Source organism: Apodemus sylvaticus, chromosome 16 (genome assembly GCF_947179515.1).
Source record: "Apodemus sylvaticus chromosome 16, mApoSyl1.1, whole genome shotgun sequence".
NCBI classification, from domain to species: domain Eukaryota; kingdom Metazoa; phylum Chordata; class Mammalia; order Rodentia; family Muridae; genus Apodemus; species Apodemus sylvaticus.
Genome location: NC_067487.1, coordinates 81,191,640 through 81,335,818, shown reverse-complemented (window position 1 = coordinate 81,335,818; position 144,179 = coordinate 81,191,640).

Sequence of the window (144,179 nt, the reverse complement as noted above, 5' to 3'; positions counted from 1 at the left end):
ACGCAATTGGTGCTCTGTTCAGAAACTTTCTCCCTGTACCGATGTCCTCAAGGGTCTTCCCCAGTTTCTTTTCTATTAGCTTCAGAGTGTCTGGCTTTATGTGGAGGTCCTTGATCCATTTGGATTTGAGCTTAGTACAAGGAGACAAGGATTAGTCATTAGGGAAATGAAAATCAAAACAACCCTAAGATTTCATCTTACACCAGTCAGAATGGCTAAGATTAAAAATTCAGGAGACAGCAGGTGTTGGAGAGGATGTGGAGAAAGAGGAACACTCCTCCACTGCTGGTGGGGTTGCAAATTGGTACAACCACTCTGGAAATCAGTCTGGCAGTTCCTCTGAAAACTGGGCACCTCACTTCCAGAAGATCCTGCTATACCACTCCTGGGCATATATCCAGAGGATTCCCCACCATGTAATAAAGATACATGCTCTACTATGTTCATAGCAGCCCTATTTATAATTGCCAGATGCTGGAAAGAACCCAGGTATCCCTCAACAGAAGAGTGGATACAAAAAAATGTGGTATATCTACACAATGGAGTACTATTCTGCCATTAGAAACAATGAATTCATGAAATTCTTAGGCAAATGGATGGAGCTAGAGAACATCATAGTAAGTGATGTAACCCAGACTCAAAAGGTGAATCATGGTATGCACTCACTAATAAGTGGATATTAACCTAGAAAACGGGAATACCCAAAACATAATCCACACATCAAATGAGATACAAGAAGAAAGGAGGAGTGGCCCCTGGTCCTGGAAAGACTCAGTGAAACAGTATTCGGCAAAACCAGAACGGGGAAGTGGGAAGGGGTGGGAGGGAGGACAGGGGAAGAGAAGGGGGCTTACGGGACTTTCGGGGAGTGGGGGGGCTAGAAAAGGGGAAATCATTTGAAATGTAAATAAATTATATCGAATAAAAGAAATAAATAAATAAAAAAAAAAAAGAAACTCTGTAACCTTATGAGGTCCCATTTGTCAATTCTTGCTCTTAGAGCATACGCTATTGGTATTCTGTTCAGAAACTTTCTCCCTGTACCGATGTCCTCAAGGGTCTTCCCCAGTTTCTTTTCTATTAGCTTCCGAGTATCTGGCTTTATGTGGAGGTCCTTGATCCATTTGGATTTGAGCTTAGTACAAGGAGACAAGGATTAGTCATTAGGGAAATGAAAATCAAAACAACCCTAAGATTTCATCTTACACCAGTCAGAATGGCTAAGATTAAAAATTCAGGAGACAGCAGGTGTTGGAGAGGATGTGGAGAAAGAGGAACACTCCTCCACTGCTGGTGGGGTCGCAAATTGGTACAACCTTCTAGAAATCAGTCTGGCGGTTCCCCCGAAAACTGGGCACCTCACTTCCAGAAGATCCTGCTATACCACTCCTGGGCATATATCCAGAGGATTCCCCACCATGTAATAAAGATACATGCTCTACTATGTTCATAGCAGCCCTATTTATAATTGCCAGATGCTGGAAAGAACCCAGGTATCCCTCAACAGAAGAGTAGATACAGAAAATGTGGTATATCTACACAATGGAGTACTATTCTGCCATTAGAAACAATGAATTCATGAAATTCTTAGGCAAATGGATGGAGCTAGAGAACATCAAACTAAGTGAGGTAACCCAGACTCAAAAGGTGAATCATGGTATGCACTCACTAATAAGTGGTTATTAACCTAGAAAACTGGAATACCCAAAACATAATCCACACATCAAATGAGATACAAGAAGAAAGGTGGAGTGGCCCCTGGTCCTGGAAAGACTCAGTGAAACAGTATTCGGCAAAACCAGAACGGGGAAGTGGGAAGGGGTGGGAGGGAGGACAGGGGAAGAGAAGGGGGCTTACGGGACTTTCGGGGAGTGGGGCGGCTAGAAAAGGGGAAATCATTTGAAATGTAAATAAATTATATCGAATAAAAAAATAAATAAATAAAAAAAAAAAGAAACTCTGTAACCTTATGAGGTCCCATTTGTCAATTCTTGCTCTTAGAGCATACGCTATTGGTGTTCTGTTCAGAAACTTTCTCCCTGTACCGATGTCCTCAAGGGTCTTCCCCAGTTTCTTTTCTATTAGCTTCCGAGTGTCTGGCTTTATGTGGAGGTCCTTGATCCATTTGGATTTGAGCTTAGTACAAGGAGACAAGGATTAGTCATTAGGGAAATGAAAATCAAAACAACCCTAAGATTTCATCTTACACCAGTCAGAATGGCTAAGATTAAAAATTCAGGAGACAGCAGGTGTTGGAGAGGATGTGGAGAAAGAGGAACACTCCTCCACTGCTGGTGGGGTTGCAAATTGGTACAACCACTCTGGAAATCAGTCTGGCAGTTCCTCCGAAAACTGGGCACCTCACTTCCAGAAGATCCTGCTATACCACTCCTGGGCATATATCCAGAGGATTCCCCACCATGTAATAAAGATACATGCTCTACTATGTTCATAGCAGCCCTATTTATAATTGCCAGATGCTGGAAAGAACCCAGGTATCCCTCAACAGAAGAGTGGATACAAAAAAATGTGGTATATCTACACAATGGAGTACTATTCTGCCATTAGAAACAATGAATTCATGAAATTCTTAGGCAAATGGATGGAGCTAGAGAACATCATACTAAGTGAGGTAACCCAGACTCAAAAGGTGAATCATGGTATGCACTCACTAATAAGTGGATATTAACCTAGAAAACTGGAATACCCAAAACATAATCCACACATCAAATGAGATACAAGAAGAAAGAAGGAGTGGCCCCTGGTCCTGGAAAGACTCAGTGAATCAGTATTCGGCAAAACCAGAACGGGGAAGTGGGAAGGGGTGGGAGGGAGGACAGGGGAAGAGAAGGGGGCTTACGGGACTTTCGGGGAGTGGGGGGGCTAGAAAAGGGGAAATCATTTGAAATGTAAATAAATTATATCGAATAAAAGAAATAAATGAAAAAAAAAAAAGAAACTCTGTAACCTTATGAGGTCCCATTTGTCAATTCTTGCTCTTAGAGCATACGCTATTGGTGCTCTGTTCAGAAACTTTCTCCCTGTACCGATGTCCTCAAGGGTCTTCCCCAGTTTCTTTTCTATTAGCTTCAGAGTGTCTGGCTTTATGTGGAGGTCCTTGATCCATTTGGATTTGATCTTAGTACAAGGAGACAAGGATTAGTCATTAGGGAAATGAAAATCAAAACAACCCTAAGATTTCATCTTACACCAGTCAGAATGGCTAAGATTAAAAATTCAGGAGACAGCAGGTGTTGGAGAGGATGTGGAGAAAGAGGAACACTCCTCCACTGCTGGTGGGGTTGCAAATTGGTACAACCACTCTAGAAATCAGTCTGGCGGTTCCTCCGAAAACTGGGCACCTCACTTCCAGAAGATCCTGCTATACCACTCCTGGGCATATATCCAGAGGATTCCCCACCATGTAATAAAGATACATGCTCTACTATGTTCATAGCAGGCCTATTTATAATTGCTAGATGCTGGAAAGAACCCAGGTATCCCTCAACAGAAGAGTAGATACAAAAAATGTGGTATATCTACACAATGGAGTACTATTCTGCCATTAGAAACAATGAATTCATGAAATTCTTAGGCAAATGGATGGAGCTAGAGAACATCATACTAAGTGAGGTAACCCAGACTCAAAAGGTGAATCATGGTATGCACTCACTAATAAGTGGTTATTAACCTAGAAAACTGGAATACCCAAAACATAATCCACACATCAAATGAGATACAAGAAGAAAGGAGGAGTGGCCCCTGGTCCTGGAAAGACTCAGTGAAACAGTATTCGGCAAAACCAGAACGGGGAAGTGGGAAGGGGTGGGAGGGAGGACAGGGGAAGAGAAGGGGGCTTACGGGACTTTCGGGGAGTGGGGGGGCTAGAAAAGGGAAAATCATTTGAAATGTAAATAAATTATATCGAATAAAAAAAATAAATTAAAAAAAAAAAAGAAACTCTGTAACCTTATGAGGTCCCATTTGTCAATTCTTGCTCTTAGAGCATATGCTATTGGTGTTCTGTTCCGAAACTTTCTCCCTGTACCGATGTCCTCAAGGGTCTTCCCCAGTTTCTTTTCTATTAGCTTCCGAGTGTCTTGCTTTATGTGGAGGTCCTTGATCCATTTGGATTTGAGCTTAGTACAAGGAGACAAGGATTAGTCATTAGGGAAATGCAAATCAAAACAACCCTAAGATTTCATCTTATACCAGTCAGAATGGCTAAGATTAAAAATTCAGGAGACAGCAGGTGTTGGAGAGGATGTGGAGAAAGAGGAACACTCCTCCACTGCTGGTGGGGTTGCAAATTGGTACAACCACTCTGGAAATCAGTCTGGCGGTTCCTCCGAAAACTGGGCACCTCACTTCCAGAAGATCCTGCTATACCACTCCTGGGCATATATCCAGAGGATTCCCCACCATGTAATAAAGATACATGCTCTACTATGTTCATAGCAGCCCTATTTATAATTGCCAGATGCTGGAAAGAACCCAGGTATCCCTCAACAGAAGAGTGGATACAAAAAAATGTGGTATATCTACACAATGGAGTACTATTCAGCCATTAGAAACAATGAATTCATGAAATTCTTAGGCAAATGGATGGAGCTAGAGAACATCATACTAAGTGAGGTAACCCAGACTCAAAAGGTGAATCATGGTATGCACTCACTAATAAGTGGATATTAACCTAGAAAACTGGAATACCCAAAACATAATCCACACATCAAATGAGATACAAGAAGAAAGGAGGAGTGGCCCCTGGTCCTGGAAAGACTCAGTGAAAAAGTATTTGGCAAAAACAGAACGGGGAAGTGGGAAGGGGTGGGAGGGAGGACAGGGGAAGAGAAGGGGGCTTACGGGACTTTCGGGGAGTGGGGCGGCTGGAAAGGGTGAAATCATTTGAAATGTAAATAAATTATATCGAATAAAAAAATAAATAAATAAAAAAAAAAGAAACTCTCTAACCTTATGAGGTCCCATTTGTCAATTCTTGCTCTTAGAGCATACGCTATTGGTGTTCTGTTCAGAAACTTTCTCCCTGTACCGATGTCCTCAAGGGTCTTCCCCAGTTTCTTTTCTATTAGCTTCAGAGTGTCTGGCTTTATGTGGAGGTCCTTGATCCATTTGGATTTGAGCTTAGTACAAGGAGACAAGGATTAGTCATTAGGGAAATGCAAATCAAACAACCCTAAGATTTCATCTTACACCAGTCAGAATGGCTAAGATTAAAAATTCAGGAGACAGCAGGTGTTGGAGAGGATGTGGAGAAAGAGGAACACTCCTCCACTGCTGGTGGGGTTGCAAATTGGTACAACCACTCTGGAAATCAGTCTGGCGGTTCCTCCGAAAACTGGGCACCTCACTTCCAGAAGATCCTGCTATACCACTCCTGGGCATATATCCAGAGGATTCCCCACCATGTAATAAAGATACATGCTCTACTATGTTCATAGCAGCCCTATTTATAATGGCCAGATGCTGGAAAGAACCCAGGTATCCCTCAACAGAAGAGTGGATACAAAAAATGTGGTATATCTACACAATGGAGTACTATTCTGCCATTAGAAACAATGAATTCATGAAATTCTTAGGCAAATGGATGGAGCTAGAGAACATCATACTAAGTGAGGTAACCCAGACTCAAAAGATGAATCATGGTATGCACTCACTAATAAGTGGTTATTAACCTAGAAAACTGGAATACCCAAAACATAATCCACACATCAAATGAGATACAAGAAGAAAGGAGGAGTGGCCCCTGGTCCTGGAAAGACTCAGTGAAACAGTATTCGGCAAAACCAGAACGGGGAAGTGGGAAGGGGTGGGAGGGAGGACAGGGGAAGAGAAGGGGGCTTACGGGACTTTCGGGGAGTGGGGGGGCTAGAAAAGGGGAAATCATTTGAAATGTAAATAAATTATATCGAATAAAAAAATAAATAAATAAATAAATAAATAAAAAGAAACTCTGTAACCTTATGAGGTCCCATTTGTCAATTCTTGCTCTTAGAGCATACGCTATTGGTGTTCTGTTCAGAAACTTTCTCCCTGTACCGATGTCCTCAAGGGTCTTCCCCAGTTTCTTTTCTATTAGCTTCCGAGTGTCTGGCTTTATGTGGAGGTCCTTGATCCATTTGGATTTGAGCTTAGTACAAGGAGACAAGGATTAGTCATTAGGGAAATGCAAATCAAAACAACCCTAAGATTTCATCTTACACCAGTCAGAATGGCTAAGATTAAAAATTCAGGAGACAGCAGGTGTTGGAGAGGATGTGGAGAAAGAGGAACACTCCTCCACTGCTGGTGGGGTTGCAAATTGGTACAACCACTCTGGAAATCAGTCTGGCAGTTCCTCCGAAAACTGGGCACCTCACTTCCAGAAGATCCTGCTATACCACTCCTGGGCATATATCCAGAGGATTCCCCACCATGTAATAAAGATACATGCTCTACTATGTTCATAGCAGCCCTATTTATAATTGCCAGATGCTGGAAAGAACCCAGGTATCCCTCAACAGAAGAGTGGATACAAAAAAATGTGGTATATCTACACAATGGAGTACTATTCTGCCATTAGAAACAATGAATTCATGAAATTCTTAGGCAAATGGATGGAGCTAGAGAACATCATACTAAGTGAGGTAACCCAGACTCAAAAGGTGAATCATGGTATGCACTCACTAATAAGTGGATATTAACCTAGAAAACTGGAATACCCCAAACATAATCCACACATCAAATGAGATACAAGAAGAAAGGAGGAGTGGCCCCTGGTCCTGGAAAGACTCAGTGAAACAGTATTCGGCAAAACCAGAACGGGGAAGTGGGAAGGGGTGGGAGGGAGGACAGGGGAAGAGAAGGGGGCTTACGGGACTTTCGGGGAGTGGGGGGGCTAGAAAAGGGGAAATCATTTGAAATGTAAATAAATTATATCGAATAAAAGAAATAAATAAAAAAAAAAAAAAGAAACTCTGTAACCTTATGAGGTCCCATTTGTCAATTCTTGCTCTTAGAGCATACGCTATTGGTGCTCTGTTCAGAAACTTTCTCCCTGTACCGATGTCCTCAAGGGTCTTCCCCAGTTTCTTTTCTATTAGCTTCAGAGTGTCTGGCTTTATGTGGAGGTCCTTGATCCATTTGGATTTGAGCTTAGTACAAGGAGACAAGGATTAGTCATTAGGGAAATGAAAATCAAAACAACCCTAAGATTTCATCTTACACCAGTCAGAATAGCTAAGATTAAAAATTCAGGAGACAGCAGGTGTTGGAGAGGATGTGGAGAAAGAGGAACACTCCTCCACTGCTGGTGGGGTTGCAAATTGGTACAACCACTCTAGAAATCAGTCTGGCGGTTCCTCCGAAACTGGGCACCTCACTTCCAGAAGATCCTGCTATACCACTCCTGGGCATATATCCAGAGGATTCCCCACCATGTAATAAAGATACATGCTCTACTATGTTCATAGCAGCCCTATTTATAATTGCCAGATGCTGGAAAGAACCCAGGTATCCCTCAACAGAAGAGTAGATACAAAAAATGTGGTATATCTACACAATGGAGTACTATTCTGCCATTAGAAACAGTGAATTCATGAAATTCTTAGGCAAATGGATGGAGCTAGAGAACATCATACTAAGTGAGGTAACCCAGACTCAAAAGGTGAATCATGGTATGCACTCACTAATAAGTGGTTATTAACCTAGAAAACTGGAATACCCAAAACATAATCCACACATCAAATGAGATACAAGAAGAAAGGAGGAGTGGCCCCTGGTCCTGGAAAGACTCAGTGAAACAGTATTCGGCAAAACCAGAACGGGGAAGTGGGAAGGGGTGGGAGGGAGGACAGGGGAAGAGAAGGGGGCTTACGGGACTTTCGGGGAGTGGGGGGGCTAGAAAAGGGGAAATCATTTGAAATGTAAATAAATTATATCGAATAAAAAAATAAATAAATAAATAAATAAAAAGAAACTCTGTAACCTTATGAGGTCCCATTTGTCAATTCTTGCTCTTAGAGCATACGCTATTGGTGTTCTGTTCAGAAACTTTCTCCCTGTACCGATGTCCTCAAGGGTCTTCCCCAGTTTCTTTTCTATTAGCTTCCGAGTGTCTGGCTTTATGTGGAGGTCCTTGATCCATTTGGATTTGAGCTTAGTACAAGGAGACAAGGATTAGTCATTAGGGAAATGCAAATCAAAACAACCCTAAGATTTCATCTTACACCAGTCAGAATGGTTAAGATTAAAAATTCAGGAGACAGCAGGTGTTGGAGAGGATGTGGAGAAAGAGGAACACTCCTCCACTGCTGGTGGGGTTGCAAATTGGTACAACCACTCTGGAAATCAGTCTGGCGGTTCCTCCGAAAACTGGGCAGCTCACTTCCAGAAGATCCTGCTATACCACTCCTGGGCATATATCCAGAGGATTCCCCACCATGTAATAAGGATACATGCTCTACTATGTTCATAGCAGCCCTATTTATAATTGCCAGATGCTGGAAAGAACCCAGGTATCCCTCAACAGAAGAGTGGATACAAAAAAATGTGGTATATCTACACAATGGAGTACTATTCAGCCATTAGAAACAATGAATTCATGAAATTCTTAGGCAAATGGATGGAGCTAGAGAACATCATACTAAGTGAGGTAACCCAGACCCAAAAGGTGAATCATGGTATGCACTCACTAATAAGTGGTTATTAACCTAGAAAACTGGAATACCCAAAACATAATCCACACATCAAATGAGATACAAGAAGAAAGGAGGAGTGGCCCCTGGTCCTGGAAAGACTCAGTGAAACAGTATTCGGCAAAACCAGAACGGGGAAGTGGGAAGGGGTGGGAGGGAAGACAGGGGAAGAGAAGGGGGCTTTCGGGACTTTCGGGGAGTGGGGGGGCTAGAAAAGGGGAAATCATTTGAAATGTAAATAAATTATATCGAATAAAAAAATAAATAAATAAAAAAAAAAAGAAACTCTGTAACCTTATGAGGTCCCATTTGTCAATTCTTGCTCTTAGAGCATACGCTATTGGTGTTCTGTTCAGAAACTTTCTCCCTGTACCGATGTCCTCAAGGGTCTTCCCCAGTTTCTTTTCTATTAGCTTCCGAGTGTCTGGCTTTATGTGGAGGTCCTTGATCCATTTGGATTTGAGCTTAGTACAAGGAGACAAGGATTAGTCATTAGGGAAATGAAAATCAAAACAACCCTAAGATTTCATCTTACACCAGTCAGAATGGCTAAGATTAAAAATTCAGGAGACAGCAGGTGTTGGAGAGGATGTGGAGAAAGAGGAACACTCCTCCACTGCTGGTGGGGTTGCAAATTGGTACAACCACTCTGGAAATCAGTCTGGCGGTTCCTCCGAAAACTGGGCAGCTCACTTCCAGAAGATCCTGCTATACCACTCCTAGGCATATATCCAGAGGATTCCCCACCATGTAATAAGGATACATGCTCTACTATGTTCATTGCAGCCCTATTTATAATTGCCAGATGCTGGAAAGAACCCAGGTATCCCTCAACAGAAGAGTGGATACAAAAAAATGTGGTATATCTACACAATGGAGTACTATTCAGCCATTAGAAACAATGAATTCATGAAATTCTTAGGCAAATGGATGGAGCTAGAGAACATCATACTAAGTGAGGTAACCCAGACTCAAAAGGTGAATCATGGTATGCACTCACTAATAAGTGGTTATTAACCTAGAAAACTGGAATACCCAAAACATAATCCACACATCAAATGAGATACAAGAAGAAAGGAGGAGTGGCCCCTGGTTCTGGAAAGACTCAGTGAAACAGTATTCAGCAAAACCAGAACGGAGAAGTGGGAAGGGGTGGGAGGGAGGACAGGGGAAGAGAAGGGGGCTTACGGGACTTTCGGGGAGTGGGGGGGCTAGAAAAGGGGAAATCATTTGAAATGTAAATAAATTATATCTAATAAAAAAATAATTTAAAAAAAAAGAATTACAGGAAAACACAAACAAATGATGGAACTGAGCAAAACGATCCTGGATCTAAAAACAAAAGTAGAAACAACTAAGAAATCACAAAGGGAGAAAATTTTGGAGACAGAAAACCTTGAGAAGAAATCAGGGGCCATAGATGCAAATATAAACAACAGAATACAAGAGATGGAAGAAAGAATCTCGGATGCCAAAGATACCATAGAAACCATTGACTCAACAGTCAAAGAAAATGGAAAATGCAAAAAGTTTGTAGCCTAGAACATCCAGGAAATCCAGGATAAAATGAGAAGACCAAACCTAAGGATTATAGGTATAGAGGAGAGTGAAGATTTACAACTGAAAGGGCCAGCAAATATCTTCAACAAAATTATGGAAGAAAACTTTCCCAACTTAAAGAGAGAGATGCCTATGAATATACAGGAAGCCTACAGAACTCCAAACACACTGGACCTGAGCAGAATCACCTCTCGCCACATAATAATTAAAACCCCAAATGCACTAAACAAAGAAAGAATATTAAAGGCAGTAAGAGAAAAAGGGTAAGTAACATATAAAGGAAGACCTATCAGAATCACACCAGAATTCTCACCAGAGACCATGAAAGCTAGAAGATCCTGGGCAGATCTCATGCAGACTCTAAGAGAACACAAATATCACTCAAGACTACTATACCCAGCAAAACTCTCAATCACAATAGATGGAGAAACCAAGACATTCCATGACATAACCAAATTTACACAATATCTTTCCACAAACCCAGCTCTGCAAAGAATAATAGGAGGAAAACTCCAATACAAGGAGGGAAACTACACCCTGGAAAAAGCAAGATAGTAACCTTCCTTCATCAAACCCAAAAGAAGATAACCATTCAAATATAAAAATAACATCAAAAATGACAGGAAGTAATAATCACTATTCCTTAATATCTCTTAACATCAATGCACTCAATTCCCCAATAAAAAGACATAGACTAACAGGCTGGATAAGGAAACAGGACCCTACATTTTGCTGCATACAGGAAACACACGTAAATGTCAAAGACAAAAACTACCTTAGAGTAAAAGGCTCTCGGGAAATGAGCCGGAGTAGCCATTCTAATATCAGATAAAATTGTCTTTCAACCTAAAGTCATCAAAAGAGACACTGAGGGACACTTCTTGCTGGTCAAAGGAAAAATACAACAAGAAGAACTTTCAATTCTGAACATCTATGCACCAAATGCAAGGGCACCCTCATTCATAAAAGAAACTTTACTAAAGCTCAAAGTACACATTTCACCTAACACAATAAATTGTGGGGGACTTCAACACTCCACTCTCCTCAATGCACCGATCAGGAAAACAGAAACTAAACAGGGACACAGTAAAACTAATTGAAGCTTTAGACCAATTGGATTTGACTGATATTTATAGACCATTTCACCCTAAAGCAAAAGAATATACCTTTTTCTCAGCACCTCATGGTACCTTCTCCAAAATCGACCATATAATTGGTCACAAGACAGACTTCAACAAATACAAGAAGATCGAACTAATCCCATGCCTCCTATCAGATCACTATGGTGTAAGAGTGGTTTTCAATAGCAACAAAAACAACAGAAAGCCCACATACACATGGAGACTGAACAATACTCTACTCAATGACACCTTGGCCAAAGAAATAAAGAAAGAAATCAGAGACTTTTTAGAATTTAATGAAAATGAAGGCACAACATACCCAAATTTTTGGGACACAATGAAAGCAGTGCTAAGAGGAAAACTCATAGCCCTGAGTGACTCCAAAAAGAAAAATGAAGAGAGCATACACTAGCAGCTTAATGACACATCTGAAAGGCCTGGAACAAAAAGAAGCCAATTCCCCCAGGAGGAGTAGAAGACAGGAAATCATCAAACTCAGGGCTGAAAGCAATCAAGTGGAAACAAAGAGAACCATAAAAAGAATCCAGGAGCTGGTTCTTTGAGAAAATCAACAAGATAGATAAACCCTTAGCCACACTGACCAAAGGGCACAGAGAAAGTATCCAAATTAACAAAATTAGAAATGAAAAGGGGGATATAACAACAGAAACTGAGGAAATCCAAAAAATCATCAGATCCTACTACACAAGCCTATACTCAACACAACTGGAGAATCTGGAGGAAATGGACAATTTCCTTGACAGATACCAAATACCAAAATTAAATCAGGACCAAATAGACCATCTAAACAGTCCCATAATGCCTAAATAATTAGAAGGAGTCATAGAAAGTCTTCCAACCAAAAAAAGCACAGGACCAGATGGTTTCAGTGCAAAATTCTATCAGACCTTCAAAGAAGACCTAACACCAATACTCTTCAAACTATTCTACAAAATAGAAACAGAAGGAACACTACCCAATTCCTTGTATGAAGCCACAATTACGCTGACACCAAAACCACACAAAGATCCAACAAAGAAAGAGAACTTCAGACCAATTTCCCTTATGAACATTGATTCAAAAATAGTCAATAAAATTCTTGCCAACCGAATCCAAGAACACATCAAAACGATCATCCACTATAATCAAGTAGGCTTTATCCCAGGGATGCAGGGTTGGTTCAATATATGGAAATCCATCAATGAAATCCACTACATAAACAAACTCAAAGAAAAAAACCACATGGTCATTTCATTGGATGCTGAAAAAGCATTTGACAAAATTCAGCAACCTTTCATGCTTAAAGTCTTAGAAAGAATAGGAATTCAAGCCCCATACCTAAACATAGTAAAAGCAATATACAGCAAACCGGTAGCCAGCATCAAACTAAATGGAGAGAAACTTTAAGCAATCCCACTAAAATCAGGGACTAGACAGGGCTGCCCCCTTTCTCCTTATATTTTCAATATTGTACTTGAGGTACTAGCTTGGGCAATTAGACAACATAAGGAGGTCAAAGGGATACAAATTGGAAAGGAAGAAGTCAAACCATCATTATTTGCAGATGATATGTTAGTCTACCTAAGTGACCCAAAAAACTCCACAAGAGAACTCCTACAGCTGAGAAACAACTTCATCAAAGTGACAGGTTATAAAATACTCAAATCAGTAGCTTTCCTATACTCAAAGGATAAGCAGGCTGAGAAAGATATTAGGGAAATGACACCCTTCACAATAACCACCAACGGTATAAAGTACCTTGGGGTGACTCTTACCAACAAGTTAAAGATCTGTATGACAAGAACTTCAAAACTATGAAGAAGGAAATGGAAGAAGACCTCAAAAAATGCAAAAACCTCCCATGCTCATGGATCAGCAGGATTAAAATAGTTAAAATGGCCATTTTACCAAAAGCAATATACAGATTCAACGCAATACCCATCAAAATCCCAACTCAGTTCTTCACAGAGTTAGAAAGAGCAATCCTCAAATTCATCTGGAATAACAAAAAAAAAACAGGATGGCTAAAACTATTCTCAACAATAAAAGAAATTCTGGGGGTATCATTATCCCTGACCTCAAGCAATACTACAGAGCAATAGTGTTAAAAAACTGCATGGTATTGGTACAGTGACAGGCAGGCAGATCAATGGAACAGGATTGAAGATCCAGAAATGAAACCACACACCTATGGCCACTTGATCCTCAACAAAGGGGCTGAAAACATCCAATGGAAAAAAGATAGCCTTTTCAACAAATGGTGCTGGTTCGACTGCAGAAGAATGGGAATTAATCCATCCTTGTCTCCTTGTACTAAGCTCAACTCCAAATGGACCAAGGACCTCCACATAAAGCCAGACACTCTGAAGCTAATAGAAAAGAAACTGGGGAAGACCCTTGAGGGCATCGGCACAGGGGGAAAGTTCCTGAACAGAACACCAATAGCTTATGCTCTAAGATCAAGAATTGACAAATGGGACCTCATAAAATTACAAAGTTTCTGTAAGGCAAAGGACACCATCAAGAGGACAGATCGGCAACCAACAAATTGGGAAAAGATCTTCACCAATCCTACATCAGATAGAGGGCTAATATCCAATATATATAAAGAACTCAAGAAGTTAGACTCCAGAAAACCAAACAACCCTATTAAAAAATGGGGTACAGAGTTAAACAAAGAATTCTCACCTGAAGAACTTCGGATGGCGGAGAAGCATCTTAAAAAATGCTCAACTTTATTAGTCATTAGGGAAATGCAAATCAAAACAACCCTAAGATTTCATCTTACGGGCAGCAGCAGCAGCAGCAGCAGCAGCAACAGCAGCAGCTGGTCCAGAGGAAGGGCCATCAGCAGTAGAACCAAGCGGACAGGGTCCAGGCAGACCCGGCGCCCACGACCACTGGCCATCACTGGCCAGCCAGGCTGCAAGCAGCGGCGGATTTAAGGTGCCTTTCACCACACAGAAGCCACATCAGAACTCTGCCTCCCGCCAGTCAGTTACCAGGGCTCCATATTGGTTCTCGGTCGCCAGAGAAATCAGACTGAGGTACGCAAATATAACCCGAGACCAACATCGCGGGGGTCTAAGCCCGACGGGCGTTGGCCTGCACCCAGGCCCTGGGCTGATCGGAGGTCCACCGGGGTGCAAACCCGGCCAGGTTTTTTTCCTCCCGGGCCGGCGCGCGCACCACCACCATTTTGCCTAAGGGAAGCCAGGGAGACCTAGCAGGCAAAACCGAACTGGCTAACAGGCATAGCTCGAGGCGGACATAGCAGGGGTCTCAGACGGTCAGGCCCCGGACTGCCCCCAGGTCCTGGGCTGCTCGGCGGGCCATCTGTGTGCCAACCCAGCCAGGAGCTTGTTTGCCTGGGCCGGCGCGCACCTCCGCCATTTTGCCTACGGGAAGCCAGAGAGACCTAGCAGGCAAAACCAAACCAGCTAACAGGCATAGCCCGAGGCGGACATAGCAGAGGGTCTCAGACGGTCAGGCCCTGGACTGCCCCCAGGCCCAGGACTGCTCGGTGGGCCATCTGTGTGCCGACCCAGCCAGGAGGTTGTTTATCGGGGCCGTTTGCGTACCACCGCCATTTTGCCTACGGGAAGCCAGAGAGACCTAGCAGGCAAAACCAAACCAGCTAACAGGCATAGCCCGAGGCAGACATAGCAGGGGTCTCAGACGGTCAGGCCCCGGACTGCCCCCAGGCCCTGGGCTGCTCGGTGGACCATCTGTGTGCCGACCCAGCCAGGAGCTTGTTTGCCCGGGCCGGCACGCACCGCCGCCATTTTGCCTACGGGAAGCCAGAGAGACTAGCAGACAAAACCAAACCGGCTAACAGGCATAGCCCAAGGTGGACATAGCAGGAGTCTCAGACGGTCAGGCCCTGGACTGCCCCCAGGCCCTGGGCTGCTCGGTGGGCCATCTGTGTGCCAACCCGGCCAGGAGGTTGTTTATCCGGGCCAGTTTGCGCACCACCACCATTTTGCCTACGGGAAGCCAGAGAGACCTAGCAGGCAAAACCAAACCAGCTAACAGGCATAGCCCAAGGAGGACATAGCAGGGGTCTCAGACGGTCAGGCCCTGGATTGCCCCCAGGCCCTGGGCTGCTCGTTGGGCCATCTGTGTGCTGACCCAGCCAGGAGGTTATTAGCCCAGCAGACTCTCCCAGCACTCTCAGGGAACTCGCGCATGCCACCATCCTAGCCACCTGACACACCCAATTAACACCCACAGCTGAGGGGAGCTTTGCACCAACATTGGCCTACCAGGCTTTTGCCTAGACTCAGGGCCTGAGCAGCTAGGCTAGCCTTGTGTGCACCAAACCGGTTGGGAGTTCTGCTGCCCAGATCAGCCTGGGCGGCAGCACCACATATCCAAGTCCTGCAAGTGGCTAGCTGGGTTTCCGGGCGGCCAGCTGGGAGAAGTCAGTGTGCTCCAGTGAATCCAGCGGGCCCCAGCGGGAGCCTTCGGGTGCCTGCTTTGGGATCTGAACAGCCTGGGCAGCAGCACCCTGTCTACAAGCAGCACAGGAGGTAAGCTGTGCACCAGAGGCCAACTGGGAAGGGGCAGCTTGCACTGGTGAGTCCAGCACTGACAAGAAAAACTAACACCAGTGAGAACTAGATGGCAAAAGGCAAACGCAGGAACGTCACTAACAGAAATCAAGGCAATATGGCAACATCTGAACCCAATTCTCTTCTACCAACATGTCCTGGATACCCCATCACACCAGTAAAACAAGATTTGGATTTAAAATCACTGGTCATGATGCTGGTACAGGAACACATGAAGGACACACTTAAAGAAATTCAGGAGAAAATGGAGCAAAAGTTAGAAGCCCTTGCAAGGGAAACACAAAAATCATTGAAAGAAATCCAGGAGAATACAAAAGCCAACAAGGAGGAAATGCAAAAAACACTTAAAGAAATACAGGAGAACTTTGATCAACAGGCTGAGGTCATGAAAGACGAAACACAAAAATCTCTTAAAGAAATACAGGAGAACTTTGGTCAACAGGCTGAGCTCATGAAAGAGGAAACACAAAAATCTCTTAAAGAATTACAGGAAAACACAAACATGCAAGTGAAGGAGCTAAGCAAAACCATCCAGGATCTAAATTCAGAAGTAGAAACAACTAAGAAAACTCAAAGGGAGACAACTTTGGAGATAGAAAGCCTTGGGAAGAAATCAGGGGACAGAGATACAAATATCAACAACAGAATACAAGAGATAGAAGAAAGAATTTCAGATGCTGAAGATTCCATAGAAACCATGGACTCAACAGTTAAAGAAAATGCAAAATGCAAAAAGCTTGTAACCCAAAATATCCAGGAAATCCAGGACACAATGAGAAGACCAAACCTAAGGATTATAGGCATAGATGAGAGTGAAGATTTACAACTTAAAGGGCCAGCAAATATCTTCAATAAAATTATGGAAGAAAACTTCCCTAACCTAAAGAGAGAGATGCCCATGAATATACAAGAAGCCTACAGAACTCCAAACAGACTGGACCAGAAGAGAAATACTTCCCGTCACATAATAATCAAAACACCAAATGTTCTAAACAAAGAAAAAATACTAAAGGCAGTAAGAGAAAAAGGCCAAGTAACATATAAAGGAAGACCTATCAGAATCACAGCAGACTTTTCACCTGAGACTATGAAGGCTAGAAGGTCCTGGGCAGATCTCATGCAGACTCTAAGAGAACACAAATGCCAACCAAAACTACTATATCCAGCAAAACTCTCAATCACCATAGATGGAGAAACTAAGATATTTCATGACAAAACCAAGTTTACCCAATATCTATCCACAAACCCGGCCCTAAAAAGGATAATAGGAGGACAACACCAATACAAGGAGGGAAACTTCACCCTGGAAAAAGCAAGATAGTAACCTTTCATCAAACCCAAAAGAAGTTAAGCATTCAAATTTAAAAAATAACGTCAAAAATGATAGGAAGTAACAATCACTATTCCTTAATATCTCTTAACATCAATGGACTTAATGCCCCAATAAAAAGACACAGACTAACTGGATGGATACGTAAACAGGACCCTACATTTTGCTGCTTACAGGAAACACACCTCAGGGTCAAAGACAAACACTACCTTACAGTAAAAGGCTGGAAGACAATTTTACAAGCAAATGGTCTCAGGAAACAAGCTGGAGTAGCCATTTTAATATCAGATAAAATTGACTTTCAACCCAAAGTCATCAAAAGAGACCCTGAGGGACACTTCTTGCTGGTCAAAGGAAAAATACAAAAAGAAGAACTGTCAATCCTGAACATCTATGCCCCAAATGCAAGGGCACCCTCTTTCGTAAAAGAAACTTTATTAAAACTAAAAGCACACATTGCACCTAACACAATAATTGTGGGCGACTTCAACACTGCACTTTCCTCAATGGACCGATCAGGAAAACAGAAACTAAACAGGGACACAATGAAACTAATTGAAGCTTTGGACCAATTAGATTTAACAGATATATATAGAACATTCTATCCTAAAACAAAAGAATATACCTTTTTCTCAGCTCCTCATGGTACCTTCTCCAAAATCGACCATATAATTGGTCACAAGACAGACCTCAACAAATATAAGAAGATAGAACTAATCCCATGCCTCCTATCTGATCACTATGGAGTAAAAGTGGTCTTCAATAGCAACAGAAACAACAGAAAACCCACATACACGTGGAAACTTAACAATACTCTACTCAATGATACCTTGGTCAAGGAAGAAATAAAGAAAGAAATTAAAGACTTTTTAGAACACAATGAAAATGAAAACACAACATACCCAAATCTATGGTACACATTGAAAGCAGTGCTAAGAGAAAAATCATAGCCCTGAGTGCCTCCACAAAGAAAATGGAGAGAGCATACATTACCAGCTTAATGACACACCTGAAAGCCCTAGAACAAAAAGAAGCTACTTCGCCCAGGAGGAGTAGAAGGCAGGAAATCATCAAACTCAGGGCCGAAATCAATCAAGTAGAAACAAAGAGAACCATACAAAAAATCAACAAAACCAGGAGCTGGTTCTTTGAGAAAATCAACAAGATAGATAAACCCTTAGCCAGACTGACCAAAGGGCACAGAGAAAGTATCCAAATTAACAAACTTAGAAATGAAAAGGGAGATATAACAACGAAAACTGAGGAAATCCAAAAAATCATCAGATCCTACTACAAGAGCCTGTACTCAACACAACTGGAGAATCTGGAGGAAATGGACAATTTCCTTGACAGATACCAGATACCAAAATTAAATCAGGACCAACTAGACCATCTAAACAGTCCCATAATGCCTAAAGAAATAGAAGGAGACATAGAAAGTCTTCCAACCAAAAAAAGCACAGGACCAGATGGCTTCAGTGCAGAATTCTACCAGGCCTTCAAAGAAGAGTTAACACCAATACTCTTCAAACTATTCCACAAAATAGAAACAGAAGGAACACTACCCAATTCCTTCTACGAAGCCACAATTATGCTGATACCAAAGCCACACAAAGATCTAACAAAGAAAGAGAACTTCAGACCAATTTCCCTTATGAACATCGATGCAAAAATACTCAATAAAATTCTTGCCAACCGAATCGAAGAACACATCAAAACGATCATCCACCATGATCAAGTAGGCTTTATCCCGGGAATGCAGGGTTGGTTCAATATACGGAAATCCATCAATACAATCCACTACATAAACAAACTCAAAGAACAAAACCACATGGTCATTTCATTGGATGCTGAAAAAGCATTTGACAAAATTCAGCATCCCTTCATGCTTAAAGTCTTGGAGAGAACAGGAATTCAAGGCCCATACCTAAACATAGTAAAAGCAATATACAGCAAACCGGTAGCCAGCATCAAACTAAATGGAGAGAAACTTGAAGCAATCCCACTGAAATCAGGGACCAGACAAGGCTGCCCCCTTTCTCCTTATCTTTTCAATATTGTACTTGAGGTACTTGGTCGGGCAATTCGACAACATAAGGAGGTCAAAGGGATACAAATTGGAAAGGAAGAAGTCAAACTATCATTATTTGCAGACGACATGATCATCTACCTAAGTGACCCAAAGAACTCCACTAGAGAGCTCCTACAGCTGATAAACAACTTCAGCAAAGTGGCAGGTTATAAAATCAACTCAAGCAAATCAGTGGCCTTCCTATACTCAAAGGATAAGCAGGCTGAGAAAGAAATTAGGGAAATGACCCCCTTCACAATAGCCTCAAACAGTATAAAGTATCTTGGGGTGACTCTTACCAAACATGTGAAAGATCTGTATGACAAGAACTTCAAGACTCTGAAGAAGGAAATGGAAGAAGACCTCAAAAAATGGGAAAACCTCCTATGCTCATGGATTGGCAGAATCAATATAGTTAAAATGGCCATTTTGCCTAAAGCACTATACAGATTCAATGCAATACCCATCAAAATCCCAACTCAATTCTTCACAGAGTTAGAAAGAGCAATTATCAAATTCATCTGGAACAACAAAAAACCCAGGATAGCTAAAACTATTCTCAGCAACAAAAGAAAATCTGGGGGAATCAGTATCCCTGACCTCAAGCAATACTACAGAGCAACAGTGTTAAAAACTGCATGGTATTGGTACAGTGACAGACAGGAGGATCAATGGAACAGGATTGAAGATCCAGAAATGAACCCACACACCTATGGCCACTTGATCCTCGACAAAGAGGCTGAAAACATCCAATGGAAAAAAGATAGCCTTTTCAACAAATGGTGCTGGTTCAACTGGAGGGCAGCATGCAGAAGAATGCGAATTGATCCATCCTTGTCTCCTTGTACTAAGCTCAAATCCAAATGGATCAAGGACCTCCACATAAAGCCAGACACTCTGAAGCTAATAGAAAAGAAACTGGGGAAGACCCTTGAGGACATCGGTACAGGGAGAAAGTTTCTGAACAGAACACCAATAGCGTATGCTCTAGAGCAAGAATTGACAAATGGGACCTCATAAAATTACAAAGTTTCTGTAAGGCAAAGGACACCATCAAGAGGACAGATCGGCAACCAACAAATTGGGAAAAGATCTTCACCAATCCTACATCAGATAGAGGGCTAATATCCAATATATATAAAGAACTCAAGAAGTTAGACTCCAGAAAACCAAACAACCCTATTAAAAAATGGGGTACAGAGTTAAACAAAGAATTCTCACCTGAAGAACTTCGGATGGCGGAGAAGCATCTTAAAAAATGCTCAACTTTATTAGTCATTAGGGAAATGCAAATCAAAACAACACTAAGATTTCATCTTACACCAGTCAGAATGGCTAAGATTAAAAATTCAGGAGACAGCAGGTGTTGGAGAGGGTGTGGAGAAAGAGGAACACTCCTCCACTGCTGGTGGGGTTGCAAATTGGTACAACCACTCTGGAAATCAGTCTGGCGGTTCCTCCGAAAACTGGGCACCTCACTTCCAGAAGATCCTGCTATACCACTCCTGGGCATATACCCAGAAGACTCCCCACCATGTAATAAGGATACATGTTCTACTATGTTCATAGCAGCCCTATTTATAATTGCCAGATGTTGGAAAGAACCCAGGTATCCCTCAACAGAAGAGTGGATGCAAAAAATGTGGTATATCTACACAATGGAGTACTATTCAGCCATTAGAAACAACGAATTCATGAAATTCTTAGGCAAATGGATGGAGCTAGAGAATATCATACTCAGTGAGGTAACCCAGACTCAAAAGGTGAATCATGGTATGCACTCACTAATAAGTAGATATTAACCTAGAAAACTGGAATACCCAAAACATAATCCATACATCAAATGAGGTACAAGAAGAAAGGAGGAGTGGCCCCTGGTTTTGGAAAGACTCAGTGAAACAGTATTCAGCAAAACCAGAACGGGGAAGTGGGAAGGGGTGGGTGGGAGGACAGGGGAAGAGAAGGGGGCTTACGGGACTTTCGGGGAGTGGGGGGGCTAGAAAAGGGGAAATCATTTGAAATGTAAATAAATTATATCGAATAAAAAAAATTTAAAAAAAAAGAGAGCAAAAAAAAAAAAAAAAGATTTCATCTTACTCCAGTCAGAATGGCTAAGATTAAAAATTCAGGAGACAGCAGGTGTTGGAGAGGGTATGGAGAAAGAGGAACACTCCTCCACTGCTGGTGGGGTTGCAAATTGGTACAACCACTCTGGAAATCAGTCTGGCGGTTCCTCCGAAAACTGGGCACCTCACTTCCAGAAGATCCTGCTATACCACTCCTGGGCATATACCCAGAAGACTCCCCACCATGTAATAAGGATACATGTTCTACTATGTTCATAGCAGCCCTATTTATAATTGCCAGATGCTGGAAAGAACCCAGGTATCCCTCAACAGAAGAGTGGATGCAAAAAATGTGGTATATCTACACAATGGAGTACTATTCAGCCACTAGAAACAACGAATTCATGAAATTCTTAGGCAAATGGATGGAGCTAGAGAATATCATACTCAGTGAGGTAACCCAGACTCAAAAGGTGAATCATGGTATGCACTCACTAATAAGTGGATATTAACCTAGAAAACTGGAATACCCAAAACATAATCCACACATCAAATGAGGTACAAGAAGAAAGGAGGAGTGGCCCCTGGTTCTGGAAAGACTCAGTGAAACAGTATTCAGCAAAACCAGAACGGGGAAGTGGGAAGGGGTGGATGGGAGGACAGGGGAAGAGAAGGGGGCTTACGGGACTTTCGGGGAGTGGGGGGGGGGCTAGAAAAGGGGAAATCATTTGAAATGTAAATAAATTATATCGAATAAAAAAAATTAAAAAAAAATATAATTGTAAACAATGAAGCTGCCTATCTTTAGCTTTTGCATTGCTGACCAGGGTCACAGAGTCTAATTCCGTATGAGAAAAGTGAGTTTTGTTTTGTTTCGTTTTGTTTGTTTTGTTAGTTTTTTCTTAGAAAGGATTTTTATGTAGCCCTGGATGTCCTGGAACTTTCTTGATAGACTGGGAAGACTTCAAGTTCAGAGATAGCCATACTGCCTAGTCTTGAGTGCTAAGACTAATGGTGTGTGCTACCACTGCTGCACTGGCATGTCTTAATTAGGGTTGCTATTGCTGTGATGAAACACCATGACCAATAGCAACTCAGGAATGAAAGGGTTTCTTATGCTCACACTTCCATACAACATTTTAAAATCAGATGGAACTCAGGCAAGGCAGGAACCTCAAAGAAGTAGCTGATACAGAGGGCATGAATGGGTGCTCCTTACTGGCTTGCTCCTCATAGCTTGTTTAGCTTGTTTTCTAATAGAACTTAGGACCACCAGCCCAAGGATTGAAGCACCCATAATTGGTTGAGCCCTCTCCCATACATCACAAATTAAGAAAATGAACAACAAGCTACAATTCCAAAATAAACAATTGCCTACATTCCAATAGCATGGAGACACTGTTGCAGTTGAGATCCTGTCTTCTCTAAAGACACTAGCTTGTATGAAATCGAAATTAAACCAGCCAGTACTCTATGTAACCCTCAGTTTCTGCATAAACAGAACAAAGCTTGTACCACAGAATTAGAGGAAAGACTAGATGTAGTGCACAATTCTACAAACCAAGCCACTGTTATAAAACAACCTTTCTAAAATGTTTTCATCTCAGAATATTTCATATGCTAAGGAACTAAGTAATGCCAGAGAATTTAAGGGAAGAAAAATAGGGCTATATCTGGTTCTTCATATCTAATTTGTCACCTTTTGAAAGGGCAAGAAACCTTAAATAAACTGGTACAAGGTCACAGCAGCATGGATTACAAATTAGTGAAAACATAATTGGTACTTGAATTCACCAGAAAACAGAAGAGCTAATGCATTGGGTCTATTTGTTTAAATTTATAAGTAATTTAAAGACCCTTAAACCTGTTTAAAAACCTATCAAACTTTTGAAAAGGGACTTTAGAAGCAATATTATTTGCTTATTATGTATTATTATTATTGTTGTTATTATTTAGTGTGTGTCACACATGCCTCCATGTATCTTTGCATGTGTGATATATATATGTGAGCATACAGAGGCTGAAATGTATGTAGTGGGGATTGGACAAATTCATTGAGTCGGTTCTCTCCTTCAATCCTTACCTGTGCTCAAACTAAGATGAATCATCAGATGACACGTGCCTTAATTTCACTCATCTCTAAAAAACTATACCATGTTTTACTGAGCATTAAACTTCTTTAAGTATACATATAAATAATTGATACCCAAAAACCATATTAAAAGTGTACAAAAACATTCCAGAGTTTTCATGCTAGATGCATGTGTGCACAGGGACACACATTTGAAGATATACATGCTTTTGTGTTAGGCGCCACCACACACATACAGTCTAGTATTCAAGCAAAGTTAATTATAGTCTTTAGAAAAATATAACATATTTAATACCTATATTTAAAATTATTATGCAAATAACTTCTGCTATTGTCTATAACCTGAAAATATACAAAATTGTTAAGGTATATGTTTTAATTATATTATTTTTATTTGAACACCATAGCAGAAAACATGTGTGGTTCACATCCTCTGTGTGTGTGGTTTCCTTGTAACACTGTGTTTGTTTACTTTTGTTTATCATGAAATTTTGACAATTTGATGAAAGCAAAATTGGAATTCTAGAAATTAATGGTAGGTGGTGTGAGAAATTGTTAACAAAGAAGATGCAAGTATCCTATGGTCTAAAGAACATCTGCAAACATACACCAAATGTGTTTGGAATACATGCAAGTGACACAAGGTCTGCTTCCAGGTGAAGCAGGGTCTAACTGTCAACCCCCTTCTCAAAGGGGTCCTGGTTTTGTTAAATGTTAGAATTTGACAGCCTTGTTGTAATGATCCCCAGTCAGAAGAGCAGTCAGTTATGAACTCAACAGTTAGACTTAAATCCATGATCTAGGAAAGATTTACCAAAGGTTTTTTCCCTACAGTTTAAAATGCAATGAATATTACATGTTTGGGCTTTTTGCAACTGGTTATTTACTCAGTGATACATGAATTGGACCATCCTAACAGTTCAGAAATTCAAAAATAAATAGTTTATTCTAGACAGTTAGCAATGTTACTTCTGTGCGATTTCACTTATCCGTGATAAGCTTGCTAACGTTCATGGTTCATTCTTCTGCATCAGGTTTATTGCATTCTGGGGAGATATCACAGATGTCATATTTTTCTTTTCCTATTTAAAAACTTTTCCTTATATCAGTACAATTACAGATTTTTCCTATCTAAAAAGTTCTAAAATAAGCTTTTATACTTACCCAGTTAATAAGGCTGTCTATAAAATATACAATAATCTCTTTCAGCATATTTTTAGAAACATGTTTATGCAGCAATGAATTTAAAGGACAATAAATTAATTTCTCCATGGGGCTTGCATGTCATAGCATTTTTTAACCTACCTACTAATGTATAGTGCATTAGACAACGTTGCCTTGCATCATCAATTAGAAAAAAAAATAATAACCAAAATAGTTTGCCTTCCAAATTGTTAGCTGCCCCAGTGCTGAAAGCCAATGATGTGTAGAAAAGAAAACCCTCATAACTCCTTGCCTGATAAATGAGTAGGGAGAATTTGACAGATCAGAACGAGATGAAGCAGCCTAAAACATTTGGCACAATGTGCATCTGGCATACAGAGACTGCCTGTCAAATGCCTATGACTCCATACAGCAGCTAGGGACCCTATGGAGCAGCAGATGGGCCATTAAGGTAGTATTAATGTAGATGCCATCAGTTTTCAGTTCTGACTGGGACATACTCTTTGGAACTATGAGCAGCTGCTGCCATTTATTGTGACAGCTTCCTGCTAACTTTTGCCAACTGGCACAATCTGACTCTTTGTACCTGAGCTATTAAATGTGTGACTTCCACCATTTTATTCCTCCAGAGAATGCTTTTAATAATCCTCTAAAGAAAGAGGGTAGCATTTATCACCCAAGTGAATATACATACTATGCGGTTCTATTGTACAAGGTTTCTTCCCAATGTTAACAGAGCTCATATTAACATCTCTTTATTAAAACCTACTATGGTTCTTTTCAAATATGCGTAGATATAAATTGAAAATGATCACTGATATTAATTCTAAATCTTTAATGTAATATTGATTTTCTCTGATAAACTAGAATTTTTATCTTTTAAAATATTTCTCAAAATGAGCAAATAAATAAGGTAACATATTAGCTCAGCAAAGGTAAATTATTTTATGTTTATTTATATGTATGCATAAACATATTTCTCAACATTTTTAGGCATAACTAGTGTTCTAAAGCATATTAGAATAATCACAATATAAATGTATTATTGTATTTTCATATCTCTATTGTAAATAGCAAAAAATGAATGATAAATGACAAGAATTGTGCATTTCACAGCTACAGAATTATTTCTGCTGTAATGCAACCAAACTATTGGCATCAGCCACTCTTTGCTGCTTTCCCTTTATCCAGCTAGACTTCGAGAGGTACATCACATCGTTTTTGATTATGTCAAACAAGAAAGCTCTCAGTAAAGCACAGAAAACAGTTTGTCAAACAATAAAAGCCGCAGTAGATCATTATAAAAATGGCTGGCAGACATATTCATTATGCTGAAATAACCATCTCTTCTGCTGCAAATAATTCCAATAATCTGTGCATTAAATTTCTAAGCAGAGCTCATTCTTTCAAGAATATACTTCACAAGGAGGTCTGTCAATTTTTACATGTACTCAGACACACAGAAACTTACACATGTGCACACAAGCATACACACATACACATACACACAAACACACACACACTGCATTTAAAGCATTGAGACATTCTAATCTTTTCAATATGTGCAGTGATGAAATATATCTTTTATAAAATGAAAAAGGTGGAATTTGCAAAAAGTGTCGACCTTAATAATACAGCTGCTGGACTGCTCCTGATGGCATGGACATGTGAAATAAATGATGTGAGAGGTGCCCCACATTGCATGGAAGGGAAATATGCAAAGTGCTGTCAGAAATCAACCAGAGACTGGTTAGAGAACTGGTATCTAGATGCCAATGACTCTCAGAAATCCCCTGACTGAAACTGAAATCTGACAGAATTAGAGACTCCAGGAGAGAGATATGTATTTGAGGTGAGTCAGTGAATTTGTGTATAAATGTGAGTTTTCATACACATTTACTTTTACAATAGAGATTAGAGAGTGTTATTTTAGGGCAATTCCAAAGAAGGAAGCTCATATTATGGAAATGGTTCAAAACAGCAATAAGATTGGAAGAGTGATTTGAAAGAATTGGAAAGAAATTTTCCTTATCAAAATGTAAAGTCTGAAAAAGATGGAAGTGTGACTGGCAAGCCCTTATTAGCGTTTCAATGGTTCAAGCTAAACACATGAGTTGGTATGTTTATCAGAAGCTTCAGCATCTGTTTTATATGTGGTTTTCTAAACATATTCCACCTTATTTAATGTTATCATATGCATAAGACAATGTAAACATACTTATCCAGGTAATTTAGGTAGTGCTATTTTAGTAATTGAGTTAGTTTGCAATAGCTAATTTTTGTAAGCCTCTTTTAGGCTTAAAATTTGTATTTTAATCCGTGTAAAATATTTACCATATCTAAGTTGAATTTTGTTTGATATCAGTTCCAAATCAAAGGTGTCCTTATATATACTGTATTTTAAAGACAGCCTGAACATGAAACTGAAACAGATGGAAAAAAACAAGAACACTATTGACAGTCTTTCTTTGCAACAGTGTTTCTTATCAGGGCCTTTTAAAGGCCTCTGGACAGAGGGCTTTTCTCCTACTTGATGACAAAACAAGAAGCACTGCTGGCTTCCTGTGTCTGAGTAAGCCACAGGCACTGCAGGCTCAGCTCTGAGAGCCTGGAGATTCACACCTTTAAGGACATTGAAAACTTTGCAGTACTATTTTGACAAAATGGATGTGGCAGAAGAAAACAGGATTGCAGTCATCTGCCTTCTAAAGAAGACTGAATTCAGAAAGAGCAACGGTATGGTCACACTGTATGGGTCTCATTTTAACGCTACTTACTGCCTTGTAGTAGAGATTTTGTATTCTAAAATCTCAGCTTTCTATGTTATATATTTAAGTTGAAACATGGTTGTCTGAAAAATACAAAGACATAAAGACTAGTTATCTATTCTAGTGAATTATTAAATAATTCCTTTAAAAATGGAATCTCACTAAGAAATGTTATTTTGCAACTCAGGGCAAAGAATATGCTAATATATTCAAGAGTCATGCCTCAGGGTATTTATTAAAACTAAGAATAAGTAGCATTATATTCTCTACACTTTCTAGAGAAATTGTTTTGTAAATAGTTGCACACTGTGAACAGAGCTGTGACATTGGTGACTATACATGCAGTCCCTAGGACTATTTTATTTTATGCCCTTCAAGTGCAGAAATGGTGAAAATGCTTTATTAAAAGTCCATGCACAGGATCTATCCTCCTATATCTTCTGGGACAAACATCAGCAGAGGCTTCATCTATGTTTGGGGTCTGGCTCAAACTGATATTGTCACAGTCCTATGTGTAGAGATATTTTGATAAAGTAGAAAAACATAGGAAGACTCTAAAAACTTAAATAGATGCTATGTTTTAAAGTTGATTATTTTTACTAAAAATGTGTACATTTTTCTATGCCCATACATCATCAAATGTCAGTCTCATTACTTTTAGAGATCAAGAAAATATAAGAGAAACATGGTCTGGAGACATCAAATCAATATTTTTTGTGTGTGTGTAATGAACTTGCTTCTCAAATGATTAGACTGATTCATTAGCAACATTTAGTCATCAAACACAGTATAATAAGGCTTGTTTAGGTGGTTGAATAATTTGAAAACAAACACTAAAACAGAAAGTTTCACACTGAAAGAAAGGAAAAATTTCTGCAATATTGCAAAGAATATAGGGCAACCCATCTTGGCCTGTTCTATCAATCAGCTTTAAATGACTTACTATCTTTATCTTTATAGAAAATAATTCTTTTCATAATTAAGATTTGAAACATAGTTTCCCCTCCTCTACCCACCAAAAAAGGAAAGATAGATTTGGCCATTTCTGTTTCAGTCTATGCTCAGTAGGGACAGGAAACCTCCATTTCCCATCCTAACGACATGTCCTCTGAAAAGCTCTGCCAGTACCTGGCTAATGCAGATTCAGAGACTCACAGCCAACTATTGGACTAAGCAAAGGGGAGGGGAATGAGGTAGGGGGTTCTTGGAGGGGAGACCAAAAATAAAAACATAGAAAGAAATTATGGTCACATGATGTTGATTATTGTCCTGGTCTAACAGGCTTTTACCACACAGTATGTAAACTGGGAGTTTAAGACACAGGCTGATTTCTCATTTCTTCCACTGGGGACTCTAATGGAAGAGTTAGGGAAGGACTGAAGGAGCTGAGAAGGATTGCAACCCCATAGAACAACAGTATCAATTACCTGAACACCTCAGAGCTCCCAGGGTCTAAACTACCAACCAGAGTACACATGGGCTGGTTCATGGTTCCCACTACATACGCAGCAGAGGCATCTGCTGCATCAGTGGCATACATATTCATCTGGCATCAGTGGGAGGGGATGCACTTGGTCCTGTGGAGGCTTGATGCCCCAGAGAAGGCAGGGGATGTGGGGGTAGGTGGGAGGGTGAGGAAGAACCCTCACAGAGGCAAAGGGGAGGGGAATGACATAGGGGGTTCTTGGAGGGGAGAGCAAAAATAAAAAAATAGAAAGAAATTATGGTCACATGATGTTGGTTATTGTCCTGGTCTAACAGGCTTTTATCACACAGTATTGTAAACTGGGAGTTTAAGATGCAGGCTGATTTCTCACAACTCTGGAAGTCAGGAAGTCCAAGACAGAGCTGTGAACATATTCAAGATCTGTTGAAGCCTCTCTACCTGATTTGCCATTGGCTATTTTCTTGTTTTATCACATAGTATCAAGAGAAAAATCGACTTCTCTGTCTCTTACCAAGGGTATAAATCTCATTGGTGCAAAATATATCCTCATAATCTAATTACTTCCCAGAAGACAAATCTTCTACAATAATCACATCTATGATTTAGAATTTGAGATATGAATTTTGTGCAGTTATAGTCATTCCCTGGAAATATAAAAAATGAAAAATTAAGACTCATATATAGTACAAGAAGCAAATATATAAATAAATAGAGAGAGAGAGAGAGAGAGAGAGAGAGAGAGAGAGAGAGAGAGAGAGATAAATAGATAGATAGATAGATAAAATTGTGGAACACTTACATGGTCTGCCCAGCCTATAAATAGCTATTTATTAATTTGAAAATTTAAAGACATAATTTTAGATGATGTGTTTCTCTTTATCAGTGTGAGATTTTATTAATTTAAATAGTAAGTCAGTGCCCTCTGATTAAGCTGAAGGAAACTTAAGCAGCGGAAACGGTGACAATGGACTGATTAGAGATGTCTTTGAAAGAGTAAATGATACTTGGGGACAGAGAATTTTATTGGAGGTGATTTCTCAGGAAATTAATAAAAGTAAATGCTTATTTCCATATCATTTCTGTTCTAGTGGAGCAGTTTGTCTAGAAAGCATATAGAAAACTTTAATTAGACTAAGAGTAAAATATAAATTAGAACATATTTCATTTTCTCCCCCAATGACAAAGTGTGGATAAAAATTCTCTACAAAATTTTAAAGTTGTTGTCCAAATACAACTACTAAATGTGGACACTCCGGGTCCTTCTATAAAGTCATAATCCATTCTTCTTTCTTTGTCTTCATTCCAATCGAGTGCAGAAACTCCAATCCCCAATATACACACATTGCATTTACTGTTTCCAGGAGTGTCCATGAGAGGCATGCCCTTCACCAAAATCAAGTTTTGTCGCACTTATCAAAATGCGAGAACTACAGATGACAGTGCCAGAAATGCATCTATAGTTGACACTTATCGTCTAAGAGAAAGTAATTCAGCCCACTACATTTACTTTGACAATGTTTTTGAATGATGGTCATCTGATACTTTTTTATTAGATATATTCTTTTTTATTGGATATATTCTTTATTTACATTTCAAATAATTTCCCCTTTCCTGCCCCCCCCGAAAGTCCCATAAGTCATTTCCCCTCCCCCTGTTCCCCAATTACCCCCTCCTGCTTCCCTGTCCTGGTATACCCTTACACTGCTACATCTAGCCTTCCTAGGACCTGAGGCCTCTCCTTCCTTTGATGTCCAACAAGGCCATCCTCTGCTGCCTATGCATCTGGAGCCATGGGCAACACCATGTGTACGATCTGGTTGATGTTTTTGTCCCTGGGAACTCTGGGAGTACTGGGTGGCTCATACCTATGAGCCTGCAAACCCCTTCAGCTCCTTGGGTCTTTTCTCTGGCTCCCCCATTGGGGACCCTGTGCTCAGTTCAATGGCTCGCTGAGAGAATCCCCATCTGTATTTGTCAGGTACTAGCAGAGCCTTCCAGGTGACAGCTATATCTAGATACAATTAGCAAGTACTTGTGGGCATCGACAATAGTGTCTGAGTTTTGTAATTGTATATGGGATGGATCACTAGGTAGAGTAATCTCAGGATAGTCTTTCCCTCAGTCTTGGTTCCACATTTTGTCTCTGTATCTTCTTCTGTGGGAATTTAGTTCCCACTTCTAAGAAGGACTAGAGTATCCATATTTTGTCTTCTTTTTCCTTGGGTGTCATATGATATGTGAATTGAGTCTTGGGTATTCTGAGTTTCTGGGCTAATATCCACTTATCAATGAGTGCATACCATGTGTGTTCTTTTGTGATAAGGTTACCACTCTTAGGATGATATTTTGCAGTTCCGTCCATTTGTCTAAGAATTTCATGAATTCATTGTTTTTAATACCTGAGTAGTATTGCATTGGGTAAATATACCACATTTTCTGTATCCATTCCTCTGTGGAGGGACATCTGGGTTCTTTCCAGCTTCTGGCTATTACAAATAAGGCCATTATGAATATAGTGGAGCATGTGTCATTATTATATGTTGGAGCATCTTCTGGGTATATGCCCAGGAGTGGTAAGGCAGGGTCCTCCAGAAGTGTCATGCCCAGTTTTCTGAGGAACTGTCAGACTGATTTCCAGAGTGGTTGTACCAGCTTGCAATCCCACCAGCAGTGGAGAAGTGTTCCTCTTTCTCTACATCCTTGCCAACACCTGCTGTCTCCTGAGTTTTTAATCTTAGCAATTCTGACTGGTGTGAGGTGATTTGATTTGATTTGCATCCTGGAAATGCAAATCAAAACAATCTCAGGGTTGTTTTGATTTGCATTTCCAGGATGACTAAAGATGTTCAACATTTCTTTAGGTGCTTCTCAGCCATTCAATATTTGTCGGGTAAATATTTGTTGTTTAGCTCTGTACGCCATTTTTTAATAGGGTTATTTGGCTCTCTAAAGTCTAACTTCTTGACTTCTTTGTATATATTGGGTTTTAGCCTTCTGTCGGATATAGGGTTGGTAAAGATCCTTCCCCAATTTGTTGGTTGCTGTTTTGTCCTACTGACAGTGTCCTTTACCTTACAGAAACTTCGCAATTTTATGAGGTCCCATTTGTCAATTCTTGATCTTAGAGCAAAAGCTATTTGCGTTCTATTCAGGAAATTTCCCCCTGTGCCCATGTGCTTATGTTTCTTTTCTATTAGTTATTAGTTTCAGTGTGTCTTGTTTTATGTGAATGTCCTTAATCCACTTGGACTTCAGCCTAGTATAAGAACATAAGAATGGATCGATTTGCATTCCTCTGTATACCAACTGCCAGTTAAACCAGCACCATTTGTTGAAAAGGCTAGCTTTTTTCCACTGGATGGTTTTAGCTCCTTTGTCACATATCAAGTGGCAATAGGTATGTGGGTTCATTTCTGGGTCTTCAAGTTCATTCCATTGATCTACCTGCCTGTCACTGTACCAATACCATGTGATTTTTAACACCATTGCTCTGTAGCACTTCTTGAGGTCCAGGATACTGATTCCCCCAAAAGTCCTTTTATTATTAAGAATAATTTTAGCTATCCGGGGGTTTTTTGTTGTTCCTGATGAATTTGAGAATTGCTCTTTCTAACTCTATGAAGAATTAAGTTGGAATTTTGATGGAGATTGCATTGAATCTGTAGATTCCTTTTAGCAAGATGGCCATTTTGACTATATCAATCATGCCAATCCACAAACATGGGAGATCATTCCATCTTCTGACATCTTTTTTTACTTCTTAATTCAGAGACCTGAAGTACTTCTCATACAAATCTTTCACTTTTTGGCTTAGAGTCACACCAAGACACTCTATATTGTTTGTGACTATTGTGAAGGGTGTCATTTCCCTAATTTCTTTCTCAGCCTGTTTATCCTTTGACTATAGGAAGGCTACTGATTTGTTTGAGTTGATTTTATATTCAGCCACTTTGCTGAAGTTGTTTATCAGCTGGAGGAGTTCTCTGGTAGAGGTTTTTGGGTCACTTAAGCATACTATCATATCATCTGCAAATAGTGATAATTTGATTTATTCCTTTCCAATTTGTATCCCTTTGACCTCCTTTTGTTGCCTAATTACTCTAGCTAGAACTTCAAGTACTATATTAAATAAATATGGAGAGGATAGCCTTATCTAGTCCCTTATTTTAGTGGGATTGATTCAAGTTTATCTCCATTTAGTTTGATGTTGGCTACTGGTTTGCTGCATATTTCTTTTACTATGTTTAGGTATGGGCCTTGAGTTCCTGTTCTTTTCAAGAATTTTAACATGAAATGATGCTGAATTTTGTCAAATGCTTTTTCAGCATCTAATGAAATGACGATGTGGTTTTTTTTCTTTGAATTTGTTTATGTAGTGGATTACATTGGTGGAATTCTGTATATTGAACCATCTCTGAATTCCTGGGATGAAGCCTACGTGATAGTGTTGAATGATTGTTTTGACGTGTTCTTGGATTTGGTTGGCAAGAATTTTATTGAGTATTTTTGCATTGATATTCATAAGGGAAATTGGTCTGAAGTACTCTTTCTTTGTTTGATCTTTGTGTGGTTTTTGTATCAGTGAAATTGTAGCTTCATACAACAAGTTGGGTAGTGTTCCTTCTCTTTCTATTTTGTAGATTAATTTGAAGAGTATTCGTATTAGGTCTTCTTTGAAGGTCTGATAGAATTTTTTGCACTAAAACCATCTGGTCCTGTGCTTTTTTTGTTTGGGAGACTTTCAATGACCACTTCTTTTTTTTTTTTTTTTTTTTTTGGTTTGATGTTTTGGTTTTTTGGCTTTTTGGTTTTTTGGTTTTTTTGGATTTGGTTTTTCGAGACAGGGTTTCTCAGTATAGCCCTGGCTATCCAGGAACTCACTCTGTAAACCAGGCTGGCCTCAAACTCAAAAATCTGCCTCCCTCTGCCTCCCAGAGTGCTGGGATTACAGGTGTGTGCCCCCACTGCCTGGTCTACTTCTATTTCTTTAGGGGTTATGAGACCATTTACATGGTCTATCTGATCCAGATTTAACTTTGGTAGTTGGTATCTGTTGAGGAAATTGTCCATTTCATACAGATTTTCCAGTTGTGTTGAATATAGGCTTTTGTAGTAGGTTCTTATGATGTTTTTAATTTCCCTAGTTTCTGTGGTTATATCTCCCTTTTCATTTCTGATTTTGTTAATTTGGATACTGTCTCTGTGCCCTCTGGTTAGTCTGGATAAGGGTTTATCTATCTTATTGATGTTCTCTAAGGACAAGCTCCTGGTGATTCTTTGTATAGTTTTTTGTATGTTTGTTTGTTTTTACTTGGTTGATTTCAGCCCTGAGTTTGATGATTTCCTGCCTTTTCCTCCTCCTGGGTGTATTAGCTTCTTTCTGTTCTAAAGCTTTCAGGTGTGCTGTTAAGCTTCTAGTTTCTGCTCTCTCCACCTTCTATTTGGAAGCACTCGGAGCTGTGAGTTTTCCTTTTAGCACTGCTTTCATTGTGTCCCATACATTTGGGTATGTTGTACCTTCATTTTCATTAAATTCTGAAAAGTCTTTGATTTCTTTCCTTATTTCTTCCTTGACCAAGGTATCACTGAGTAAAGCATTGTTTAGCTTCCATGTGTATGTGTTTTTTCTGTTGTTTTTGTTGCTATTGAATTCCACCCTTACTCCACAGTGATCTGATAGGAGGCAAGGGATTAGTTCGATCTTCTTATATCTGTTGAGGTCTGTTTTGTGACCAATTATATGGTCAATTTTGGAGAAGGTTCCATGAGGTGCAGGGAAGAACATATATTCTTTTGATTTCAGATGAAACCTTCTATGGATATCTATTAAATCCCTTTGGTCAAATACTTCTGTTAGTTTCATTGTGTCTCTGTTTAGCTTCTATTTCCCTGATCTGTCCACTGAAAAGAGTGGAGTATTGAAGCCCCCCACAATTACTGTGTGAGCTGCAATGTGTGCTTTAAGTTTTTGTAAAGTTTCTTTATAAATGATGGTTCCCTTGTAATTGGAGCATAGATGTTCAGATTTGAAAGTTCTTCTTGGCAGATTTTTCCTTTGATGGGTATAAAGTGTCCTTCTGTGAGTTGGTTTTTTTTTTTCGATGACTTTTGGTTAACTGTCTATTTTACTGGATATTAGAATGGCTACTCCAGCTTTTTCCTGGATCTATTTGCTTGGAAAATTGTTTTCCAGGTTTTTACTCTGAGGTAGTGGTTGTCTTTGACACTGAGTATGCAGCAAAATGTTGGGTCTTGTTTACATACCCAGTCTGTTAATCTATAACTTTTTATTGTGGAATTGAGTCCATTGATGTTAAGAGATATTAAGGAACAGTGATTGCTGCTTCCTGCTATTTTTTGATGTAATTACGTTTATGTGGTTATCTTCTTTTGGGTTTGATGAGAAATTGATTTTTTGCTTTTTCTAGTGTGTAGTTTCCCTCCTTTCATTGGCGTTTTCGATTCATTATCCTTTGAAGGGCTGGATTTGTAGAAAGATATTGTGTAAATATATATATGTATATATACATATATATATATATATATATGTATATATACATATATATATATATGTATATATACATATATATATATATATATATTGCCAAGGAAAACCTTGGTTTCTCCTTCTATGGTAATTGAGAGATTTGGTGAGAATAGCAGCCTAGATTGGCATTTGTGTTCTTTTAGTGTCTGTATGACATCTGCCCAGGCTCTTCTGGCTTTCATGGTCTCTGGTGAGAAGTCTGGTGTAATTCCGATAGGTCTACATTTATATGTTACTTGACCTTTGTCCCTTACTGCTTTTAATATTCTTTCTTTGTTTACTGCATTTGGCATTTTACTTATTAAGTGGTGGGATGAATTTCTTTTCTGGTCAAATCTATTTTGAGTTCTGTCAGCTTCTTGTATGTTCATTGGCATCTTTTTCTTTATGTTAGGGAAGTTTTCTTCTATAATTTTGTTAAAGACATTTACTGGCCTTTTAAGTTGGAAATCTTCACTCTCTTCTTTACCTATAATACTTCTTTACCTATAATATAATACTAAATACTGAAGCTTTTTGCATGTTGCATTTTCTTTAACTGTTATGTCAATGCTTTCTATAGTATCTTCTGCATCTAAGATTCTCTCGTCTGTCTCTTGTATTCTGTTGTTGATGCTTACATCCATGACTCCTGACTTCTTTGCTAGGTTTTTCATGTCTAGAGTTTTTCCCCTTTGTGATTTCTTTCTTGTTTCTACCTCCAATTTTTAGATCCTGGATGGTTTTTTTAATTCCATCACCTGTTTTGTTGTGTTTTCCTGTAGTTCTTTAAGGGCTACTCCCTGTTTACTTGTGTTCTCCTGTATTTTTTAAGGGAGTTATCTATGTCCTTCTTGAAGCCCTCTATCAGCATCATAAGCTGTGATTATAAATCCAAATCTTGCTTTTCGGGTGTGTTGGGGTATCCAGGACTTGCTGTTGTGTTCAGACGGTGCCATGTTGCCTTGATTTCTGTTAGTAATGTTCCTATATTTGACTTTTGCCATCTGGTTAACTGTGGTGTTAGTTGGTCCTGCTGTCTCTGGCTTGTACTTGTCCCTCCTGTTTGCCTGCAAGCCTGTCTCAGCACCCCTGGCTGACCAGCTCTCCCCTGGCCCAGAGTGCTCTGGGGCTTCCGAGCTCCTGGGTGCAGGTGTGGCCCTGGCAGAACTAGTCCCAAGTGATCTTACACTTGCATGATCCCTGCGTTCCTGGTTATAACAGCCTGTTCAGTTGCAGGAGTGAAAATGGTGGCCTCATCTCTAACTGCAGGACTCCCTGTAGAGCAGATGTCCCCTGGCAGGATAGGTGCACAGACAGCTGTCCTACTGCCCAGCTCCTGTGTACAGATGGGGCCCTGGTAGACTGTGTCCCAAGTTTTCTTACCCTCAGGTATTCCCACACACCTGACTGCAACCATCTGCTGGTCATCTTAGTCTTCATCTTGTCTTTACGCTTCATACCCTCATGGATTCCAGTCACTTGATTATAAACACCTGCCCATATATGACTATATACAATTATATAATTATAAAGAATTACATAAAACTGATTCTTTGCCTCCCCTGTCTATGTACTTTATTAAATATTTAATGTAGACAATAATAAAGATAAAAATATAATCATGATTCCAGGCAATAAAAACATTCAATATGGTCTCTCCCTCTCTCTCTCTCTCTCTCTCTCTCTCTCTCTCTCTCTCTCTCTCTCTCACACACACACACACACACACACACACACACACATACACACACACACACACACACTTAGATAACATGAATCTATCAGGCTTGTGGTTAAAATAGAGGATCTGGGACAATTCCCTCTAAATAATTGCTTGACTGAACATGTGATCATAATTTGGTATATCAGGAGTTGATAACCAATGATGTCTTTCTCATGCACACTATGTCTCTCTAACTCCTGGATGAGTAAGGGAAATGTTATTCTACAACGTAATGTTGAAAGCACATTCAGTGTTTATACTGTGCACATTATACACATAAAGGCTTTAGTGCTTCTAATCTTTTTGAATCATCAATTGCTTAAGATTACAATATGTTGTTTGTAGCTTTATTATTTGAAAATAATGAGAATAACAGTAAGAGATAAAATGTGCTAGGTAAGTAATGTAATAAGTAATAATTACTACTTGAGTGTTGATTCTTGGTGGTGAAAGGTCTTTGTATCCTTTTTCTGCAATGCAATAAGGGGAGAGTAAAAAGGCAAGAAACGGCTTCCTGGTGCCCTCCAAGGCAATATCCGGGGGAGGGGAGAGGAATGGACTACAGTGAATAAACATGGCATTTTTTATGTCCATATTTTTTATTCAATATATTCTTTATTTACATTTCAAATGATTTCCCTCCTTCTGGTCCCCCACTCCCCAAAAGTCACATAATCCCCCTTCCCTCCCCCTGTTCTCCCACCCACCCCTTCCCACATCCCTGTTCTGGTTTTGCTTTATATTGCTACACTGAGTCTTTCCAGAACCAGGGGCCACTCCTCCGTTCTTCTTGTACCTCATTTGATGTGTGGATTATGTTTTGGGTATTCCAGTTTTCCAGGCTAATATTCACTTATTAGTGAGTGCATACCATGATTGATCTTTTGAGACTGGGTTACCTCACTTAGTATGATGTTCCCCAGCTCCATCAATTTGCCTAAGAATTTCATGAATTCATTGTTTCTAATGGCTGAATAGTACTCCATTGTGTAGATATACCACATTTTTTGCATGCAGTCTTCTGTTGAGGGATACCTGGGTTCTTTCCAGCTTCTGGATATTATAAATAGGGCTGCTATGAACATAGTGGAGCATGTATCCTTATTACATGCTGGGCAATCCTCTGGGTATATGCCCAGGAGTTGTATAGCAGGATCTTTCAGAAGTGAGGTACCCAGTTTTCTGAGGAACTGCCAGACTGATTTCCAGAGTGGTTGTACCAATTTGCAACCCCACCAGCAGTGGAGGAGTGTTCCTCTTTCTCCATATCCTCGCCAACACCTGCAAAACATGGTATTTTTAAAGGTGATCAAAGACTGTGGGGAGATTAGGTAGGTGCTGTATGTAAGAGTGCTTGTTGTGCAAGCACTATGACCTGATGGTGAGGCCACAGCACTCACAAAAAGACTGGGATAGAACTATGTTTGTTCTTATAACCTCAGTGCTTAGAGGTAGGGTGAGCTGAGGGAGGAAGATCACTAAGGATCGCAGGCTGTCAGTCTAGACAGGAGTTTAGTGACAAACCTAAGCTCAAGAGAATAAGAGTGAGAGTGGGACACCTGGGATTCTCCTGTGGCCTCAGCACACAATTTTATAGGCACATGCATCATACAAAATTACACTCACACACAAAGAAAATGCTGTAAGTCAAATTTACCATAATTAATAACAATAGCTATACATGTATATACATATGCTTATATAGAGAGAAATGGATATATATATATCCATTTCTATATATATATGAAAAAAGGCCCCAAATCTAGACTCTCACAATAATTCATAATGTAAAAGATTGGTTGTGCCTTGTGTTGTTCAAGATTCACACTTTCTAGTCATGTTTATAAAAGAGATAATTATGTAAAGGTTTTTAGAGAGCACACTGAATTCTGCTGCTTATGAAAAGCCTATTTCTCTGGAGGACTAGCAGGACAGAACAGCCTGCTCTGACTTACACATAATATGTGTAAGTGGTGCAAGGCACTTTTGTTGTGAAGAGATTATTCTTCAAATACAGCAGCAAAAAATCTCCAAAATATTTCCTTCTGTTTCATTTTAATTGGTAGGGTTTGATTTTTCAGAGCATTAAGACTCTACCTCACAGTTCCTTCCATTTACACTCGCCTTCTGAGGGCCAGAGTGCACCCTGTAAGGTGAGCAAGGCATGATGTCACAGGGACCTGGCTTACGGTCATGTTGTAAAAAATTGTTTATTGGTGTTAAGAATGTCTTTATGTGATGCCAAATGCTAGATAGATAGGAATTTTATATGAACATCACTGATGGAAAACAGAATTTAAATTCCCCTTAGGTCTGTCACTCAGGACTCTCTTTAGAGGATGATTTTCAACAGAGCACTGACCATCCCATTACAAGTGCATTGTCCTTATTAATGTGATAGCTTTCTCCAATAAACAGTACATTTTTAAATGCACATATTACTTAGGTTATGTTTAAATAATTTTAAATCCCATTTAATTAATATTGGTAACATCACATTAAAGATAAGATAAAATATTTAAAATAGACAATAATAAAGGTAAAAATATAATCTTGATTCCAGGCAATTAAAAATTCAATATGATCCCTGATAGGTATTTTATTTATGTCTATTGAAGAAATTTCTCTTGGATCTTAGTAGTAAAATAAATGGATTTATATCCATAAATAGCTATCATTTGTAATTTGAACTTACCTTTGTTAAGGAGACTTTTCTAAACTTAAGATTTTTAATATTCCAGAAATTTTGGTGCATAATTTATATTTTGTAGATAGTTTTTAAGTTCATTAGGGTTATGCCACTGATATGCTGATTCATAAGTAACATGCATAAAGTGGGAAAATCCTATTTCTTTATTGAATATTTGTTATATGCTCCTACCAATAACTTACTGTGTCCTCCTGTCTTAATGTGCATAAGCATCTTATGAAAAATTAAAATATATCAAAATACTAAAAAAAATTCATTTTGAGTACTTTGTTGTACATGACTATGTCATGGGTGAAATAAGAAAGTAAGAAGAAATAAAAACAACTTTGATTTCAGCTTTTTCAGCTACCATTCAGGAGAACACTGCGCTGTGATGGGATGAGAATAGAAAATCAAGAAGCTTAAAATCTTTTAAATTAAGTTCTAAGATAAAATTTATCCTAAAGTATCAAAGCCTTGACAAAGATCATGACTTCTCAAGTAGTTTTAGTATTCTGAAACAATGAAATAAAGTTTATATTACTTTCCTATTATTTATTTTCAATAATATCTGATGGAGCTTATATGAAACAATAATGTACTAGAAAAAAATCAAGCTCTCAGAATAACACAAAGATATAAAATTGTGTTATATATGGTATATATATTAACATACATAAGATTGTGTATAAATTAAGGTGTTTCAAAGTCAGCAAACTAATAAATATTGTATAAGCACATAAGTACAAGAATTAATAAAGTATAACAATTAAGATGCTTTCTGTCATTTCGTTTAGTTTAAATGTTTAGTTCAGTTTAGCTTAGTTTAGTTTGGTTTTGTTTGAAACAGGGTTTACCTGTGTGTCATAATCTGGCACTCTCTATGTAAACCAGGTTGTCCTTGAACATAGAGAACTACCTGCTCACATCTCCTAGGTACTATAATGAAAAACCTGTTTTAAAGAAAAGTACATGTGCATCAATATCTTTGCGTGGTCATCATCACACATCTTGTAAGATTATGATTGTTTACAACCACTTTTTTTTCCTTTACTTAGTGGTACTTTCTTCTATAAAGTCTTATGAATTTTATTTTTGAGAAAAAAGTGCTGATTTAAAAGTTGTAAACAACTTATCTTTCTGTTTCCTCTGTACCTTAAAAAAAAGTATATGTAAGATAGAACTGAGAGAAAAAAACAAATTTTCCATATTTTGATGACCAGATCTGTTTAAATATGTCAAATGTTTTGCTGATATCAAAGACATTTTTGTATTTTAAATTCTATTTTAATAAATTTTACAATAATTTAATACAATGAAATTTAAACACCTAGTGTATAAAGAAGAGAGAAATATATTAGTTATCAGAAATCTGAAACTACAGGAACAAAGCATTCATAAACATGTATATGTACATATATACATATACTTGCTCTTATACATGGAGAACTAATATTGCTCATGCTTTACCATACCATAGAGGATATCTGCTTTAGCAGTTTTCACTATTTGCAGTTATTCCAGACTATTATTCTCACTAGTGTAATAGGGAAAGGAGTCTCAGAAAAAGGTTTAGATTTTTAAGCTGTATATTGGAATTACATTATCTTCCCTTTATATCAACTCAATTATTGAGTGGTCTCCTACATTCAATTTATGTTAAAATTATCGTGCCACTTTGAGTTATAGCTTTAGCTTTAAAAAGAAAATAAGAGAATTCATGTGGTTTCTTTGTTGCTTTGTCCACAATGAGGGAGCAGACAAGACAGATTTATTTAGTAGTTCTTTAATATTTGTGGTATCATCTTTTGAATTTTTGTGACAATAGGTATGGTTGTCTTTACTATCAGGTGGACCAAGATTCATTAAACTCTAGATTTTACTCTCTGGGACTATATGAACTATAACCATCATAGTTTTCTAATATATCAAGGATACCCCACAAGTGAGCCTTCTTAGCCAGCTAGCTAAGAAATACTCTAAAGCCGGCTTTCTCAGATCCTCTTAAATATTTTCAGATGAGTCTGCATTGTCAGACTCTTTACATTCTGTGAAATGGTGAATCCATGGGTTGAAATTATATTTACTGAACATAAAAGGTATAATAGTATTATTTGGCTTAATGGACATTTGTAATTTAATGTATTTTTTTTATTCTTGAAAGGTATTCCTTAAGCTCAAGTATGTGATATACTTTGGGTGGAAGAGAAAAATTGCATGATTCAATTTATGTTTACTAAGTTAATGAAATTCTCTATTAAAACATAGGTAAAAGAGGAAAAGAATAATTTTCCCATGAATGAAGTTTTTCTTTAATGCCGATCTTGCATCATGTGATTTGTTATCTAAAATTACAATGAGACATGTTTACTAAGGTGTGTTTTCAAGGAATTATATGTACAGAAATCACTCCCTAATTTGTTGCATCAAAATTCACAATCACCATTTGACCCAGGTCTTTCATTCTGCAAATTCATGAAATTAAGGAATGGAAAATCTGACATATAGAGTCTATCATGAAGTTCATTCTTGGCTTTACAGAAAATTGATTTCATTCCCACAAAAGTGGGGAAACTGCAGGGGTTTTGCAGTCTTGAGTATCCAATCATCTTCCTTCTGCTAAGAAACAGATTTGGATTTTATTTTGTTTGTACATATTGAAAGGGATCAATGAAATATCCATGGCATGTGTTGTTGATTATAATTAGCCAAGCAGCAGACAAACATCCACAAAGGGGCTGCTGTCCTCAAGTTCCTCAAAAAGTAGGAGTTGCCACTCTGTGTATGCTTTAATAAATTTCCAGATGCTTTATGACACAAGTGATTAGGCATGAGAGCTGATTACTCTAAGCATTTTTTTCTCTTTGAAGCTGACTTCCTACTTTTATTCATCCAACTGAAACAATTATGTTCACAGGAGAAATAGATAATGGCTTTTCAAGCCATATTTCCCATAACACTTAGTTTCTTGCAGCAAATCATTGAACAGTCAACAGTCACATTTGGTTTTTAGTTTCTATATAACTTCAAGCAATTATTTTAAAGGGCAAAAGTGAATTTTTTTCTTTATTACCAAATATTTCCTCCTGCCCTCAATTAGACAGACAGGTTATTAAAGGAATAACTCTGCTCCTGTGGAACTGAGCCTGCATTTGTGTTTCAGTGGACTGGGAGTTGATAGCAAATGCCAGGAAAGGTCCTGGGGCAAGCAAGAGAAGAGAGTTCAGTGTGTGAAGAAATAAATGACTGACTGTTAATATGTAATATAATAATGGAACTACTGTTAATAAGGTGAGCACACAACAATTATATCACCTAGGAAACTACATCCTCCAGAGTTGACAAATTATGGGGAACCCTCCCTCCAACTGTCTTTTGGTTCATCTCCAAAATATAAAGCAAATACACTTCAGTGACATGATTTTTGTTTCCTGGCACCTTTCCACAGCCAATTCCATTCATGCAGAAAAAGGATGAAATTCCATCATCTGAGCATGACATCTCAAAATTCAGACTTAATGAGAGCTTTGGCAGCTTCTGTCGAAGGCAGACAGTGATTAACAAAACACTTCAGAGTACAAGGCACAGCAGTGCTCAAAGAAAACAGTGATGATCTCCACTTAATTGTGGAAAAGCCCAAAGCATCTGCCAGCCGAGGAGAGCAGGAGCCATAAGGAGCCGCTGCTCAGATAGACTGTCATCTCCAGAGATCAGCAGCCATATGCTCAGCTCAAGCACAAACTCCAAAGAAGTTAATTTTCTGACAAAATACAGGGATAAATATGACATTCAAACAAGTGTGCTCACTCATCCTGAACGCACGCTCAGCTGCACGCATCCGATTTATGCACCATTTAAACACAAGCAAATATAATTTGTTTGGAACACAAACATTGATGCATGAATACAGGTATAGTTAATCTTTGCCTGCTCCACGGGTTCTTATGATCTGTGAGCTAGCCATGCTCTTACTAAACTTGATGAGTGGAGAAGTCACTTGTTGCTTCTCATCTGCAAACATACTATATTTTTCACATTCTAAAATAAATGTAATGTTTTAAAATCAAGCTTAAAAATATTAATTGTACCTATGGTTTGAAATTTGTGTATATACAGATACACAGAAGCATATATTACTATAGATATGTGTATATTCAAGAATCTAGAGTTGAGAAGATTTGCATATACAAACTTCAAATCATCTCTCCACTAAGCTAACATTACTTTTTACCTATCTTTGTATCATCTATCTGCTTGTCTGTCTGTCTGTCTGTCTTAGTCTACATACCAAATTGGGGTCCTGACAAAACAGACTTAGTACACAGCCTAATAAATGAAAAGTAAGATTGCCATTTAGGATGTAAATATTTCACTTGATAAGGTTTTTGGAGAGTTTGCTGATGGTACCTGAATTTGAGTGTATTTTAATAATAAATATTTCACATTTAAAATGAGAGGTTCTGGTTTAAAAGGTTTTTTTTTTTGAGGTACCGGGTAGGGAATCGAGCCTAGCCACAGTGTCTTTGTGTGCACGTAACTCTGAGTGCATCTCTAGTACAGAAAAGAATCAAAGATTTTGTACTCTCAAATATCTTATTTAAGATTGATCAGAAAGGGAAACTATATTATTATTTTGACATGGAAATACCCATCATAAGACTTTCTCAGAAAATGCAACATGTAACATCAGATGGACTAGAGTCAGCAGACTATTAAGTGTGCATGCCTCAAAAACAGGTGTTTGATTTACCATTTATATACTAGCCAAACAGCAGCGAAATTTTCAGAAGTGAGCAACCACAATCCTTATAAAAACTAAAAAGGAACATCTGGCAGGAAACACAGTGCTTCAGAAGCAATCCTAACTTCTACTGTAAAGATTCCTGATACACTTCTCAAAACACAAATTGCATCTCTTTGTTGCATCATCAGTTTCTCTCTGTTACACATTGAAAAGTAAGCACACATTGATCGTATGTGTAGCCAATCTATTTCATTCTAAAGTGTCACTACAGAGCTAAGGCTGTAACTCAGTAATACACTGTTTGTCTAGCAATGTAAAGCACATCCTTAGTGTTGCAAAAATAATTTTAAGAATAAAACTTATAAAGGAGAGGACTCTGGTCCTGGAAAGGCTTGATGCAGCATTGTAGGGGATTACGAGGACAGAGAAGTGAGAGAGGGTTGATTGGGGAATGGGCGGAGGGAAGAGGGCTTATGGGACTTATGGGGAGGAGGGAACTGTGAAAGGGGAAATCCTTTAGAATGTAAACAAAGAATATAGTAAATAAAAAAATAAAAATAAATAAATGTTTAGCGACTACATGAAGTGAAAAAACAGAATAAAACTTATGAAATGAATAGATATTGAAACCATCTTTATTGGCACATTTGTGTTCAATCTTGCTTAGAGTTTGTATTAATATGCTATCAAATAATTTTGGAAATCTGATAGTATCATGTAGTAATCATTTAAAATAAATAAAATTTTTAATTTTCTCCAATTTAAAAAGAAGTATGATAATTTGTAACACACTAGCAGGTACAAAAAGAAACCTCAAATAACATGAAAACAGAAGTCAGTAAAAACTAAAACAAAGGGAAAATAATTTACTTTGACCCTCATTTTATCATATATATATATAATTTACCACTGACCCTCATTAAAATGTTCTTTTCTCTATATATGTTTTTCTGTGTGCTTTTAGCATTTTTATATTCAATATGTTTGAAAACGTAAAATGTTTTTATTAGATATATTATTTACATTTTGAATGATTTCTGCTTTCCTGGTTCCACCCCCTCAAAAATCTCATAAGCAATCTCCCCTCCCCCTGTTCCCCAATCAACCCCCTCCTGTTTCCCTGTCCTGGTATTGCCCTACATTACTGCATTGATTCTTTCTAGGACCAGGGGCCTCTCGTCCCTTTGATGCCCAATAAGGCCATCCTCTGCTTCCTATGCATCTGGAGTCATGGGTAACACCACGTGTACTATCTGGCTGATGGTTTTGTCCCTGAGAGCTCTGGGAATACTGGGTGGCTCATACAGTTATTCCCCCTATGACACTGCAAACCCCTTCAGCTACCTGGGTGCTTTCTCTAGCTCCAACATTGGGGACCCTATGCTCAGCTCAATGGTTGGCTGAGAGTGTCCCACTCTGTATTTGTCATCCATTAGCAAAGCCTCCCAGGTGAGAGCTATAGATAGCTATATTGGGCTCTAGTCAGCAATGGAATACTAATCAGGTATTAAAAACACTGAATTCATGAAATTTTTAGGGAAATGGGTGGAACTGCAAAATATCATCCTAAGTAAGGTAACTCAGTCACAAAAGAACACACATTGTATGTACTCACTGATTAGTGGATATTAGTGCAGAAGCTTGGAATACCCAAGACACAATTAATATATCTAATGATGCCCAAGAAGAAGGAGGAAGAAAGTGTGGATACTCTGGTCCTTCTTAGAAGGGGCAACAAAATACCCGCAGAAGGAGATAAAGAGACAATGTGTGGAGCAGAGTCTTGAGGGAAAGACCATCCAGATACCATCACACCTAATAATCCATCCCATATACAGTTACAAAACCTAGACACGATTATTGATGCCCACAAGTACTTAAAATGTTTAATATTCCATCACAGGGATAGACTTACTTTTCTATAACCATTTCCTATTTCAGGGAGTTGAATTCCTTTATCTAATACATTTTAGTTCAACATTAGATACTTTTATTATAAACAAAACTTTAGATAAGAAGAAAAAGTTCCTCAATGAAGGAAAGTAAAAAATAATTCATAATATTTCAAAGGCAATATTCAAGAAGTAACATTCAAGAAGTAAAATTTATCCTTGGAAGGCATAGAGGCTTCACAGCCTTAATCAAGAAGCAATCTGAAGGTGATAACCGCATCCAAAGAAAATAATTAGTTTTCTCCAATGGAGCGTCACTGTATATAAAACCACATTTAAGGACATACCTTATGTCCATGAGTACCTGGCTTATGTAAAATGAACAATAGCATTTTTATAGAATTTTGTCTCATATTGACAAATGTTTGGACATTTTTATCTTACTTGTCTTTCACTTGTGTATTATGCTCTCTGATTCTGTGTTTTTATGGGTTTGTGGCTGTGTGTGTGCATGTGACTATGAGTGTTGTGTTTGTGTGTGTGTGTGTTTATGTTCACATGTGCATGCACATGTGTATTTTCTAAATGTGTGTGAGTCTGAGTGTTGTATGTGTGTCTGTGTATGATGTCCACATATTGTGGTATGTGTGTGGTGTATGTATTGTGAGTGTGTATGTGTGTGTATGTGTTGTATGTGTGTGTGTGTGTGATGTGGTGTGTGGTGTGTAGGATGTGAGTGTGTGTGTTGTATGCATGTGTGTGAATATATTATGGCTTGTGGGTGCATGTGTTTCTTGTGTGCTTTTATTCTGGTTTGTTTGCTTGTTTAAGTGTTTGCTAAGAGAAAGACAGGACATTGAACTCATTGGTTGGGAAGGATCTTGGAGGAGCTGAGTTAAGAGAAACTATATCAAAAGTTTTTCAAGAATTTTTTAAAAACCTAAAATATATTATTGTGGAAATAATAAATTATTTCTACTGCCGATCATTACCATTTAGTGCTATAAGTTATTGTTTTTAAAATGACTGTCAATGTCAGAAATAAGGAAGTCAGAGACATAACAAAGATATGTTTATTTCAAAATGAGTGGATGATAAAACTTAAATTTAAATATAAAAATACATTATTGTAAGATTTTATAAACTTAAATCTGTCTTCATACATACATTTATGATCATTTCATCAGTTTTGACTAAATCATCTCAGCCCTAATCTGATATAAGCCCTTTCTTGACTTCTCATTTAAAAGGTCATAAAATAAGGGTTTGATTCTACTGCGCTGATTTGCTCCCCTTACTTAGCGTTGACTTTCCTGATTTTCCTGGGGAAATGCCTCTGAAGCCTCCCTTTCTTCATGTTACACTGTGTCTGCATTCTTGCTCCTGTACTTGAATTTCTCCTTTTTGATAGTGTCTTATCTTGTCCTTAAACCTTTTCTTCATTTTCTCTTTTTTCTTTGGGATCCCCTTTCAATTTTCTCTGTAACAAACTTTTTCAGATGATTCTAAAGCAAATACGGCTCTGAACACCAAAGAATTCCTGACATAGTCTGACATTTGTGAAACAATCTATTTGCACTGTTTTATAAAAAAGTATTATCTCTCCTCTCTTAATAAACTGCAAATTCACAGACTGGATAGAAAGTCTTAGATTGGTAATTTCTTTCATGATAATTTTCCTTTTCACAAAGGAAATAATTATTCTTTTCAGAGCCCAGGTGCCTAATGTGAAGGACATGACTCTGTGGTCTCCTGTAGTGTAAGATGAAAATTACCTTCTCCTTGCTCAGGCTTTTGTGTGTGTGTGTGTGGGGGGTGTGTGTATCTGTGTCTGTGTCTGTGTATGCATGTGAACACACGTGCATGCATGCACATGTCTTATTTGTGTCTCTGTGTGGTATGTGTATGTATGTGGTGTGTGTGGTATATGTGTATGTGAGTATGTATGTGAGTGTGTATGTATGTGAGATATGATGTGGGGGGAGTTTGTGTGTGTGTGTGTTTTCTCAGATTTTCTGTCATTATATTTTTCTTACTATTCTGATATTAACATGATTCAGGATTATTCTCCCATGAAATTGTAGACTGTAAAATATTTGATAGACTGTCTAGTAGTAAATATCAAATATTCAATGCATTGGAAGTTCATTATATTTCTTAATTCAATATTCAACTCTTATTCTTTCAACTTTATAGAAAATTATATTGTATCATAAAAGAAAAATATCTTGCCTGATGGGGATATTTGGGATAGGGAAAAAATTCGGTCAGTGGTCTCCAAAACATATAAGAAATCCAACAAGTTGTCCAGCAGCTGAGGGGGTTCTCTAGTAAAATTTGGGGGATCGCTTAAGTATATTATCATATCATTAGCAAATAATGATAGTTTGACTTCTTCCATTCCAATTTGTATCCCTTTGATTTCCTTTTGTTGTCTAATTGCTCTGGCTAGAACTTTGAGTGCTCTATTGGATAGGAAGAGAGGGGGAAGCCTGGTCTAGTCCCTGGTTTTAGTGGGATTGCTTCAAGTTTCTCTCCATTTAGTTTGATGTTGGCTACTGGTTTGCTGTATGTATCTTTTACTATGTTTAGATATGAGCTTTGAATTCCTGTTCCTTCCAAGACTTTTAACCTGAAGGAGTTTTGACTTTTGTCAAATTCCACCAGAGAACTCCTTCAGCTGATTAACAACTTCAACAAACTGGCTGGATACAAAATAAACTCTAACAAATCAGTAGCCTTCCTCTATTCAAAGGATAATTGAGCTGAGAAAGAAATTAGCTGTGGCTGGAGAGATGGCTCAGAGGTTAAGAGCACTGACTGCTCTTCTGAAGGTCCTGAGTTCAACTCCCAGCAACCACATGGTGGCTCACAACCATCCATAATAAGAGCTGACTGAAAACAGATCTGAAGACAGACAGCTGTCTGAAGACAGCTACAGTGTACTCACATAAATAATAAATCTTTAAGAAAAACAGAAATTAGTGAAACGACACCACTCACCATAGTCACAAATAATATAAAATATTTGGTGTATCTCTAGACAAGCAAGTGAGAGATCTCTGTGGCAAGAACTTCAAGTCCCTGAAGAAAGAAATTAAATTATATCTCAGAGGAAAGAAAGATCTTCCATGCTTACGGATCAGCAGGATTAGCATAGTAAAAATGGACATCTTACTGAAAGCAATCCACAAATTCAATGCAATCCCCATCAAAATTCCAACTGAATTCTTTACAGAGATAGAAAGAACAATTCTCAGATTTATTTGGAACAACAAAACACCCAGGATAGCAAAAATTATTCTCAACAGTAAGACAACTTCTGGAAGAATCACCACCCCTGATCTCAAACTCTAATACTAAGCAATAGGCCTAAAAACAACATGGTGTAGGTACAGAAACATGCACATAGACCAATGCAATAGAATTGAAGACCCAGAAATGTACCCACATATCTATGGTCACTTGTTCTTTGACAAAGAAGCTTAAACCATTCAGCGGAAAAAAGACAGCATATTCCACACATGGTGCTAACTTAAGTGTCAGTCAGCATGTAGAAGAATGCAAATTACTACATTCTTATCTCAATGTGCAAAGCTAATGTTCAAGTGGATAAAAGATACCCACACAAAACAACATGACTTATACCTATTATACCTATTAAAAGAGAACTTGGAAAAAAAATTCTTGAACACATTGGCACAGGGGAAATTTTCCTGAACAGAATACCAATGGCTTATGCTCTAAAATAAACAAGAGATAAATGGGACCTCATAAAATTGCAAAGCTTCTGTAAGGCAAAGGACACTGTCATCAGGACAAAATGGCAACCTCCAGATTGGGGAAAGATCTTTACCAATCTTCCATCTGATAAAAGAATAATATACAATATATACAAAGAACCCAAGAAGTTAGACTCCAGAGATTCAAATAACCCTATTAAAAGTGGGGTACAGAGTTAAATAAAGAATTCTCAAATGAGTAATCTTGAATGGCTGAGAAGCACCTATTGAAATGTTGAACATCCTTAGTCATCAGGGAAATTCAAATCAAAATGACCCTGAGATTCCACCTCACAGCAGTCAGAATGGTTAAGAACAAAATCTCAGGTGACAGCAGGTGCTGGTGAGGACATGGAGAAAGGAGAACACTCCTCCACTGCTGGTGGGATTGTAAGCTGGTACAACCACTTTGGAAATCAGTCTGGCGGCTCCTCAGCAAATTGGACATAGTTCTATCTGAGGACCCATCTATACCACTCCTAGGCATATACCCAAATGGTGCTGAACATAAAACACATTCTCCACTATATTCACAGCAGCCTTATTTATAATAGTCAGAAGCAGGAAACAAAACAGATGTCCTTCAACAGAGGAATGGATACAGAAAATGTGGTATATTTACAAAATGGAGTACTACTCAGCTATTAAAAACAATGAATTCATGAAATTCTTAGACAAATAGGTGGGACTGCAAAATATCATCCTAAGTGAGGTAACCTAATCACAAAAGAATACACATGGTACGCACTCAGTGATAAGTGGATATTAGCCCAAAAGCTAGGAATACCCAAGACAATTCACATATCATATGATGCCCAAAAAGGAGGAAGAACAAAGTTTGGATACTTTGGTCCTTCTTAGAAGAGGGAGCAAAATACCCACAAAAGGAGGAGTTTTACAGAATGTTGGGAAATTCACCTGAGGGTTGAAACAATGGGATATGGGGAACTGAGGATAGCCAATAGAAAATTCCCGATGCCAGAAAAGCAAGAGACTCTCAGGACCCAATGGGGATGACATTAGCTGAAATACCCACCAAAGGGGAGAGCAGAGGTTAGGCACGGCAACTGGTTGAGGGAAAGGGCCTCCCACCCTTCTAAAATTTTAACTCAGATTGTCTCCTGTCTAAAAGATATACAGAGACAAAGAGTAGAACAGACACTGAAGAAAAGCCATCCAGAGACTGTCCCACCTGGGGATCCATTCTATATGCAGCCACCACACCCAGTCACTATTGGTGATGTCAAGCATTGCTTGTTGACAAGAGCCTGACACAGCTATTTTCTGAGAAGCTCTGCCAGTGCCTGACAAATACAGAGGGGGATGCTCTCAGCCAACCATTGAATATTGGGACCCCAATGGAGGAGTTAGAGAAAGGAATGAAGGAGCTGAAGGGCTTTGCAACCCCATAGGAAGAACAACATCACCTAGCTACAGTCAGGTATGTTCCTTGCCACAGTTACTTAGCAACAGCCAGGTAGACCTAGGCGACTAAGGGGCTGTTTACCCTCTCCCCTCTCTTTTACTCTCTTGCTCTCTTCTCTTACTCTCTTGTTCTTTCTCTTGTCCTCTTGATTCCCTTCTCTCTGCATCCCCCCCCCCTTCTCCACATGATCACAGCCAGCCTCTACTTCTCTACCTTCTCTCTCTCTCTCTATTTCTCTACAATAACTTATCAAAAACCATGGACTCTGTCTTCTTATCTGGACCCTCCATGGTAGAACAATGGAGCAGGTCTTCCCCTAAAGAGCCATGTGTCTTACCTCCTGCTAGAAGGCTTCCCAGCATTCCCAGCTACAGCTGCCATCAACCCAAGCTGCCCACTGAGCAAGCCAAGGACACTCTCATCTCTGAGGGATTCAGCAGGAACTCTGCCCTGCACCTTTTCCTTTAGCCTTGGGCCAGATCCCAGACCCTGGGGCCCCCACCCAGTTCTCAGCTCTTCAACAATATTCAGCTGTGTCTGCAGTGCCCAAGACTCTGTTAGGTCCAAAGACTCATGACCTCCACCCTGCTGGCTCCCTGCCAACCCCAAGGCCTGGTTCTTAGCTCTTCTATGACATCCAGCAGCGTCTGGGATGTCCAAGACTGAGACATGACCCCCCCCCCCCAAAGGACTGTTCTTTCCTATCCCCAGAGCGGGATCCTGTGGTCAGCAGAACCCAATGCCTGCCTGGCAATTTCATGGGAAATACAGTCTAACTACCTCAGCAGGAGCTCTAGGCGGGACAGGACCATAACGTCATTAACCCATAAACCACCAACCAAAGAATAAACATGGAAGGACCCATGGCTCCAACTGCATATGTAGCAGAGGATGTCCTTTTCTGAAATAAATAGCAGGGGAGGCCCTTGGTCCTGTGAAGGCTTGATGCCCCAACATAGGGAAATTGAATGCTAGAGCGTAAGTCAGGAGTAGGTGGATGGTAGAACACTCTCACAGAAAAAGGGATAAGGGGGTAAGATAGGGGGTTTTCAGGATAGAAACCATGAAGGTGGATTACATTTGAAATGTAAACAAAAAACAATAATTTTTAAATCAAACAAAAATTATACTATAAGTTTACCAAAATTGGATGGTTAAAATTTACATATAAAATATAAACTACAATAAACATAATATTTTTAACCTCAAAATCTGTTTGAAGTTTTTTCCTGTGCTGATACAAGCAATGTTCTTACAAATCTATAGGAAGTAGAAAAGCATTATTTGAAATATGATGGAATACTCTATCACCAAATGAAAACACAATACTTAGTAGGAATTCTATAAGAAAATATAGCCATTTGCACAGGGAAACATTCCTATTATACACAACTTGGAAAGTCACTATTCTATATTGTTTTCATTTGGTGACAAAATACTATTTTGTCCTTTAGTATGAAATGGTCATTTTCCTTGATCTCCTTAAGGCTATTTGATGAACATAGATGTATCCCACATTTCTTTCTTTTTTATTTTATTTTTTCAATTTTTCCTTAGATATTTCCTTTATTTACAAATATAATGTTATCTCCTTTCTTCATTTCCCATCCAAAAATCCCCTATCTCATCCTCCTCAACATATAAGATAACAAATGAAATATTTACATGTTATAAAGTTTTCTAAGGCTGGGATGTTCCAGTAGCTTTTCTTTCTTTGTTTTCTTATTTTTGCTTTCTTTTAAAATTGATTACTTATTTTTATGATTAAAATAGATTCCTTTCTCATACAATAATCTTGGCCACATATTAACTCCATACCCTTCTCCCTTCTCCCAGCTCCCAGCTCCACTTCTTCTCTCCTCCTTTTTGCTATCTTCTATTTTTCTTTAGAAAAAGCAGGTCTCCAAGTAAGAAAGTGCTCCAAGATGACTGGTAAACAAAGCAAAGCAAAACAAGATACAGTAAGACAAATCAATAGTCCTTACATGTATACAGCAACAAAATAGGCAGAATAATGACTCCCAAAAGCAGGCAAGTGTCAGAGACACACCTGCCTCCACTGTTAGAAATTCCACAAAAGAACACCAAGTTAACAGCCATAACATAAACCAAGAACTTGGTGCAGGTCCATCCAAGCCCCATGCTTGCTACTTCCCTCTCGGCGAGCCCATATCAATTCTGTTTAGTTGATTCAGTGGGACATGTATCCTTATGTCCTCCATCCCCTCTGACTGGTACAGTCATTCTGACCACTCTCTGATGGATTCTCCATCTCTAAGGGAAGGAACTCAATGGAAACCTCTAAGAATAATTTCCCCACATAATGTCAGACTCTGAGTCTCTGCACCTGCTCCAATCTGTTGCTAGAAGAAGCCTTTCTGGTGACAACTTGACAAGGTACTAATTTATGAGTATAAAGAATATCATTAAAATCATTTCATTAATTTTTCTTTTTTAGTAATGTTTGTTTCCACTGTAGCTCTCTGGGCTATCCAGTCTCTGGATCTTGGCCATCTAGGCAGTGTAGGACATGGCTACCTATTGTGTTGATGGGCTTCAAGGTAAACCAAACATTGGTTGACCATTCCTACAATTTCTGCACCACCATTACCCCAGCACATCTTGGGGACATGAGAGATTGTAGGATTTTATGGCTGGGTTAGTACAAAAGTTTTTCTTTCTGTAGCTTGAGTTTAGAACTTAACTAGTGAAGACTCTATACATGCATCAGCTCTACCTCTGGACATACATTTAGAAATACAGGAAAAGTCCAAGATGAAAGTAAAATAGAGAAATGTTAGATTGTTGATTTGGAACTATCATTTTGAGTTATCCATGAGATATCTGTTAGTATCAGTGAGATTCTAAGTAGAAGAAATCTTAGATATATGAATTTGGAAAAGAGTCCCTTGACAGACAGATCAATTTAAATCCAGAGACTAGTTGAGCTCAGTGAGACACAAAAAACATGAGGAGTGATCTAGCAATCTTGTGGCTTGACAGATTAGCCAGAAAAGCAAAAAGGAGCAGTCATCAGGCAAGACCTTCAGAGTTAAGGTGTCTTAGACCACAATTGAAGAACATCTTCCAAGAATGAAAAGCACCAGAAATTTTGCTAACAGCACTGTGGAAATTTAAGATAAAGAAAAATGGTAGTACTTATATTTTAGAACAGAGACAAGTATTGTTTACAACAACATTCATTTTAGTGGATTGATTGGGGAAACACCTGAATAGAATAGTTTTGAGGGAGCTCATAAGAAAAATTCTGGATTGTATAAGATTTCTGAAGAACTTGACTGTAAAACATAGATCATGGCCATAGAGCTTGTGAAACCTTATCTGACAACAAAAGAAGTCAAAGTGCAGATATACACACAAGAAGCCTGGTAAGCATGGAGCCTTAGGAACCCCTATCCTCCTTTGTCTTCCTTGTGAAGTGGGTAATACCATTATCACAAACAAAACAAAAACAAAAAATAAAAAATTCCTACCATGATTATGCAGTTGGTTAGAAATCTGAGGTGAGTTTTCCAAATTTCTTTCCCAGCCTGTTTATCGTTTGTATAAGGAAGGCTATTGATTTGTTTGAGTTAATTTTATATACCCTAACACTTTGTTGAAGTTATTTATCAGCCTTTAGAGTTCTCTCGTGGAATTTTAGGATTGGTTATATATATATTATCATATCATCTGGAAGTAGAGATACTCTGACTTCATCCTTTCTAATTTGTATTCCGTTCATCTCCTTTTGTTGTCTAATTGCTCTAGCTAAAAATTCAAGTGCTATATTGAATAGATAGGGAGAGAGTGGGCAATCTTGTCTCATCCTAGATTTTATGAGGATTGCTTCTAGTTTCTTTCCATTTAATTTGATGTTGGCTGTATATAGGTATATATTGCTTTTATTATGTTTAGGTATGTGCCATGAATTCCAAATATTTCTAAGACTTTTAACATGAAGGAGTGATATATTTTGTTGAAGGCTTTTCAACATCTAAGGAGATAATCATGTGGCTTTTTCTCTTGACTTTGTTTATATAGTGTATTACGTTGATTTTTTTTTCTTTTTTGGGGTTTTGTTTTTGTTTTTGTTTTGTTTTTTGTCTATTGAACCATCCCTGCATCCCTGGGATAAAGCCTACTTGACTGTGGGGAATGAGGGTTTTGATATGTTCTTGGATTCATAGGCAAGATTGTTCTGAAGTTCTTTTTCTTTGTTGTGTCTTTTTGTGGTTTAGGTTTCAGAGAAACTGCTGCCTCACAGAATGAATTAAGTAGTGTTCACAACAGCCACAAATAATACAAATTATCTTGGTGTAACTTTTACCAAATAAGTGAAAGATTAATATGACAAGAACTTCAAATCTCTGAAAAAAAGACATCAAAAAAGACTTCAGAATATGTAAAGATCTCCCATGTTCATGGATTGCTAGTGAAAATGGTTATCTTGCCAAAAGTGATCTATAGATTCAGTGTAATCCAAACCAAAATTCCAACACAATTCTTCACAGACATGGAAAGAACAATTATTAACTTAATGTGGAAAAACAAAAAACACAGGATATGCAAAACAAGTTTTAACAATTAAACAGCTTGTAAAGGAAACACCATCTCTGACCTCAAGCTGCACTGAAAGCAGTACTGAAACATACAGGTTGATGAATGGAATAGAATCAAAGACCCAGAAGTAAACACATGCACACACATATGGATACTAGATCTTTGACAAAGAAGCCAAAAACATCTTCAATAAGTGGTGCTTGCCTAACTGGCAGTTTGTATGTAAGAGAATGAAAATAGGTACATATTTATCCTATTGCACAAAACTCAAGTCCAAATGTATCAAGGACTTCAACATAAAACCAGAAACACTGAATCTAATAGAAGACAAAGAGAGAAAGAGTGTGAACTCATCATCACTGGAGGAAATTTCCTGAATTGAATACCAATGGCCCAGGCTTTAAGATTAACAATTGATAAATTAGACCTCATGAAACTGAAAAGCTTCTGTAAGGCATAAGTCATAGTCAGTAAGAGAAATCAGCAACCTACAGATTGGGGAAAAAATATTTTCTTACCCTACATCTGACAGAGGGATAATATCCAAAATATACAAAGAACTTAAGAAGTTAGTCTCCAACAAACCAAATAACCCAATTTAAAAAATGTTGAAACAGCTAAACACAGTTTTCCATGAAAGAATCTCAGATGAGTGGGAAGTACTTAAAGGAGGTTCCTCAGAAAACTGGAAATAGATCTACCTAAAGACACAGCTATACCACTCTTGGGCTTATACCAAAAAACTGCCCCACTATACCACAGGGACACATGTTCCACTATGTTCACAGCAGCGTTATTTTTGATAGCCAGAAGATTGAATCAACCCAGATGTCCACAACAGAAGAAAGGATACAGAATACTACTCAGCTACTAAGAATGAGAACACCATGAGTTTTGCAGGCAAATGTATGGAACTATAAAATATCATCCCGAATGAAGTAACTAAGACTGTAAAGGATAGGCAGGGTATGCACTCACTAATAAGTGGATATTGGCCAAAAAAGTACAAAATTCCCAGGATACAATCCACAGAACTCAAGAAGGCTACCAAGCTGAAGGACCCAAGGGAGGAAGCCTCAATCCCACTTGGGAGGGAGAAGAAAACAATCACAGAACAAGGTAGGAAGGGAGAGACCTGGGTAGGAAAGGCAACAGGGAGAGAAAGAGGAGGGCATCATCAGTTGGGGGGGGGGGTTGGAGACTAAAGTCCTGAGGGCCAGCAGAAAGAATTGAAACAGGCAACCTCAGAATGTAGGAGATGGGGATACCTCTAGACTGTACCAGAGACCTGGGAGGTAAGAGACTCTAAGGGCCCAAATAGAGGGACCTTAAATGAAATGCCCTATAATGGGGAAAAGGAACTTATAGATTCCACCTCCAGCAGCAAAACAGGGCATCAAGTGGAAGGATAGGTTTGCCATACCACATTCAAAAACTCTGACCCAGAATTGTTCCTGTTTGAAACAAGCCGGAGTTGCCATTCTAATTTCAGATAAAATTGACTTTCAACCTAATGTCATCAAAAGAGACATGGAAGGTCACTACTTGCTGGTCAAAGGAAAAATCCAACAAGAAAAACTCTCAATCCTGAACATCTATGCCCCAAATATAAGGGCACCCTCACTCATAAAAGAAACTTTACTAAAGCTCAAAGTACACATTGCACCTAACACAATAATTGTGGGTGAGTTCAACACTCCATTCTCACCAATGGACCAATCAGGAAAACAGAAACTAAACAGGGAGACAATGAAACTAATTGAAGCTTTGAACCAATTGGAGTCAACAGATATATATAGAACTTTTCATCCCAAAACAAAAGAATATACCTTTTTCTCAGCACCTCATGGTACCTTCTCCAAAATAGATCATATAGTTGGTCACAAGACAGACTTCAACAAATATGAGAAGATTGAAATAATCCCATGCCTCCTATCAGATCACTATGGAGTAAAAGTGGTCTTTAGTAAAAGTAAAAACAACAGAAAGCCCACATACACATGGAAACTGAACAATACTCTACTCAATGATACCTTAGTCAAGGAAGAAATAAAGAAAGAAATCAAAGATTTCTTAGAATTTAATGAAAATGAAGGCACAACATACACAAATCTATGGGACACAATGAAAGCAGTGCTAAGAGGAAAACTCATAGCTTTTGAGTGCCTCCAAAAAGAAATTCGATAGAGCATACACTAGAAGATTAACGGAACAACTGAAAGCCCTGGAACAAGAAGAAGCTAACTCACCCAGGAGGAGAAGAAGACAGGAAATCATCAAACTCAGGGCTGAAATCAATCAAGTAGAAACCAAGAGAACCATACAAAGAATCAACAAGACCAAAAGCTGGTTCTTTGAAAAAATCAACAAGATAGATAAACCCTTAGCCAGACTAACCAAAGGGCACAGAGAAAGTATCCAAATTAACAAAATTAGAAACAAAAACGGAGATATTACAACAGAAACCGAGGAAATTCAAAAAATTGTCAGATCCTACTACAAAAACCTGTACTCAACACAACTGGAGAAGCTGGAGAAAATGGACATTTTCTTAGACAGATACCAATTGCCAAAATTGAACCAGGATCAAATAGACCATCTAAACAGACCCATAACCCCTAAAGAAATAGAAGGGGTCATAGATAGGCTTCCGACCAAAAAAAGTACAGGCCCAGATGGTTTCAGTGCAGAATACTATCAGACCTTCAAAGAAGACTTAACACCAATACTCTTCAAACTTTTCCACCAAATAGAAACAGAAGGAACAAATACCCAACTCCTTCTTCGAAGCCACTATTACATTGATACCAAAATGACACAAAGATCCAACTAAGAAGGAGAATTTCAGGCCAATTTCCCTTATGAATATCGATGCAAAAATATTAAATAAAATTCTTGCCAACCGAATCCAAGAACACATCAAAACGATCACCCACCATGATCAAGTAGGTTTCATCCCAGGTTCAATATAAGGAAATCCATAAATGCTATCTACTACATAAACAACTCAAAGAAAAAAAATACATGATCATTTCATTAGATGCTGAAAAGGCATTTGACAAAATGCAGCATCCTTTCATGCTAAAAGTCTTGGAAAGGACAGGAATTCTAGGCCCATATCTAAACATATTAAAAGCAATATACAGCAAACCGGTAGCCAACATCAAACTAAATGGAGAGAAACTTGAAGCAATCCCACTAAAATCATGGACTAGACAGGCTGCCCCTCTCTCCATATCTTTTCAATATAGTTCTTGAAGTCCTAGCTAGAGCAATTAGACAACAGAAGGAAGTCAAAGGGATACAAATTGGAAAGGAAGAAGTCAGACTATCACTATTTGCAGATGATATGATCGTGTACTTAAGTGACCCTAAAAACTCTACTGGAGAACTCCTACAGCTGATAAACAACTTCAGCAAAGTGGCTGGCTACAAAATCAACGCAAGCAAATCAGTAGCCTTTATATATTCAAAGGATAAGCAGACTGAGAAAGAAATTAGGGAAATGACCCCCCTCACAATAGCTACACAGCATAAAGTATCTAGGGGTGATTCTAACCAAACAAGTTAAAGACCTATATGACAAGAACTTCAGATCTCTGAAGGAGGAAATCGAAGAAGATCTCAGAAAATGGAAAAATCTTCCATGCTCATGGATTGGCAGGATTAATATAGTTAAAATGGCCATCTTGCCAAAGGCAATCTACAGATTCAATGCTATCCCCATAAAAATCCCAACCCAGTTCTTCATAGACCTAGAAAGAGCAATTCTCAAATTCATCTGGAATAACAAAAAACCCATGATAGCTAAAACTATTCTCAACAGTAAAAGAACTTCAGAGGGATTCAGTATCCCAGACTTTAAACTCTACTACAGAGCAATAGTGATAAAAACTGTATGGTATTGGTACAATATCAGGCAAGCAGATCAATGGAATAGGATTGAAGAACCAGAAATTAACCAACACACCTATGGTCACTTGGTCTTCGACAAAGGAGCTGAAAGCATCCAGTGGAAAAAAGATAGTCTTTTCAACAAATGGTGCTGGTTCAATTGGAGGTCAGCATGCAGAAGAATGTGCATCGATCCATTCTTATCTCCTTGTACCAAGCTCAATTCCAAATGGATCAAGGACCTCCACATAAAACCTGACACACTGAAACTAATCGAAAAGAAACTGGGGAAGACCCTGGAGGACATGGGCACAGGGGAAAAGTTCCTGAATAGAACACCAATAGCTACAAAGTTTCTGTAAGGCAAAGGATACCATCAAAAGGACAAAACGTCAACCAACACACTGGGAAAGGATCTTCACCAACCCTAAATCCGACAGCGGGCTAATATCTAATATATACAAAGAACTCAAGAAAGTAGAACCCAGAAAACCAAATAACCCCATTAAAAAGTGGGGTACGGAGCTAAACAAAGAATTTTCACATGAAGAACTTCGGAGAGCTGAGAAACACCCTAAGAAATGTTCAACATCATTAATAATTAGGGAAATGCAAATCAAAACAACCCTGAGATTTCACCTCACACCAGTCAGTATGGCTAAGGTCAAAAACTCAGGAGAGAGCAGGTATTGGCGAGGATGTGGAGAAAGCGGAACACTCCTCCACTGCTGGTGGGATTGCAAGATGGTGCAACCACTTTGGAAATCAGTCTGGCAGTTCCTCAGAAAACTGGGCATGACACTTCCGGAGTACCCTGTTATACCACTCCTGGGCATATATCCAGAGGATTCTTCAGCATGCAATAAGGATACATGCTCCACTATGTTCATAGCAGCTCTATTTGTAGTAGCCAGAAGCTGGAAAGAACCTAGATGTCCTTCAACGGAGGAATGGATACCAAAAATGTGGTATATTTACACAATGGAGTACTATTCAGCCATTAGAAACAATGAATTCATGAAATTCTTAGACAAATAGATGGAGCTGGAGAACATCATACTAAGTGAGGTAACCCAGTCTCAAAAGATCAATCATGGTATGCACTCACTGATAAGTGGATATTAGCCTAGAAACTTTGAGTACCCTGGACATAATCCACAAATTAAATGAGGTCCAAAAAGAATGGAGGAGTGGCCCCTGGTTCTGGAAAGACTCAGTGCAAGAGTATAGGGGAATTCCAGAACAGGGAAGTGGGAAGGGGTGGATCGAAGAACAGGGGGATGGAAGAGGGTTAATGGGACTTGCGGGGAGTGGGGACCCAGAAAAGGGGAAGTCATTTATATCAATAAAAAAAGGAAAAAATATCAATAAAAAATAACAAAAAGAGAGATATAGCTAAAAAAAAAAAAACCCACAGGAACAAAAATGGAAAAGGGCCTGAGTAAAAGGAGGTCCAGTGACAAGCCCAAATTAAGATCCAGTTCAAGGGGAGGTCCCAAGGCCTGACACTATTACTCATGCTATGATGTGTTTACAAATATGGGCCTATCATGGCTGCCCAACAAACAGTTGAAAGAGTCAGATGAAGATATTTATACCCAACCAATGGGCAGAAGCTTGTAACCCGTGTGATTGAATTAGGGAATAACTGGAGGAAGCTGAGAAGGGTAACCCTATAGGAAGACCAGCAGTCTCAACTAATTGGTCCTCTGTCAGACACTAACCAAGCAACATACACCAGCTGATATGAGGCCCCAACATATGTACAGCAGAGGAGTACCAGGTCTGAACTCAATCAGAGAAGGTGCACATGACTCTGAAGATGCTTTGGGCCCCAGGGAATGGAGAGGCCTGGTGGGGTCGGGCAGGGGCATGCTCTTGGAGATAGAGGTGGGTAGAAGGTGTGAGATGTGGAACATTTAAAGGTTGCTCAAGAAGGGGGATAAAGTCTGGACTGTAATCAAATGATTAAAGAATAATAAAAAAAGCAATGTTCAAAGTCCTTTGTCATCAGAGAAAGGCAAATGAAAAGAACCCTGAGATTCCACATTACACCAATCAGAATGGCTGAGTTCAAAAACTCAAATATAAGCACATGTTGTCGAGGATGTGGAAAAAGAGGAACACTGTTCCATTGCTGATGGGATTGCAAATTGGTACCACCACTCTGGAAATCAGTCTGGTGATTACACAGAAATTTGGAAATAATTCTATCTGAAGACCCAGTTATACAACTGTTGGGCATATACCCAAAAGACACCCTACCATACCACAAGAACACATGGTTCACCATGTTCGTAGTAGCCTTATTTGCAATACCCAGAATCTGGAAACAACCCAGAAGTCACTCAACCCTTCAATTCATTTATACAAATACTATTCAACTATTAAAAATAATGACATCATGAATTTTATAGGCAAATGGATAGGACTAGAAAATACACTGAGTGCGGTAATCCAAACTCAAAAGGATATTCATTTTATATATTTACTGGTTAGGGTATATTAGCCAAAATTAAAGAATACCTAGGAAACAGCCCACAGACCATAAGAACTGTAACAAGCAAAACAACCCAAGTGAAGATGCCTCAATTCTATTTAGAAAGGGGAAGGAAATAATCATGGGATGCAGAAGGAGAGAAAGATCTGGGTGGGAAAACGGGGGTGGGGGTGGGAAGGGAGATGTTGGGAGGGAGGGACAGGACAGAAGTCCAGAGGGCCAATAGAATATATGGAGACATGCAGAATCAGGGAATGGGAGGTGGGAGAACCCTCTAGAAAATACCATAGAAGCAGGAAGTTACTCTCAGGACTCAATTGGGGTTACCTTAGGCAAAATGCCTAAGAATTGGAAGAGGAGACTTGAAGAATCTACCTCCAGTAGATAAGACAAGGCCTCAAGGGTGGGAGAGGCAAGAAACAGGGTTACCAAACCATAGTCAAAATTCTGACCCAGACTTCCTATCTAAAAGAACTGCAGGGACAAAAATGGAGAAGAGACTGAAAAAAAGGAGGTCCTATGATGGGCCGAACATGGGATCCATCTCACTGGGGCACCAAGGCCTGACCCTACTACTTTAAATAGCTCGCAGCTAATTTTATATTTTTCTTTATTTTCTGCTGACATTGGTGATATAGTACTAGTAAGACCAAGGGAATGTAGATGTGGAAATAAATTATTGTGGCTGTCTATTCTTGTAAACTCTTAACCAAGTAAAGAATACATAGAGAATAAAGATCATCAATTTTTGCCTAATTTTTTTTCAGCAGTCTACACGCACTTCTGCAGTCTGCCTTAACCACAGAAAACTGACATTTTCTCCATCCTTTGGTTAGCATGACATTAAATGGACTGGAGCATTGCATTCTACTAATATCTCTTTCCCTTATTATTTTTATGCATTTTATGCTATTTTTAAAGTCATGCTGTTGAGCATGTCCTGAATGAATACAAGTGAATCCAAATATCAGACCTTTTAATGTGAATACAAATGTCACAGTGCAGCACAGCCTTGTTGGTTGTATCAGATAAGAGAGAACACATCCCATGTCAAGTTAAAGCAAGAATATCACATCAGCTGTGTCTTTATGAAAGCAGGAACATTGTGCTATTAATGAAGTCTGAATGAAGTCAAGAACACACAAAGCAAACAAGTAAATTTGGAGAAAAAGGTAAATTAGAAAACATGAGATACATGTCAAGGCAAATATGGAATTCTGAGAATAATTATGATGTTATCTCCTAATAGATTTAACTGTCAGTTTACAGTTATCAATCATTTATTTAGATATCTAAGGACAAATAATATTTTCTCACTGTTTTCTTATTAGTTTTATGCTCACCTTCTTTCTTGTATACCATGTATAGCAAAGTCATTTACATTTTCACTAACCTAATTTTAAAAATTATCCAAGGTGAAAAGGTGCCTTTTGACCCACATCTATTAAAGTTTTGATCTGAACCGTTTAAAAAGGAAATCACTGATAATCAGGTAGCTCCAGAGGCCACAGACCTTGACCTAACATAGTGTATTGAACTCAGGTGCAGGCAAACCAGATTCTAATTATCTAAGCCGGCTTGAGGGAACAATTCCATTTCTTCACTGTGGGCTAACCTGCATTTTACCATTCAACAAAAAAATAATGACATTTAATGTGAGCTCTATAAAGACTTACTTTGTCTTTGCAGCATCCTGTGCTCTGGGTGATGCCAATCCATACTTCTTTTATTTGGGCAAATCACTTTCTCTTTGAGGCTGTGGAAGAACACCAGCAGAGGAAAGGATACTTAGTCGAGGCGCAGTATATAAATAGCTCTGCTGAGAGCATTACAAAGGCTCTGTTGTGCTATCACACAGCACAGCCAATAATGTACAATATGAAAAATCCCTGCCAAGTGCACAGAGAATACAGACAATGCCTGCCATTTGTCTGATCAGCTGTTTGTTATGTGTTGCAAGAGTTTATAGCTATAGAGTCAGAAAAGACTACCACACCCTAAAGTCCTGTTATAATACTCCCACTCTGTGTGTGTGTTGTGTGTATGTATGAAGAGACAGACAGACAGACAGACAGACAGACAGACAGAGAACCTTAAAGGCATTAGCACAGCATCCATAGTACCCAATAAATGGGAGTGAGAATGACACTTCTTCAGAAACAGAAGTAGAATTTTCACTTACAAAGCCTAATAAAGCATTTCCTTAAAGATGCCCTACATTTGCTGAAAGCACACAGTGTGATCCTTTATAGAATAATTTAAACATCAGAATTGTTAGTTCTCATTAAAGATATGTATCACCTAAAGATAAAAATCCTTGCATTTTTTAAATACCAAAAGGTTGTCCATATTTCACAAAATATTATAATTTAAATTTAGAAGCTATTTATTTTAGTTTTATGATTATACTATGATTACATTCTTTACCCTTTTCCTTTTCTTGCTCTGAGCTCTAACTCTCCTTTCAAATGTGTAGCTTTCTTCATCAATTTTTGTAACACACACGTGTGTGGATTTACATATGTATATATTTCCAAATACATAAATACAACTTGCTAAGTCTGTGTAATTTTACTCATATGTATATGCTGACAGGGATAGCAACTTGCTATTGCCTAATTGGTCATATTAAAAAGATGGACTCCACCTCATCATCATGAATCTTAGTTTTTGAAATCCACATTAAACTCTCTGGTGGCTAGTTTGTCAACTTGAGATGGTTGAGAGGAGAGAATCTTAACTGAGGAACTGAATCCATCAGATTGACTTGTGGACATTGACATGTCTGTGGGGCATTTTCCTGACTGTTAATTGCTGTGGGAATCCCCAGGCCACTGTGGTTAGTGTTACTCTTAGACACTCTGGGCCATATCAAAAAGGAAAATGAACTTAATCTTGGTACCAAATCAGTAAGTGTTTCTCCTCCATGGTCTCTACTTCAGTTCCTACTTTCAGATACCCATGTGAGATCCTTTTTTGGGTCCTCTATGCAAACTGAATGCTTTCTGAAGTTGCTCTTGGTTTATGTTATATAACAGCACCAGAGAAGCAGAGTGGAACAGGCATATACAAGAAATAAGACACCTGAATGGTGCTCCCTACAATTCTCCCTAGCTTTATTCCCAACATTTAAAACCATGAGTGAATATATACGGAAAGGAAATACATGCTATTCTCTATCTTAGCGACATTCAATAAGCTTTATTCCTGTTTATTTTTATGGCATGGAAATTTCCATAAGAGATGATGTTTATATTGTAGCAACATAAATCAAAACAGGGTAAAGATCTTCATTCCTCTTACTTTCTTAGACATATTTCTCCTTTGTTTCCTTTATTTTACCTGATGCTCTCTGCTATCTATCTATACTTATTCTGCTTCTCTTCATTCTTTCCCTGACATTTTTAGTGCCTTCTTTATTGTCTGTTTCTTTTACATGTGCCTCCAATGTAAGATCTTTGCTTTCTATTTCATCCGTCAGGTTTTATTTTTCTATGTTTCCCTGCTTTACATCTGTTACACCTGCTTCCTCTCCCTTCTCGAGAGTCTGAGTAAATAGGAAAAAATATTTAAAATTATTCCTTGTAAATTCACCAGGTAACCATATGGTATGTGTAGAGTTCTTTCAGAGCATCTAATCATACTTTATGTTCCCACTTAAATTTTTCTCTGTGCTACAAAATCTTTCCTTTCTTCCTTGGGAAAATGTGCTGGCTCTTTTATTTGTCCCTAAAGAATTATGTGTGCAGTTCTTCTGTACAATTTGTCATGTTATATTATAGACGTATATTCACATATTCATCAGGCCTAATAACATTTATATATGTGATTTGGCTATATGTGGTCCTATATCTTACCATACTTATATGGACTATGTTATCTTAATCCCAGAAAGTCAGAAGTATGTACATATTGAAAAGCAAATGCCTACAATTGAGCAAGTTTATGTTGTTGTTTGTTGTTTCTTGGGGAACTTACTGTAGAATTTACACGTAGAACACTCTGATTTCTGGTTTGTACCTTTCAGGGTGATGAACAAATGCATTCAGAGCAACTAATTTCATTCCTGGATTGTAATAATTGCTCAGTTTGTGTTTTATCTTCATTTCTTAGGAACGTATACCTTTTTTCTAGTTTTGTTTTTATTTATTTTTATTTTCTATATTCTTTGTTTACATTCCAAATGATTTTCCCTTTCCCGGTTCCCCTCCCCCATTAGTCTCATAAGCCCTCTTCCCTCCGCCCATTCACCAATCAACCCCCTCCCACTTCTCTGTCCTGGTAATCCCCTACATTGCTGCCATCAAGCCTTTCCAGGACCAGGGCCCGCTCCTTTTTCCTTCTTGGGAAGGATTTGATATGTGAATTGTGTCTTGGGTATTCAGAGCTTCTGGGCTAATATCCACTTATCAGTGACTGCATTCCATGTGTGTTCTTTTGTGAATGAGTTACCTCACTTAGGATAATATTTTCCACTTGCAACCATTTGCCTAAGAATTTCATGAATTCATTGTTTTTAATTGCTGAGTAGTATTCCATTGTTTAAATATACCACATTTTCTGTATAAATTCCTTCATTGAGGGACATCTGGGTTCTTTCTAGCTTCTGGTTATTTTAAATAAGGCTTCTATGAACATAGAATATAGAACATATAGAATATATAGAACATAGAATATAGAACATAGAATAGCATGTGTCCTTATTGCATGCCGGAGAATCCTCTGGGTATATGCCCAGGAGTGGTATTGCAGGGTTCTCCAGGAAGTGTCATGCCCAGTTTTCGGAGGAATTGCCAGACTGATTTCCAGAGAGGTTGTATCAGCTTGCAATCCCACCAGCAGTGGAGGAGTGTTCCTCTTTCTCCACATCCTTGCCAATACCTACTGTCTCCTGAGTTTTTAATCTTAGCCTTTCTGACTGGTGTGAGGTGAAATCTCAGGGCTGTTTTGATTTGCATTTCCCTAATGACTAATGATGTTGAACATTTCTTAAGGTGCTTCTCAGGTGAAAAGTCTTTGTTTATCTCTGTACCCCATTTTAATAGGGTTATTTGGCACTCTGAAGTCTAATTTCTTGAGTTCTTTGTATATATTGGATTATTAGCCCTCTGACAAATGTAGGGTTTGTGAAGATCTTTTCCCAATTTGTTGGTTCCTCTTCTGTCCTTTTGAGAATGTCCTTTGCCTTACAGAAACTTTGTAATTTTATGAGGTGCCATTTGTCAATTCTTGATCTTAGAGCATAAGCTACACCAAGCTAAGCACAATTGCCAATGAGCTAAGCTGGAGTTCCCAATGCCTTGACCTGAGCTGGTCATTGTCCTTGGCCCCCAAATGCATTCCCAACTCCTTACAACCCAGTGGTGCCTAGATGTCCAGGAGTTTGGGAGCCCCCAGTCCCTGTCTAATTACTGGCCCATGGAACGTACTCTTTGTTTCCTGACTTTCCAGTGGTGACTAGATGCCCAGAGCTTCCCACTACCTGAGTCTGTGTATTGGCTCTTTCCTAAAGCCCAGCACCAAACAGGGGCACGCCAGGTAAACTCAGTGTAGCATCTCGTTTTCACCTTCCTAGCAGTGTTTCATCATCCTAGTGACTGGGCAAAACACAGACCCATGAACCAATGTGAAAGTTTGGCTCTATGATGTGAGGTAAGTGTGTGAACATCAAATATGAGATTCACAATTTGATCTACTCAAGAGCCATGTAATATTTCTTTCAGGGTACCACTGTTCATAAACCTTACTAAGCTTACTATATGAGATAATAGACTAACCACTGCTTATATTATCAGCATGCTGAAGGTAGCAAAAGATTCCAATGTCAACAATTATGCAAGGAATATAGAAATTAATCTTAGTTCTATATCTGAAGTATGTGTGTGTGAGAGAGAGAGAAAGAGAGAGAGAGAGACAGAGAGAGAGAGAGACAGAAAAAGAGAAAGAGGGAGGAGGGAGACAGGGAGAGAGGGAGAAAAAGACAAAGACAGAGACAGAGAGGGAGAGGAGAGAAAGAAAGACAGAGGAAAAAAGAGAAAGGAAAGGGAATGGAGAAAGAAATAAGTTCCTTGAGCATTGGACCTGATAAGCTTCCTACAATTGCCCAAGAAAGAGGAAAGTTTACATTTATTTGCATTCTAGAAATTAGGAAAATTTGTTTCTACTTATTGCTTCAGGCATTAAATACCTTTCCAAAAGGGTGTTGCTCAACTCATCAGCTTTCTGAAATAGCCACCCCCTGAAAGACAAGAGTCAAGGTTATTTCTTCCCCTAAATTACCCAGAATATAGAACCTTGCACTGTATTCCTGAGATCCTTCCTTTAATCACTCTTCATTGCCTATGCTCTATTTCTGAAATCCACAAAACTGGATTAGGTTGAATCCTTCTGTTAACAATGAAAATAGTTATGTACTTTTTACAAAAGCTATGTATTTTTTGTGAAAGCTGCTTAAAATCTATATTCCTTAAGAGGTAAATTAGAAGTAATATTGACAACAACCTAAATGTTCATATCACTTGACAGGTTAGGTTGAAGGTTCATTACTGGCCTGCAGACTTAATTGGAAAGCATTTGAATCTAAAGACTGCTGATGTCCAAAGAAGAAATTAATGAGGCTAAATTTCTTTGAAAATATTCTCTTATTAAGAAAAGTGAGTGGAAATAAAAAGCCAATTAATTTTAAAAGCCTTCTATTCCCCAGTTTAACATCCATAACCACATTTTATTAAACTATTCACAAAGACAAATTCATCTTCAGGTGAGACTGTCTAAGGAAAAGTAAATTATTTTTGTCTACTACCTTCTTCTGTCTCACCTATTGATATTTCTACTTCCTCACAAGACTACTCACTTGCTTCATTTCTGCCAGACTGTAAAAGTATCTTTTATCATCTGATAAAATTGTCATCTGTGAAGCTTACTGCTGAATAAGATCACACTTTCTAGTCCTTTCTGAACTCTGACTAGCAGAATCAACTAAGTTGTTCTGGCTCGAATTCTTCTCCATACTAACTGATTCAATCTGGCTTCTCCCAGCTTATCACTAAATTGCTCTGCTTGACCTCAAATTAACTCTGGCAATTTCTTATAATCTTCTGGATCCTTACTATTCTCTTGCTTTGAATGCTTCTGTAGACCTGCACTGAACATCATGAACTCCCAAAGGAACTCAACTCTACTTCACTGCAATCACTGTACTGATTTCCAACTCAAAGCCCCAAACTGCACTGACTGAGCTCAACTCTTTGAAGAGAACTTTCTCTCCCAGTTCTTCTCTTAAGTAGTTTCTCATCTATTCTCATGAGAGTTGGGCATTTCATATCACTGACTTATTCTGTCAATTCTTTCTCTGATTCATCACTTTGGCTGCTCCTCGATTAGATGTCACTTTCAATCATAACTGCTTCTGTCTACAAACTAATATTATCTTCATTGTTAGAGATTAATGGTGTGTACTAAGGACATGTCTGTATTCCAGCTATATAAATAGACTTAGAAGGTCTTTAGATGTAACCTTTTGCCAGAGCAACTATGTTGCTGGATTAAAATTCCTCTATACTAAATTATATTTCTGAAAGCACATTACAATATCTCAAAGGTAATAATGATAGAGTAACATGAGATTTGCATTATATTTCTTATTATAGATTTCATTTAAATACAAGACACTGAAAGATCACAGAGCTGTGTAAATAGTTGACTGTTAGGTGTGTATTTCAGTGTTTTACTAGTAACCAGGAGAGATTGTTTGCTTGGGGGTCTGGAATAAAAATGGAAACTTTTTAATGCTATCTAGACAATATCACCTCATAGCTACTTAAGAACTGAAAGGTCTTTGTTAACTTAATTTTTTTCAACATGGGAAAAATTAGCACTAAATAAATGTCTTATAGCACAGAAAATGTGACTGACCAAATATCCAACAAAATAAAATTCACAGCATAATAAACCAACAAGAAATGGAATTATAAGATTTTAAATATAAAATAACTTTCAAAAATAAATTTGTAAGGGAGGAAAAGAGTTCTGATAATGACCTTTACTAAAACATGTGTTGATTGCTACTCAGAAGAACGCATGTTAGCAGTAAGGGACAGGGGCTAAATTATACACGAGCAGGTTTTTGAATACTTCTCTACAATTGTTTTTAAGCCATGATTCGCATACAACTTCTTTGCTATCTCAATATGCAATGAAAAATGCAAAGATTAATTGCATTTAAAGTGAGATAACTAGTAAGGAGCAGCATCATCAAATAAGCTCCAGATTTTGGAGTAGGAGCATAATCACTATGAGATTTTTGTTTCTCTTTATTGAGTTGAGGATCACTAGTATATGAGCTGAAGAGAGAATTTTGCAAGAGTTAGAGTATTTTAATAAAAAGTACCTTGTTAATCCTAGTGGATATTTGAGTTGCTATGTATTGGGTATATAAAGCAAAAGGGAAGATTCAATTCTTCAAATGTATTCTTCTGTGTTGAAATCTTAGTGAAACATTTCAAGTTAATTCAAAATTATTTAAATGATAAATACATCTTTAGATTCCTGAAATGCTTTTTAAGATAACGCTCTATACTATTAATCATTGTGGTACCAAACATCAACAAAGCACTAAGCACATAATGAGACTCAGTAAATATTTCCTAATAAAAAAAAGATTCATTAACTGTACTAATTTGAACTGCTAATTAAAAAAATAACCCATTTCTTCATGTTTTCATGGATAATTACATAAAAATAAAACAATATATAAATCCTTAAAACTATATTGCCAGGTGATTTCATGTCTGTATCGCAGTGCCTTTCAGTCTACTCTTCTCGGATAATAAAAATCTTCATCAGAAGGAAAAGATTGAATTAGACCAGACCATAATACAGTATTATATATATGTATATATTCCTATGATCTACTTCTTAGATTCTATCACAATACCAGGTAGTGTATCTTAGCATTTTGCATTTATATGCTTATTGGTACTATGTATATAAATGTTTTTCAATATTAAGTCCATATAACAAATCCTTTTACGGTCCCTTGTTTGAGTCTGCCACTCAGAAGCTTTCCTTTTACTGTCAACTCTCATCAATTACTTTTCTAAAACCCTTCGCATGCATGTCTTTACTAAAACTCAAGGACATTTAGTAAATGTATGCTTTGTACCACAACCACAACCTTAGGGCCTGAAGGTTTCAAGAAAACAACACTAAATCAATGAATAGTCAGAAGATAGGCTCACAAGTCAACAAAGACACAAGTAATGCACAGAATATGAAGAAGCAATGCAGTGTGGACTAAGCTGGAGCAAATCTCCCCCAGCAATTCTAACTAAATCTAAACAGAATGCTAAAGAAATACTAAGTTCAGTGGGGGAGTTTAATGAGGATAAAGAGAATATAAGAGCAAGGAGAGTTCACTTTGGGTTCTTTAATACTACAGCAGACTCCATCAGTTATGCAAAAGTCCCAGAAAGAGAGTAAATAATGAGAAGAAGTCAGGATAAAGTGTGCATTGCAAGGGCAGATTTTGAAACTATAGACAGGCAAATATTGAAAAGGCAAGCCAGACACAGACAAAAGTATACTGCAAAGAAAATAAAAAATGTCAGGTACAGGTTGCAGGAATTCAAGTCATTGTTGGGAGGTCCTCTGCTTCTTTGTCAACATAGGCTCAGTGAAGTTTGAATAGAAGATGGAATCAGAGTTATGTGAGTGAATAGCTCAAGAATCTATGGAATAAGGAAAATGAGTCCTGATACTGAAATTCAAATCCAACAAGAATCTGCCATCACCAGCACTGACATGTTGGCCAGTATGAAAAACTACTGACTTTGACTAGAAAAATTGAAGACACTTCTGTTCTGTGAGCCATAAATTCCCTGATATTTTGATTCATGTTTGCCATATGTATACATATACTAGAGGATGAATTGTGGTGTTATTTTAAAGAACATATTACCTAGAAATAAACGACAACTGGAAATAAAAATGCATGGCAACAGATGTGTAAGAATATAGTGGACTATTATATATTTGTGAAAATAATTTGCTGTGAAAATAATTATAAAACAATAAGCTATATATGTAAAGGTGTATAGAAAGACAAACCTTCAAAAGCAGTTGAATGAAAAAACACAGAACAGAAAACTATAAGTCAATTAAATCATGTAGGTGAAACTGAGGACATATAGTAATTTTAAGGCACAATGAAAAAGCATGATTAATTATAATGACCATCTTCCTGTATTTTATTCAGCATAGCCTGAGGTGTGTATGATGTAATGAGCGAAAATTCTAAATCACTATATCTCATCACAGAACATAATATGTGAATGTTTAATTATTCTTTGAATCTGTGATATTGTTTTCTCCTCTGTTTTAAACAAAGGTCAACATGGTAAGGAAAGAATAAAGAATACAGTCACAATTCTTGGAAGACCCTTAGGAAAGAAACTGGAGAATATAAGAAAAAGAAGGACAAGGTGGTCCAAAACATAACAATGAACATTTCAACTTCTTGTTTCACTGTTATTTTAAGTATTTAAGCATTTTAGGTTTTAAAATTACCTTACAAAATAACAAATTTTCATATATAATATCCCTACATGTTTCATCTTGGTTGGTTCCCCGCCTCCTTTATTCCTTGACCTGATTCTCCAACTGGACATTTAGTTCACAGCCATTACCCTTCCACTGTGGTCTGTTCTCTTCCTTGTGACTCCTAGCCTTAAAGATACTGTGTTGTTGTTATTAACAAGTCTTCTGGGCCTTTTCTTTTCTTTCTTTTTTTTTTAAATTTTTTTTATTCGATATAATTTATTTACATTTCAAATGATTTCCCCTTTTCTAGCCCCCCCTCCCCGAAAGTCCCGTAAGCCCCCTTCTCTTCCCCTGTCCTCCCTCCCACCCCTTCCCAGTTCCCCGTTCTGGTTTTGCCGAATACTGTTTCACTGAGTCTTTCCAGAACCAGGGACCGCTCCTCCTTTCTTCTTGTATCTCATTTGATGTGTGGATTATGTTTTGGGTATTCCAGTTTTCTAGGTTAATAACCACTTATTAGTGAGTGCATACCATGATTCACCTTTTGAGTCTGGGTTACCTCACTTAGTATGATGTTCTCTAGCTCCATCCATTTGCTTAAGAATTTCATGAATTCGTTGTTTCTAATGGCTGAATAGTACTCCATTGTGTAGATATACCACATTTTTTGCATCCACTCTTCTGTTGAGGGATACCTGGGTTCTTTCCAGCATCTGGCAATTATAAATAGGGCTGCTATGAACATAGTAGAGCATGTATCCTTATTACATGGTGGGGAATCCTCTGGGTATATGCCCAGGAGTGGTATAGCAGGATCTTCTGGAAGTGAGGTGCCCAGTTTTCGGAGGAACTGCCAGACTGATTTCCAGAGTGGTTGTACCAATTTGCAACCCCACCAGCAGTGGAGGAGTGTTCCTCTTTCTCCACACCCTCTCCAACACCTGCTGTCTCCTGAATTTTTAATCTTAGCCATTCTGACTGGTGTAAGATGAAATCTTAGTGTTGTTTTGATTTGCATTTCCTTAATGACTAATGAAGTTGAGCATTTTTTAAGATGCTTCTCCGCCATCCGAAGTTCTTCAGGTGAGAATTCTTTGTTTAACTCTGTACCCCATTTTTAATAGGGTTGTTTGGTTTTCTGGAGTCTAACTTCTTGAGTTATTTATATATATTGGATATTAGCCCTCTATCTGATGTAGGATTGGTGAAGATCTTTTCCCAATTTGTTGGTTGCCAATCTGTCCTCTTGATGGTGTCCTTTGCCTTACAGAAACTCTGTAACCTTATGAGGTCCCATTTGTCAATTCTTGCTCTTAGAGCATACGCTATTGGTGTTCTGTTCAGAAACTTTCTCCCTGTACCGATGTCCTCAAGGGTCTTCCCCAGTTTCTTTTCTATTAGCTTCAGAGTGTCTGGCTTTATGTGGAGGTCCTTGATCCATTTGGAGTTGAACTTAGTACAAGGAGACAAGGATGGATCAATTCCCATTCTTCTGCATGCTGACCTCCAGTTGAACCAGCACCATTTGTTAAAAAGGTTATCTTTTTTCCATTGGATGTTTTCAGCCTCTTTGTCGAGGATCAAGTGGCCATAGGTGTGTGGGTTCATTTCTGGATCTTCAATCCTGTTCCATTGATCCTCCTGCCTGTCACTGTACCAATACCATGCAGTTTTTAACACTATTGCTCTGTAGTATTGCTTGAGGTCAGGGATACTGATTCCCCCAGATTTTCTTTTGTTGCTGAGAATAGTTTTAGCTATCCTGGGTTTTTTGTTGTTCCAGATGAATTTGATAATTGCTCTTTCTAACTCTGTGAAGAATTGAGTTGGGATTTTGATGGGTATTGCATTGAATCTGTATATTGCTTTTGGCAAAATGGCCATTTTAACTATATTGATTCTACCGATCCATGAGCATGGGAGGTTTTCCCATTTTTTGAGGTCTTCTTCCATCTTCTGTGCCTTTTCTAAGTCCCTTACTTAAAGTCGTTTTTCTTCCCACCAAGGCATGCATTTTGACCATTTAAATAGGTTTTTCACATGAAAGCAATATAACATAGAATTTGTGTCTGAAGCTGAATTTCTTCACTCAATATGCTTGTGTTTCATATTTTTTTCCTACAATTCCCATAGCATAGACAGCAATGATAAATGTAAATGTGAAAATATTGAAAGGTGCTTTGAGTATATGTCCAGTGTGGTATATTTTCATCAATCAGTATAGAAGCTCTCAGACTAAAAGCCAAACTACTAGAAGATCACACACAACTTTTATGAAAAGGAACTTTGAATGCTATAGTGTAGACTCTAGAAGAGGGTCAATGGAGATAGCATAACAATGAAAACAAATGGAAAAAGGAAACGAAACAAGTTTTCTCTCTTCCATTTTATTAATTAAGAATTTTTCTTTCATACTGTTATGTATAATAAAATACCTAAAGACATATTTTAAGGCTTTTGAAGAGAACAAAACATATATTAAACTCAAATGCCTAGGTTTATTGTGACTTGTGTTTTCATTTTTCAATCCCTTTTTATTTGTAATTTCTTCCTCATTTCTGTAACTTTTTTGCAATATATTCTAAGTGGACTGAAACATATACATAGTAGAATGAACCTTCATGCACTAAATTGTACATACTTAAAAATTATCTTTACACAGCAATTTTACTTAACAAAAACCCATTTGTTTCTCTAAATCTTCCATGCTATTTCAGTGCTATGGAAGAAATTCTTTAATAATTGCAAATGTGAATAAAAATGAGGACCTTTAAAATCTTGTCAACAATAATATTGCTATTTTGAGTACATTAATGTAACCTTTATTACTGTCAAGTGGTTATAATTAACTTTGCTTTAGCACTTGGCCCATTCCAGAAAATGCAAACTGTAAAACTCATACATGCTGTCAGTGCTACATGAATCTAATTTTCCTTAGATTTTTCTCTTGCCTTTTAGGAAACACTATCATTTTTAAAATACCAGATCTACAGATTTTCCAAAGTTACAAAATTATCTTCCATTTGACTTTACTCAAAATGAAAAAAATGTTCCCCCCTAATTCTCCTCCTTGCATTCAAATGACTCAAGGTAATGCACTTATCAATTAAAAGATTATTAAAATTGTAATTTGAGCCTTATATTTAGAAAGGTTTAAAGAAAAGTTGAAAGTGAATTTAAAAATATTCAAAGCTTTATAGGAAAATTCATATTAAAGATGAAAATTTGAGATTTCACTACGCACTTCATGCAGAAAGGAATTTGATGCATGCCCAGAGAAAAATTCCTCAGTTGTTCCCAGGGCTCTGACACCAGCTGACTCAGATTAAACAGCAGTGAGCTGGAAAAGCATTCTGGGTATTGGTATGCAAATGAATTCACCAAGCATTTCTTCCTACGGCTTTGGAATTCCCACAGCCACAACTACATGAAACATATATTTTAAAATTACATTTTAAGCAAATAAATGTACATTAAACCTATCCTTTCCATAGCCCAAATACAATCATAACGGTGCTAAAAATTTGTTCCAAGAGGAACAAAAATAATTCCGAGAAGATGAGATTATTTATCAAAGTGTTAAAAGATCAGTGGGCACACTGACTTACTACCACAATCTTGCCACCAGTTTCACTTCAGCACACTGCCATAGAGCCAGAGCCATTCCTGCCCAGATTCTCTGAAGAACAGTTATGAGCAGCAGGTGACGGAAGCAAGTAAGGATCACTGATTATCTCATGGAGAGAAATTACTGTTCTCGACATTATTTTGAAGGTGACTTTTCCACAAAGTCCTGCTCCCCCCCTGATTTGACAAGAAGGTGATAGTGCACTAAAAATATAACTAATTTGGGAAGAAAAAAGAAACTTTAAAAAAAACAACTCTTTCTTCAGAAAAGGAACTTGTAAAGAATTTTACAATATATTCAAATTTGACATGTTAGTTGCCAGCAATGCATACTGTAAAGAGAATGGATTATAATAAAGCCATTTCTTGCACAGATGAAATATTATAATGGTACTGTTTTAGCAATATGACACAGATTCCTGATTTTTCTCAGTGTTTAACTCTACTCTTTCCTTGTACCCACACTTCAGTGAAGTAGTATTGGATTCTAAAATTATAAACTGAAATTCAAAATGCATAATGCAAGCCATCCTTCCTTCTGTGTAAGCCAAGATCTCTTTGCAGTGTACCCCTGCAGGGGACCTAACAGGGAATTTCCAAAAACATTAATGTATTCAGAAGAAATGTCAAAACAAAGAAAGCCCATAAACATTGTCTGTGGGAAGCTTTTTTGTGTCCTTCTGGAATGCAAAATGAACTCTCATTTTCCCACAGAAGTAGGATCCATTTCTGCCATCTAGTGACAGTAATTCCAACAGATACTGAGAAAAGAAACACATTTTTAAAATCTGCTCAAAACTAAATCCAAAGCAAGTAAGACTCTGTAAACAGGCACTGCCCCAAAGATGTAATAAAACATAAAAGTTTTATATATATATATATATATATATATATATATATATATATGCATGTGCAAACACACACACACACACACACATTTTTAGAAAAGAATTTTAAGTACGGTTCACTGGGTGTTAAGTGTCATCCACATGTTTCTTAGTAATCTTTGAAGCTAGAAGACAAATATGTAACAGTATTTACTATGTGTACATTGTTTTCAAGGGTGTCAAATCACTTACACATGTGTTAACTTGTTCAACATAGAAATAAAGGGAAAGGAATGTACTCTGAACAGGAGTATGGGCTTGAAAGTCCAATGTCTAACCCTAAAGCATTTTTGCTCCCATATTTGAAAACATAGAAATGAGCCAGTCTAGTTCAGCTCCCCTGATTATAGACCTTGATTCAATGATTATAGCATCTTATCTTTCCATATAACATATTAGATAACATGGCTGCATGCTATGTATGCATTAAAGTAAAAAGGCTTTCTTTTCAAAGTTCTCTTTGTGGGACCTTACAATCTGAATATACACAAGCCGATGTAGAACTGTTGGGTTGTAGAGACACCTTGGTTACAGAAGATATAGAAAAATATGATATAATAAAAATCTACTGGGCTTGTAAATTGTCCTCTGTATGTGTGTTTCTCTCTGTGTCTGTGTACTTTTGTGTATTTTATTGTTGTTGTTGATGATGATGATGATGATGATAATGATATTATTTTTCTTGTTCTTCTATGTGAATGTGAATGTAGTAGATTCATTGACGTGTTCATGTACCCATATCACATGTCCTCCTCTACTGTTCTAAGTTTTACTACATTGAGGGAAATTCTCTTATTGAGTTAGAGGACTACCATTGTATCAGTCTGGTAGGACAGCAAGATCCTGTTATCCACCTGTCTACAAACAGCAACGCAGGGTTACAGGAAGTGCTGTGTGTGTCAATGTCTGGCTTTTTCATGGATCTTGAGATTGAAACTCAAATCTTCATACTTGCAGAAAAATGCATGTGCTCATGGACTATCTCTAGGCCCTAACTCACAGGCTCTAAAAGATTTGCCTCTACCCATCTTAATCAGATTTATTTTACTTTAAAATAAAACCTGCTGACTGATACTTTATAAGAAAAGGGTATTGTGTACCTATTTCTTCTAAACTCTGTCGAGCCAAAACCTTTCTGAATAGAATGGTCCCAAACTCCTAATGCTACACTGTGGAAGGGGCAAGCATTCTGGATAGCAGTTACATAGCACCTAATCTATTCACAAATTTCTAATAGCGTATGAATTCATTTAACTATTTGTAACTTACATTCCTTGTGGTTGGCCCACCTCTTTTCACATTTTAAACATTTTTCTTTTGCCCTTAAATTTTTGAGATTATAAAGACACCATTTCATAAAAGTTGTACGGCCCCATCATAGCTATAACTAGGAGCAGACTTTGCAGCACATGAAAACTTGCTGTGCTCTACATGCAAATTCTAGATCTAAGCAACTTCCTAAAGCTTGGAGTGAGGTAACTCAGACGCAAAATGACATACATGATATGTACTCATTAATAAATGGATATTATCCCCAAAAATATACAGAATATCCAGGATACCATCCACAAAACTCAAGAAGGTTAGCAAGCTGAACGGTCCAAGTGAAGATTCTTCAATTCTACTTGGAGAATTGTAATTAGGGAGAAGAAAGGGAGAAGAAGGTAATCACGGGGGCAGAGGGAGGGAGGAACCTGAGTGGAAAAGGGGAGAAAGGGAAGGGGGGAACATAATCAGATATTTGGGGAGGGCCAGCACAATAAATATGCAACCTGGGTGGGAGGTGGGGTGCCCTCTAGAATGCACCAGAGACCTGGAAGTGAGAGACTCTCAGCACTCAAGGGAGGGACCTTAGGTGAAATGCCCAGCAATGGGGAGAGAGAACTCATAGAATCCACCTGCAGTAGAAAGACAGGGCATCAAGCAGAGGGATGGGGTTGCCATCCCACGGTAAAAAAAAAAACAACTCTGGCCCAGAATTGTGCCTGTTTAAAAGAACTGTAGGGACAAAAACTGGAGATGAGACTGATGGAAAGGAGGTCAGTGGCTGGTCAATATTAGGATCCATCTCAAGGAGAGGCTCCACTATACTATGGTGTGCTTCAAACAGGAGCCTAGCATGGCTATCCTCTAAGAGGTCCAACAAGTAGCTGACTGAGACAGGCACAGACTTATACCCAACCAATGGACTGAAGTCAGAGACCCCGTGGTTGAATTAGGGAAAAGCTGGAGGAGGCTGAGGAGAAGAGTGAACCCATAGGAAGACCAGCAATCTTCATTCACCTGGACACCTGAGTACTCTCAGATACTGAAACAACAACCAGGCAGCATACATTAGCTGATCTGAGCTCCCTGACCCAGATACAACAGAGGGCTGCCTGGTCTGGCCTCAGTGGAAGAAGATGGGCCTAACCCTAAAGAGACTTGTAGCACCAGGGATTGGGGAGGCCTGGCATGGGGTGGAGAGGCATCTGCTTGGAGCAGGGGGTAGGGGCAGGAGGGGAAGGCATGAGGTGAACAACTGTTGCATGGCTGAGAGCGAGAAACAAGAAAAGCCAGGTCAGTAATTGCTTTGTTTATTTTGTGACAGTTTCTCCTTGTTTTTAGAGACTAGTAAATATAACTTTTGTTGTGACTCAACCTGTTATTTTCTTCTCTCACCTTGAGAGCAGATGATAGAATATAAAAAATAAGCAAATATCTATCCAAGAATATGTAAGTTCTGTCCAGAAACACCTGTGAAGAGGTTGGGATATGGAAATAGGTGCAAACTTTTGGCATGAAGCTGTGGAAATCACTTTAATATTCTCCACATCATATGTATATATACATATATATAAACTACATATATATATATGATTTCTAGACTAATTTTCATGATTTTATTCTTCAACCCATTTCCTAATCCTTTAGTACTTGTTTTTAAATCTCTATAGACCTTAACTGCTGCTATCTTTGGAAAATTTTTTTCCTCATCCTATCAGTAAACAACTAAAATTTTAAATCCTCTGCTGAGAAATATATTTTGAAATCTGAATTTAAATAACCAACCATCATACTAAGTGAGGTAACCCAGACTCAAAAGATGAATCATGGTATGCACTCACTAATAAGTGGATATTAACCTAGAAAACTGGAATACCAAAAACATAATCCACACATCAAATGAGGTACAAGAAGAGCGGAGGAGTGGCCCCTTGTTCTGGAAAGACTCAGTGAAGCAATATAGGGCAAAACCAGAACAGGGAAGTGGGAAGGGGTGGGTGGGAAAACAGGGGAAGGGAAGGGGGCTGATGGGACTTTCGGGGAGTGGGGGTCTAGAAAAGGGGAAATCATTACAAATGTAAATAAAAAAATTTATCAAATAAAAAAATAACCAACTATCCTACTAATTTTTCCATATAAAAGTACCATTTACATCTTCAAATTAATGCACTCAAACATGAGCTTCTGTCTCTTTCCACAGGAGCTTGTGTCCCTATATGATTTTTTTTTCAATAGTTCCTTGCTCACTGCTTAGGTTGTTTGTGGTAATTATAATATGATCCTCATGTGTTGAAACCAAGTTAAAATCAGAGACTACACTAGGACTCTTGATTATAGCAACCAGTGAATTCCTGTCATTACATGCACAAACACACACACACTAACACAAAGACACACATAGAGATACACAATACACACACACAGACACATATACAACACTCACATACATACACACAAATACAGACGTAACACACACACACACACACACACACACCCTAGACTGCCTGAGTTCGCATGCTTATCCAGCATCTTGGACTCACTTAAACCTCAGGATAGATACCGTAGCCTTCAAAAACCTCTAATCACACAGGAGTGAGTCTGGCCTGCTTGTTTGATAATGCCAGTCATACACCTGTGGAGTAATACTGTTCAATTGTAGAACCAAAGCACCTATAATATATCTGATGCTTTCATCTATGTTTTCTTACAACATAGATATAATAAATTCAGTAAGAATTTGTTTAAATTTGATATCTTCATTAAAAAAATAACTCTTTAGCTCTGCGTTAATTTAAATTCTTAACATCAAAATTACTAAAACCAGAAACTCAACCATAAGAAAGGTTACTTTCTGTAATAGTAAGAAGTTTCTAGGAGTGCACATCCACAGACATATATTTACAAGTTTAGTCAGATCCTAAACGCTCTCACTGTTAGTGTTTTACTCAAATGATACTATAAAGTGACTACCATAGCTCCTGGCACCATATGTAAGCCTGAAATTTAGAAGAATAACCATCCTTTCCTCCTAAGAGAGAAGAGCTGACGGAATCTCAACAGCGGTTACTCCTAAGTTGTCTCATACCACAGGTCAAAAGTAGCTATTAGGTCACCAATCATAACCACTGGAAAAATTAAGACTTGTCTGAATCTGTACAAATGTGTGACAAAAATTCTGGACATACAGGTAGCTGGAAGTTAATTACTGAACCCATTCATGTGATCTCTGCAGCCCGATTGTCTGCATAAGTAGTGCAGTTGCTGAGGTGGGCGCTGTCTTATCCTCATTGCTCTGCTGATATCTGTCTGATAGGATGAATGATTTATAAGAGCTATTCAACATTCCAGGAAATGTAACTACTGGCATATTTCTAGCTTGTGTTTCTAGTACAGGCTCGCAGTGCACAGTATTCTCATGCCTGAATGCCTATACTACTTCTGCTTCTATCTCTCATGTCTCTCCTGATAGTTGCTGTCTTGGAAGAGGAGCACATAGTTGACAGATAGGAGAACAATATCTTGTCTGCCTCAGAGACTAACACCTGTGCTGTAGAAAATGATAGGCATAACGCTCAAACTGGGAGATTATATTCCAATAAATTCAAAATAAATTAGAGAATTAAATACAAATAAGTCAAATTTATTGATTTGAGTTATATGAAAGAAATTCTTCGTTTTTCCCTATAGCAGAATGATTTTCACAAGCTCCTTCAGACACTGTAGAGTCCCAAGGAGGCATATTCATTTCCAGCTTTACACTAGAAATTCAATAGGCATGGAAGATCAAATGGGGATCAATGGGAGTTCCTTTCTGGGAGAATAGAATTTTCCTGTGAAAGTTCCTTTTCTCTCTACTTTTAAGACTGTTTAGAAAGTCATATAAAGACTTTCTACTCAACTAACAGGTTTTGAAATTGTGCAATACTTAAAGCAAGATATCCCACATATTATTTCATTAAATATACATTAACATGGAGAAAAGTTGTACATATTTTCATTTTATTGGTAGAGACTGAGCTTAGAGAGGTCAAATAATTTGTGCATTGCAAAATTGGCAAATGATTTATGTAAGATATGAACCTAGATCAATGTTAAAAATTTATGGGAAATTTATTTTATTGATAACTCTAAAATCATGTCTATTCCAGTAAGGGAATAGAGCTGCCTTAACAGCTAGAAAAGAAGTACTGTGAAGAGAATTGAACTGTGTTCGGTAATTGCTCAGAATCTGGAGTAACAGTTTACACTCCATTGCTAAACAATGCCAGCAAGTTTATTTCTTTTTACAGATGATAACACTGTCTGACTCAAGCTCAGAAAGTCAACCATGGTGTACATGCATAGAAAGTGGGAAGAAATATTTTTTGAATGTTCACAGGAAGTAAAAGCGCTAATATCTACATAATCGCCTTGTCAAAAAACAGTGATTTTTCTCTTTAAAGTTAAATTAATTAAGAATTTTCTGTGTAATAAGATACAATAAGCAGGGACCCCACCCACCCAGAGACACACTTCTTTCAGTTTGCACCTCCACCCAGAGTGTACCCTGTGCTCTCAATCCTATCCCACCCCCACTTGGCCCACACCCAGATGCAGCTTAAACTCCAGCAGATCTGACACATCCAGGATCACAGGATCATACGATCACAGGATCGCAGGATGGACAGGCTCTGGTCAGAGATGGCAAGGTCAGTTAACACCAGAGATCATCAGATGGTAAGAGGCAAGCACAAGACCATAAGCAACAAAACCCAATTCTACTTGTCAGAATTAGAACCCAGTTCTCCCACCACAGCAAGTCCTAGATAACCCAACACACCTGAAAAGGAAGCTTCAGATCTAAAATCCCATTTACTGATGATGATAGAAGATGATAAGAAGGACATAAATAACTCCCTTAAATAAATACAGAATACAGGTAAAAATTTAGAAGTCCTTAAAGAGGTAACGTATAAATCTCTTAAAGAAATACAGGAAAAAATCAAACAGGTGAAAGAATTGAACAAAACCACTCAGGATCTAAAAGTGGAAATAGAAACATTAAACACACACACACACACATGTGCGCACACAGTCACATACACACACACACAAGGGGGGCCCAGGGGAGGAACAGCCTTGGAGATGGAAAACCTGGGAAAGAGAGTAGGAGTCACAGATGCGATAATCACAAACAGAATACAAGAAATAGAAGAGAGAATCTCATGTACAGAAGATACCATAGAAAACATTGACATGGCAGTCAAAGAAAATGCAAAATGCAAAAAGCTCCTAACCCAAAACATCCAGGAAATCTAGGATACAATGAGAAGACCAAACCTAAGGATAACAGGTATAAAGAGAGAGAAAATTTCCAACTTAAAAGACCAGTAAATATCTTCAACAAAATTATAGAAGAAAACTTCCCTAACCTAAAGAACAAGATGCCCATAAACATACAAGAAGCCTACAGAACTCCAAATAGACCAGACCGTAGAAGAAATTCCTCCCATCACATAATAGTCAAAATGAAGAAAGAATATTAAAAGCAATGAAGATCAATAACATATAAAGGCAGGCCTATCAAAATTACATCAGACTTCTCACCAGTGCCTATGAAAGCTAGAAGAGCTTGGGAAGATGTGATATAGAACATAAGAGAACAAAAATCCAGCCCTGGCTACTATACCCAAGAAAACTCTCAATTACCATAGATAGAGAAACCAAGATATTCTGTGACAGAACCAAATTTAAACAATATGCTTCCTAAATAAATGTTCAACACCCTTAGTCATTATGGAAATGTGAATCAAAACAACCCTGAGATTCAACCTCATACCAGTCAGAATGGCTAAGATAAAAAACTCAAGTGACAGTAGATGCTGGCAAGGATGTGGAGTAAGAGGAACATTCCTCTATTGTTGGTGGGATTGCAAACTGGTACAAGCAGGCTAGAAATCAGTTTGGCAGTTCCTCAGAAAATTGGACATATTACTACTTGAGGACCCAGTTATAGCATTCAGGGTATATACCCAGAAGATTCTCCAAGATGTAATAAGGACACATGCTCCACTATGTTCATAGCAGTCCATAGAAGCTGGAAAGAACCCAGATGTCCCCCAACAGAAGAATGGAAACAAAAAATTTAGTACATTGACACAATGAAATACTATTCAGCTACCAAAATCAATGTATTCATGAAATTCTTAAGCAAATTTATGAAACTAGAAAATATCATTCTGAGTGAACTATCCTAATCACAAAAGAATGCACATGGTATACACTCACCCATAAGCAGATATTAGCCCAGAAGCTTGAAATACCCGAGATATAATTCACAGACCAAACAAAGCTCAAGAAGAAGGAATACCAAAGTGGTGATACTTTGGTCCTTCTTAGAAAGGGGAACAAAATAACAAAATGGGAGGAGATACAGAGACAAAGTGTGGAGCAGAGACTGAAGGAAAGACCATCCAGAGACTGCCCCGCGTGGGGATCCATCCCATATACAGTTACCAAACTCAGACACTATTGTGGATGCCGACAAGTGCTTGCTGACAGGAGCCTGATATAGCTGTCTGTTGAGAGGCTCTGCCAGTGTCTGACAAATACAAAAGTGGATGCTTATAGCCATCCATTGGACTGAGCACAGAGTCCCCAATGAAGGAGCTTGAGAAAGGATCCAAGGAGCTGAAGGGCTTTGCAGCCCCCATAGGAAGAACAATATGAACCAACCGATACCACTAGTGCTACCAGGGACTAAACCACCAACCAAAGAGTACACATGGAGGGACCGAGGGCTCTAGCTGCATATGTAACAGAGGATGCCCTCATGGGAGATCAATGGGAAGAGAGGCCCTTGGTTCTGTGAATGTTTGTTGCCCCAGTGTAAGGAAATGCCAGGATAGGGAATCAAGAGTGGGTGGGTTAGTGAGCAGGAGGAGGGAGGATAGGATAGGGGGTTATCACAGGGGAGATGAGAAAAAGGGATAAGATTTGAAATGTAAATTTAAAAAATATCTAATAAAAAAAGAAGAGAAAGTGGGTAAAATCTTTGAATATATTGGCACAGGGCAAAATTTCATGAAAAGAACACCAATGGTTCAGTCTCTAACATCAACTATAAACAAATGAGATCTCATAAAATTAATAAGCTTCTGTGAGACAAAGGACACTGTCAACAGGTCAAAATGGCAACCTACAGATTGGGAAATTGTCTTTACCAACCTACCTCTGACAGAGGGCTATTATCCAATATTTAAAAAGAACTCAAGAAATTAGAGTGCAGAGAACTAAATAACTCTATTAAAATATGGGATACAGAGCTAAACAAAGAATTCTCAACTGAGGAATCTTGAATGACCAAGAAATACATAAAGAAATGTTTAACATCTTTAGTCAGTGGGGAAATGCAAACCAAAATGACTCTAAGATTCTACCTCAAACCAGTCAGAGAGTCTAGGATAAAAAACTCGGGTGACTACAGATGCTGACAAGAATGGTGAGAAAGATGAACACTCCTCCATTGCTAGTGAGACTTCAAGCTGGTGCAACCACTCTGAAAATCAGTCTAGAGGTTCCTCAGAAAATTGGAAATGAGTTCTACCTGAGGAGCCAGGTATACCACTCCCTGGCATTTGCCCAAAAGTTGCTCCAACATATAACAAGGACCCATGCTCTACTATGTCCATAGAAGCCTTATCTGTGATATCCAGAAGCTGGAAACAACGCAAATATCCCTCAACAGAGGAACGGTACAGACAATGCAGTATGTTAACACAATGGAGTACTACAAAGCTATTAAAATCAAGGACTTCATTAAATTCTCAGGCAAATGTGAGGAACTGGAAAATATCATCCTGAGTAAGGTAACCCAGACACAAAAGGATGCACATGGCATGTACTCACTGATAAGTAGATAGTAGCCCCAAAAGTTACAATGTCCATGATAAAACCCACAGGCCATATGAAGCTTAGGAGAAAGGAAGACCAGGGAGTGGATGCTTCCTTCCTGCATTGAGAAAGGAACAGGATAATCAAGGTAGGTGGAGAGAGAGGGGACTTGGGGGGAGAGTGAAGGCAGAGGGAAAGTGGGGGGTGGGGCAGGATCAGTTACTGGGAGGGATGGGAGAGAAGTTCAGAGGGTCAGGAAATTGAATAAAAATATGTAGCAGTGGGTAGTGAGGAACTGAGTGTAGTGACTGGAGGGTCCCAGATGCCAGGGAAGCGAGAGGCTCCCAGGACCCTACTGGGATAACTTTAGCAGCAATGTGTGGAGAAGGGGAGATAGAAATTGTAGAGACCACTTCCAGTAGAGAGACACCACTCCCAGTCAAAAGATGAGGCTACCCAAACATCTCAAAATTTTTAACCCAGAAATGTTCCTGTCCAAAGAAAGGCAGGGACAAAAGAAATGGAGCCAAGTCTGAAGGGAGGGCCATCTGGGGAACAGCCCTACCTGGGGATCCATCTTGTCTGCAGACACCAAACTCAGACACTGCCACTGTTGCCAAGAGGCACTTGCTGACAGGAACCTGGTGTGGCTGCTTTCTGGGAGGTTCTCCCAGCACCTGACCAATGAAGATGTGGATGCTTGGAGCCAACCATCAGACTGAGCTCAGGGTCCCCAGTTGGGAAGCTGGAGGTAGGAATGGAGGAATCTAGAGGTATTGCAACACCACAGAAAGAACAACTTTAGAGCACAGGACTACCCAGTGCTCCCAGGGACTAGAGCACTGACCAATGAGTGTACAATGTAGATACTTATATACCAGAGGGTGGCCTTGTGTTACATCAATGGGAGGAGAGACCCTTGGACCCAAGGAGGTGGATGCTGAGTGGTAGGTCAAGAGTCACCGTCACAGAGACAAAGAGGAGGGAAGGGAGGGAAGATGGGATGGAGGGGTTATGGAGGGTTAATGGGGAAGGAGGATTTTATTTGAGATTTGAAATGGTTAATAAAAAATTAATAATTTAAAAAAGAAACAATACAAAAACTTTGGGCATGTTGTATAGTTTCCCCTACATCACTGAAACATTTGTTTAAGTTGCATAAAAAATAAAGTTTGAAGCATGTCTTACTATATATTTCTTTTCCTAAATGGGCCCAGTGTTCAAAGCCATAAATAGAAAAGTTAAGGGGGAAAAGATATTCTAAACATACAAGGACAATTACCATGAAAAACCCTACCAAATAAAAAAGAAGATTCAAAGTTACGTTTATTACTCACTTTAAAAAATCTTTTTGGCGACCAAGGCTGTAGTTTAGTTAGTAAAGGATTGTTTCAGAATGAAGCCCTGGCTTCAGTCCCCAGCATCACAAAATGGAGTATAATATGAACATCTCTAACCTTAGTACTCTAAAGGTCATGGCAAGAATATCAGAATTTTTTTAATATTTTTTTATTTGATATATTTTTATTTACATTTCAACAAAAGAAATTCTGGGAGAATCAGTATCCCTGACCTCAAGCAATACTACAGAGCAATAGTGGTAAAAACTACTTGGTATTGGTACAGTGACAGGCAGGAGGATCAATGGAACAGAATTGAAGATCCAGAAATGAATCCACACACCGATCGCAAAGGAGCTGAAAACATCCAATGGAAAAAAGATAGCCTTTTCAACAAATGGTGCTGGTTCAACTGGAGGTCAGCATGCAGAAGAATGCAAATTGATCCATCCTTATCTCCTTGTACTAAGCTCAACTCCAAATGCATCAAGGACCTCCACATAAAGCCAGACACTCTGAAGCTAATAGAAAAGAAACTGGGGAAGACCCTTGAGGACATCAGTACAGGGGGAAAGTTCCTGAACAGAACACCAATAGCATATGCTCTAAGATAAAGAATTGACAAATGGGACCTCATTAAATTACAAAGTTTCTATAAGGCAAAGGATACCATAAAAGGACAAATCAGCAAACAACAAATTGGGAAAAGATCTTCACCAACCTTATATCAAATAGAGGGCTAATATCCAATATATACAAAGAACTCAAGAAGTTAGACCCCAAAAAACCAAATAACACTATTAAAATGGGGTACAGAGCTAAACGAAGAATTTTCACCTGAAGAACTTCAGATGGCTGAGAAGCATCTTTAAAAATGCTCAACTTCATTAGTCATTAGGGAAATGCAAATCAAAACAACCCTGAGATTTCACCTTTCACCAGTCAGAATGGCTAAGATTAAAAATTCAGGAGACAGCAGGTGTTGGCAAGGATGTGGAGAAAGAGGAACACTCCTCCACTGCTAGTAGGTTTGCAACCTGGTACAACCACTCTGGAAATCAGTCTGGCAGTTCCTCAGAAAATGGGGCACGTCACTTCCAGAGGATCCTGCTATACCACTTCTGGGCATATACCCAGAGGATTCCCCAGCATATAATAAGGACATGTGCTCCACTATGTTCATAGCAGCCCTATTTATAATAGCCAGAAGCTGAAAAGAACCCAGGTATCCCTCAACAGAAGAATGGATGTAAAAAATGTGGTATGTATACACAATGAAGATTCCAACTCTTGGAGAGGTTTGAAGTAAGCAATTAACAGAGGTGGTAGCTATATCAGAGAAAGTCTACAACAGCAAGAGATTTCCTGAGGCATGACACAACAGGGGATTGGCCAAAATACTACTCACTCCCACTAACCATTACCTTGAGGACTACAGATAACTGAGAGAGATGTCTCAGAAAAGAGTAAAGGGTGAACAGGATATACCTGGAGGGGAGTCCTATTGAAGAAAGCCCTGTGTGCCTACTGAAATATACCAGGCCATTGGAAAAATTAATGCCCCAACAGAAAACCCAAAGTACTGGAATTAGGGGAAGTTAGTGACAGAGGCTGATGGTGCTCAACCCCCATCCACAGGCCCTGAGTGACCCTGAAGATGGAAGGGAAACCAATAGATTTTCTGGTGGACATTTCATTAAAAAAAAAAAAAAACACTGGGGCCATTGTTAGATTGAAAAGACAAGTAAAGGGGACAACAGGCACTAAGCCTTATGAATGGGCTACCCAAAGAAATGTGGACTTGGGAAATAACGTACTCTTTTATGGTGATTCCAGGATGCCCATACCATCTGCACGGTATTGACCCAAATCTATTTTGACCAAGAGGAAGTAGAAGTTCTGAACAAGGATGTCCCAATCCCACAAAAGCCTGACATTACTGATGCTATAAAATGTTTACAGACAGTAGTGTAACATGGTTGTTCTCTGAGAGGCCCAACCAGCAGCTGACTGAGACAGACTCAGATACATACACTGAATAACTGACGAAAGTTGAGTATCTCTATGGTTGAATTAGGGGAAGGACTCAAGATGTTGAAGGGGATGGTGACCCCATAGGAAGATAAGCAGTCTCAACTAACCTAGACCCCAAGAAGATCCCAGAGAATGAGCCACCAACCAGGTAGTATATAGTGGCTATTCAGAGCACCATCCCTCAGATACATAGTAGAGGACTGCCTAGCCTCAGTAAGAGGAGATGCATAAAATCCTTGAGAACCTTGGGGCCCCATGGAAGGGGGTTACTGGGGAGCACCTCTTAGAAGCAAGGGGGAATCAAAATGGGATAAGGAATTGTGGTACTGTGTGTGTGTGTGTGTGTGTGTGTGTGTGTGTGTGTGTGTGTGGCTGGGACTGGGAGACAATGGCTAGAATTAAAAAAAAAAAAAAAGAATAAAAAGAATGGCCCAATCTATGTTATGACCATAGCCTTGGAAGAATGCAAGATATTCCCTCAGTCAATGACTTCACCAAGCCCACTGCTCCAGAAGTTTCTGACTGAGTCCCCAGAGTTTGGTTATGGAGAAATCTAATCAGACTGGTTCACCCCAGGGCCCCAATCATAGTTCAATTAAAGTTTGGGCTTAACCCAGTTCACATAAGACAATACCCGGTGCCAAGAGAGGCATGGGTGGAGATAAGCCAGTATATCAATTTGGGAAGTTGGGATCCTCAGCCCTTGCTAATCAGCATGGAACACTCCTTGTCCTTCCAATGAAGAAAGCCTCATTCCTTTGGCTACCAACTGTGCAGGAGGATGTGGAGAAAGAGGAACACTCCTCCACTGCTGGTGGGGTTGTAAGATGGTACAACCACTCTGGAATAGTAGAATTTTATGTCATCCTAAGCTACACAATGAGTTTGAGATCAGACTGAGTACATGAGATCATGGCTCAAAGCAGAACCTACAAACTTTATGGTTTTTTATCATATTTAAAATTCAAAAGCAACATGTAATTGCTGCTTTATATTGAATGATACGAAGGCATTAAGACATTACTAACTCTCCATTCATCTAAGTTATGCTACCATGAGTTATCCTATGTTAAAATTTTAGTGTATATTCTTTATGGTTTTCCTATAAGATCATCCTAAATTGAAAGACTGTTCTCTTAAAGAATGGCTTTTCTGACAGGATTTTTTTTTAATATTTTTATTTTCTATATTCTTTGTTTACATTCCAAATGATTTCCCCTTTCCCGGATCCCCCTTCCCAATATGTCCCACAAACCATCTTCTCACCATCCCTTCTCCAATCACCTCCCTCCTTTTTCTCTGTCCTTATATTCCCTTCCAATGCTAGATCAATCCTTTCCAGGATCAGGACCATCTCTATACTTCTTCAAGGGAGTCATTTGTTATGCGATTTGTGCCTTGGGTATTCAGGGCTTCTGGGCTAATTAATATACACTTATGAGAGATTGCATTCCATGTGTATTCTTTTGTGACTGGGTTACCTCACTTAGGATGATATTTTCCAGATCAAACCATTTGCCTAAAAATTTTGTGAATTCATTGTTTCTAATTGCTGAGTAGTATTCCATTGTGTAAATATACCACATTTTCTGAATCCATTCCTCCTTTGAGGGGCATCTGGGTTCTTCCTAGCTTCTGGCTATTATAAATAAGGCTGCTATGAACATAATGGAGCATGTGTCTTTATTGCATGCCGGCGAATCCTTTGGGTATATGCCCAGGAGAGGTATAGCAGGGTCCTCCGGAAGTCTCATGTCCAGGTTTCTGAGGAACCTCCAGAATGATTTCCACAGTGGTTGTACCATCTTACAGCCCCACAAGCAGTGGAGGAGTGTTCCTCTTTCTCCACATCCTCAACAACACCTGCTGTCTCCTGTGTTTTTGACCTTAGCTATTTTGACTGGTGTAAGGTGAAATCTCAGGGTTGTTTTGATCTGCATTTCCCTAATGACTAATGATGTTGAGCACTTCTTAAGGTGCCTCTCGGACATCTGAATTTCTTCAGGGGAAAATTCTTTGTTAAGATCTATACCCCATTTTTAATAGGGTTATTTGGTTCGCTGGGGTCTAACTTCTTGAGTTCTTTGTAAATATTGGATATTAGCCCTCTATCAGATGTGGGGTTGGTGAATATCCTTTCTCAATTTGATGGTTGCCGTTTTGTCCTTTTAACAGTGTCCTATGCCTTACAGAAACTTTGTAATTTTATGAGGTCCCATTTGTCAATTATTGATCTTAGAGCATAAGCTATTGGTGATCTGTTCAGGAACATTTCCTCTGTGCCCATGTCCTCAAGGGTCTTCCCCAGTTTCTTTTCTATTAGTTTCAGTGTGTCTGGTTTTACATGGAGGTCCTTGATCCACTTGGAGTAAAGTTTAGTACATGGAGATAAGAATGGATCAAATCTTCTGCATGCTGACCTCCAATTGATCCAGCACCATTTATTGAAAAGGCTATCTTTTTTCCACTGGATGTTTTTGGCTCCTTTGTCGAAGATCAAGTGACCATAGGTGTGTGGATTCATTTCTGTGTCTTCAATTCTATTCCATTGGTCCACTTGTCTGTCACTGTGCCAATACCATGCAGTTTTTAACACTGTTGCTCTGTAGTATTGCTTGAAGTCAGGGATACTGATTCCCCCAGAATTTCTTTTGTTGTTGAGAATAGTTTTAGCTATCCTGGGTTTCTTGTTATTCCAGATGAATTTAGGAATTGCTTTTTCTAATTATGTGAAGAACGGAGTTGGGATTTTTATGGGGATTGCACTGAATCTGTAGATCACTTTTGGCAAGATGGCCATTTTAAGTATATTAATCCTGCCAATCCACGAGCATGGCAGGTTTTTCCATTTTCTGAGGTCTTCTTCGATTTCCTTCTTCAGAGACCTGAACTTCTTGTCATATAGATCTTTCACTTGTTTGGTTAGAGTCACACCAAGATACTTTATATTGTTTGTGGCTATTTTGAAGGGTGTCATTTCCCTAACTTCTTTCTCAGCCTGCTTATCCTTTGAGTATAGGAAGGCAACTGATTTGCTTGAGTTGATTTTATAACCAGCCACTTTGCTGAAGTTGTTTATCAGCTGTAGGAGTTCTCTGGTGGAGGTTTTCAGGTCACTTAAGTAGACTATCATGTCATCTGCAAATAGTGATAATTTGACTTCTTCCTTTCCAATTTGTATCCCCTTGATCTCCTTGTGTTGTCTAATTGCTCTAGCTAGAACTTCAAGTACTATATTGAAAAGATATGGAGAGAGAGGACAGCCTTGTCTAGTTTCTGATTTTAGTGGGATTGCTTCAAGTTTCTCTCCATTTAGTTTGATGTGGGCTACCGGTTTGCTGTATATTGCTTTAACGATGCTAAGGTATGGGCCTTGAATTCCTGTTCTTTCCAATACTTTTAGCATGATTTTGTCAAATGCTTTTTCTACATCTAATGAGATGATCCTTTTTTTCTTTGAGTTTGTTTATGTAGTGGATAGCATTGGTGGATTTCCTTATATTGAACCATCCCTGCATCCCTGGGATGAAGCCTACTTGATCATGGTGGATGATCGTTTTGATGTGTTCTTGGATTCAGTTGGCAAGAATTTTATTAAGTATTTTGGCATCAATATTCATAAGAGGAATTGGCCTGAAGTTCTCTTTCTTTGTTGGATCTTTGTGTGGTTTTGGTATCAGCGTAATTGTGGCTTCATAGAACGAGTTGGGTAGAGTTCCTTCTGTTTCTATTTTGTTGAATAGTTTGAAGAGTATTGGTGGTAGGTCTTCTATGAAGGTCTGATAGAACTCTGCACTGAAGCCATCTGGTCCCATGCTTTTTTTGGTTGGGAGACTTTCTATGACACCTTTTATTTCTTCAGGTGTTATGGGACTGTTTAGTTGTTCTCTTTGATCCTGATTTAATTTTGGTGTTGGATATCTGTCTAGGAAATTGTCCATTTCCTCCAGATTCTCCAGTTGTGTTGAGTATAGGCTTTTGTAGTAGGATCTAATGATTTTTTGAATTTCTTCAGTTTCTGTTGTTATATCTCCCTTTTCATTTCTAAGTTTGTTAATCTGTATACTATCTCTGTGCCCTTTGGTTAGTCTGGCTAAGGGTTTATCTATCTTGTTGATTTTCTCAAAGAACCAGCTCCTGGTTTTGTTGATTCTTTGTATGGATCTCTTTTTTTCTACTTGATTGATTTCAGCCCTGAGTTTGATGATGTCCTGCCTTCTACTCCTCCTGGGTGAAATAGCTTCTTTTTGTTCCAAGGCTTTCAGGTGTTCATTAAGCTGGTAGTGCATGCTCTCTCCATTTTCTTTTTGGAGGCACTCAGGGCTATGAGTTTTCCTCTTAGCACTGCTTTCATTGTGTCCCATAGATTTGGGTATGTTGTGTCTTCATTTTCATTATGTTCTAAAAAGTCTTTAATTCTTTCTTTATTTTTTCCTTGACCAAGGTATCATTGAGTAGAATATTGTTCAGTTTCCATGTGTATGTGGGTTTTCTGTTGTTTTTGTTGCTATTGAAGAACACTTTTACTCCATAGTGATCTGATACTCAGCATGGGATTAGTTCGATCATCTTATATTTGTTGAGGTCTGTCTTGTGACCAATTACATGGTTGATTTTGGAGAAGGCACCATGAGGTGCTGAGAAAAAGGTATATTCTTTTGCTTTAGGATAGAATGTTCTCTCTATATATATGTGTTAAATCTAATTGGTCCAAAGCTTCAATTAGTTTCATTGTGTCCCTGTTTAGTTTCTGTTTTCCTGATCGGTCCATTGAGGAAAATGCAGTGTTGAAGTCACCCACAATTATTGTGTTAGGTGCAATGTATGCTTTGAGCTTTAATAAAGTTTCTTTTATGAAAGAGGGTGTCCTTGCATTTGGAGCATAGATGTTCAGGATTGAGAGTTCTTCTTGTTGTATTTTTCCTTTGACCAGCAAGAAGTGTCCCTCAGAGTCTCTTGATGACTTTGGTTTGAAAGTCAATTTTATCTGATATTAAAATGGCTACTCTAGCTCATTTCCTGAGACCATTTGCTTGTAAAATTGTCTTCCAGCCTTTTACTCTAAGGTCGTGGTTGTCTTTGACCCTGAGGTTTGTTTCCTGTAAGCAGCAAAATGTAGGGTCCTGTTTACATATCCAGTCGGTTAGTCTATGCCGTTTTATTGGGGCATTGAGTCCATTGATGTTAAGAGATATTAAGGAATAGTGATTGTTACTTCCTGTCATTTTTGACGTTATTTTTTAAATGTGATTGGTTAACTTCTTTTGGGTTTGATGAAAGGTTACTATCTTGCTTTTTCCAGGGTGTAGTTTCCCTCCTTGTATTGGTGTTTTCCTCCTATTATCCTTTGTAAGGCTGGGTTTGTGGATAGATATTGGGTAAACTTGGTTTTGTCATGGAATATCTTAGTTGCTCCATCTATGGTGATTGAGAGTTTTGCTGGATATAGTAGTTTTGGCTGGCATTTGTGTTCTCTTAGAGTCTGCATGAGATCTGCCCAGGATCTTCTAGCCTTCATAGTCTCAGGTGAAAAGTCTGATTTGATTCTGATAGGTCTTCCTTTATATGTTACTTGGCCTCTTTCTCTTACTGCCTTTACTATTCTTTCTTTGTTTAGTACATTTGGGGTTTTGATTATTATGTGACGGGAAGTATTTCTGTTCTGGTCCAGTCTCTTTAGAGTTCTGTATGCTTCTTGTATATTCATGGGCATCTCTCTCTTTAGGTTAGGGAAGTGTTCTTCCATAATTTTATTGAAGATATTTGCTGGCCCTTTAAGTTGTAAATCTTCACTCTCATCTATGCCTATAATCCTTAGGTTTGGTCTTCTCATTGTGTCCTGGATTTCCTGGATATTTTGGGTTACAAGCTTTTTGCATTTTGCATTTTCTTTAACTGTTGAGTCCATGGTTTCTATGGTATCTTCAGCATCTGAGATTCTTTCTTCTTTCTCTTGTATTCTGTTGTTGATATTTGCATCTATGTCCCCTGATTTCTTCCCAAGGTTTTCTATCTCCAAAGTTGTCTCTCTTTGAGTTTTCTTAGTTGTTTCTACTTCTGATTTTAGATCCTGCATGGTTTTGCTTAGCTCCTTCACTTGCATGTTTGTGCTTTCCTGTAATTCTTTAAGAGATTTTTGTGTTTCCTCTTTCATGACCTCAGCCTATTGAACAAAGTTCTCCTGTATTTCTTTAAGTGTGTTTTGCGTTTCCTCATTATTGGCTTTTGTGTACTCCTGGATTTCTTTCAATGATTTTGTGTTTCACTTGCAAGGGCTTCTAACTTTTAATCCATTTTCTCCTGAATTTCTTTAAGTATGTCCTTCATGTGTTCCTGTACCAGCATCATGGCCAGTAATTTTAAATCCAAATTTTGTTTTACTGGTGTGATGTGGTATCCAGGACATGCTGGTAAAGGAGAATTGGGTTTAGATGTTGCCATGTTGCCTTGATTTCTGTTAGTGACGTTCCTGCATTTGCCTTTTGCCATCTAGTTCTCACTGGTGTTAGTTGGTCTTGTCAATGCTGGACTCACCAGCAAGCTGCCCCTTCCCAGGTGGCCTCTGGTGCAGAGCTTACCTCCTGTACTGCCTGGAGACAGGGTGCTGTTGCCCAGGCTATTCAGATCCTGAAGCAGACACCTGAAGGCTCCTGCTGGGGCCTGCTGGATTCACCAGAGCACACTGACTCCTCCCAGCCAGCCTCCCAGAAGCCCCTCTTGCCTCTTGCAGGACCTGGAGATGTGGCATTGCAGCCCAGGCTGATCTGGATCTGGAAGCGGAGTGATCTGAGGGCTCCCACCAGAAGCCTCAGGACTGGAACCTAAGCTCCATGTCACCGGAGCAAGCTGTGTGCTCCCAGACTGCCTCCGGGTGCACACCAGGTCTCTCTGACAGCATCTTTTAACACATGCCCTCTTACATAATAAATGTATCTTTTCAAAGTGATAAATTATTGGCACTCATTTCTACTAACAGCTGAAGTATACTTTCAATACTTTAATTTTGTGATCATTCACCTCTTTTCAGATATTTAGACTATGTTCATGACCTTATAATTGTAGCTAAATTAAAAACCAGTGTCTATGTGCTTTGTATGTGATCATCCTTACTTCTATTCATAATTCATAAATGAAGATACTTGAGTAAAAATAATGCACATATATTACAACCTAATGGATAGTGACATAATTTTCTAAATGTTGACTCTAATGAAATGCGTCATTGATTGTCTGGTTTGTACTCTTTCTGAGAGGTATGAAAGATAAATTGGTTTTATTTTAATCACCACAAAATTTATGTTACTGAAGGATTTGATTGTAACTTTCGCTTTGTCTTACCAAGTATGAATGTTATTTTAATAATTTGTCTAACCAAAAAATTGAGAGAACAGATGATAAAGAGATATAAAGTAATTAAATTTATATGCAACCTAGCTAACTAGAATAGACATGAAGTCTCAACCATTTTTACGTCACCATATGAATGTAGTTTAGCATCTCTGCTCATGGCATGGCTAATTGCCATGTATGTGTTTGGAGGTCCATAGAATCCAAATAAGAGAACAACATAATTCTTACTGTTGTTCACAGTTTCCTGTGAACTCAGCAGAGTGAGGATGCAGCAGCTCCCATTACTATAATTTAACTGGATTTACCTTTAGTTGACTTTCCTAGCATGCCCTAAAAGTACATGACACAATGTCAAAGAAAATCACATATACTTTAAGCCTTTTATTTTCTAAATGAAAGTGTATTTAGGCCTCTGTATAACTTCAGAAGCGAAAGCAAAACCAAAAATTGAAGATAGAACTATATGCCCACACATTAGCATGCAAAATATCTCGGCATGCAGACTGGTCTCATTAAAAATCTTTAACAGTTCAAGAAAAAAAAATACCAGAAAAAAGGAGTACCTTTCCCTTATTTTCTGTGTGATTATAATTAGTGATCAATACTAACGGTTGGATATTGGAATACTTTAGTAAGTTTCACTTTTCAATGTATAATTCTGGTCTCTTCTGAGATCATGCACATTGCCTAAGTCCCAAAACAATATCTCAACTCTGAATATTTATCTACCATATACAAGGACATCCAGATTTGTAAAAGAATAATTGCTAAAGCTTAAAACACATACTGCAACAAAACATTAATCCTGGGAAAGTTCTATCCCCTACCATCACTAATTGACAGGTCACCCTGAATAAAACTAAACAAAACAATGATGAAACTAGCAGAAATTAGGAATCAAATGGACCTAAGAGATATCTATAGTATAGTTCACTCAAACACAAAAGAATAACATCCTCTTTCCAGAATCTCATGGATTTTTTTTTTCAAAATTGCCCATATAATCAGGTACAAAGTAAGCCTACAGACCCATGAAAATTGAAATAATGCCTTATATTTTATTAGACCACCATGGGATAAAGTTGGACATTTAAAACAACAGAAACACCAGAAAGTCTACACTCTTAAAGGAAGTGAACAATTCTCTATTCATTGACCTTTGTGTCAGGGAAGAAAGTTAATCATGATTTAAATGTACTTCTGAAAGCTTTAGAAGAAAATAAACAAGCACAAACAAGAGTAGTAGAAGGGAGGAAATAAAATCAGAACTGAAATCTATGTTAGAAACAAAGAAAATAATACAAAGAACCAATGAAATCAAGAGCTGTCTCTTGTAGGAAATCAGTAAGATTGACAAATCCTTAACCAAACTAACTGAAAGACAAAGATACAGTATCCAAATGAACAAAATCAGAAATTAAAGAGGAGACAATGACAATGAAGAAATTCTAAGAATCATTGGATCTTACCTCAAAAGTCTGTACACTCCATCATATCAGAATATCTTTACAAAATCGATGACTTTCTGGGCAGTTATCACTTACCAAAGTTAAATCAATATCGGAAAAGTATTTAAACAGCCCTATAACCCCTAACGAAATAGAAGCAGTGATCAAAATGGTTTTAGTGCAGAATTCTACAAGACTTTCAAAGAAGAACCAACACCAATACTCCTCAAACCATTACACAAAATAAAGAGAAGCAACACTGCCAAACTCATTCTATGAAGCTACTGTCACCCTGATACATAAACCATAAAAAGACACAGCAAAGAAAGAACATTTCAGACTTTTTCTCTTATGAAAATTGATGCAAAAATACGCAAAATACTCATAGATTGAATCCAGGAACACATCAAAAACATCATCTACATGATAAAATAGGCTTCATCACAGAGACGTGGAGATGATTCAATATATGAAAATCCAGCAACATAATCCACCATATAAACAAACTGAAAGGAAAAAAAAAAACCTCTTCCTATTCCCTCTCTCTATCTCCAGTAGGTAGACAGGGCCACAAGCGGAGGGACAGGATTACGTGCCCACAGCCAAAATTTTTTACCCAGAATTGTTACTGTCTAAAAGAGCTGCAGAGACAAAAATGGAGAAGAGACTTAAGGAAAGGTTGTCCAGTGACCAGCCCAATTTGGCATTCATGTCATGGGGGTCTGGGACACTAAGGACTGACACTATTACTGATGCTATGATATGCTTACAGACAGGAGCCTAGCATGGCTGTCCTCTAAGAGGCCCTTCCAGGAACTGGCTGTGACAGATGCAGATACTTATACCCAACCGTTGGGCTGAAGTCAGGGACTCCTAAGGAAGAATTAGGGGAAGAACTGGAGGGTCTGAAGAGGATGGTAATCCCACAGGAGGGACAGCAGTCTCAACTAACCTGGGCCCCTGGGAGCTCCCAGAGGCTGAGCCACCAACCAGGGAGCATACATGGGCTAATCAGAGGCCCCTGGCACACATATAGAAGTCTGCCTGATCTGGCCTTAGTGGGAGGGTATTTGCATAATCCTGTAGAGACTTAAGGACCCAGGAAAGGGGGATGTCTGGGGTGGGGGAGGAACCATCTCTAAATCAAGGGGAAGGAGAAATGGGATGAGGAGCTGTGGGAGAGGGCACTGGGAGGGACCTTGCATGATCATCTCATAAGATGCTGAAAAAGCCTTTGAAAATTATAACTTTTTCCCTTTTTATTAAATAATTATTTTTATACACTCCATATTTTATTCCCCACCCTGCCAACCCCTGTCTACCGTCCAACTGTTCCACATCCCATACTTCCTCCCCTCCCCCCAGATTAATTGAGGCTGCTGATCATCCTTCATTCAACTTTCTCTGATCTGGCATTGGGGGAGGGAAAATGACTGAAGCCCTGAGGGCCAGCAGAAAGAATGGAAACAGGCAGGAAATAGGAGGTTGGGCAGACAGACCCTGAAGAATGCACCAGAAACCTGGGAGGTGAGAGACTCACAGGATTAAAAGGAGAAAGGGGAGGGGGGAAGATAGGAGAATGGATGGAGAGAAGAGGACTTATGGGACATATGGGGGGGGGGACTGGGAAAGGGAAAAGCTTTTATAATGTAAACAAAGAATATAGAAAATAAAGAAAGAAAAAAAAAAGGAAAAAAAGGGAGGAACCTTAGATGAAATGCCTGACAGTAGTGAGAGGGAACTTATAGAGCCCACCTTCAGCAGGAAGACAGGACATCAAATGAGGGAGGGAAAGGGGGCCCATCCCACAGTCATAACTCTGACCCATAATTGTTGCTGTCTGAATTACAGGGATGGAAATGGAGAGGATCCCAAGGAAAAGAAGGTCCAGTGACAGGCTCAAAATCAAATCCAGCTCAAGGGGAGGTCCCAAGGCCTGATGGAGGTTATGGAGTGCTCACAAAAAGGGACCTAGTATGACTGCACTCTGGAAGACCCAATAAGCAGCTGAAAGAGTCAGATGCAGATATTTGCATCCAACCAATGGACAGAAGCAGCTGACCCCTGTTGTTGATAATGATAACTTTTAATGCTCCACAAATTTCTTTTTGATCTCCTTTCAAAAAATAAATCTATTTTAGGGTTTTACTGCTGTAAACAGATGCCATGACCAAGGCAACTCTTATTAGGACAACATTTAATTGGGGCTGGCTTACAGGTTTCAGAGGTTCAGTCGATTATCATTAAGGAGGGAACATGACAGCACATAGGCAGGCATGGTACAGTTGGAGCTGAGAGTTCTAGATCTTCATCTGAAGGCTGCTAGCAGAATACTCACTTCCAGGCAGCTAGGATGAGGGTCTTATAGCCCAAACCCTCAGTGAGACACCTACTTCAACAAGGCCAAACCTCCTAATAGTGCCACTCCCTGACTGAAGCATATATAAATTATCACAGTATCTATACTTAAACTTATGAAAAAGTAAATGCATCATTATTTAATTCAGTATTTAACCAGAGAATGTCCTGGAGAGTAACAGCACTAATGTTCTTTCCAGTAGTATCTACTGATACAATGTTGACCTGATGCATTTATTTCTCATCTATTACACTATGTAGTACTTTAGTGGCCAATCATTAACTTAGTAAATATTTAACAGAAGCTGATATATTCATTTGCACTAATTAATTTTATCTGGATAGCTTTAACAAGGATTAGTATCATTTCTCCAATCTTCATAACTGTGAAGGGACACAAGACCATGGTAACTCTTAAATAAACGAAAGCATTTCACTGGGACTCGCTTACAGCTGAAGAGTTCTGTCTATTATCATCAAAGCATGAAATATGGCACAATGTAGGCACATATGGTTCTGGAGAAAGAGCTGAAAATTAGACATTCTGTTTTAGCTGGCAGCAGGAAGAGGTAGGCACTAGACCTGGCTTGAGTTCTTGAAATTTCAAAGCGCACCCAATGACATAGTTTCTCCAGCAAGACCATGTTAGGGGTTTGATTTGTGCTTACACGGGAATTCACACATCTGCTGTAGGTTCCTGACAACAGTTGGTTTTTGATTGGTCAATAAAGATCCAGTGGCCAGTGGTTAGGCCACTGTTGGGACAGAGGCGGGACTTTTAGGATTCCTGGGCAAGGAGAGGGAGAAGGGAGTCCACTATGAGAGGGGTGTAGGAAGGACCATGCTGTAAAGATGCAGGAGGGTGAGATGGCCAAAATGTAGGCACACAGAAAAAGCGGCCCCATAGGATTGATGCCCAGAAGGAAACAGAGCAGCAAAGGTAAAATCGAGATTTAGAAAGCATAAACGCGGGAATATTGGAAGGGCCTGTGTGCTAACCGCAGGGAGGTTTGGAAGTACCCAGCCGTTGGGCTATTTCAGGCATATTAAATATAAAGGTCATGTGTGTATGTCTTTCATTCGTGAATCTAGAGCTCTTGGGCAGATACCCACCTATCGCAGGCATAGAGGAAATTTTTTTTATTCGATATAATTTTTTATTTGCATTTCAAATGATTTCCCCTTTTCTAGCCCCCCACTCCCCGAAAGTCCCGTAAGCCCCCTTCTCTTCCCCTGTCCTCCCACCCACCCCTTCCCACTTCCCCGTTCTGGTTTTGCCGAATACTGCTTCACTGAGTCTTTCCAGAACTGCAAAAGGCCACACCTTTTAATAATGCCATTCCATATGAGCCCACTGGAGCCATTTCTACCACAGTGAGTGCATTCGAATATAACATAAGATATTTTGTTTTAGTATTTGGTACAGATCTACTATGTGGATTTCTCTCTTGCATAGAAGGCCACATGTATAAACTGTATCCTCCTCCCCGTGTCTTTATTTCACTGTGGATGCAGGATTTCTTTGCTAAGGATGTAAGAAGATGGTGGACATCATGTTCAGAAGCAACAATACTTCTGCTTCTATGCAGTAATGGAATGAGAGCAGAACTAAACAGTGTTTTAAAGCAGATTTAGCTTAGGTGGGAGAACCACTGACAGATCTAATGCTTTGACTACTTCTACAGCTACTCTGAAATCTTACCGTGCACGAGCTGGAGCATCATATGTTCCAAACACTCCTCTCCTGCAAAACTGGCTTTTATATCAGAAACATGGCAAATCCTGATTTGGAGGAAATTAAGACAAAACAGATTTATGAAAGTCCTTAATCTGTGAAAATTTGTTTTATATATTATAATATACACATACATTAAAAATTAAGTCCTGACTGTGGTTATGAATAATTAAGACATTTCTTCAAAGCAACTCATATTCTTTTACCCAGAGATATTGATCATATTTCTAATTTTTGATTGGTTTCTTCAAAGCCTACAGTCAAATTTCAGACTTTCCTTTACCTAGCATCTACAACCATAGGGCAAATATTTCATGCACCATCCCGTCTTCTGGCTTGATTTTACTTTTTCATTCTTTCTATGTCCCTTGGCTTTTTTACACATTTAAAATTTATTTCTCTGTGCATGCAAGTTTATGTTTTCATAAATAGTTTTTTGTTAAAATTGAGAATACCAATAAATAAGTAACAAGAGCTTCAGTTGGAATTTCTCTATAAGTAAGCACAGGTAAGCTCTCACAGAGACAATTTGTTGAAAGGATAGGGTACCAGAGTAACAGTACCATTCCTGGATAAACCATTCTTGCCTGAAATAAAAGGAGTAAATACGATGATTTTGAGCATTGCTGTTGGTTGGATAATTAAAATTTTAGTCACTGTTACAGCAGAGACATAAATCATAGGTGTGAATTCATAAATAGCATATAACTCATGAGTACTAAGCTTCAGAGCTGAGCTACTGGTAAAGTTTTAATCTCCCTTGCCCCCTTGATGAGATACATATGACTGGTGATGTAAAAAAGCAAAGAGGAAAACTTAACAAGAGTTCATAACCACCCTTACAGAGGAACTATGGAAGAGGTAGCTAAAGGGGATCTGGTGACAACTGTTTTCAAAAGTGAAACTTAATCTAGAATGTGTAATGTAAATTTTAAAATATAAAAGTAAGGGTCTAATAGCAACAGGAAATATTATTTATACTGTACCATATATGCACACATATGCATATATGTGCACATATGTGTGTATGTATTGATGAAGACTATCCGTTTTTAATTCCAATTACTAGTTAATATAGTGCACTTCAAACAACCACTAAATTCAAAGTAGAAACTTTCCAAACCTGTTTACTCACAAACTAAAATCTAGAATGCTCAATAGACAGATAAACTAATATCCATAAACTGAATGTCCATATATTTCAAACTTCACCTAAAAATGAGAGAAACAATTATCATAAAAAGAATATACTGTAATGATTGAACAAATGGAAAAATAGCAATTTAATATAATTTGCTCAAGTCAGTCTATATAAACATGAAGGAAACAACACCCGTCCAGAATGTGAAAATATCAGAGAACATCCTGGTGCTTTTTACATACCTGAGAGGTCCACTGTGTTAAGTTATTTATTCTCATCAGTGTCTGGGAGTGATCATGGCAAATGGACCTCTTCTTACATAGCGTGAAGTCAGGAAAACCAAGGCTTGACTGAGGCCATCTATGGAGGACTGAGTAATTGGTATCCATCTTTTCCATCCAACAGCCTAGGCAGAAAGGATGCCGGATATAAAGTTTGCATTTGAGCATAACCCCTCAGTCAGTACATGTACATTTTAAAGAAAACTTGCTGGCTTTTCAGGCATGTTTAGTTTTATTTTGTGTTGTTTCTTTCATGACAGAGTCTTACTCTGCTACAAAAACTGGCACTGAATTCAGGATCATCGTCCTGCCTCCACTTCTGGGTATATTGCAAATATATGCTGCATATTGGATATATATTGGAAATATTGTTCTGTCCTCACAGATTGGTCTGCATACTAGGCTTCATGTTGGGCTTTTAAGTGAGAAATTTTAACCATAACAATCTACTTAAATTTTTGACCATGACAATCTTGTTTAAGTTAGTAATAAATTTCCCTTCTTTCACTAAGTATATAAAGGGATATTGTCTCAGCTTATTTTTAACTGGCCTTCTTTAAAATAAGAACTAAGATCATGAAGTCATTGAATGTGTTTAAGCAAGCAGAATTATGTTCACAGTTCAATTTTGAAATTAAGGAGAGCATACAGAAAGATTGATAGCAAATGAATGTCTGACATTTTTTATAACAGTTCTTTATTGAAAATTGTATCGTTCAATCCATAAAAGGGGTTTTAGAAAACCACTTTCTCAAGTGAAACCTGATCAGATGGGAGGTTTTACTTACATTAATAAATCGAACGAACAGTTTTAATTAAAAACTCATGCTATTTTGAAAATAATGCTGAAGAGTAGATTTCTGATCAATTGTAACTGCCAGATGGGAGATTTTCCTAAGCTGTTTTTAATATTTCACTTTCATGAGCACATCACTTAAGCATGCTAGCCTACTGTTCTCAAATACAAATGCTACTCAATCACAGTATTAAAATAATTCAATAACTTAAGTACTTTTCTATATTTTTGTTTATAGACTTTAAATATAAGAAATTACCAAAGCATTTCATCAACTTAATTAAATTTCCACAGCCAGCTCACTGATGAGGAATTATGACGTACATGGTTAATAAGTTAAAACTGTGCTGAGATGGCAATTTGACAAGTGTTGTGACAACTAAAATGAAAAAATAAGGTGCATATGTATGGTCTTTTTATATTAAGTTTATGAAATTAAGTTATATTCATATTGATTATTAAATGGGTTGGCATTAGGATGATTGAGACCACTACTTTTTTTTTTTTTACAACATTTTACATTTGTCTACAAGTGCTGTTTTGTATTTAGGAAAGGATTTGAACATTCATTATTTGATCTGATTCTCACAGTATCCCACTGACCTAAGGAAATTATTACTCTCCCTATTTAAAAAAAATGAGAGGTGAAGTTATAAGGGATTTTCAAAGGGATTCTTATTACTGAGCCAGGTCAGATCTGGATTCCCACGAAAGTAGTGTCTACCTCACTCCTTACTCCATGCCTAGGAGGAGATGGGAAATAAAAAACAGGCTATACCCTGAGGGCCTCCAAAAAGAAAATGGAGAGAGCATACACTAACAGCTTAATGACACACCTGAAAGCCCTGGAACAAAAAGAAGCTATTTCACCCAGGAGGAGTAGAAGGCAGGAAATCATCAAACTCAGGGCCAAAATCAATCAAGTAGAAACAAAGAGAACCATACAAAGAATCAACAAAACCAGGAGCTGGTTCTTTGACAAAATCAACAAGATAGATAAACCCTTAGCCAGACTAACCAAAGGGCACAGAGACAGTATACAGATTAACAAACTTAGAAATGAAAAGGGAGATATAACAACAGAAACTGAGGAAATTCAAAAAATCATTAGATCCTACTACAAAAGCCTATACTCAACACAACTGGAGAATCTGGAGGAAATGGACAGTTTCTTAGACAGATATCCGACACCAAAACTAAATCAGGATCAAATAGATCATCTAAACAGTTCCATAAGACCTGAAGAAATAAAAAGGGTCGTAGAAAGTCCCCCAAACAAAAAAAGCATGGGACCAGATGGCTTCAGTGCAGAATTCTATCAGACCTTTATAGAAGACCTAACACCAATACTCTTCAAACTGTTCCACAAAATAGAAACAGAAGGAACTCTACCCAACTCGTTCTATGAAGCCACAATTATGCTGATACCAAAACCACACAAAGATCCAACAAAGAAAGAGAACTTCAGGCTAATTTCCCTTATGAATATTGATGCAAAAATACTTAATAAAATTCTTGCCAACTGAATCCAAGAACACATCAAAACGATCACCCACCATGATCAATAGGCTTCATCCCAGGGATGCAGGGATGATTCAATATAAGAAAATCCATCAATGCTATCCACTACATAAACAAACTCAAAGAAAAAAACCCATATGATCATCTCATTAAATGCAGAAAAAGTATTTGACAAAATTCATCATCCTTTCATGCAAAAGTCTTGGAAAGAACAGGAATTCAAGGCCCATACCTAAACATTGTTAAAGCAATATACAGCACACCGGTAGCCAACATCAAACTAAACGGAGAGAAACTTGAAGCAATCCCACTAAAATCATGGACTAGACAAGGCTGTCCTCTCTCTCCATATCTTTTCAACATAGTACTTGAAGTTCTAGCTAGAGCAATTAGACAACATAAGGAGATCAAGTGGATACAAATTGGAAAGGAAGAAGTCAAACTATCACTATTTGCCGATGATATGATAGTATACTTAAGTGACCCGAAAACCTCACCAGAGAACACCTACAGCTGATAAACAACTTCAGCAAAGTGGCTGGTTATAAAATCAACTCAAGAGTAGTTGTGCCAATTTGCAACCCCACCAGCAGTGGAGGAGTGTTCCTCTTTCTCCACATCCTTGCCAACACCTGCTGTCTCCTGAATTTCTAATCTTAGCCATTCTGACTGGTTGGTGTAAGATGAAATCTCAGGGTTGTTTTGATTTGCATTTCCCTAAAGACTAATGAAGTTGAACATTTTTTAAGATGCTTCTCCACCAACTAGTGGATACTAACCTAGAAAACACCCGAAACATAATCCACACATCAAATGAAGTATAAGAAGAAAGGAGGAGTAGCCCCTTGTTCTGGAAAGACTCAGTGAAGCAGTATTCAGCAAAACCAGAACGGGAAGTGGGAAGGGGTGGGTGGGAGGACAGGGGGAGAGAAGGAGGCTTATGGGACTTTCAGGGAGTAGGGGGCTAGAAAAGGGGAAATCATTTGAAATGTAAATAAAAAATATATCAAATAAAAAAAATAAAATCAACTCAAGCAAATCAGTTGCCTTCCTATACTCAAAGGATAAGCAGGCTGAGAAAGAAGTTAGGGAAATGACATCATTCACAATAGCCACAAACAATATAAAGTATCTTGGTGTGACTCTAACCAAACAAGTGAAAGATCTATAGGACAAGAACTACAGGTCTCTGAAGAAGGAAATCGAAGAAGACCTCAGAGAATGGAAAAATCTGCCATGCTCGTGGATCGGCAGAATTAATATAGTTAAAATGTCCATCTTGCCAAAAGCAATCTACAGAATCAATATAATCCCCATCAAAATCCTAACTCAGTTCTTCACAGAGTTAGAAAAAGCAATTCTCAAATTCATCTAGAATAACAAAAAACCCAGGATAGCTAAAACTATTCTCAACAACAAAAGAAATTCTGGGGGAATCAGTATCCCTGACTTCAAACAATACTACAGAGCAATAGTGTTAAAAACTGCATGGTATTGGCACAGTGACAGACAAGTAGACCAATGGAATAGAATTGAAGATCCAGAAATGAATCCACACACCTATGGTCACTTGATCTTCGACAAAGGAGATGAAAACATCTAGTGGAAAAAAGATAGCCTTTTCAACAAATGGTGCTGGTTCAATTGGAGGTCAGCATGCAGAAGAATGCGAATTGATCCATTCTTATCTCCATGTACTAAACTTCACTCCAAGTGGATCAAGGACCTCCATGTAAAACCAGACACACTGAAACTAATAGAAAAGAAACTGGGGAAGACCCTTGAGAACATGGGCACAGGGGAAAATTTCCTGAACAGATCACCAATAGCTTATGCTCTAAGATCAAGAATTGACAAATGGGACCTCATAAAATTACAAAGTTTCTGTAAGGCAAAGGACACTGTTAAAAGGACAAAATGGCCACCATCAAATTGGGAAAGGATATTCACCAACCCCACATCTGATAGAGGGCTAATATCCAATATATACAAAGAACTCAAGAAGTTAGACCCCAGGGAGCCAAATAACCCTATTAAAAAATGGGGTACAGATCTAAACAAAGAATTTTTACCTGAAGAAATTCGAATGGCCGAGAGGCACCTTAAGAAGTGCTCAACATCATTAGTCATTAGGGAAATGCAGATCAAAACAACCCTGAGATTTCACCTTGCACCAATCAGAATGGCTAAGGTTAAAAACTCAGGAGAGAGCAGGTGTTGGCAAGGATGTGGAGAAAGAGGAACACTCCTCCACTGCTGGTAGGGCTATAAGATGGTACAACCACTGTGGAAATCAGTCTGGTGGTTCCTCAGAAAACTGGACGTGACATTTCCGGAGGACCCTGCTATACCTCTCCTGGGCATATACCAATAGGATTCCCTGGAATGCAATAAAGACACATGCTCCATTATGTTCATAGCAGCCTTATTTATCATAGCCAGAAGCTGGAAAGAACCCAGATGCCCCTCAAAGGAGGAATGGATACAGAAAATGTGGTATATTTACACAATGGAATACTACTCAGCAATTAGAAACAATGAATTCACAAAATTTTTAGGCAAATGGTTTGATCTGGAAAATATCATCCTAAGTGAGGTAACCCAATCACAAAAGAATACACATGGAATGTAATCTCTAATAAGTGGATATTAATTAGCCCAGAAGCCCTGAATACCCAAGGCACAAATCGCATAACAAATGACTCCCATGAAGCAGTATGGAGAGAATCCTGATCCTGGAAAGGATTGATCTAGCACTGGAGGGGAATATAAGGACAGAGAAAAAGGAGGGAGGTGATCAGAGAATGGATGGAGAGAAGAAGGTTTATGGGACATATGGGGAGGGGGGGATCTGGGAAAGGGGAAATCATTTGGAATGTAAACAAAGAATATAGAAAATAAAAATATTTAAAAATATAATTAAAAATAACTTTTGATAAAAAAAACTGGCTATAAGCTAGGTTCTAGGGGTACACAAGAAAACAATGACTAAAACCCTCTTTTTATCTATCCCTTGAGATTCCTCATAAAGCCATAACTTGTACTGATTTTTTCTTCTTTTCTTATCAGAAAATATAGTACATATTAAGAATATTAGTACTATAATGATTAATAAAATACTTAAGACAGGGCCATTATAATCTAAGAGTATCTAACAACATATCATTAAATAGATTTTCTGTTCATCTCCATTTCCAGGTCACCTCTATCCTCACTTCAGATTAAGTATTACTTATACTCTCCTTGTTTAAGAAACCAGACACATTGAAACAAATAGAAAAGAAACTGGGGAAGACCCTTGAGGACATGGGCACAGGGAAAAAGTTCCTGAAGAGAACACCAATAGCTTATGCTCTGAGATCAAGAATTAACAAATGGAACCTCATAAAATTACAACGTTTCCGTAAGGCAAAGGACACTGTCAAAAGGACAAACCAGCAACCATCAAGTTGGGAAAGGATCTTCACCAATCCAATATCTGACAAAGAGCTATTATCCAATATACACAAAGAACTCAAGACGGTATACTCAGATAACCATACTAAAAAATGGGATACAGAGATGAACAAAGAATTTTCACATGAAGGACATCGAATGGCTGAAAAGCACCTTAAGAAATGATCAACATCATTAGTCATCAGGGAAATGCAAATCAAAAAAAAAAAAAACCTTATATTTCACCTCACAATAATCAGAATGGCTAAGATTAAAAACTTAGGATTCAGTAGGTGTTGGTGAGAATGTGGAGAAACAGGAACACTCCTCCACTGCTGGTGGGATTGCAAGCTGGTACAACCACTCTGGAAATCAGTCTGGTTGTTCCTCAGAACCTTGACATGACACTTCCAGAGGTCTCTGCTATAACACTCCTGGGCATATACCCCCAGGATTCCCCAGCATTCAATAAGGACACATACTCCACTATGTTCATAGCAGCCTTATTTATAATAGCTAGAAGAGAGAAAGAACCCAGACGTCCCTCAATGGAGGAATGGATACAGAAATTGTTGTATATTTACACAATGGAATATTACTAAGCAACTGAAAACAATGAATTCATGAAATGTTTGGATCTGGAAAATATCATACTAAGTGATATCACACATTCACAAAATAACACACATGGAATGTAGTTACTGATAAGTGGATATTAGCACAGAAGCAATCAATACCCAAGACACAATTCACACATCAAATCATTCCCCAGAAGATGGAAGAAGAGGGCCCTGGTCCTGGAATGGCTTGATGCAGCATTGTAGGGGATTACCTGGACAGAGCAGTGGGAAGGGGGTTGATTGGGGAAATGGGTGGAGAGAAGAGGGCTTATGGGACTTATATGGAAGGGGAACTTGGAAAGGGAAAATCATTTAAATATAAACAAATAATATAGAAAATAATATAAAAAATAAAATCCTAATTTTTATCAATAAAAAAAAAAGAAAAGATACTTTAAGTTCTTCTTGAAAGACTTACAAAGAGGTTAACAGATTAGTAAAATAAACTCCCTGAATAGGATATATCAGCTATACTGAAGCACCAGCTCCAATGGGTATCAAAATATCACATCTAGGAAAGAATTCATTTATGGATGGATGTTTTCACCTGCCATCTTTCAAAAAATGTCCATGTGCATAGTTAAAAAAATCTGGATCTGCTGAGATCAGGGAGAAAATTGCAAAAAGTATTGATGAAGTTCTTTCTACAGGTTTAGGCCAAAGATTTAAAATGTGAATCCTGGAATCACTAAGGAGAATGGAGAGAACAGATATTGTTTATGATGGGAATGAGCTACCGATCAGCAACTAAAAGATCCAATCACAATACAACTTCAATGTGTGCTGTGAAGATTTCTCCTTCACACACTCTACTGTCCTCATTTGCATGCCTCACTCTACCAGGTTCATCTCATCACCTTCTTTGTGTACCACATCTCTAATGGCTTTTTCTACAGACAGTGTTCATTACAGTAAATAAACCCTTGCAGTTTTGCTTCACGACCATTTCTGCTCTAGGAAAGTTCAGAAGTGAATTAACTTTTCTTAGCACGAAGATGAACATAAGTAACAACCTAAAAAGTTTCTCAAGTTAAATATAAGTGATAAATTTCACTAGATGGCAAGAATCCTCTGGTGATCTAAAATAACTAATACGAATGTTACCTAGCTATATTTTATTTTATATTTTATAGATATAGATATATTTAATTATATTAATTAAATTTAATTCATTATGTTAAAATTATAATTAATATTTTGTAATTTAATATATATACAGAATATGCTTTGATTATAATAATGGTACTGGACTGAGATTCTCATGCATGTTAATCAAATTGCCTATTGAGCTATGCTCTCCAGATCTATTCAAAATTTGAGAGAGTCTTCACTGTCCATATGAATTTTATCAGGCACTGTTGCCCTGAGCGTATATGCCCTTGGGCTTATATTAAAAAGTATAAGGAAAGAAATGCATTTATACGATATCTTCTTTATTAAATGATTTCCACTTTAATCTTATATTGTCCTACATACACAAAGCAGACACTAAGGAATTCAAAAGCATGTAAAACAATTTTAGAGGCAATTATCATCTTTGGGCATAATTCAACTCCAGATTTTATAGCCAAGTGCCTCTAAAGATTAAAGTGATATGCTAACATTTGTAGGGTAATGTATTTCTGAAAATATGCAAATACATTATTTACTTGTGTGGACTCTCATAATGGGTTAAGAATATAGAAATATTAAAATAGTATTATATGAAATTATACCTCACTAGTCCAAATGAATTAATTAAGTTTCTGGAAGCAACTATTTAGTAAGCCAAAGAATTTTCAGCATAAAATACTGGCATGCTTACTAAAGTAACAAATGTAATTACAATGATCACATAATATCAGCGCATGCCCATCTTTCACTGGGCATTTGGCAACTTGCACGTGAAATCAAGCAGCTGGGTCATATCACACTAAATTATTTAAAAGGCAGACATACTAACCCCATGGTATAGGCTGAACCAAATTCCAGATGCATTGGTACAGTGACATGCAGGTAGATCAATGGAATAGAATTGAAGTCCCAGAAATGAACCTACGCACATATGGTCACTTGATCTTCAACAAAGGAGCTAAAACCAGTCAGTGGAAAAAAGATAGCCTTTTCAACAAGTGGTGCTGGTTCAACTGGAGGTCAGAAGAATGCAAATCGACCCATTCTTATCTCCTTGTACTAAGCTCAACTCCAAGTGGATCAAGGACCTCCACATAAAACTAGACACACTGAAACTAACAGAAAAGAAACTGGGGAAGACCCTTGAAGACATTAGCAGAGGGGAAAAGTTCCTGAACAGAACAACAATAGCTTATGCTCTAAGATCAAGAATTGACAAATGGGACCTCATAAAATTACAAAGTTTCTGTAAGGCAAAGGACACTGTCAATCGGACAAAATGGTAACCAACAAATTGGGAAATCTTCACCAACCCTACATCCAACAGAGGGCTAATATCCAATATATACAATGAACTCATGAAGTTAGACTCCAGAGAGCCAAATAATCCTATTTTTAAAAATGGGGTACAGAGCTAAACAAAGAATTTTCACCTGAAGAATTTCAAATGGCTGAGAAGCACCTTAAGAAATGTTCAACATCATTGATCACTAGGGAAATGCAAGTCAAAACAACCCTGAGATTTTACCTCACACCAGTCAGAATGGCTAAGATTAAAAACTCAGGAGACAGCAGTTGTTGGCAAGGATGTGGAGAAAGAGGAACACTCCTCCACTGCTGATGGGATTGCAAGCTGGTAGAAGCACTCTGGAAATCAGTCTGGCAGTTCCTCAGAAAACTGGGCCTGACACTTCTGGAGGACCCTGCTATACCTCTCCTGGGCATATATCCAGAGGATTCCCCAGCATGCAATAAGGACACATGCTCCACTATATTCATAGCAGCCTTATTTATAATAGCCAGAAGCTGGGAAAAGCCCAGATGTCCCTCAGTGGAGGAAAGGATACATAAAATGTAGTATATTTACACAATGGAATACTTCTCAGCAATTAAAAACAATGAATTCATGAAATTTTTAGACAAATGGTTGGAACTGGAAAATATCATCCTAAGTGAGGTAACCCAATCATAAAAGAATGCACATGGAATGCAATCACTGATAAGTGGATATTAATTAGCCCAGAAGTTCTGAATACTCAAGACACAATTAACATATCAAATGATTCCAAAGAAGAAGAAGAAGGGAGAGGGCCCTGGTCCTGGAAAGGCTTGATGCAGCATTGTAGGGGAGTACCAGGACAGAGAAATGGGAGGGGGTGATTGGGGAATGGGCAGAAAGAAGAGGACTTATGGGACTTTTGGGGACAGGGGAACCGGAAAAGGGGAAGTCATTTGGAATGTAAACAAAGAATATAGAAAATTTAAAAAAAGAAAGTTTAGAAGTCAAATAAAAAAATTGGAGAAAATTCATGAAATATTTATCAAACCTTTGAATAAATGTATGTTTTTGACTATGAAAATAATGCATGAAGAAATATATTATTATAATATATAATATATTGTTAAATGATTAATTTGTATAAATAATTTATATATTATTTATAATCTTTAACATTTAATTTGTTTAAATATAATTAAATCAAATGGAAATTTGGAAGTGTGTTTTCCCGTAAACAGAAAAGGTAAATTTAAGCAAGTAATATTGACAGGAAAATAATAAAGTATAAAAGGAACTACACATCCAAAATGTTTGTAAGAATACAGTGAACTACCTATTCATTCCTGAAAACAACCACAATTAGTTCAGTTCTGGAGATGTAATTTGAAATAATTAATGGAAAAATCTTATTAGAGGAAACAAAGTCAAAAGTCAGAACAGAATGAGTATCCAAAAAGTGGCCCCTGGTTCTGGAAAGACTCAGTGCAAGAGTATAGGGGAATTCCAGAACAGGGAAGCGGGAAGGGGTAGATGGAGGAACTCGGGGAGGGAAGAGGACTTATGGGACTTGCAAGGAGTGGCGACCCAGAAAAAGGGAAATCATTTGAAATGTAAATGAAAAAATATACCAATAAAAAAAAAGAAAGAATGAATTCAGGATCATAGAATCCTGGATGCAGCAAAAAAAAAAAAAAAAAAAAAAAAAAAAAAAGAAAAAGAAAAAGAAAACAGAGATTATAATAAGACCAATTAGAAGTGAGCCAAGATCTAGCAGTGCATTTAGACTTTAATACATTCTACTGATCTACTGGATAAAATTGCTAGATGCATTTAGAGAAATAACTGTAAAATTTTTGAAAAATGAACACAATTAGCTAACTTTTCCTTGCAAAAAATTATATAAATTCCATTGTTATAAGTCAGTTTTTAAATTTTTTCTTTGAGTATTGGAGAGAACTATACCAAGCATACAACTGTTTTCACATACATAGATGAATTTTTACATTTGCTCCAGATTCACACTTTTAACTATGATAATCCATCTGCCTCAGTATTTATTTATAGAGGTCACCTGTTTAAACTATTATTAACAGCTATCCCCACACATTGAAATCAAAAATAGTTTGATCTAGGTAAATTGATGGCAAAATTTAAAAGTCAAATCACATATAAAAATTAGGGAAATACAACTTATCATTCAGGGCTGGCGAGATGGCTCAGTGGTTAAGAACACTGACTGCACTTCCAGAGGTCCTGAGTTCAATTCCCAGCAACAACATGGTGGCTCACAACCACCTGTAATGGCATTTGATGCCCTCTTCTGGCATGTCTGAAGGTTGTACAGTGTACTCACATAGGTTAAATAAATAAATTTATTTTAAAAAATTTTAAAAAATAAATTATCATTCAAAAAAGATCCTCCTGTAACAAACTTGAATTGCCAAGAAGGCCAGGAGACTTACTATGCATCCCAAGCTAACTTTATCCTGTAATCTTCCTTCTTCTACTTCCCAATGTCTGATTTTTACAAATATTTGTTACCATGGCAACAACATTTTAAGTGAAATCATAATAATGGCTTGGAAATATTGTCTTATGTTATTTGGACTCATATATGTATACTAAAATGAATTATCTAAAATCAAGAACATAGGCATAACTTTTTAATATGTACACACACACACACACATACACACACACAAGCATACAAATTCACAACCATTGGTCCTCATGCCCATAGCTTGATCATTTCAGCTTAGGCACCTTATTAGAGGTCTTATTCCTGAAATCCTGACTCTTCCTCCCTGAACAGCCATTGACATTGTTGCTCTTCAACTAGGATTGGAGCATTGTGCACTTTCCCTAGTCCATGTTCCCATGTTCACTAATGTGCATTGCTCATTAATAATCCCTGGGTAACACACTCCTCCTATGTCCAGGAGACTCTTAGTCATTCTCCTGGCCTCTGACTCATACATTCTTTCTCTGCTTTCTTCAACCATATTCCCTGAACCTTCAATGAAGCGATTATGTTATCATTTGAAAATAGATGCTTCCTGATCACTTATTATCTACACTTTAACCAATTGTGGTTATCTATAACAGCTTCAACTTGCTACGAAAAGAAACAAGTTTCATTTAATGAAAGGTGAAGACTGTACTCATATGTATAAGAATAATAATTTAGAAAGCAGCTGTATAGTAAATTATAACAGTAAAATAGAAACAGTATGTTCTCTTCTAGGAACTGTAACCTCTCGAGCTAAGTTCACAGTAACAGGCTTGAGTTCCCACCTACTGAGCAAGCTATTTGTTACCTCTTAGCTATTTGTTACCACGAAGTGTATATTGCCAAGCCAATTTTTATTGTAACACACAGAACTTACAGCTGGGTAACACTGTTAATGATATTTTCCCACCAGCATCCACAAAGAAGAGGCTTCCATGCAAGTATTAATTTAATTTCTCAAAATCCTGAGACTGAAGTTTATGATACCTTCAACAACAATCATCCTCTGAAGTTCTAGCAGACAACAAGAACAATTTAAATAGCCTGTATCATTTCTTCATATCTTGGACTTCCCAATGAACAACCTGAAAGATTTATTTATTGCTTAGCACTGGGCTTACTTTGTTGTTAGATCATATATTGTTCCTATGGGGGAATATTTATCCATTTAAACTGCAGTTTATGTATGGAGTAACTTCAACTAAGCAATAGTCTATTCATTTACAAGTTAAAAAAAAATCATGTAGTTTTCAAGTAACTGAATAAAACCGAAAAAATATTGTACCAAGCAAGGTAACCCAGACCTATAAAAACAGAAGTCTAACTTTTGAAATTAGAAAACCTCACATCCATTAAACAGGGTGGTAATGCATAGACTCATCAACAAAACCAGGATTTCAAAATGATTTGCTAAACTTTCAAATGCAAAAAGTATTTCACAAAACTCGAAGTTAGTTTAGCCTGCTGTAGAGAAAGAAGGGCAAAAAATTGGGTAGAGATAGACAGAAATGTATGTGCTTACAACATCATTTCTTGGCACTAAGCAACTGAAAATATCTTTCCTTCAATGATTACCCTATACATCACTGGGCATTCAGAATCATTCAGGATATACAAGTGGAAATTAATTGGTCTTTTTCATATGATTGCATAGATGACATAACAATTGAGCACAAAACAACTGATATTTTGACATAAAATGTCCATTTCCCTTTACATACAAAAAAATGTTGCTGAGAATTCAAATGGTATCTTTGAAACCTGGGATCCACCTGAGTCTTTAGTACAGATTTGTTCTCTCCACTCCTTTTCCTGTCTTCAGTTGCTATCCAGGGAGGGTCACTAATAGCCACTCTTCATTGAGTCCCAACTCTCCCATGTGCCAGACACTTTTTATCCTTAATGTCACTTATCACTAACAACAGCCTTGTGAGGCACAGACAATGGTTCCTAGAGGGCTCTGCATGGCTCCACATGTACTAACAGCAACTCTCCTATCTGCTTCTAAAACAAATTGGACCAGTTCTCAGAAATGCTGTGTGGGAAGAAATTCAAGGATTTATAGCTGTGTTATGATCTTCCCACACTTCCTCTGGCAAATGATCTAAGGAATGTTGCAAAAACAGAAGTGAGTAGTGGATTTTTACAGCTGAGAAAAAGAAGCCTAGACATTGTTAGTGCCATGGTGTCGCCATTCCCCGTTGCTTTCTGCTGAGCTGCCCAGGATGAAGTCTTTTGACCTCACATCGTTTCAGATATTAAGCTCTAATGAGCCAGAATGAATTTAGCCAAGATTTGTAACATAGTAAATAACAATAACTATCACACATATTCTTAAGCAAAATGTTCAGGATTTTTTACCTGAATTAAGAATCTGAATAGGGCAATGAAAACCACACAAAAAAATCACTTCCATGTTTGTGAATTTGATAATCATGACTAACATACCACATATGCCAAAGTATGAAATCAGTAGATGATATCAGTGTCATCGTTGTGTTTTCACCATAGACAGTTTGACACATATCAACAATGCATCTGATCTACAAAGTAGTGCTTACAGAATATATAGATGATTTTGTACAGGAAAGCAGTATGTAGACATTGCTGTGAGTTCTGCCACTTTACTTATTTTCTAACACTACAACTACCTTATTAGTTGAAACCTGAAGAAGCGACTCTGAAAGAGAACATTAAATCTAATGATGAAAATTAAATGAGATAATATGAATTCAACATTTGGTTTGGTTCCTGGTGATTGCTAAGTTTTTAGCAAGTATGAGTTATGAAATTATCATTTTTGAAATATTGTATGTGGATGAAAAATGCTAAGTAAGTCAAAAGATGGAACACTTGGAAGAAACATAAACTGTCTTAAAATTTCCCTGAGAACTAGTATGACATGGGAAAATGCAGTCTTACATGATTGCTCCTTGGTCCATGGTCCTATTCTATAATCTCTCCTTTCCCCTAATTTTGAAAAACAAGTAGAAATAGAGAGATGACTAAAGCGACCCAATTTCAATGGTTTCTTGTATATTTTGAACATAATACCCTATACCTGTGATCTTTCTAGACAGGGAAATCCTCAAATCTTCCCCAGAAACACAGGGACAGAAGTACAGAGACATAGTCCTCTGCGTGTTTCAGAGAGAACTCTCTATGGTTTTAAGACACTTACAAGATATAGAACAGCCTATCAAAACACTAGCTACATGTTAGAATTACTTGTTAGACTTAAAACTACATTTAGTTATTCAAGCCACAGCTTTACCCTAAAACTTAGTAAATAAAAAATCATAAAAGATGGGAACAAGTCATTCATATAGAGATTTTCAAAATACGATGAAAGTTTCCTCCTGTAGCTTTCAAGACAGTCAAGCACTTGTCCATTATGTACAATGATGTAGAAGCCACACCACAGGAAGTATCTGAAGAGATGCAAACAGGCAGGGATGGTTCCAAACAAATCCTTATCTCACATAATAGTTCTCTTGGCTTCAATTTCCCAAGGCATAAAGGTAAGATTAGCTCATAGACATGTGCATCATAAATAGTTTCAGATCCATCATTTCTATGGAAAAAAAAGTTATTCTACAGAGAAAGCCTGTGTGGTGTGTGTGTGTGTGTGTGTGTGTGTGTGTGTGAAGGTAGGATGAAGTATTTTCCTCTGCTGTTAATCCCATTTTTCAATCAGTAAATCAGGGTCTCTAATTGATTCAGCTATGCTAAGTAGTCAGCTAGACTCAACAATCTTTTGTCACTGCCTTCTATGCCAACATTTAAGGGAACTTGTTGGTCCCAGCTCTCACACGGATCCTTAGGATCTGAACTCAGGATCTCATGCTTGCATGGCCAGCCCTATCCTGGTCAATGCCTGAGCTCTCTCCACAGTTCCCAGACCTTTCTTAAGTGAAATTTTATTCATAAGCTAAATTAATGTTCAGGCATTAGTCAAATGAAGCGTATGAGAACTGGAGGCAGGGTGTAAACAACTGTTTTTTTTTTATATAAAATTATGGATGTTATTCCCTCAGCTAGAATTATAGAGCATTGATTATTTTATTGTATTAGGCAGTAAACCTTGATGAATGCTAACTCATTCCAATCCTTTTAGCAACTCCAGTATTAAGTGAACTTACTCTTTCATTCAGAGAGCAGTTGCTCAGTGGCAGCTGAGATGCTAATCAGTATATGGAACAGCAGGGGAAAGAGGACCTACAAGATACTAAAAGAAAAATAATGTAAGCACAATGGTATTATGGCCCAGATGAGATTTCTATTATAGACTATACCAAAAATAAAGCCATTTAATAGGCTCTTGTCAGTAGATCTATGTCTCCTGCTTTGAAAACAAATGTGTTGGCTTTCTGTCAACATTCCCAGGGCTTAGCAGCAGGAGGTCATTACCCTTTGCCAATGCTCAGTTATAGAGAGATTATCTCCAATTAAAGGCTTTACTATTTCTGTGTTACTGAAGAAGTCAGTGTTGTAAGATAAATAACTCTATAAGTTATTCAATGCCATTGTCCCATGGATTGGGATTGGCTGATTTATAAGTGTACACAAGCATGCACCTCTGAGCCAGTGAAGTATTCTTAATGTCCTTAGACTGGTTTTAAGGAATAATAAACACAAATATTCTGGCATTCAAGCAAACAAGTCAGGAAGATTTTAACATCAAAAAATTACAATAAATCCTTTCCTAGGTTGATGTAGTCAAGACAGTCTAAGCTTTTCAAATTTCCTAACTAAAGTAAGTACAAATGAAACATTTATCAATTAACAAAAACATTATGTTTTTGACTCATTTCAGGAGGTGTTATGGCAATAATTCTGGATGATGGCCAGGCCTCAGAGAAGAACTTGAAACACTCTCTCAATAGACACATCTGTAGCTTTTAAAGATACACAGTGATGGTCTTATCACAAAGTGGCAAAATGATTAAAATATTCCAGGCATATTCAAACTTACTTGTCCTTAGGTAGAAATGTAGCATTTTTTCTTGGCTGAAACCTCCAATTATATAAGATAGGAAGTCACAGGAAGACATTAGATTCATATACTGTCAGTCTACACGACAGATGGTAGTGTCTGGCAATGCCGTTTTTATAACAGAAAATATTATTATAAAAATATCCACAAAAGACATTTTTAGCTCCTTGATTTAATATGTGTAAAAATTAGAAATTTTTGAAGAAATTAAATGTTGAATATTCAGTAGAAAGAAACAAGAGTTTTCCTTTCAATCTATGAATTGCCTATGGTCTCTTGGGGGAACTTTCTATAATTAGAAATCATTTAATAGTTTCATGTTTTCTTTTCCTACCTATTTAAGTTCAACATAAAACTGTATGTTTTCATACAAAACTTAAATCACATTTGTGGTATACTATAAATTATAATGTAGTCCCTTTGGTCTGTTATTAGAGAATTACCTTTATCTCAAAGGGGTTATTTCCTTGCAGATAAATTTTCTTGGAGGTAGAATTATACAGAGAGCCAAACTTTTGAGTGGCATATTCTTAAGTCGATTGCATTAAGTGTCAGCATACTTAGCATATTCTTCCAGAATATAAAAAGTAACAATAGTTGACACAGGCAAATATGTAGGAAAATGATCTGTAAAACCATTTGAGAGCTGGGAATTTTGTCCTTGTATGGAACAGGAACTAATAGCTGATTTTGTGATCCTGTTTTGAAAATGAATGGGGATAGTTTAGAGTCCCAGGTGGCTAAACCACTCCTGTCTCATTTGCTGACACCTTGTTCACTGTTTATAGTGTGGGGAAGCAAAGCAAGCCCAGGGGTGCTGAGGGGGGGAAAGGGAAGGAGAGGGAGGGGACGGAAGCAGAGCAGGGAGGGGAGGGGAGGTGAGAGGGAAGGGGAGGGGAGGGGAGAGGAGAGGGGAGGGGAGGGAAGGGGAGAGGGGAAGGGAGGGGAGGGGAGAGAAGAGGGGAGGGAAGGGGAGAAGGGAAGGGAGGGGAGAAGAGGGGAGAGGAGAGGAGGGGAGAGGGGAGGGGAGGGGAGGGGAGAGGAGAGGAGGGAAGAGGGGAAGGGAGGGGAGAGGGGAGGGGAGGGGAGGGGAGAGGGGAGGGGAGGGGAGAGGGAAGGGGAGGGGAGAAGAGGGGAGAGGAGAGGAGAAGAGAGGGGAGGGGAGGGGAGGGGAAAGGAGAGGAGAGGAGAGGAGAGGAGAGGAGAGGAGAGGAGAGGAGAGGAGAGGAGAGGAGAGGAGAGGAGAGGAGAGGAGAGAAATAGAAACATTCCAGCCTGATTTTGGTAAAGCATATAAAATGTATCAATATAGCAAAAGAAATGTCCCCGAAGATTTCAAAGAATCTTATGAGCTGGAAAATATCTCTATTCTCAGAATTGTCACACTGTAACAGTATGCATTCTCCAACTTCCAAATCTACTTCTAGCTCACCAGAAAGAGCCCAGAAGGTGGACCATCAAATCAGTCACAAAGAACACATACAAAAGGTGCTTAGTCCATTGCTAGGTGGAGAAACAAAACAGTAAAAGAGCCTGGAACCATACGCCTGCTAACAGCTAAAGCCATAAGAGAATGAAGGCCATTTCACCAACATAAAGTAACATTTATGTAGCTGTTTAGATAGTGCTGTCATTATCCCTGATACATATGCATATTGGGTATTTTGATACCTAATTTCAACTTAAATGACTAGAATAAAAATATCAGTGCTTGTTCCTATAGCTAGACATTCCTTTCATTAAGCTTTATCTTTGTGTATAAAGACTACTGAATGTTTGAAGATTTTCATTGCAAATAAAATTGAGAAGTAACAATAGTAGACTAAGCCCTGGTATTTTAAAAACTAGAAAAGGAAGTCTTAAACAGATTCAACACAGATTTGATCTTCCCTGGTTTTCTGTGTGTGTGTGTGTGTGTGTGTGTGTGTGTGTGTGTGTGTGTGTGTGTATGTGTGTGTGTGTGTATCTGTGTGTTTGTATCTGTATGTGTGTATCTGTGTGTATACTTCATAGACATCATTCTGTCTGTAGCTTAGCATAGAAAGAGTTATTCCTCTTGGATACAAGAGTCCCTAATTGTCACCATAACCTTAGCCTTCAAACATTATTCATTAAGGAATGTTGCAAGCCCATTTCCCAACCACATGTAAAACTGGTAAATTGCTTAAGCTTAAACTATAATTAAGAAACAAGACAGTCTTAAATTTATAAATAATGTAGCAATACCTCATATTGATAATATACTATACATTTCTTTGCTTTAAACCAAAATTATGTACTCCAGTATCAATGGTAGCACGATTTTATTCACCCCATTTCTGACTCAACAACTACTTCCTGTGGCAGAATATTTCACAGTGACATTTATGTGTGTTTGTGCCACAACCCCTTGCTTTTAGAAACCATGAAACATTAAAGCAAAAGGGTTTGTGAAGTTCAAGGCCCCAAACATTTCATATTTATGTCTAAATTCTACTTTTAGAAACACATCATATCCTATTTGAGAAGTTGTTTGTACAGAGGCTTCAATGGAGCCTAATTTTATAATCCTATGTTCTTTATAGAGCAATTCTTAAACATTCTACAATTTATAGAAAAACAAATGAGTCAAGATCAAGAAGGGTTAGACAACAATACTACAATCAAAAAACTTTACTGCCTGAAACCAGTATCAATGAGTGGATGTGTATCTTAGGCAGTTTTTAATACTATGTACCTTTTATGAAATAACATATCAGCCTTATAGAAGTTATACACTGGGACAATTGAACTCTAGAAATATACTTTATTAACATATATTTATTTCTTATTTCAATTCATATTTTCTGAGATTCCCCAAAGTATATGAAGCATTTTACCAGATGGGATTAATGAAATATTCACCCAGAAGGAGAAAAAAGTAAGGAGCAGAATGGCTCACTTGTATAAGAAAGAATTTATCTCCAGGTTAGGCTATTTTGGGTATGCAAATTTCTCTACACTGGGTTATTTCTAAAAATCGTCAATTTCATTTAAACTTCAGAGAATCATCTTGCCAAGAAAAGGAAAGAGGGTTATTTAATGGATTAGAAGAACCAGAGGTGCTCATTGTTTCTAGATCCTGTGTCTCACTGCTGATGTCCTGACTCTCTGCCACACATTGATCTCAGGAGAAACTGGAGCTAGATGTCCAGGTGACATAGATCTCCAGGTAACAGTTGTCCAGGAATGTTTAATCATCACAGTCAAAGCATTTGTTAATTTTGATAGGATAAAACAAAGGGTATATAGTATTAGTGGTGTGTAAATTCTTGAGGTAATGAAAATTTTTAAAAAGAGAGGCAATAGAAATTCAGAAATAATCTGAATCTATGGCCTTCTCTCTTGGTATTGACATGACCTGACATCCACTTATATGTAAAAGAAATGTCTAGCACAAATGTTTTTTTCCCCTTACCCAGAGCATGTTACTATAACAAAACATCTGATATGATTAGCATACAAAAAATGTTACTTTGACTTGTGGTGTTAAGAATAGTCTTGATATATTGGTTCCATTGTTTCAAGTCTGTATTCATATGTTCAAAGTGCTACATTTTTTCTTTACAAAGAAATTGACCTTGTGATGAAAAAGAATGTATTTATTCCAGTTTCTGTCATATCAAATACATACTTCTTAAATCATAGATTTAAATCATTGATAAATGAAATAAAATTTTAAACATGCACAGTCAAAATAAAATTATGAAGAGAGGAAAGTGTCTTCTGCCTTTTTGCCTTATCATTCTAACTGGTAACACACTCCTACTTCTTCCTAATTTTTTTCTGTATGGGATATTAAAGTTATTTCCTTGATATTCTATTGAGTTTTTGTCCTTTGTGCATTACTTTCATTTCATGGATTACATATATTTCATGGATTACAGTCATGAAGTGGTTTCCTGTGTTCCTGAGCATCATCATAACTCCTAAGAAGCTGATATAACTCCCCTGACTAACACATAACATGTAGCCTCTTTGCACTCACACATATTTCCATAGTCTTTTAATCATGTCCATGAATCTTACTATAGCTAAAAATGCAACATTGTTTTCTAAAGAAGTCCCAGGAGAATCCTCTAACAAACCAGTTTAGTGCCAAGACAATGGGTTGCTCTCCACAAACTAATTGCAAGTCCACATTCCTAAAGAGATCTACATACTTGCTGAACATGGAGAAGTCGAGGGGTGGCTACCAAGAGCCTGTAACCTATTCTCATGTCTTTAGTACATGCAGGTATTCTCCAAGGTACCAAATGAGAAACATTGACGTAGCCACAAACCCTTTGATCAACAATGCTGTCCTGCCAGCAAGATTTGCTAGGGCAAGGGTGGCACAAAGCTTATGGGAGTAACCATCCAATTTCTGATTGAATATAAGGCCTGCCCCACAAGTTAGAGCTACTGACACTGCTTGGGTCACCAAGACCCAGGTATTGGATAGCCCAAGCACCTATGGCAACACCAAATACTACTGTAATAAGAAAGAAAGAAAGAAAGAAAGAAAGAAAGAAAGAAAGAAAGAAAGAAAGAAAGAAAGAAAGAAAGAAAGAAAGAAAGAAAGAAAGAAAGAAAGAGAGAGAGAAAGAGAGAGAGAGAGAAAGAAAGAGAGAGAGAGAGAAAGAAAGAGAGAGAAAGAAAGAGAGAGAGAGAAAGAAAGAGAGGGGGAAAGGAAGGAGGGAAGGGGAGGAAGGATGGAAAGAAAGAAAGAAAGAAAGAAAGAAAGAAAGAAAGAGAGAGAGAGAGAGAGAGAGAAAGAAAGAAAGAAAGAAAGAAAGAAAGAAAGAAAGAAAGAAAGAAAGAAAGAAAGAAAGAGATAGAAAGAAAGAAGGGGAGGGAGAAAGAGGGAGGTAAAGGAATGGAAAAGAAAAGAAAAATGAAAGAGAAGAGAAGAGAAGAGAAGAGAAGAGAAGAGAAAAAAGAAAAGAACAAAAGGAGTAATAAAATGACTACTCGTATTTACATTCTGCTATACTATCTATGCTTTGTTTGGAAATTATCAGATAAGAGTAAATCAGGGTAGATCAGAAAATCTTCCTGAATTACTAAAAGAATATGAATAAACATGCTATATTTTATTAAGGCCATTTTCAAAGCTGGAACATGAGCAAAGACATGGAGACAAGAACCAATAGTACCCCACTAAAGGAAAATTCTTAGTCTAGACTGATTGAATTCAGCATCTATCAAACACACTACCCAACCGACTGAGACACAGGGAAGAAACCATGACACCAATAAGTAAAGAGAACAGGCCAGGACAAAGTGAGTATTAAATACAGGGTGATAGGCGGCATGACCATTGCTCTTGCTACAAACTTCCTGTAAATTACTGAGAAGGCCACTTTTCCAGATACTAAAATCTACCTGTGTTCATTGGCTTCTAAAGGTGTTTATATCCAATAATTTAAAAAATTAAATCACCACGTGCTAAATATATTAAAAATCATTTGGAAATGAAAAGAGAATAAAAGAATCCTGGATTAATGATTTTAATCACAGCAAGTTTAAAAAAAAAAAACAACAGCTAAAGGACACAGACAAGGATGACTGAGGAGCAGTGTCTCATGATAAGGATTGAAAAACATACATAGAACTTCTAAATTGGTTGTAAAGTTTACACTTTACTTTTACAACTATATGCATATATTACTTTAACAAAATTAAATGTATTTAGAAATAAAACCTGCAAGGTTTCTCAACATAAAATGTAAATAAAATTTGGTAAATTATACAGTGGAGATATATTCATCTGTAAAGAAACATGGAACATGAAATTTTCTAAAAAGTGAATAGAACTGGACATCATTATGATCACTTATGTGGAGGCCCACAACCAACCATTTGGATGAGCTTGGGGTCCCCAATGAAGGAGTTAGAAAAAGGACTAAAGAAGCTGAAGGGGTTCGCAACCCCATAGGAAGAACAACAATGTCAACCAACCAGACCCTCCCAAAGCTCCCAGGGATTAAACCACCAAAGAGTACACATGGAGGAACCTGTGGCTCCAGCTGCACATATAGCAAAAGATGGCCTTATCTGTCATCAATGGGAGAAGGAGCCCTTGGTCCTGTGAAGGATCAATGCCCCAGTATAGGGGAATGCTTGGGCAGTGAGGTGGGAGTGAGTGGGTGGGAACCCTCATAGAAACAGTGGGAGGGGGGTCGGATAGGGATTTGTGGAGGAGAAACTGGGAAGGAGGATAACGTTTGAATGTAAATAAATAAAATATCCAATAAAAAATAAAATAAAAACCAGACTCAGAAGGACAGCTACCATAATTCTCTCTCATCTACATATTTTGGAATCTCTCTATCTCTCTGTCTCTGCCAGTCTCTCTGTCTTTTTCTGTTTTTGTGTGCGCGCACTCATGTGCATGCACATGTGTGTGTGTATGTGCGCGTGTGCGTGTGTGTGTGTGTGTGTGTGTTGGAAGAAAAAAGAACACAGTAAAAGAAGAAAAGATTTTAGCAGGGAGAGAGAAAGTGAAGCAGGTAAAAAACTGCATACAACACAGAGGCAAAAGAGTTGGGAGGACAGGAGAGGAGTGGGGAAAAGTCTAAGAACAAGCTCTGCGGGGCTGCAATGATGCCTATTACTCCAGATGCTGATTGTAAAGACTAACAGAAGACCCAGCAATGTACATACAATATACCCTCTCCTTCCATAGTAAGGGAGACTGCAAATGCCATAAGTTGCCCTTGGAAAGATTTTCCTGCATAAGTAACCTGTATGCTTATTTTCTTTGATATTAAGCTGAAGTTATAATGATGTAAAATAGTCACAAATTATAGCAAGCACCTGAACAGTTCTTCAACCAAACCTTATTTGATACTAGTATTTGCTGTGATTATATAGGAGACAAAGCACAGAGTAACAAAATAACTTCCAAGTGATGTTGGAGTTCTTGTGGGACAAACCTAGGTTCTTCAGATGCTGAAATGCAGTTTACAATCTCCAATTGCAGCATCTTTGGGATCCACCTCAGAATTTGGCAATAATGACAGAGGTACTTGTCCCTAAGCTTGCCCATTTCTGCTATAGTGGAACACTTTGCCAATCATGTGGACCTCATTGCTGAGGGAGCAGAAATTCAGCTGGAGAAGAACTGCCCTTCAGCTGTTCCTTATCCAAATCTCCATGCACCCTCCTTCCACAGGATTCTGGCCTGCATCCGAAGTGTGTAATTTGTCAACTGTCCACCTTTCCCTCTCCCCTCTCTTGAATTCATCTTGCTTTCAGGGAGTCCTGTGCCCATGTCACTCTATCACGGTACCTGCTGCAGAACACCTGAAATGACACTTGTGAATTGCGCACAGAATTCAGGAATATATTTCCGTAACAAAATATGCTATGACAAAGACCCTGGCAAAAATGAAGAGGCGGTCAGGAAGGGAAAATGAGGGAAAAGGAGGAAGGAAGACAAGAATACAAAACACAAAGCTATATCTGTTATCTGTTGTATTCGAAAAACTCATAGATGACCAAGCCTCTACTGCACAGGTGCCCACAGTCAATGTTGTTCCATCATGTTATCACAGAAGAGCAACACTGTAGCAACATGATGGGAAAGAATAGATACTCCCAGTCTCCTTGCCAGAAAAGCTGGTGTGTTCTCTTGTCTCATGCCTACCTATAAAAAGCAACCTGTACCTTCATTTTCATGTGCTGCTTGTGAGAAAATCAAACCTGTGTTTCCTAGCTGAAAACACTGCCAGTATTTGCTTATGTTACATGTCCCTGTCACTGTATTTACTCCCTAATGAATTACCAAGCGATAAAGAAGATACCCAACCAGATAGTAAAGTTTAAGTGTCTCTAGAGCACCCTTTATCTTTCAAATTAAAAATAATATATCTAATGATACTAAAAAACAACCTATTCATGCACAGAAGCATGTGGTTTCATTTCACCTGAACCATTTCCTAATTCTTATATAAGCTTTTGTTTTTCTCTTGCTTTTCAACATGACATATGTGCTTTTTTTTAAAATACCCTTGGTAAAGCAACTTAACAGTTGGTAGCTGTCTGGTTGTTTATTCAACATATGTACCACTTAATGCACAGGTCTCAGTGATGCGGTCCCCAATGTGATCCAACTGGGATAAAAGTCAACAAATAGAGCTTTTCACAGAGTTCATTTACTGGGGGAGAGTTAAATATTTGAAAGGTGTTTAGCAGTTAAGATTTAAACCTAATGTCATAAGAATTACAGGGTCAGCGTCTCCCCCTGCACAGCTCAGGCTCTTGATTTCACGTAGGAACTCCATATGTCAGGAAATCACCTTTTTAATTAGATCTCTGTAGCCTCCTTCCAACTTACCACTGTCACAAGCCTTGGATAGAATCCTATTCCCAGGAAACCTTTCAGCAAACTGTTAGTTGGTTTTTAGGAGATGTTGAGACAGATTCTCCCAGATTGCAGACAATTTTAAATTAGCTACTTGGAAAAGTGGTGGGTGTGGTGTTATCGCAACATCCTCATATGTTACCTGAGCCTTTTCCTTGGGGAAAAGCAAAACCTGTTCACACCAGTTTGTATTTCTGAAAGTGAAATTGGTCTAAAAAAATCTGTCACCTAGGAAATAGGAATAGGAAAAACCACAGAAAGTGTCCTAGTCACTGTGGACAGCAAGACAAGTGATCTGTGATGTTGACTTAGCAGGTTAAGATTTCAGAAATTTTAGAAATGTTTTTTTTTTTAAAGAAGAATGAAGGACGTATGAGGATGATGTTTGCATCAAATTCCCATTAAATATATTATCAGGTATCATATTTCCTAAGGCCCTAAAAAGCATTAACTATCTTAACTGGAGAGAGAGAGAGAAAGAGAGAGAGAGAGGGAGAGAGAGAGGGAGGGGGAGAGAGAGAGAGGGAGAGAGAGAGAGAGAGAGGGATAGAGAGAGGGAGGGAGAGAGAGAGGGAGGGAGGGAGAGGGAGAGGGAGAGGTTATTTATGTGTATATGTTAATATAGTCATTGTTATGTGTTTGTGTGTATGTGCCTATGCATGCATGCATGCGTGTTCCTTTATGGTGTGGAAATTAAGACAACCTTGCATGTCGGTCCTCACCTTGCACCTTGTATGAGAGTCTCTCATTGACCTCACCAGGCTAACTGGTTGGCAGTCTTTTAGGGATGCTCTGATCTCCTCCTATATTCTTATCACAGAAGAGCTGAGGTGACAAATGTGCACCAGTACATGCTGCTCTGCCTGGTTCTCAGACTCTGCACTGAAGTCCTCACACTTACACAAGGACCTTTCCACTGTGTCATCTCCCCAGCCAAATGCCAACATTTCCAGAGCCCTAAAGAACTGCGTCTCAGTGGAAATGCGACTTGTCCACATGATACATGTAAACATAGCAGCTCTGTCATATGTAAAACCAGACACTAAATAGTAGCATATTTAATTCTGAAGGCTTAGCCAACACAGTATACCCTAGAATTTTGTTTTAGAGAATATAGCAATGTCATTTGTTGAGGACTAGCCTTGGAGAGTTCTAAGAGGAGTGTGTGGGAACAGCAAAAATACCCAAACAACTTGAAATCAAATTGTAGGTTCAAGCTGGTGACCTATGTTCTGCTGAAGACAACATTCCAACTCATTTTCTCTCTGTTCTGCTTTCTTTCTCTCTGATGTGATTTCTCTTACTGTTCTCTGCTGCACACAGCTCTCCAAGCAGTTGTTTCTTCCTTTTCTAAATAATTCTCTGTATAAAGCTCATCTGCTGCAAATCATTAGCCCAGTCTTTTACATATCACTACAGTCATTTCCCAGGTTTTATTTTGATTATCTTATGAATCATCATGCCTATAATCCCAGCCCCTTAATTCTTTTTTTTTTTTTTTTTTGATTTGGTTTTTCTGAGACAGGGTTTCTCTGTGTAGCCCTGGCTGTCCTGGAACTCCCTCTGTAGACCAGTCTGGCTTCGAACTCAGAAATCTGCCTGTCTCTGCCTCCCAGAGTGCTGGGATTACAGGCCCAGCAGTACAGTGTCTCTTAAAGTTGCAAAAAGGATTCAGAGATCTACCTGCCTCTGTTAAGCACAGATGCTAAACTAGCTGGGTGGGCCCCATCCTGAAATTACCATTTCTACCACACCAGGGCCTAACCTTGCTCTGTCCTAGGCTGATCCTGAATGCAGGAATCTATCTGCCTTTGTAAGCATAAACAAAACAACTTAGCTAGGTGAGATGTCCTGCAATCACCACTCCCTAAATCTCTTTATCGCCTTTCTTAGTATTTTTCTGACAAATTGATTCACAGCCTCTGTTCCTTCAGATTTGTAAAACCCATCATAATTCATACTGCATCCTTATTTTTTGCATAATCCAAAAATAATATACTCATGTTTTTAGAGTTCTTTTTCACATCCTTAAGGGTTGTCCTGAAGGTCCCAACATTTACCATTTTACATTAATAAGACATTAGCCACACCTTCACCTCAAGGATTTGTGCTGTCTAATTATAATTGAAGCATTAACACTAACAGAGAGGAAAATCCTCAGAGGAATGTGAAAATACATACAATATAATACAAACAAGCCTTATGCCCACAGTAGACATCTACACTCTTGGGGGCCCACATCCAATGGCCCTGTCCCAGGATCCATATCATTCTGTCCCCATCGATGCCATACTGGAAGTAACAGTTGTTCTGAGGCTTTGTGGCATGCTTGGGCTATTATACTGACCTCAAACTGACTGCATGAATCAACCTGGAAGTGTTCTACCGTTGACTTATTCCTTGTGAGAAAAAGTTTGATCAGTGAAAAATGATAACAAGATTAAGCATATAATCTTAATAAAAGAGGAAGCATACACTTCCTCTTTTCCAAGATGCCAGTAATCTGGCTTGGGAATCGACATTGTGTGCAGTGAGTACCACTTACCTAGACATACCCTGGCTCATTTTAACATACCTGTCTGAAGTCACCACAGCATTTTAATTATTTCTCACATTTTTTCCTTCTCCAACTTTCATTATTGCTCACTGTTGTGGAAAATATTAAAAATGACCGGCCAATTCTTCTGCCTCTGCTAGGCCATCTCTCCTGTGGAGGTTCTGAATACCTCTCACTTCCACACAATGCCTGACACACCCCACGATCTGCCACTTCATCACCTAATTACCCAGTAGAATCAAGACTTAAAGGACCAGTAAATGTCACCATTCACAATAGTCACAAACAATACAAAGTATCTTGGTGTGACGCTAAACAAACAAGTCAAAGATCTGTATAACAACAACTTCAAGTCTCTGAAGAAAGAAATTGAAGAAGACCTCAGAAGATGGAAAGATCTCCAATGTCCATGGATAGGCAGGATTAATATAGTAAAAATGGCCATCTTGACAAAAGGGATATACAGATTCAATGAAATACCCATCAAAATCCCAACTCAATTCTTCATAGAGTTAGAAAGAACAATTCTCAAATTCATCTGGAATAACAAAAAACTCAGGATAGCTGAAACTTTTCTCAATAATAAAAGAACTTCTGGGGAAATCGGTATTGCAGAACTCAAGCAGTACTACAGAGCAATAGGGTTAAGAGCTGCATGGTACAATGACAGGTTGGTAGAACAATGGAATAGAATTGAAGACCCAGAAATGAACTCACACACTTATAGTCACTTCATCTTTGACAAAGGAGCTAAACCCATCCAGTGGAAAAAAGATAGCCTTTTCAACAAATGGGGCTGGTTCAACTGGCAGCTAGTATGCAGAAGAATGCAAATTGATCCATTTTTATCTCCTTGTACTAGTCTGAAGTCCAAGTGGATCAAGGACCTCCACATAAAACCAGACACACTGAAACTAAAAGAAAAGAAACTGGGGACAACCCTTGAGGACATGGGCACAGGGGAAAATTTCCTAAACAGAATACCAATAGTTTATGCTCTAACATCAAGAATTGACAAATGGGGCCTCATAAAATTACAAATTTTTGTAAGGCAAAGGACACTGTCTATAGGACAAAACAGCAGCCAACAAACTTGGAAAAGATTTTTACCAATCCTACAAACAGAGGGCTAATATCCAAAATGTACAAAGAACTCAAGAAGTTAGACTCCAAAGAACAAATAACCCTATTAAAATATGGGGTACAGCGCTAAACACAGAATTTTCACCTGACGGATATCAAATACCTAAGAAGCACCTAAACAAAGTGTTCAACATCCTTAGTCATTAGGGAAATGAAAATCAAAACAACCCTGAGATTTCACCTCACACCAGTCAGAATGGTAAGATGAAGAACTCAGGAGACAGCAGGTGTTGGTGAGGATGTGGAGAAAGACTAGCACTCCTCCACTGCTGGTGGGATTGTAAAATGGTGTAACCACTTTGGAAATCAGTCTGGCGGTTCCTCAGAAAACTGGGCATGGCACTTTCCGAGGACCCTGCTATACCACTCCTGGGCATAAACCCAGAGAATTCCCCAGCATGTTATAAGGACACATTCTGGAGAATGTGTTCATAGCAGCCCTATTTGTAGTAGCCAGAAGCTGGAAACAACCCAGGCGTCCCTCAACAGAGGAATGGCTAAAAAAAAAAAAAAGTGGTATATTTACACAATGGAGTACTACTCAGCTATTAAAAACAATGAATTCATGAAATTCTTAGGCAAATGGGTGGAACTGGAAAATATACTAAGTGAGGTAACCCAATGACAAAAGAACACATATGGTATACACTCATTGTTAAGTGGATATTAGCTCAGAAGGTTGGAATACCCAAGACACAATTCACATATCATATGATGCCCAAGAAGAAGGAAGTACAAAGTATGAATACTCTGGTCCTTCTTAGAAGAGGGACCAAAATACCCACAGTAGAAGATACAGAGACAAAGTGTGGATCAGAGATTGAGGGAAAGACCATCCAGAGACTACCACACCTAGTGATCCATCCCTAGGTTACAAAACCTAGACACTATTATTGATGCCTACAAGTACTTGTTGACTGGAGCTGGATATAGCTGTCATCTGGGAGGCTCTGCTAGTGCACCACAAATACAGACGAGGATACTCTCAGCCAGCCATTGAACTGACCACAGGGTCCCCAGTGGGACCCAATGGGGAGCTAGAGAAAAGACTCAAAGAGCTGAAGGTGTTTGCAGTGCCATAGAAGGAATGAAGATATGAACCACCCAGTACTCTCAGAGCTCCCAGGGACAAAACTATCAACCAGATAATACAAATAGTGTTTGCCATGGCTCCAAACTCATAGGCAGTAGAGGATGACCTTGTTGGACATGAAAGGGAGGAGAGGCCCCTAGTCCTGGAAAGTCTTGATGTAGCAGTGTAGGGGAATACCAGGACAGGGAAGTGGGAGGGGTTTGATTGGGCAGCAGGGGGGAGGGGAGCTATCTTATGGTACTTTCAGGGGGTGGGGACCAGGAAAGGGGAAATCATTTGAAATGTAAATGAAGAACATATCTAATAAAAAATAACTAAAATATAGTAAAAAAAAGAAATTGAGGGACTGCAAGACCCTAAATGTTAAAATTCCAAAAAATAAATAAATAAAACAAAAAACAAAAAAGAGAACAAAAAAAGAAAAAAGAAAAAATGATTGTATGTCATCTGAAAATCATCTTCTCAAATTTGTTCCTCTCAAAGTAAATAGCCTGAGTTGGCTATGAGACTCTAAGTCTTCAACTCTGTCAGAAATCCAAGAACAACTTATAATAACTGAAAATATATAGGAAGCCTAACACAGCTTCCAAAACTTATCCCATCGATAGAGACCGCTGACCACCTGGACAATCCCTCACATTACAACGTTGGAGCATTGGTGGGTCTTCAGCCCTCTGGCCAAGAACATCTAACTGACCTAAAGAAACAGGAATATTAAAGACTAACCTTCTGTGTCTTGGCAGAATCAAGCTGTCCTAAACCTGTAATTATGTTCTTTCTTTGGACAGTATTATGTCTATATAAGAAATTAGACAATTCTTGCCTAGTAGCTGTCTAACCACAACTGGAGTAACTCATAGATGTTCAGCCTCTTCTTTGAATCCAAGATGGGGAAAGCTGTCAGGAGCAGACTAGTTTCAACAACAAGTGAATAAATAACATTAAATGTCATATTATGTGGATTTCTGAAGTTTTTGAAAATCAGCTATCTAGTAAAGTAATCTGAACTATTGATGGCTAACTACTTTCAGCTATCTCTATTTAAAATCTTGAAAACACACTAATAATAAACTCAGAGCTGTGAATTTTCTATTTCGCCCTAAATTCACAGGCTTAAACATCTCAGACTTGTTAAAATAACAGCAATAGAAGAACTAAGTCTAAGCTCTATACTGTCAAATTTTTAGTATCAATAGAAGAAATGGGTAGCAAGGAAAACCTTGATTTTTTACATCAAAATAAATTTTGTTGCAAAATAAGAACTTATGACTTCATCTTAGTAACAATTATAAATATTTCTACTAAATGAGAGTATGGCTATATAATCAATTCTATTTCTTCCCTGTTCAAAATATGACCATTTCTACATTCCCTAGAAAGATAGCCTATTAATAATCCTCTACAGCCCCAAAGCCCAGGCATCTGGGTCAACAACTTTCCTTAACTTCTTCAAGCTGAATATGGGCATTGAGATATTATGAAATGGAGGGAAAGGTAGGGAAAATAGGATTGATAAGTCTCTTATGTCTGTATCTTGACTGGTTCCAGCTGAAGTCCAGGACATCAGAAGTTCAAGTAGGTCAGTACAGCATGTCTGACAAGGAAATTCACCAAGGCTGTATATTCTGTAATATATAAACCTCAAAACAAAATTTTAGTATCATCAAGATATATTTTTTGAAAAAAATATTTTTTGTTTGATTCTCTGGAATCTAGTCCTCTGGAGGTTTCCTTTTGTCATATCTAATCCATATAATTCTGGAAAGTGTAAATGCCTTAATCACTTTCTCCAAAAACACAAAGACAAAATCAGCATATCCTTGATCCAGTAATCAGGAAATCCTTTATTTAGATCTCTCTACTAGAGGAATAACTACAAAACTCAAGTTATACTCATTTTGAAAATCAAAACAATCTAAAACAAATGAAGAAAACTAAAATACTGTATGTGGTTATACTAGGCCTTTCCTATCTTGACAAGCAGGAAAATACACTCAAGATTCCCATTAGACAGAATATGAGCTTCCTCTGGCTGGTTAAACAATGTAAACAAAGAATATAGACTATATATATATATATATATATATAAACCGATCTATACCATCTTTCCATTTGGCTTTCTGCCCAGAGCCACAGACATATTTATTAATACCTGTTTAAAGCGGGCAATGATTATCACTGTGGAGTCAGTGAGGGACTAATATTCCCTATCCTAGTTAAAATTAAAACATTTCCAAAACAAATGAAGTAAACTATATGGGCCTATAGTAGGCCTTTCCTATCTTGCCAAGCAGGAAAAGACACTCAAGATTCCCAGGCAAACCACATTAGACAGAATATGAGTACCTTGTGAGGCAAGTGAAGCAATCTATGTAAGCTATGGTTCAGCTCTCTGCCTAGAGCAGACGACTTGACTTTATTCTTTTTCTCAGAGTAGCCTGTACTTTCTCATAGCAGAGGATCTCAGCACTGCTAGTAGAATTTTGTTGTAGGAACCAAATATTGGCTCTTAATTCTTACTCTGCACTACATATTTTAGGAAAAACGGCAACTAAAACTGTTAACAAGATGAAAATACTACATGGGATCGTTGACTATCCCTGTCTAAACATGAATAATTTCCAGATCATTATGAAATTTCCATTGTTCCCCCTTGTTTCCATTAAAACTATGTATTTAAAATGTAGTTCCAACAACCTAATTTTTATAGCTCAAAGAGAGGCAATACTATTAGCTCCCCTCTTCCTGGAAAAGTAAACTAGAGTTTAAAACCAGTGATACATTCAGTGCTGACTTAAATATAACTTATCTAGTGTAATTAGAACACTGTTGCCAAAAATTGAATAGCCTCCTTGAGATGTCACCTTCTTACCTCCACCCAGGATGTCACTGGAAAAACATTTTTAAAAGAGGACAAATGGGTCTGATCTGATATCTGAAGTATAACCAATTGTTCTTTCTAAATGTGATCCTCAATCAAATAGCTATTAATTACTACAGCTTCAACAGCCATCTAGTTATCATAAAGTGACACATAAAGAGAGGCAGAATATGTATGTTAAAAATAATGAATGAGGGAAGTCAAAATGTCAACTCTTAATTGTGTCATTGCTACATGAAGCAGCCGCTATTGTGGCTTCTCAACTCTTAGAGTACAGAGAGAAACAAACCTGATGCCAAGTTTCTTGGAACCTAATGCTTGATAAGTTGACAGAGATTCATAGTCTTTGTGTTTCTTTGAAAAACCTCTTAAAATCAATTATTTCCTATGTAAAACAAATATAACAATGGCTTTGAGTTCATATCCAATCAAAATAAAAACATCAAAAGGGAAATTCACTGGCAAAGCAAAATTGGAGCATGAAGGACTGTATCATATAATGCATATAATTTACACACAAGCACAGGATGAATTTTGAAAACAAGAATTGCCTTACAGGAAGGAAATAAATGCTAATATTAACATTAACAAATTATTTAATCATTATTTAAATAAAAGTGTTCTAATATTATAGTTTTGCCTATGTAAAGATTTCTTTTCAAAGCATGATAGAATTTTTAATAAAATACTTTATTGTAAGCATAATATGATCAAACATGTTTTAAGCCACAGGCTTTTTTTGTATCCCTTCTCTTAGTCTTCAATATTCTAATCCATATTTTGACACTAAGGAGAAATATACACTCACTTTCACATTTATTTTGTCAGGAACAACTTTGTGCCTAAATTACATGAACCAATATCTTACGGAACACTCACTGTTCTAAACTGTTCCATATTGTAAAATTTCCATGAATGTGCTCATGATCTGTGTAAGATACTGGGGTAATTACTGTAATGATTCACATAAAAGTACAGAGGAATTTCTTACCTTTTCTACAATGGAATATGTTTCAAAATAAATTTTGCAACTAGAGAGTCAGGGGTCTCTGTGAAGCTTTCTATGCTCATCATTTGGTGACTCTGGTTTCTTATACCATTATCAGAAGTCTGCAAAAAGAAGAATACAGGTATGACTTCCTAACAAGCACACGATCATGTATGAGCCTATAATTAAATTGAATTTGAAATTTCTGGTTCCATTTAATTCCACGTCCTTGGTTTATCTTTCTGTGGAACATTCAAGCTTCTTCTGAGAGAAAAGGGACAAGGTAATAAGGTATATAATATTAATTTTAAACTATAACTTCTATTCATATTATTGAGAAGAAACAGCAAATATGAATATGAATCAAACACACGAGTACATCACATATTTAAAATTATTCAGTAATTATTATCATTCTAATTACATTTAATATTTATCTGTCATTTTTGGTTTTACCAGAAAACTCTTATGTAACCACACTGACTAGAAAAGTTTCACTTTAATTGTAAAGCTTGCTTTTGATGAAATAAAAATCCATGTAGACTTATCAAGGCCAGTAGATAATAAAAGGGGAAGTGTTCAAACTCTATCTAGTACAATGGCTTTCCCCAAAACAGATCCTTTCCTTTCAAGCACCAGATCAATAAATGACCCCTTTTATCAGAGAACAAGCTAAAACCTCTTCTATATTTTCCTTGTTACTTTCATTTTTCCCCCGAATAAAAGATGAAGCCACTTAAGTGGCAGACCAAAGAAGCACCATGACACTTTTGTAGTAGTAAAGAGTTCAAAAAGTAAATAAAATTTTTTGGAACTTAAGAGTTAAAAACAAAGTGCGTACCTTAGTATCCTTTTGGGGTTAGGGGTATAACCAGAGCAGCAAAAATCAGTATTTCCATTTAGATATCCTAGTGATCTAAATAACATTCATGGAACTTTAAAAGCCTTTTGAAATAAAAAGTAGAGCAAACTACAAAAGTACAAATTCTAAGTTTCTCAACAGCTGTATTATTCATAGAGCTCGGCCAGGGGCTGTAGAGATGACTCAGTGGTTAAGAGCACTGACTGCTCTTCCAAAGGTCCTAAGTTCAAATCCCAGCAACCACATGGTGGCTCACAACTATCTGTCATGGGATCCGATGCCCTCTTCTGGTGTATCTAAAGACAACTATAGTGTATTCATATAAATAAAATAAATCTTTTAAAAAAATCTTTTAAAAAAATGTTTGGAACTGGAAAATATTCTAAGTGAGGTAACCCAATCACAAAAGAATACACATGGAATCCAGTCCCTGATAAGTGGATATTAATTAGCCCAGAAGCTCTGAATACCCAAAGCACAATTAGCATAACAAATGACTCCCATGAAGAAGTAAGGAGAATGTCCTGATCCTGGAAAGGCTTGATCTAGCATTGGAGGGGAGTATCAGGACAGAGAAAAAGGAGGGAGGTGATTGGAGAATGAGTGGAGAGAAGAAGGTTTATGGGACTTATGGGGAGGAGGGAACTGGGAACGGGGAAATAATTTGGAATGTATACAAAGAATATAGAAAATAAAAAAAAGCAAAAGAAAATTTGGTCAGGATGGGGAACACAGGGCCATTAACTCAAACAACTGTGATGCAGCCAACACAATGGCACAGTAATAGAAAATGAAATGGTGTATCTCTCCTGCTTCATTTGATTTCTGTAGATTTTGGTAGGAATCCAGTGGATGAGGGACATCACAAGTGTTTTGTTGCCACGGTGTTTGAAATAGGTTTAGCCCCATAGACTCACATGTTTGAGTGCTTGGCCCCTAGGAAGTAGCACTATTAGGAGGTGTGGCCTTGTTGGAGGAAGTGTGTAACTATGGGGACTGGTTTTGAAGTCTGATATGCTCAAGTTATATCTAATACAACAAGCTGTCTTCTCTTGCTGCTTGTAGATCAAGATATAGAACTCTTCACAGCACCATGTCATCCTGTAAGCTCCCATGCATTCTGCTATGATGATAATGAACTAAACTTCTGAAACTGTAATGTAGCCCCATTTAAATGTTTTCCTTTATAAGAGTAGCTAAAGTCATGACGTCTTTTCACAGCAAGAAATCCCTAACTAAGATAGTCAACATTGGAGGAACCTAATATTCTGAATAAATGTCTTTGTTAAACTAAGGACTATTAAAAATAGTGTTAATGTTTAAGAGTTAAAAATATACATGAAATACAACTGGAAATTTCAATATATATTAGATATCTGAAAGGTAAATGATGATGTTTTCATTAGGAGGCTATCTGAGCCACTCGGTACCTAAAGACTATAAAGATATTTTCTGTGGATTTTACAATATCAAAATATACTGGTCTTGAATATATGTTAAATGGAAGGACAAAGAACAGACTCCACATGCCTCACTCTGTGGTGTTGACCAATGAAGAGGCTCAAATTATGTTGAACAGACAAACTAACAGAGGATATATAGTCATTTTTATGTAGACTCAATACCTGTTTTGTTCTCACCATCAGAATTGGACTCACTGACTCAGTAAGTGGTGAAATTAATCTGAAAAGAAAAATAATGAATGACTGTTTGTATGGAAAAAGTACGTTGAAGAAAAAGTCACAATAATGTCAGATCAACAACTAATAGAGGCCATTTTGTATCTGAGTAATTCTCACTGTAAATGTTAATTGCAGAATGGACCAAGAAAGATGTGCTATGTCGCATTTGCAGATTTGTCTGGTTTTGCATTCTTGCAAAAGTCTGAATGAGTGATAATATTGAATTGCTTCTCTTTACAAATTCTCTTTTCCCCTATTTTTCCCTGCATTATGAGTTCTCTGGCTTAAGATGCCATTGTTTTCCCTGTCTGGAAGTCCTTCTGGAATTCTGGCTTTATGTAATGCTATAGTGAAGGGTTGCTGGATTCTTTTCCTCTCCACTTGTATACTGTCAAGGGACTCTTTTGAAGACCTCACTTTTACCATCAAGAATGAGGGAGGCAGACCCAGCAGCCTTCAGGGATTTAATTAGAGTTCACCAAGTTAGAATCTCCAAGCTCTCAAAGACCTAATTTAAATATAAGTTCACTCACTTTTTCAACTGTTTCTTAGGCCCTTATTAAAATTTCAGGTTATTAAAGAGAACATCCTGTGTTTTACAATACATAGAAAATAAACCTTGGTTATGCAGAATCTCAATCATCTCCAGGTGCAAATGCAAACTCCTGCCAAATGCAAGGTATATACTAATGAATTAGTTTATAAATTATTGAAGCCATGATCAATTATATTTATTATTTAACCATGATAAATTATATTTATACAGGTAGCATTTACTTTATAGGAACTAAACATTGGTAGTCAGAGAATATAGCTTTATATACCTGTGACCAGTCATTCCAATAATGTTTTGTATAGTAGTGATTATTAATTTGAGTGCTCTTAAATCTAGGTGGTATTATTTCCTCTTGTTCAGCTGTCAGCCAGAAACCTTGTTAAAAGTTGATGACTACTCATATCTATTTATAATTTATTTCTGGTTAAGGCTCTGTTACCCAGGGCTGCAAAATCAAATCAAATCAAAACAAAACAAAACAAAACAAAACAACAAAACCTACAATTCTGTTGACAATACTGCAATGCAATTTCATGAAAAAAATTATGGCCTTCTTATTGGCCTTTTGCTTTCTATACTAAGCATGATGTGTTACCTTGAAATAGATATAAAATGTAAGCTGATTCTATCTTGAAGTCAAATGTTAAATGGCTAACTATTACTGACATCCACATATAGACATGGCCATGAGGTCAAGCATTCCTACAGCAAAGCTCCCCCCCATCTCTTGCTCACTCGCTTGCTCACTCAGTCTCTCACATGTGTGCACACACACACACACATACCTGACCAAAAAAAAAAAGCAAGTAGGTGGCTTTTATAGCTTTAGTTGCCAAGGCCTCCTTATGCATATCATGCAAACAAAATAGAGAAACAGCACAGAAGCTAGAAAAATGAAAAAGGAAAGAGGATAACATTTGAAATGTAAATAAAGAAAATGAAAATAAAAATTTAAAAAAAGGAAAGGAGGGTTTTGTACCTGAGGTTGCTTTGTGTGCACGAATTACAAAACACAGACAGGCTTTTCTTTCTTTGTATTTCCGCTACAAAGAACATCATTGTAAGGACTCTAAAACAGCTCATATTTTCAAATATTGTGCAGCTCTCATCCATATAATATTATCATGCAACAAGTGGATGAACTTTCTCAAAGTTTAATCCTCACCTGGCTTTAAGAAGATTAAGATGGTGGGTTCTTCCCAGAGTTGTAGAGCCAAAGCACTTTGTCACCTCGGTTCTATCCTCTTTTTGCTTGCCTTTCCTTTACTTTCAACTTGAGAGATGCTGTTGTGCTTTTCCCAAGGACTTCCTGGTAAGTGAAATTGCCAAGGCTGTCTCCACAGTGATGGCTGAGCTTCTAGTATGTCAAGCTGCTGCTACAAAGACAGCAGTCAACAATGCAAGGACAGCCTGGACTACAGGTTTCACATTGCCAAGGAAGTAAGAATCCTGTCCTCTCTCAAGAGAGCCTGGCTCATGTCATTAGATACTGCCCAACTTTGCCTTCACAGATAAATCCAGATTTTTCTGGGTAATATGGACAAGAAGAGTTAGTCTGGCCACTGCTTTACAGGGAATCTAGAATCATTTCATGTCAATGAAACCATGCCTTTGTATTTTGTATTCTGTTTTATCATTAGAAACTATTTGTTGGTTGAAATCATTTCCAAGATGGTGATAAAGATGGGACCTAATAATATCTTTTCTAATTTCAGTCATTCCAGATTTAGAAAAAAATAACTTGGACAAGAAATATCTAAAAGCAAACAGCAGAAGATCTGGGGTTGTCTAGAGAATTAATGGTGAGATTCAGAAAGGGTTTCCATCACCTCTTTACACTGAATTTTATATTATTTATGTGCTTTTTAGTAGGCATAAAATCTTATGTAGTATTTTATTCAATTCATTTTTAAGAAAAAATAGAGCAATGGATATGCAGATATGAAATCTTTTATACCAGTTTATACTATAAGTCAAATCATATTTTAAACTTGATTATGTTTTTGGCACTACAACAGAATATAGTAACATTATCATCTTATAAAAGCACATTAGTTCTCAGTTACTACATTACAAGACTAGTTCTTTGGTATAAATTCACTGAACTTCCCAAAATGAGATATATTTCATAATGTAGAATTTTAAAGTTATGATAGATAGTCATTGACCTGGAGTGGAAAAAGAAAACCTGTTTCTTCAAGATATGTGGTTTTTTTTTTCCACTTTCATTTTACCAAAAGATCACATTCAGGTATTTCCATTAAATCTAAAATATTTGTTATATTTTTCTCATTTTTAATGAAATTCAAAATCATTTTTCAAAGACAAATTTCTCAGGCCCCACCCCTCCAAAGAACTTGTCATTCCATGACAAACATAGATTTCCTGAGAGATGAAAAACATTTTCTGTGAAAACTACTATATTTATCCTGAGACATATTTGTTATAATTCACTAATTTGCCCATGCATAATTTCAGTATGTTCATGGAAAAACAAACTGTCTTACCCATGACTTTATAGCAGAATCTCTCTGCTCTTAGAGTTCTGTGGAAATAAGTGCTATGTAAATACTAATGATTGAGTATGGGCTTCCCAGGAGTTGGGAGGGGAAAGAATCATCTTGACAAAATGCACACACAAATACACACACACACACAAATAAAAATGAGAATACAAAAAGGATTTTAAGAATGTCCTTTATAACTAAGCTGCAATGATAAATAAAACATCAATTTATAAGTACATATTTAAGTCAGAGAGCACAATTAAATATGAAAGCAATTTTTCCTAGTGACTTAAATCAGACCTCTTTAACTTCCAAATGTTAAAGATCCTAGGCACATTTAACAGTTTGTTGTCCTTTGTATGTTTGTTGTATTTTTATTTTCTATTTATTTTTTATAACTTCTTAAAAGAAGTTAAAAGAAGCACAAATTTTGTTTCAAGAACATTTTAGAAAAAAAGTATATTCCTTAGTTTCACTATGAGATTTCATAATTTTCTAGCAGAAATTTACGAAAAGCAAACTGTTTCCAATTTTTTGCAAAGAGTATGAAGTTTGTAGTTTGAAAGAATATTTCTAAATAGTACTCCATTGTGTATATTTATTAAAAAACAATGAATTCATGAATTTTTAGGCAAATGGATGGAACTGGAAAATATCATCCTAAGCAAGGTAACGCAATCACAAAAGAATACACGTGGAATGCAATCATTGATAAGTGGATATTAATTAGCCCTGAAGCTCTGAATACTGAAGATACAATTAGCATA